Source organism: Phaenicophaeus curvirostris, chromosome 17, assembly GCF_032191515.1.
Source record: "Phaenicophaeus curvirostris isolate KB17595 chromosome 17, BPBGC_Pcur_1.0, whole genome shotgun sequence".
In the NCBI taxonomy this organism is placed as follows: domain Eukaryota; kingdom Metazoa; phylum Chordata; class Aves; order Cuculiformes; family Cuculidae; genus Phaenicophaeus; species Phaenicophaeus curvirostris.
Window position 1 is genome coordinate 1,910,188 of NC_091408.1, and position 124,976 is coordinate 2,035,163.

Genomic DNA, 124,976 nt, shown 5'->3' on the forward strand with positions numbered 1-124,976 from the left:
GTCCCCTCTTAATTACAGTGCACATCATGCTGGGACACTGACCTGCAATGGCTCTGGGGCACAACTGCATGTAAGCTGGGAGGATGGATGGAACCAAACCAGGACACCCCAGTGGCACCTGGCCATGAGGATGGATGGAAGCAAACCACAGCATCACCAGTGGCACCTGGCCAGGAGCCCCTGGGTACTGCTGCCTGGCAGGACACCCCTTTGCCAAACGTTCCATGTGGCATCGATGTGGTGACTGTGAGTGTGACAGCTGAGGGAACAGAGTGGGGAGCTCCTGATGGGATATTTGTGGCTGTGGAAGAGCACTGTTGCTTTCTTGAGGAACTCATGGAGCTCAGGCCAAGCAACCTTGCTCTGAGTAACTGCTGATCTTTTAGCAAGACATCTGCTCTTGATTTAAGCAATAGAGAATCTCTTCTTAAAGCAATAGAGAATCTAGTACATTCCTAGCTACAACATCTCTAGCTGAGCTAAACAGCCCCTTGGTTGAAAACACAGCCCATCTGAATTTCCCGGCTTCAGCTCTCATTGGCACACAGCGTGCCCTTCTCTGCAAGGTGGGAGAGCTGCTTGTGGCTGGCAGGCTCAGCCTCATCAGGTTCAAAAATTGTGCAGAGGTGGCACTTCAGGACACAGTTTAGCAGGCAAGTGAGTTGCCCCCAGCAGCTGGAGCCTGGTGGTGCCGCTGACCTGGCTGGCTCATCTCCACATCCCGGAGCTGGTGGCACTCACAGGGTTGGTGGGATTTGGTGGCCATGCTTCCCGCAGGGACAAATGCCACAAATCATGGAGAGGTGCAAGAGGAGCCCTGCTGGGACCTCACACCACCCAGCCGCGCAGGGATGCCCTGAGCCAGGTAGGGGAGCTGCTCTGGGGCATTCAGACAGGGGAAGTGGGGAGGCGTTTCCTAGGGTGCAGGGCTGGAGAGGGGGGGGTCCAGTGTCACCCCTTCCCCAGGGTATCCCCCCCCTAGTGACAGTGCTGGGCTGGACATCACCCCATATGGGTGCTGCTGCCTGCCATGGGCAGGAGCTCTGCTGATGCTAAACCAGTCCTGGGAGCCCACTGGGACTGGGAGGAGGGAGAAGCTGTGGCAGGACAGGGGTGCTGAGGTGGCTGGGGAGCAGTAGGTGCTGTCCTCTCCCACCCTGGGCTTGCTCAGCGGGGCAGTGCCCTCTGCATCCCCCCCAGAGCAAAGGAGCCAACCCAGAAGCTGCCCCCACACCCGCAGATGCTGCAGAGCTGCAAGCGGGCGCGAGAACCCAGCAAAGTTATCAATATTCAGCAAATGGAGCAGGTGCTGGAAATGCAGGGCTCTTCTGGAGGAGCTTGCATGTCAGGAGGGTCAAGTGGCTGCTTTGGTTTTCATTTGTCAGCTCTTATTTTCAGGGCCTTATGGTTTGGACAAACTAATATTAGCAGGGTTCATGGGGAGAGTATGCAACACAGCGTTCAGGAAATCACTCATCCCTCCCCACTGTCAGAGCTCAGCTCACAGACAGGCGTAAATAAAGCTTTTATTGTCTTGCACCATCACGACACCCCAAAGCAGAGGAAAAAAAACCTCAACAGGTAATTTATTCAGCAAATGTTATGTTTTCATTAGCTGCTCACAAGCCAGGGCTGACATACACCACTGATGCCATTTCTAAATAACACTGGTTCCTCCTCTGAACTGCACCAGGAGAAGAGCATGGCGCTGGCCACTGCATCCATCCTGTCCATCCATCACTGTCTCCATCCCTGGAGGGGTTAAAAAAATGTGTGGATGTGGCACTTCAGGACAAGGTTTAGTAGGAACGGTGGGGTTGGGCTGGGTGAGCTTAGAGGGCTTTTCAACCCTCACTGCAGGGTCCTGGGCTCGTCCCAGGGGTGCCCGGTGCAGGGGAAAAGGGACCTTAGAGCTGGCTTTGAACTGGCACAGGAACACAGAGAGACAAATACATTATTGGAAAGGAAATACTGAATTGTGAGGGGGGTGCTGAGCAGGTGGGAGAGGAAACAGGCCCTCTCATCTGCCTCCATCAGGCGCACACACTCCCTCTCTAATTATCCATCTGTCTGTCTATCTGTTCATATATCTGTGTTTATCAGAGTGCTTACTTATTTTTCATCACCTTTCTATTTTGTTCCGCTGTATTTTGACTGCTCCTATGAAAGAAGGAGTTGTAAAAGAAGGAGTTTAAAGAAGGAGTTGTGACCTTTCCCAATGCGCTACAATTAATTTTGACTTCAGACTTATAATGAACTCCTATTATCCATCACGTGTAGGTCACTGCCTTATACTAATAAATCACGCCTGCCTGTATCACCACCTGCACTACAGGTTAGGCAGCTCGTCCCACTCATGGATGTTCCCCACCACGGATGCTGCCACCACGGTGCGAGGGTTTCCTTGGCAATCATGATGGTGAGGAAGGTCTGTGGGATCCTTCCCTCACTTAGGAGGCTTTTTCCTGCTTCATGCAGCGTGGTGAACAGACTGAGACACAAAATCTCCAGTTCAAATGCGATGTGACACAACCTAATGGAGTAAATATGGGTACAACAGACAGTTAAGGTGCTCATAAACTATGTATTGTTTCTTTTTGGATTGCACTGATGTTATTGCAGATACTGTATGAAGTCTGAAATAGGATCACAGTGGCTTCACCCTTTCGCAGCTCCTTTTACTGAGGAGAAATTGCTTGGCTGACATGCGGCATCCCCATCTTTTAAATGTATTTATTGTTCTATAACATTTCATACACTTCATATGCGTTCAGGAGAGCAATTCAATATACCTGCCAGGAATGAGAGACGCATCAAGCACGCAGGAGCAAGGGAAGATAAGTCAGAGCCCCGTGAAGCTGCAGTACTTGGTGATACCGCAGCAGGGCTGGGCACGGGGGTTACAGCAGGACTGTGTGCCCTGGCTTTGCGGGGACAAACCTTACATCCAGGCTAGATGATTCCATCCCCTTTACCCTTCCAGCTGCCCTCACCTCTGCTGCTTGTGGCAGAGCTTGAGCACAACCTTCTCAGAGGGGTTGAGTTCTCCCCTCCAGCCCCTTGGCCCCATGGTCAGAGCACGGAGCTCTGGAGTTTCACAGCATCACAGCGGCTGCGGTTGGAGGAGACGTGCAGATGGCAGGATGGTGGAAAGCAGGAGAGCCTAGGGGTGTTATTAGAGGTATTAGTTACCACTTAATAGACCCTTCTTGCTCTGGAAGGTGCAAGACCCAGCACTAAACCCTGGTCTGCCCCCATTAGGATTCAGTGACAAGTACAGAAACAGCTTAAAGTATTGAAATAGAAATTGCTGGTGTAACAGGAGATTTAATGTTAAAATGTTTCAATAAAATAAACCCTTAAAAGCTCCCATTACTGCACAATTGCCCTGCAGATCCTTGTTAAGGTTCTATATATAATACCAAGGAGCCTCACGGCCAGCAGCCAGAGTGCTGGGGACACTAATGAGAATATTAGGGATGAGAGGGGCTCGCGTGCCTGCATGCACCGAGAGATGCTGCCACTGCCAGCTAATGCTCCCAGCTCTTATCTGCTCACAGATCACAGTGGCACTGCTCTTCAGTCCCAGCGGGTGGGAATGGATGGAACCAGCAGAGCAAAACCTTCTCCTCCTGCCCAGACCCCATAGCTGTTTGCCAACAACGCCCTCCCGAGCCCTGCATCTCCTGGACATGGAGCAGCTTTTGGGGAACAGCCTGGGGTGTTCTTGTGGCTTAACCAGAGGAGAAGGATGCCCCAGCATGTCTGCAAGCTGAATCAGCCCCTCTCCAGCATGAACATGGCAACTAGGACACAGAATGAGAGGTTTGATTACTCATCTAATCTACAAAGGCAGCAGTCAATGGCCCAACTTGGTGTCACCCCTCTGTTCCCATTGTCCCACAGCTCCTTGGTGTGAGATCCTCGCTGGAGGATGCCAGCCCTGTGCGGTGCCAGACCCACAGCCCAGTAAAGATGTGTCCCAGCCCAGCAAGGATGTGTCCCATCCTGCCTCTCTTGCAGCCCCAGGGGGCACGGGCAGTGCCTGCCCATGGCTCACTCGCGCTGGATCTGGGGCAAGAGCGTGGTGGCAAAGCCCAAATCTCAGGGATGCACACGCGTGGTGCCAGTGGGAGCATCACCGGGGCAGGACTGGCTCTGCTGGGCCAGGTTGTGCTGCCTGGCCAGCACCCAGGTGATGCGTGTGCACGTCCGTGTGTCTGTGCCTGGGCACACGTGTGCATTTTTTTGGCTGAGCACTTCTGCGAGGTTTAGAGTAGACACCGCCTTTAAACACTCTTAAAGCGCACTGTTTAATTTGAATGAAATGCACTAAATAGCATGGTGTCAGGTGTAATTACATGTTACCAGCAGTGTGCCAGGAGTAAGTTGCTAACACATTGGCATGGTTACTGTACACTTGGGTGAATTTCAAATACAGTTTTGTTAGTATTGGATCTAAGGGAAAGGAGCCAAGTCTGACTATTGAGGAAAACAAGTGGAAGTGCTGTAGACTCATTATTCATCTCTGCTTCTGGAGCTCTTGGATCGAATAACACGCTCCTCTTCCATTGTAACAGAGCCTGTTATCTCACGAGCTGCCTTCCCTGCCTCTCCCCTCTTTGCTCTGTGGTGCAGCGAGAGGGGCTGTGGGCACAGCAGGAACCATCGAGGAGCCCGCTTTGCTGTGCAGCAAGCAGAGAGATGCCCTCCTAGGGTTGACTGTCCCTGCTTTGGCTTTGCACTGCTGTTTGGCTCTCCTCTCATGCTGCAAACAAGCTGCAGGTCCGTACAGGTCTGCTGTGCCGGGCACTGACTGCAGCCTTTGGGAGGGACCTGAGCAAAACTCAAGGCTTGGGTACAACCTTTAGGTGCTCAGAGCTTGGGTCTCTGGTGCTTTTTGTGATGTCAAGCCATGATTCACTGAGTGGCAAAGATGGAAACAGAGCCAAGAGCCCTCACCTTGCCATGAGCATCCTCCCACGAGCATCGCTGCACAGGCTCCTCATTCCATCTCCCTTTGCAGCCAGGGGCTGTTGGGAATGCAGCCAGCGCTGCCGTTTGAGGTTGGTATCGGGATCACTGGGGCAGGGGGATTCTGCTCTGCTCCTCCACAGAGATGCTCCCAGCGTGATGCGGCGGCCGACCCTGGCTTCAACAGGTACCGCGGTGCTCCCAGCCGCTGCTCCCGGCACAGACAAAGCTGCCATCTGGCTGGTTACGGGACTCACATTAAAATGGAGCTATGGCTCCCCAAGTAAAATATTGATGAAGAAGGCCTGAAGCTAGGAATGAAGGAGCCTGCCTGTATTTTCTTCCCAGTTTAATAGCTCGCTGCTTCATGCCAAGAAGACTAAAGTGTGTTATTTGGCTCTGGATGAAAATGCTTTCAATTGGGTAGTGAGCCTGTCATTTGCATCTTGAATAAATAGGTTCTAACAAGAAGAGATCTGTTTAATGGAGAGATTTGGGGAATTCAGCCTGAATCCTGCCTGACTTAAGGTCCTGAGACAATAATTGGGATGAGCAGACTAAAGCCAAGAGCTCTTCATGGGACTAGACAGCGTATGAAGCTTTAAGTAGAAATTGAACCGTACAACTCTGTCAGTGCCTCTGGAATTGGAGATGGGATGTTTATAGGCCTGGGAATTCGTGCTCCCTGCACAAGTTGTAGATTGCGTATAATAAGCTGGCCTGACTTGTAATGAGTGTGGCTGGAAATTAAGAGACATTATCACACTTTGAGTGGCAAATTGCAGAAGCATTGGCTCCTGCAGCTGGGTTAGCAGCACCCACAGCTCTGGGGGGACCTTAGAGCAGCTTCGAGTGCTGAAAGGGGCTCCAGAAAAGTTGGAGAGGGACTTTTTACAAGGGCATGGAGTGATAGGATGAGGGGGAATGGCTTCAGATTGGAAGGGGTAAGATTTAGATTAGACATTGGGGAGAAATTCTTCACAATGAGGATGGTGAGGACCTGGCCCAGAGCAGGGGTGGCTGCCCCATCCCTGGAGGGGTTCAAGGCCGGGTTGGATGGGGCTTGGAGCCCCTGATCCAGTGGGAAGTGTCCCTGCCCATAGCAGGAGTGGAACCGGATGGGCTCTGAGGTCCCTTCCAACCCAAATCATTCTTGGATTCTATTAGACTTTGTTTTTTAAGCCTGTTTTAAAGCAGCTTGTAGTGATGTTTGCTCCATCAAAGCCAGAACCCCCTGGCTGAGCAGGGCTGGGTGCTGCTGTAGCTCCCAAGTGCTGCCATTCTCCACAGCTGACTGCGGCGGCGCAGAGAACAGCTCCAGAGATGTTATGCTCACCCTGTCAATGTGTACTTGGGGAGTCCTTAATCCACGGGTCGCTGACGTGATAAACAATAATGTCTCTTTTGGAGCTGTTACGACTTATCATGTTAATGGGCACTTAGGGAGTCTTTAATTGGTGATTTGTGCATGCACTGTCACAAAATTTTAAAACACATTTACCATCATTTCTGGGGTGTTTTAGAAGCACCAGCTCACTACACTGAGAGATGCACAAGTAAACCCATCTGAAGTCACCTGTCCTGCTTGCTCACCTGCTGCTTCAGGCTCCATCTCATGGGGAAAGGGCTGTTGCTGTCTTTATGAAACTTATGAAGAATGGGGCTGGGAAGGTAGTGGTACCAAGAAGTTCTTCTTGGCAGGGTGCTCTGTATCCACAGCGAGGGTCCCTGGGGAATAATCATCTCTGGCAGCAAACCAGTCCTGCCAGGGATTCACTGCCGGGGCTGCGGCACGGCCAGGTCCCCTGGAGGGGTTTGTCTGCATACATAGAACCACAGAAGCATAGACTGGTTTGGGGTGGAAGGGACTTAAAGCCCATCCAGTTCCAAACCCCTGCCACAGGGGGACATCTTCCCACTGGATCAGGGGCTCCAAGCTCCATCCAACCTGACCTTGAGCACCTCCAGGGATGGGGCAGCCACCTCTGCTCTGGGCAACCTGGGGCAGCGCCAGCACCACAGGATGCTCCTGAGCACCAGCACCAGGAGAAGCCGTCATTGATGCCACCTGCCCTTGCTGTCAAGTTCTTCTTCATTAAGAATCAAGCATGTGTCAATGCATAATTAAAATTCTGCATATTTTTAAAACAGTGCTTTCTAAATAGAGCTCCAGTCACCTGCAGCGATTAATGCAATCAGCCCTGTGTACTTGCTGTCTTCAGGTGAGTGCATCTCCTGCTCTTCCTGTCTCTATTTTTCCCCTAACTCTCCTCCCAACCTTGCTAACAGGAGTGGATTGAGCCAGAGGACTTTAACTGATGAAGTTACCATAGCAATACTATTCGTCACTGCTTTGCCATTTCCAGCTCTGCCTACAGCGGATCATATTCTGCTTTCTGTTTATCCAAGGACCTGACTGCGAGCAATCCAGCAGCCCAGCGAGCCACCAGCAAGCTCTGCAGAGCTGGGACGGGTGCTGCCTTGCTGGAGGAACCAGACCCACGAAAAGCACCTCCCAATGCTCTCTAACCCTGCTAACCTGGGGTTTGGGAAAGGCCAGGCACTGCGTGTCATAAATCCCGCAAGGAAAAGCATAACCCAAAACAAAAGAATGATACTGGGTGCTGCTCGGTACCTGCCACCAGGCAGTGACAGCCCCGGCTTAATGAAGATCTGGAATGGATCCCTCTCTCAGCTTTCTCTTCCCCTCATTGCCCTTGGGGTGAGGTCACACTGGAAGATGCAGAAACCCAGCCCCCAGTGGCCAGAAGGGGCCCAGAAACTGGTATGACTGGCCACCATGTGTCCTTGGTAGCTTTGGGAGTGGGATGGTGTGATTCTGCTCACCTGGGTAGCGTTCAGGGCTGGAGAACAGGCTGTGGGACCACGTCTCTGCTGTTCTCAACTGTTACAGCAGTGACCCTGCTGCGGTCCCTCCAGAGAACCCCCCTTCAAACCCATCCGCTCCCTCAGGGTGTGGAGGAAGGCTCAGGGGCACAGCCACCTCTCGGAGGTGTCCCCAGCACTTGTTGTTGCATTTATTGTATGGAAGGAGCGCCCAGCTGTACGAGATGAGGATGAATGCAGGGATTCCAGGGGACGCTGAGTGTTGGTTATTGTTCTGCCAGTGTGAGCTTGTTCGCATAAGCATCATCTGGCAGCTTGGGAGGGAAAGAGCACGACAGAGTCTGAAAAATTCATTGAAATGTTGGGTTCCAGCCAGAGAGAAAACATCGCTGAATGGCAACATAAAAGGATATTGTCCCATAACATTCCGAGAGCACTTCAGTATTTGTCCTCTTTATTTTAAAGTGTCGAGGATCTTTGGGAAACACTCTGGAATGGGACTTTTATAGATGGTCTAAATTAAACTTCACTTAATATTATAAGCAATAAATCCTCATTGTCAGGTTTTGTTTAGTGGGTATAAAAATGATTGGTAGGTGCTGTAGCTTTTTTCCTGAGACTGGAAGATCAGTGTTTTTCCTGTACAGCTTTGTCCTCAGCGTGTGAAAAGGAGAGGCCTTCTCCCAGCCCCGGGTGCATCCCTATGCGGCTCTGCAGGGAGCTGCCTGCCACACAGGTCATCTCCCACCCTCTGTTCCTGCAAGAAGACACCAAGAATGGCCTCTTGGCTTGTATCACAAACAGCGTGGCCAGCAGGACCAGTGAATTGATTGTGCCCCTGTTCTCAGTGCTGGTGGAACCACACCTTGAATACTGAGTTCACTTTTGTGCCCCTCACTGCAAGAAGGACACTGGGGGGCTGGAGAGCATCCAGAGAAGGGGGATGGAGCTGGGGAAGGAGCTGGAGAGCAAGGGTTATGAGAGGTGTTTGAGGGACCTGGGGCTGCTTGGAGAAGTCTGGAGAAGAGGAGACTGCAAGGAGATCTCGTCACCCTGTGCAGCTCCAGGAAAGGAGGTTGTAGTGAGGTGGGTGCTTCTCCCAAGTGACAGCTTCTTCACTATGAGAGTGGTGAGGCACTGGAACAGGTTGCCCAGGGAAGCTGTGGACCTCCAGGGATGGGTCACCAGCCCAGAAAACCTAAGTTCTTGCACTGGGAGCTGGATCCTGAGGGTGTGCTGCTTGCTGGTCTCACCCAGGGTGCAGCCCAAAGCCTGGGCAGGCTGTGCCGGGAAGGGCCCCTTGCCTGGGCTGGAACCTGCATGTGAAGAGGGATCCTCTTTTTTTTCTGGAGCTTGCACAGCAGCGTCTGCCAGCAGCCTTTAAAATGATAAAAACCAATTTAGTGCCATTTATGATGGAGGAATAAGAGAAATCATATAACAATTACTTACAGGAGATTTACCCCATTCTATATATTTAGGCTCGATGTGGCATTTCCAGTGACGTCCCATCCGTGCTCCCAGGCCAAGTGCTGCATTGGGGATGCAATTTCAGAGCAGATCTTTAGGTGCAAATTGATTTTGCTATGAATATTTATGCAGCGTGCGCGGCTGCGCGTGTGCTGAAGGGGGGAAATGTGGGGCTCAGCGTGGGATGCCGGCGCAGCCGCCTGCCCTCCTTTCGCCTGGAATAATAATTGGGATATTTATAATCTGCCCATGGATGAAATGCCTGTAGGGAGGGGGTATTCCTGGCGCGGCTGGGCTGCCGGAGGCAGCCGGGGTGGGACGTGGGGTGGCAGCGGGGCTTGCCCTGTGACTGATTTGGAATGCACACAGCATCCCTGCGCGGTGCATTCCCCGGCAAGAAACCCAGGAAAGACAAGAAAAATGAAGGCAGGCGCAATCTCATTTTCTGAGGGCTGCAAGTCAGCCAGGAAATGGCTATTATTCCATCGACACTGTCGGTATTAAGTTATTTCCTTCACTAAATACGAGAATGTTCATGAATATCTATTGAGTTCCAGGTACTGCCGTCTCCCGGCACTGCGGCTCACTGATTGTAGCTTTATATTCCTCCGACAACACACCTCAATCTCACATTGAAGTGAAAGACAATAGTATTTTAAATTGGTTAATAAATCTCTAGATTGATGCTCCTGGAAGGCCCAGGAACTTCATCTCTATTACACGAATAAAAGTGATAACATTTTAACCAGTGAAGTGCTAGGAATTTGGGAAGCTCCTTCCCGATGTCCTTCAGATGGTCGCGTCCCTCTGCTGGGAGCAGAAGTCAGGGCGGCTACCAAGGGCTTGTCTTTGAGGGGGAAAGTGTTTGTTTTCCAAGAAATTCATCCCATCCGAGCAGGATGAGGCAATTGCGCTGCCTTGGCTTCCTTTTTCTTTACTGGAGCCTCCACTCGGGCCCATACAAGGAGTGGAAAATTCTCTTTTAATGTGCAAAATGGAAGTGGCTCAGTCGCCTGTGGGAGCTGTGGCCTCACTGGGAGCCTTATCTGGCTCTGGGGATCCCTCTGCACCTCATCTGACCCCAAGCACCCTCCCCATCAGCAAGTGGCACGTGAGGTGTCGGAGGGAAAGATGCATTTGTGCCTCTCGCCGTGCCCCCAGCCTGGAGGTGGTTGCTCCCGTCCAGCGATGCTGCTGGCTGTGCACGGTTACATCACACAGAGCCTGGTCCCCAGGGTCCCCTGTGCCTGCATCCCAGCCCATCCCCATCACTCCCCCAGCCACGCGCTCCCGCCAGGCTGGTTTATGAATCCCCCTCCCCGTGCGCTCGCTGGGGCTGAACTGGTGCTGCAGGTGAAATGTCAGCGGGCAATTTTCCGCTCCTCTCCCTCCTTGAGATCTCCTTTTGTTCGTGTGTTGGGAAGCGGAGCGCGATCCCTGCCTGCGGGGCTGGGCTGGGAGGCGCAGGATGCGACCCTGGTGAGCGTGGCACGGCCAGCACTGCCCTGCAGCCACGGTGCCTGCGCTTGGCACCGATAAAGCCACCACTAAAGAGAATTTGGAAGAAATAGAGTCCTCTTACTTCTATGAATTCTTATAAATTATAAGGAGATGAGAATATTTTAATATAAACCAGAGTATTTCAAGTACAAAGAGCTGTTCTGAAAATGTATCGAATATTTTTTCACTGATGTTTAGTGTCTGTAAGATTCCTCAGGGAGTTTACAACAAGTGGAATACTTAAGGATATAGTGCCATGGGTTCTTTCAGTATTTTCTTTTCAAGGAAAGTAACCTCTGAATTATCTAGGAAGTACACGAACAACATGAAAGGAAGATTATGCACAGAAAGAAAAAAATATGCAGAGAATTCAATTATGCAAAAAAAGTGATGTGCTTTGCTTAATTCCCCAAACGCATCCCCCCACCGTAGTCAAGACAGCAGAACTCAATACATGCAGACAAGGTTTCCAGGTCACCCTCCTTGGCTCTTTCTGATCATTTCTTGTTGCCATTGCTGCTATATCGTAGGGTTCTTCGCAGGCTTTGGAATATCAGGGTGCATTTATGTCTCTTTCCTGGACTGTGCCAGGGCAGGAGACCCAGCGGGACCCAATTCTGGAGAGATTCATGGTGGAAAAATCCCATTATTTCTGGTAGATCAGGATGCTATGGCTCCGAGTTACAGGTCACTTAGGGTCATGGTCCACCAGACAGGAAGCGAGATGCTGGGGTTCCCTGTCCATCTACACCGTCCTTATTTTCTGCAGAGACCTTCCCAAAACTCCAGTGGCCAGTTTTCCTTCTTAAAAGCATTATTTACCATGCTAACAACATAATACTTGCTCTTCAGCCTCTACTGCATCGCTCCCCTTCATGAACCTGAGTGCCCTGTCAGCTTGTGGCCTTTGCACCACACGCTCTGCATCCCTGGGGATGCTCAGACCTGTTAGAGATGAAGTTTAACTCTTGTTGATTCACCTTCAGGGTTTTTTTTAAACCTGGAAGTGTCCTAGAAGGCTGTTGCAATGCCGCTCTTGGGTGGGCTTGCCCAAAGCATCATCCCCACAGGAGCCTGGACCCCCAAAGGGTGTGGGCAGTGGGCATAGGGCATCACCATGCCTGGCCCTGGGCATCCACCCCTGGATCCAGCCCTGTCAGCCCCTCCTTGCAGCCCAATCTCTTTGCAAATGTTTTGAAGAAAACAGAATGGAGGATTTAGGTGTCCAGCTCACATGAAGCTTCATTTCAGATGAAAAAGAGCTTATGCCCAGCCTTTCTTACACCCTCACAGCCTTCTGTCCCCATCCAGCATTAACCCTCAATGCCTTATGATAGGGGCATCCATTCATCTGCCTGTTCACACCACTGCACTTTATCCTCTGCATCTTCTGCAGCTGGAGGGACCCTGAGGAGCCTGGTGAGTCCCTGGCTGCCCCCAAGGAGACGTCTCCCACTTCTCTAACATCCCCCTTTCCCAGCCAGCAGCCCTGTTCACATATCTCCTACTTGGCAGTTGCTTTTCTGCTTTTCTCTGATTTTATTACTCTGCAGACACTGCCACTTGCAGCCCTGTTGTGGCACAGCCGCTGCTTCTCCAGTGAGGTGACCCGCACTGTCCTGAAGAACATCGGAGTGCAGGGCAGCCTCTCCCTTGACTTTGGGGCTGTAGAGAGATGGCCACGTCATGGTTCTGTGCTTGTTCCATTGCTGGCACTTGTTCCATCCAGAGACTTGCAAGAAAAACTTCTTTCCAGCCTTGTCTCAGTTGTTTTTTTTCTCATCCACATTTCCAGCAAAAGAAATAGCCAGAGTTTGGGGTATCTTCGGGTCAGGGGGTTTCTCCCTGTGCCCCAGGCTCTCCTCTTGCAGCCAAGTCAAGCAGGGTTATTTCAGTCCGCTTTTCCATAAATCTATTCTCTTCGTGCCTCCAGCAGCACCTCGCTGTATCTGTGCAGGCGTAACTGCAGTGTCACTGCCCAAAACCAAGCAAGCCCCAGAAATGTTTGATGTCTCCAGCCATAAAATTCTTGAAAAAGGAAAAGTGAAGCAAGGAATAAGCAATTCGCTTGTGATGAGGAGAACCCTTTGCTCCACACCGCTCTGCGGGGCTGCACTGGGTTTCCCCGTGCAGGTGAGGGTTTGCAGCCCTCCTGCAGACATCTCTCCTGCCAGGGTCTCTGTTGTGGGTTTTCCATCCTTCCTGAGGCTTCTCCTCTGTATCTGCTCATGTGCCGTTGCTCCCCGACTCAGCATGCTCTGGGATTTTCTATTAAAAAAGAAATAATAGTACTTTTCTAGTATTTCAGGGGAACAGGGAGAGCAATTTCAGGATGTGGCTCTTCGTAAAACCTTCCAGATGACTTTCCCTGGCACATGTTTGGATGGGTTTCACGCCCGCTGGGCTCTCACAGGGCAGCTTATAGCTCTGCTGTCCCAGGGCAGGGCCAAAGGCACTCATTGCTGCCCAGTGCTGGGAAATAAAGCTCTCTTTCCACCTCCAAAGAGCAGAGGATGCAGGGCAGGCTCAGCCCCGAGACCACAAACAAAGTGATGCCAGAGAACAGGGCTCCACGCCTCGGGCACCGAGGGAACCAAGGACTCTTTTGCAAATTAACATTTACCAACTCGACGCTGCAGAGTTTTGTTAACACAGGGATGCTGTTTGTTTATTTATTTATTTATGGCCCCATTAGTTGACGCATTTGCATCCAGCCTCGGAAAAAAAAGAAGTGTTTTCTCCGAATTGAATGACATGAATTATTTCGACCTAACTTACTAATTAAGACCTCATTAGCAGCCCAAATTTGTGATAGATCAGCAGTGGACTTGGCACAGTGGTTTAATTTAATGATTTCTTGCATTACTTTGTTAATCATCTTTAGTCTGATTTAATTTATGCCAATGTGACTATCCTAATTTCTAATTAAGGCATTGATGGCAGGGACACCACCACCGCATAAGAATTTCAATCAAGGAGAGCACAAAAGCAGCCCCTGCTTCTGATTTCTCCAGGGATGGTGGGTGGTAGGAAGCTCCCAGCCTTGTGCTCGGTGGTGCTGGACACCTCCAGCTCTGGGTGGGATCTTTCCTACCATTATCACAGAATCACAGATTCCTAGAATGGTTTGGATGGGAAGGGACCTCAAACCCCATCCAGCTCCACCCCTGCCATGGGCAGGGACACCTCCCACTGGATCAGGGGCTCCAAGCCCCATCCAGCCTGGCCTTGAACCCCTCCAGGGATGGGGCAGCCACCCCTGCTCTGGGCAGCCTGGGCCAGGGCCTCCCCACCCTCATCATGAAGAATTTCTTCCTGATATCTAATCTAACCCTTCCAATTTAAAGCCATTCCCTCTCATCCTATCACCCCATGCCCTTGTTAGAAGTCCCTCCCCAGCTTTCTTCTGGACCTCTTGCTTGGGTGGGAGAGAAATTTCAGCATGGGATCAGCCATGGAAAACCAGAGTTTGCAGGAAAAAATATCTGCTAATGCAAACTGTTCATGCGAGTCAATATAAATTTATTTAGTGCAATAAATGACATAATTGAGTTTTTATTTCCTTAATATATTCCACAAAAATAACGAATATTTCGAGTATCCCTGGCCTACAGATGTCTTTCAGAAGAACGTATTGCCTGTAATATTACTCTTGTATAAAGCTGACATTTAAATGGTTTAATAAATGAGCAGTTGTTTGACTTGTTTCAGTTTCAATACATTCTGGTGTATTAATAAAATATATTTCAAAAGGAAGCTCGATAGACCATGCTATAAAAATTCCTGATTTATTAGAGCTACATTTGCTATTAGTTGGGACAGATACTCAAAATGTCATTAAGGTTAAAATAATAATCAATCAAACTAATTAGACCCTATTTTTCATATGCAAATATAATTAAGCATACATTTCTCAATAACCTTAAAGAGAATTATTGAAGCTGCACAAAGTGGCGCCGAGTCCTTACTTGAGCTAATGAAATGACGGCATCTTCACTTGCATATGCAAACAAAATTGATTAGCCACTTCTCCTAATAACTTGGGGAGCGGCTGGCAGGGAGCGGGGGCTGCGGGGAGGTGGGTGCAGCTGCTCAGGGACCCCCCTGCCCAGCTCCTCACATCCCTGCCTGTTCCAGGACTGGGATCATCACCTGGGCTTTTGCTCTGCTCCAGCATCCTGGGTGCAGGGGGATGCAGGGACAGGATGAAGGGGAATGATTTTGATCTGAAAGAAGGGAGATTGAGATGAGATCTTGGGAAGAAATGTTTCTCTGTGAGGTGGGGAGGTCCTGGCCCAGGTTGCCCAGAGCAGGAGTGGCTGCCCCACCCCTGGAGGGGTTCAAGGCCAGGTTGGATGGGGCTTGGAGCCCCTGATCCATGGGAGGTGTCCCTGCCCATGGCAGGGGTGGGACTGGATGGGCTTTGAGGTCCCTTCCCATCCAAACCATTCTCTGAATCTGTGATATGGCTCACCACTGATGTTTTCCCTGGCAAATCATTCTGACTGGGAAAAATACCATTTTGCTATGAGAAGGGTTAATAAGAGATGTTTATTTATGAACTCAGCATATTACTGTTGCATAATTTGAATACAGTGCCTATGAGCTTTTTTTATTGCATGCTATAATTTCATTTTTAAAGCTTTCCCTATGCCATACTTTAAAAATGATACCGCAAACAAGAAATAAATTCTGTTTTGCAGCTGTGCTAACTATATTTACCCATGGGATACACTATTTTGTCCTTGACATAAATCCCTTGGGATCTCACTCAGAATTACTCCGGCACGCCACATTCACTACATCAGGGTATTGTACACCAAGTCTATCACACGGGCTCTGGCTGAGCCGCCGGATCGCTGCGAAGAGGCACTTGTTTAGCATATTACCATGAAAATCAGTCAACTCGCACATTAACGATTGTCAAAAACCCAGGCGAGGGAAATAGCTGTGGATTAAAGCAGCCAGGATCCCCCAAGCAGAGGCAGGGAGGGTGCAGGGGGCAACGTTCTCCTGCCTGGTGGCATCGCTCTGCTGGCGCTTGTCCCATCGCAGAGCGGTTGTGCCCATCCCAGGCACCCCCAAATGTCCGTGTCCTCCGCAGGGCAAGGAGCCCTCAGTGCTGCTTTACACCATATGCATTTGCTTTATGGTTTTCCCAGAATTTGCAGCACCTCGAGGCTGTTTCCAGCGCTGCTCTGGATGCAAACAGACAGGTAATCAACGGCGGGAGGCGTGCGAATCCCTCAGCAGCTCTGCCCACCCACCAGCTCTGCTCCTCCACAGCCCCAAGGTGCTTTAAGCCACCTCTGCATATGGATCTTGCTGTTAATTGGGGGCCTCATTTTTCTGCAGGTGTCAGGCTCCAGGACATCAGATTTAACGAAGTTCAGCTTCCCCACTTAACTGTAGAGGCAGAAGCACCAGAACTGCCGTGAAAGGGGGGGTTGTGCCTTTTGCACATGGTGGGAACCAGCAGCAGCTATGACACTGTCAGCATCTCTCAGGGGACGAGCATATTTTTGTCGATCATGTAGCATCAGGTTCTCGTGTCACTGCATTACGGAGCTTGATGGCACTTAATACACCATGACAAGGTGTAACATCAGAAATGGAACACAAAATGAGATCAAACGGCATCACGGTCCCCAGAGGGCCCGATCAAATCCAAGGTATGGAAATTTGAAGGGGAGAAAAAAAAATGCAAACTCTCCACCCCGACAGAAGCCTTTTGAATCCCATTATCCTGGCCAGGCAGCAGCTGGGCTGGGCTCTTCCACGGAGGAGGACATGGGGTCTCATATGGTGGCCATCTCACCTCATCCTTGCATGCTGCTGGACCTGCAAACCTCTCAAACTCCATCCCTGCAGCAGGAAGAAGCCCCAACTCCAGTCTGGAGGAACCAAGGCAGGTCTCTGCTGGCACAGGGGCAACCTCATCCCCAACACTCACCCTATACCCACTGCCCTGTGTTTTCCTTGCCTTTGGCACACACTGAGAGCTGCACCTCTCCATCTCAATATCCTGATGTTTAAATGCCTCTCCCATTCACATCTATGCAATAACATCAGAGAAGAAGCAGAGCAGCAGGGTCTCGGCCAAGGGCAGGCAGCTCTGGTTGCATGTGGCAAACTGCAGCAGCGTAACAGATGCAGAGAAGGCAGCATCAGGGGATGGTGCCAAGGGATGGGGGACTGGGGAGGAGGAAGATCAGGAGAAGAATGAGGTGTTGGGAGAGCAGGCTGTGGGGTGAAGATTTTCAAGAGAGCCAGAAGAGACCCAGCAAATTCATCACCCACCTCCCTGCACCAAGGAGGAGGAGGGCAGCCCCGCACGGAGGGGGCAAGTGGTGAGTGGGAGAGTGGACAAGACCCATCCTGGGGGTTGGATGTCAAAGTGCCGCCTGTCCCCTCCCCAGGACAAGCAGGGTGAGCCCAGAACAAGGACCTGCCCTGCCTTGCCAGTGTCTGCAGGCAGAGATTGACCCAAATGGCCGTGGACAGGGAAGGTGTTTCTTCAGAAGGACCCTGATGGGCAGTTTCTAGTTGTACAAGCAGGATCCTTAAGGAAAACGGGTTAAGGACAAAACACTTTGCATGGGGGGAGGGAGGGAGAAAGAACCATTTTTCACATATATCAGCAATTTTGGAAAAAGGAAAGAAGCCATTTTTCAGCAAAGAACTCTTTTCATTTGGAAAATGTTAAACAGATGTTCATAACAAGTACATCACGGAAAGAATGAATGAGATCTCTTGGTTGGGACTAATTCTGAATCCCCAACGAGTTGCTGAGCTGTGCTGCTGGACTGCTTTTTGCTGAAAACAAAGGCAGATGCACTTTGGGAGCCACCACTGGTGAAAGAGTTAACATCCAGCATCCAATGGACGTGGTATAAACCGCAGTGGGTGAAGAGAGTAATTGCAAACACACACTGGCTGTCCTGAAGAAAGGGCTTCCTTCATCCCGCCTGGCTCCCAGGTGCCCAAGCCTGAGCTCGGTCCTCTGTCGAGACTAACTTCATCCACAGTTTGCAGCCCCAGGTGCTGTCACCGTCCCAGGCTGAGAGCAGCCACTTGCTGCTCCCAGCAGCTGGATCTCAGCCCCATGCTCGGATCAAAGCTCACATCAAGCAGCTCCCGGTGCCTCAATCCCAGTGCCCTGTGCCAGGCAAGCGTGCCAGCTCGTGAGATGCAGACACCCTGGGATGCTTATGGGAATGCCAGAGCCACTGAAAAATCACTGTGATTCAAATGCAGAATTGAAATCTGCAGAGTTTTAGGCACCCTCTCCCACCTTAGGCACCCTGCTGCCACTTTAACCTCTTTTTCCTACCCCTGCAGCTGGAGGGAGCTGCCAGACAAGGGGCTGGAGAGGGGGGCTCAGCAGGCATCTCCTCCTGGCCAGGGTTTCTTGAACCCCGTGCCAGAGCAGGGCCCCCAACTTCAGTCCTCTTGGCTGGCCCCTGGGTGGGGGCTCACCTGGAGGAGCCCTCCGGTGAGATTAAGGACAGGTGATGACTTTTTTTCCCTGCAAATGATAATTGCCACTGTGGAGGCGTTTGCATTAGGAAAAACTCACACAGGTACGTGCGTCCCCAGAGCTGTGTGCCCGGCAGAGCCGCAGGCACTTTGGGAGTGGTGGCAGCAGCAACAGAGTCGGGGCTGGGCTGGAGCCAGTTAGTGCGAAATTATGCAGCAAGCCCCAGAGCATCTGTGCTTTTACACTCTTGTCTCTTGTATATTTTTTTTTTAGTGGCAAATCCTAAGTCCAATCAGAACAAAAGGCCAGGGCAGCATCTAAACAACAGCCAGCGCTCTGCAAGGAGAGCTAATAACTGTGTGCAGGGATCCTGGTTGCTGGTTAAATGAGGAATTTTCAGCCTCTGGCTTCACCCAGGGCCATGAAGATCAGCAAATCACTAATAGGGCTGAACCTTCACAAGCAGCTGAAGGGTGAAAACCTGCCAGAGGCTGCTCCTGTGCTATGTCCCAGCCCAGGCAGCATCCTGGGTGGTGGCCAGACAGGTCCCCTACACCCTGCCAGCCCTCCAGGGACAACAGCACAAACCAGGAGGTTAAATTGTTAATAAACTGAGATACAAACCAGGCAGAGGGACTTTGCAACGCTGCAAGGTTAATAATGCAATTAACAATCTATTTATTATGAATAATAATCATAATTGACTTTTCTTTGGATGCCTCGATCTGTCTGTCTCTCCACCCATCCATGTTTGAGCTGTCTCCCTCCTTCTCCTCGGACTCCCCGAGTTCATCGCTCTTGCAGCAGAGCAGCGCCTTGCAGAGTGGTTTGTTAGCACAAATGGATTATGATGTTGCATCTGATGAATTGTATCTGTACCAGCTGCCAAGGGTACAGCACAAACAGGAGCAATTAACACAGCTTCTGAATTAAACGATAGCCTGGGACTGAGCAAGTTAAGTTCTTCCCACACACTGCAGTGAAGTCCCTTCAACCACACAGGACACATCAAAGCAAGAAGAGCGGTTGCTTTTCTTCCATCCTGGCTTCCAATGTGGCTGTGTGAGATACTCATTTTGAGCATCCTCAGTCCCACATTCCCCTCTCCCCTTTTCCCAGGGCCACTCCTTAGCTGGGCACCTGTGGAGGCTGAAGAGAAGCTCTGCAACCAAGCAGCCCGGCTGCCACCTCAGGGATGGACCCAAGCATGAGCGTGGCAGCTGGGACCTGGGATGTGCTGCAAGCCTGGTTAGGAACTAGCTGCCTTTAGGGAGTCATCTATTAACTGCCAGGTTGAGAGAGATGGACTCATTCCAGACAGAGCAAGTACAGATCTCCCTGCCCTCAGGGCTGACATCACCAGGCAAGGTCCATTCCCAGCAGCCATCACTTACACAACCCCAGAATCCTTCCAGGACCATTTCTGGGGCTCCTTTGCACGAGTTTTGGTAGGAGCAAGGACCCTTCCTGCTCCCCAGGTCAGGAGTGGACAGCAGCATGTCCTGAAGACATGCTGGACCTCAGCAGATGGTCATGAGAGCTGAGATTCCTCTGTGTAGGGGGCCAGGAGAGGTGCCTGCAAGATGAATGCCTGCTGGGGCGGGCTTTGACAGTCATGTGTCTCCATTTCATCGCTAATATACACAATTAATAAACTTAATTACACATAAAATTGCGGCAGCTGAAAAATGAGTGCAATTCTTTCTCCTCCAGCTTTGCACCAAGTCTTTCACGAGGACACAGGGTGCAAAGGCATCACTGCAACTGATCACTCCCCCACCCCACGTCCAGCCACACAGCCAGCATCCAAGAGGCAAAGCCCAGGTGTGCACAGGACCTGGCATGAGCTTTGCACTGGAAGGTGATGGGAGCCATGCAGACAGTCGTGTAGCAGAGATCTTCCCTTCCTTTATGCCGTGCCCTGTTTGGAGACCCTTCCTGGAGCCCCCTTCACCAAACATCTCCCACAGGGCCCATTTGCTGGGTCCGGCATGGGTGTGGAGCTGCTTCATCTCTCTGATTTAGACCAGGCAGGGACGTTTCTTTGTGTCTGTGGTGTGCTGCTCGCTGTGCAAAGTAATCAGTCCCTGTTTGCTGGAGGATTAAACGAGTCCACAATTCAGAACACCACCTCATGCAGACAGTACTGATCCCTGGTACCCGGCGCTGGACCCTGTGGGTTTGGGAGAGGAGAGGGATGTCTGTCCCAAAGAGGGATGGGTGTTTGTGGGGATGTCAGGACTCACCTTCTGCAGGGCTGCGAGTGCTGCCCAGCTCCCTCGGGGTGGGCTGTCAAGGAAGGTGAGAGAAATGCATGATTGGGTCACTTACACCTCACACGAGGTGCAGCCAGAAGGACTGAGGTGCCCAGCTGGGAGGTCTCCATCGGTCACCATCTCCGCTCGCCTCTTCCGGAGGAGAAGGAGTTAACAGCTGCCTTCATCGCCGCAGCACTAAAGTTCATTACTTTTGCTAATTGCTTTGAAGTCAGTGATTCAGCAGCTAATGGAAAATATATCTCTGGGTAATAGATTAATTGGCCACTGCTGACCAGTTTGCAACAGGGGGTTGGGGCAGGGGCTGCAGCCCCGCGCGGAGCCGCAGGCACCAGGCCACCCAGCACCACTGTCTGTGGCAGACTGGGTTTCACAGAGCCTGACTGGTGATGCTGAGCTGCAGCGAGCTGGTTCCAGCCCAGGGAGCAGTCGAGAGTGCGTAACCGCAGCCCCAGGCGGCAGCGATGGGCTTCGAGTGACAGCATCTCGTGGCCAGGTGCTGCACTGGGTGACAGCTCAGGTAAAGGCTTTCACTCCTGCCTCGTGACAAATGCTTTCCTTTAATCTTCAAAGAATTAACATGGGTGTGTGTAGAAACAATTTAAATGCAGCCCTATTAATGATGCTGCCGGTGTCACCAGAGAAGCTTTACTTTCCCGTGTAACGAATGCAGCCATAAGTACTTTGCAACCATATGGTGATTATGTTTAATAAAGGACATCTTCTGTAATTAAACAGTTTTATTAAGGCATTATTAGCCCTTTAAGTTGAAAAATAGCCGAACAGAGGTGTAATAAGGTGCTAGAATCTGTATTTGGTGAACAGATGGATGGGAAGCTCCACATTCTTGTGCCGAGCGCCTGGTCGCAGGGCTGGGAGCTGCGAAGTGCTGCCACGAGCAGAGACACGGGCTGCCTCGTGTGCTGGGTGCCAGGCAGTTCTGGCCGTGGTGGGGTTTGCTGAGCGCCAGCACCAGGGCTCAAGACCCTGCCACGTGCCCCAGGGTGCTGTGATTCTGGGGACACTCAGTGATGCGCAAGGGACAGCCAACTCTGCTGGCACCCTCTTTGCATCAGCACCAGGGCTCGCCCCAGCCAGGATGCTGCCACGCTGCCCGGATCCCTCTCCTGCTCCTCTTCCCCAGTGCTGATTTGAATAATTCAGTGTGGCCTCGTCTCGGGGGCACTGTTGTCTTCAGCAAAGGCAAATCAGCAGCCTGGACAGCCTGTTAAGAGGGCCCCAGCCTGCTGCCTCCATCTGTAAATCAGGATTAATGAGACGGTGGAGGAAACTCAGAGCCTGGTGCGGCTCTGCTGGCAGCTCACGCTTGCAAACGGTGGCTGCCTTCGAGTCCTCGGGCAGTGGTGATGCCAGGCAGCAGCGTGCCAGTAACTGGTGGTCCCTCCTCCCTGTTTCCCATTGCAGCCACAGGTTCTCTGCTGCCGGCAGGCCGAGCGCATCCTCGGTGGTACCAGATGGTTGGTGGTGCCAGCACATCCCATGGGGCTCAGGAGAGAGAAAGTGGTGTTTGTGGTGCTGAGCAAGGCACCGTGCCACCCAGGCTGGGCTGCAGGTGGGATCTTGCACAATCCAGATGCTGTTACCCAAGTGGCCAGGCTGGAGCACCCTCTTTGGAGAGCGGCTGTGCAGCATCCTCGGTCACTGTCACACCAGGAGGCTGTGCCAGGGTCCTTTAGCAATTACCCTGTCATTGCTCAGCTGTGGTCGTGCCAGATTCTGCAGCAGGGGTCTCCTTTCTGCTGCTCTTGCCCCATCATCATCCTCTCAGCCCTGAGACACCCCTAGGAGCAGGACAAGAAATGAGGAAGGAGCCCTGTGGGAAAGCTGCCTGTGCCACTGCCCTGTCCTGGCGAGCTGTGCTCTTGTGCTGGAGGAAGGTTGGATAAGAGGGTCTAGGAGGGATCCTGCATTACAGGCATCGCATTTGGTGCAGTTTTGTGGTCGTAAGGAGGTGCAGGGTTTGTGTCAGGTCCCTCCAGCTCCGGTGATGAGGAGCAATGGGCACAGCCAGCTGCTCGTGCAAGCACTGACCAGAGGGGAGAGAGGTGTTACGCTGCTAGTAATGTTTTTTTCTTCATCTGAATTTCTGCGGCCTGTCCTCTAATCATTTGTGTGTTATCCATCATCCTCTGCCTCCCCATCCCCGCTGTCGCACGGCTCCAGGCAATCTATCTTACAGTTAAAAAATTGTCTCCCTTACACAGGGGCTTTCAAACAAGACAAATAGAAAGAGTAAGATCTGGTATTGAGATGCTGTGTACAGGGTGTGATACATAAAACGGTGGGTAAAAGATCCCATCTGATTGTTGGGAGCAGATCTACAGTGCTGTCAGCGCGGTGCAGTCCCTCTGGAGGAGGACGAGAAGGATACGGCCCCTGCTGAGCAGCAGCATCTCCTCTCTGCCTCAGCCCCGGGGGCCCCAGCAGTCTGTCCGGCCCCAGAGTGGGCACCACATAGCCGAACCAGCCATCCTCAGTGGCTTTCCAGACACCTGAGGACAAATTCTGGCACAGAGCCTGGCACAGAGCCCTCCTGCACCATCAACTCTTGGTTCCCAGCCTGCTGGGACTGGCCCCATTGCTGTTGCTGCTGTTCTGCCTGTGAAATCATTCACGTCATGGGTGTTTTGAACTTTGTTGTCGGCTGGTCCAGGTTGTGTCAGGCAGGAGAAGCAGGGAGGGCAGGCAGCACCGCAGGCTGAGCCCGCAGCAGCTGCTCTGGGAGTCGGTTGGAAGTCGGAACACAGAGAACAGCTCAAACTTGACAGAAGGGGTAAAACTCTCTGTTTCTGGTACCTGGTGTGTATTAAACCCTACTCCTGCAGCAGCTAGGTGCTGCCTTCAGGGTTTTTCTTCTTTCTGCAATGAAGCTAATGTAATCCTTGGCTCTTCCTTTTCCCTGGGCAGAGCTCTCCGGGAGTGGTGGATGCCACGGGGAGCGATGTCCTCAGTCCTCCAGTGCTCATGTGTGTAAAGCTGATTGGTGCAAAGGCATGGGAGTGACTCAATTAGCTATAGCATTATTAAAATCTTGATGAGACCCTTCTCATGCCATGGAAGATGAGGGGGTGCCTGCTCAGCTCCCTGCCTCCCGCAAAGGTTTCCTGCTAAAACATACCTGCTTGGGAGATGAAGGATATGCTTAGAGCCTGTCAGGGTCTGAGCATGCCTAGAATAGCTGAAGAATTAGGATGAAATACTAAATGTTCCCCTTTCAGCCTCGTTCCTGGGGATGTGAGTGCCTGGGGAGCACAAGCTGACGGCAGGAGCCGTGCCAGTGCTGGGCTATGCGGGTGCCTCACCCCTGCAGGGGATACTGGGCTCTGTTGCAATGCAGAACCTTGCTTTTTCCTGACTTCCTAATCAGACGAAATAAATTTATGTGGTGTTGGATTCCTTCCCCTCCTTTCCCTCCTCTCGTGCTAAAGCAAAGGCAGCTTTGCACTAGTTTAGACAACCTCCGCTCTCGCCTGCGCCACGAAGCTCACAGGCTGCCTGCATTTTTATGAGCTGACTTGTTATATGGGGTGGAAGTATGCAAAATATGTCAAGCCCAAGCAGAGATTTGAATCGAAATGACTCTAATTACTTGTAATAATTTTTGCATTCCAACATAAAACAATGTTAAAAAAAATGCCATTACAATAGTTAAAAGACAAATCATTTAGCGACTCCCTTACTTTATTGCTTCATTAGATGATTTGCTTTGCAGCGTTTTGAACATGGGATTGGGTGATCACCCAGAGCGATTCCACTGGAAGCTGCATTAACAGAGTTCATCCCTTGTCATCAGTCAAGAAGTCCAACACCATCCCTGTAGGATCAATGGCCTGGTCAAATGAGCCACCTAATCATTCGGAGCTCATAGACGTGAGCAAACCCAGCCCAGGCATCTCCCCTGGCTCTGCCAGCCAGAGCAGCTGGTGTGGATGGTGGAGAGGTGCAAGATATTTGCTGCTGGTGAAATCTGTCCCTGGGCTTTGCATTCAAAGCCTCATACAGGCACCTGTTGAGCTGGAGATCACAGATTCAGGGAATTGTTAGAGTTGGAAGGCACCTTGTTAATTACTCAGTCCCACAGCCCCTGCCATGGGCAGGGAGACCTCCCATGAATCAGGTAGCTCCAAGCCTCATCCAACCTGGCCTTGGACACCTCCAGGGATGGGGCAGCCACCAGTTCTCTGGGCAACGTGGGCCAGTGCCTCAGAGCAGCTTTTGAATGCAAGTGGAACCGCAGGTGGCTCTACATGCACTGGAGACGGGGTAGGACCCTGCACATCACACACCTCTTGCACCCACAGCCGTGCAGGGACACCCTCCCTGTGGGCTGGCACCCACCCCGCACCCCGGGAGCTGCTCCAGCGTGTGCTCACAGCCCCCTCACTCCGAGCTGCAGCTGTGGGGTGGTGGGTAGGAAGCCGTTACACCTGGTGTGGGGGTTGGCCCCATCACCGAACGGCGCCGTGCGGACAAGCGCTGTCGTCGGGACGCGCTGCTGGTGATTTTGAGGAAAGGAGCGTCAAGCACGTGTCAGCGGCAGCCAACGCAGCCGTTCATTTAGACAGATTAAGCAAGTTGCTTATTGCCTGTGACATAATTTAGATGAATGGTGTGGGTAATCCATCAGGCAGACCCCTGCGCAGGTCCTGCGAGCAGCCGGTGGGGATCCCATTACCTTACATGTGTTAACAGCCAAACTCCTTTGTACAAACAACAAAGTGGCTTTCCTGAAAAGGCCGGTTTTCCCTCATTGTCTGGGAGAGGACGGCAGGTCGGCAGTGATGGATGGAGGCGGCTGGTAGGGTGGGATGTGGCCATGCTGCGGGTGAAGAGGGACACCGTGTGGGGATGCACCGATGCATCGCACTGTGCTGTGCTGAACCACCGCACTGCTGTGCACAGCAACGCTGCAACGCTGCATGGCTCCGTGATGCATCGCTGCACGGCTGCAGAGAGTTGTAGAATGGTTTGGGTTGGAGAGGATCTCACAGCCCATCCAGTCCATCCCCTTGCATGGGCAGGGACACCTCCCACTGGATCAGGGGCTCCAAGCCCCATCCAGCCTGGCCTTGAACACCTCCAGAGAGGAATGATTCAAGGCAACATAGCTGAGGAATGGTCTGAAGAACGAGTATTGTGAGGAGCTGAGGGACCTGGGGCTGTTCAGCCTGGAGAAGAGGAGGCTGAGGGGAGACCTCATCGCTCTCTGCAGCTCCTGGAAAGGAGGTTGGAGTGAGGTGGGTGCTGATCTCTTCTCTCAAGTAACAAGTGATAGGAAGAGAGGAAACGGCCTCAAGTTGCACCAGGGGAGGTTTAGATCGGATATTGAGAAAAATTTTTTTAATGAAGGAGTGGTGAAGCACTGGCAGAGGCTGCCCAGGGCAGTGGTGGAATCTGCATCCCTGGAGGGGCTCAAGAAAAACACAGGGATGGAAAGGCAGGGGATGAGCCACGGCCAGGGGAGCTGTTGGACATGTCCTCCAAGAGCCAGCGAGGCATTCCAGGTCACCCCTGCTTGCAGGCATCTGCTGGAGAGGCATCCCTGATCAAGCCAACCCACTTCCAGGAGCTGAGGTTTCTCTGGGGTCTTGAGGTGATGTGATGCCATGCTAGAGAGCCAATGAGACTTCCCTGTACCAAGCCCTCATCCCCCTCCACGTTGGAGAACCAGGACAGGGCCCCAGAGTGCACCCAGCAACTGAGCACTAAAGGTCTCCTCCATCAGCAGAGCCCCTGCCATGTTCCAGCCTTAAAACCAGCCACCAAAGTAATTTCTTGCTCCTCAACTCCCCACCAGGAACATTATCCCTTAATTGCTGCATTTATTCAGACTTATTCTGTATATCTAACAATAATGAGTATATTAGATATGTAATTATTACTGCCATAAACGTAATAGTGACAAAACAATAATTGAAATAGTGTCTATGAAGATAATTCACCATTGCAATTAATACTGCCCTGCTTAGTTAATATGTCACCATTTAAAATAAATGCTGTCATTACTCCATTACTAATACTGTGTTATAATAATTATTGCAGTGATAATTAAGTGTCTATAGTGATCATGGATTGCCATAGATTGGAATAAGAATCACTGTAAATAACGCAGGAGAAATCGCCATGGGAGGAAGAGGTGAGTTTTAGCAGGGAGCTTGACATGGGGATGCTCTTTGTCTGCACCACCACGATGAAATTCATGAGCAGCAGCTCTGCTCGCTGACCCCTGCCCGCCCCGGCGTGTCAACCGCCTCCCCGTGCTGCTCCGGCAATCCGGGCACAGCCCGGTGCCTGCCAGCATCAACCCCCAAAGCGCTCAACATCCTTGCGTAGGGAGACGGGGGGATTTGCTGTGCGGGGTGTGCATCCCCATGGGGCTGGGAGGCATGGATGGGAGGGGTGGGCTTGGGAGGGATGGGGTTGGTTGGGATGGGTGGGAGAGATGGGGTTGGGAGGGTTGAGGTTGGGGCTGGGTGGGAGGATGCACAGTACCTGCAGCATCTTTACTCTCCCAAGATGCCCAAAGGGGCTTCTGGATCCCCCTTGGGCATCGCGGGAAAGCATGAGCCATCCAGAGCTAACACCAACCTTTGCTAACTCCATCCAGTCCATGCTGAGTGTGATCCCTCTCCTCGGAGAGGCCATTCACAGCCAGATCTCTGCCACGTCCCTGCTGCTGCCAAAGCCTCTGGGATGGGCACATTCCTCCAGGGAAATACCACCCACGACAGCTCTTGTGCAGAGGAGGGCCCTGAACTGTGGCTGAGCCTGCGAATAAACCCTAATGCAAAAGACATGAGGATAAAAGACCACCAGTAACAGAAATAAAAAGGCAGATCGCCTAAGCACAGTCCAGCAGGAGCAAGGAGCAGCTCCCCGTGAATGCCTGCAGCCGAGACGCCTGCGAGCAGCAGCAAAACTCTATAGGAAAGAGCTGAGTGAGCCTGGAATAGCTGCCAGCCTGATGGGTTGCTCCGAGCACCTACGAGGAGGCTTTAAAAGCACCTGATGCTTGCTGGCATCATCAGTTGCTGCACTTCAGTGCTCCTCTTTGGTACAGAAACTTTCACAGTGCAAACTCTCCAGGCTGGTTTGCAGCAGGGCAGGGTTGCTGGAGCCCTGCAGCAGGGTCCCCTTCGCTGCTTTAGGCCCTTGCCCAGGTTTTCCTCCTGAGCCTTTGTCGGGTGCATTTTCTACCCAGTGCAGGTACTTCATGATAACTCAACTTTACTGGAGTTCAACTCAATTTTCTCAGATTAAATAAAATTTCAAGGTGTCACTCACTGGCAAACTATCAGTTGGAAGGTGGTTGATTTTTCTAACCCTATCTCTGGTCCAATTACAATTTTTAATCTATATGTAGATAATGGTGAACAAAACCCCTGTAGAAATGTCAGGAGTGAGGAGGTTATTAGCTTAGTTTTAATTACTGTCTATCATTCTTAGAAAACCACAGTAACCTGATAAATTAGGTGACAGCTCTGGTTGTAGGAGTTTAGGTAGGCTTTATAGGTAGATGATTTTTTTTAACCAGAGGTATTTGGGGGTGTTCTGTCCTTCCAGTGTTAACGTTCGCAGGTTTTGTTGGGTCTCCTGATATCTTCCCTTCCCAGGAGTGAGCACCCATCCCCGATGCCAGAAAATCCCCTGTGTCTTCAGCTGGGAAGGTACTGGCGAGGGGGTTTGTTTGTTCACACCATCGTTTGAGGTGGGTTTTGTTTCTAAACGAGCCAGGGACAGCACCCAGCGCTCATCTCATTGACATACCCCACGTCCATCGCTTTTAAGGAGACAGGCTGCCATCCCGCTCCCCTGAAAAGCACGTAACATGACAGGTGAAATGTCAGAAATGAGACTAAAGGCTTGGGGAAAACATTCTTCAGCTGTGAAGTATTCCCGCTAGGAATGTTAAACTGTAGATGAAACGTAAATGTCTCTAAAAGCCTGGAACGCAGCGTGTTTCAGCAGCAGCCCCCAACATGTGCGCACACACACACATCACCGTGTGCATGTGGAGCTGCTTGGAGCTGGACCCAACGCCTGCTCCCAGTGGCTCCACTGAGGGTGTCACGATGGATGGGGAAGCAGCATCAGCACGTGCCTCCACGCTCAGGGCAAGGACAGGGGTGATCTCCACCCTCACAGGCACAGCTCTGCCCCAGAGGTCTGTCCTTGAGGGTTTCCTGAGCCCTCACCTCCAAAGATGCTGCCCGACACGGCTTGGAGAGGGGCCAGGCTGTGGGATGCAGGCTCTGTGGGCTCGCAGGGCCGTGGGGATTGCCCTGTGTGACAGGGCTGTATCCATCAGCCAATAAACAGTTCATTGCGCTGAAAGAATTATCTTTGCTGGCATTAAGGTCGGCCGTAACACAGACATTATTACTAGCAGGAGGCATATAAGTAGAGCCTGTGGCAGATAGCAGCCTGTAACTCTTTATTATTTATACCAAAGCTCCTGGGAGGTGGAGGTGCAGGTCCTCAGAGCCCAGGAAAGGCTGCACTTGCCCCGTGCTTTACCTGGACACCCTGGGATGGGGCATGGCAAGCAGGGCACGTCCCGCGACAGCTCCTTCTGTGCGATGGGGTCCTGCCCCGGTGAGGTCTGTGCATCGCCCGGATGCTGCTTTAGCTGTGACGCAGAAGGAAATAAAGCCTGGAAGACAGTTTGGGACCTGGTGGGGTTTCAGCTGTGTGCTCAGCTGCACCAGCCACATGTGGGTTCTGCTTTGCCACAGCCCGCTGCCTGCACCGCTGCCGCACAGAGAAAAGCATCCCAGTGGCAAAGCAGTGTTCTGGCAGCCAGTGCAGGCGGCTCAGCTCAGGCTCAGTGAGCTGAGAGCCCTTCAGGAATTCACTAGCCACATCCTCCATGGCATTAAGCCCAGTATTTCTCTAAATCAAACACTAAGGAATGCGTGCATGCTTACCTGCAGCATCCTGCCTGGGCTCTGGCAGCTCCCACTGAGCCCCAGGGCAAAGTTAAATGCTCGTGTGGGTCAGAATCACAGAATCATGGATGATTTGGGTTGGAAGGGACATCAAAGCCCACACAGTCCCACCCCTGCCATGGGCAGGGACACCTCCCACTGCATCAGGGGCTCCAAGCCCCATCCAACCTGGCCTTGAACCCCTCCAGGGATGGGGCAGCCACCACTGCTCTGGGAAACCTGGGATAGGACCTCCCCACCCTCATTGTGTAGAATTTCTTCCTGATGTCTAATCTAAATCTTCCCCCTTCTAACTTAAAGCCATTCCCTCTTATCCTATCCCTGCACTGCCTCGCCAAGAGCCTCTCCCCAGCTTTCCTTCAGCTCCTTTCAGCACTGGAAGCTGCTCTAAGGTCTCCCCTTCTCTTCTCCGGGCTGAAAAACCCCAGCTCAGCCTGTCCTCGTAGCAGAGGTTCTGCAGCCCTCGGATCATCTCCGTGGCCTCCTCTGGATCCATTCCAACAGTTCCATATCTTTCTTCTGTTGGCAATTCCAGAACTGGACACAGGACTCCACATGGGGCCACCTGCAATTGTCATGGAAATCCTGATGCCTTTCTGCACTTCCTGAAATTAAAATGTGCCTCCACTATGAGTTGTTATCAAAAATAGAAGCATTTTATCTGTCTTTAGTACAGAACACAGATTGCAGGGAGACATTCAATTTGGAGTCAATTTAAATTTCAATTGTCTGTGAAATCTAAATCAATAGGCTATAGTTCAATGGCGCTTTAATAAAACAGGACATAACAGAGAAATCATTAGGGATTACATATGATAAGAGATTGAAAACAGTGCCTGTGTAGTGGTGGAGGAGCCATTAGAGAATTACCTCAAGCATTTGCAAGTAAACCAACAACCTCCTTCTCCTCCTGAGACTAACAAGAAGACTTAATTGTGCTGCAACGTCTAAAAATACATCTCTGTCAGCCTTTGGATGGGTAGATGATTTACAGGGACATAAAACCATCAGGGTGCTCCGTGGGTTGGATGGCTCCAGCCCTCAGCCACCTCTTGTCCCGCTGCTGCTGTCTCTTGTCCATCAGCATGTCTGCGATGCAGGAGATGCTCTGCATGGAGATGTAGCTCCTCTGCACATCCCCAACCACGTAATCACCACCCGCAGTTAACGAGATGGTGAGTGAGAGTCTGGGCAGCTCTGGACACACAGCCAGGTATTTGGAGGTGGTAACTACCTGCAGTGGTAGATTACCCCAGATGAAACCTCCCCCTGATTTATGTGGATGCTGTGACACAGAGCAGCTCTCAAACAGCATTATTTAACTTTTATTTGCATTTAATAATAATTCACTTTTCCTTAGCTCATTGCAAATTATCACAATCAGACTGGAGATGAGATTGGATTTCATCAGCCTTGGCTTCCCACTCCTCGATGAGAGAATCATCTGCATAGAAATGGCATTCCTGGAGTGAGAGGGGAGGACGGCGATTACTTATCTGCTGTGCGAGCAGCACTGCCTCTGACCTGGTTGTGCCAAGGTCCCCTGGGGAGGCTCAGGAGCCAGGATACCCACCCTGGTACCACATGGGTGGGTGATTAGATTAGATTAGACTAGACTAGACTACACAGCATAACATCACTTGGTCTGTTCAGCCTGGAGAAGAGGAGACTTGAGGGGACAGAACACAGAAAGCTCTGCCCGACTGGTTTTGTCTATTTTATATCAGCACAACTGGGAAAAACAGCCTAACTCCAAGATTAACAATTTCAATAACAAACCAAGTGAAGTTAGGGGCATTTGAAAAATGTTTTTACAACCTTTGGTTAACCTGCAGTAACAGCTGTTTGAGCGCGTGTAAATAAGACTATTCTGTGGAGGAGACAGGAAGAATTGCTTTTATTTTAAAGGACACTGTTTGGCTCCTGTGGTGCAGTGGCATCCAAGGAAATATTGTATAGTGGTGACTGCGAGTCATGTTTAATACTCAGAAATGCAGCCGCGGAGAGCAATACATTTGCTGGCTCCTGGCAGCTGGAAAGCTGGGGTGTATTTTAAAAGCAGCTTCCCTCTCAGAAGGAAAATTTTCAAAGGGATGCAGATGAAAAAAAAAGAAAACCTTCAAAATAGCCAGGATGTTTTCCAACCACCCTGCCCAGGGAGAAGGAGGTCGTGGCTTGGGGATGCTTGAGGAGCGTGGAGGAGCTTTGTGCCCCCGGCGCATCCTTCCAACCCACGTCCCAGCTCAGGATTGAGGCACCTCAGCCCTGGGTGCTGCCACCCACCCTCGCAGCACCGCAGGGACAGGGGCTGCCACTCGCCACGGCCTCGGGAAATACATCCCCTGGAATAACGGCCGTAAAATACAAATAATCCCCGATGGCCCTTTTGTTAGAAAAAATCATGGCCTGGCTTGGAACCAGAGCCATTCTTTTCTCCACCTGAAAATAAAAGTGTCACGCCGCCTGCCACTTCAAACCCTGCCAGAAAGGACTCGGGAGTCCACTAAAGAGCGAGACTTTAAGCCTCGCTGTTAAGAATTACAAGAGATCCACTGGGCAGCATGGAAATACAAGAAATACTACAATGCCAGCGCTAAAACCTAATGAGAAATGGAACAAGCTGAGACAGAAGCTTAACAAGAAATACTGGACAAGTCCCCCAAGAAAAACTACAGGCAGCAGCAGAGAGGAGCTGCCAGCTGGCTCTGCAGCCGTATTGATCAGGACCCGAGAAATAAGAGGAGGCCTTTGGAAAGTAGATAAACAGGGAGATATACAGTGGGAGAGGTCCGGAACTGATGAAAACAGGAGAAAATGCGGCTTAAATCAAAGGGCAAATACACAGAAAGAGAAAAGGTAATAGGATTTGTGTTTATGGCTAAAGAGGAGAGTTGTGGGGAGGTGATCGGACAGGGTGGTAATCGAAAAGAAATGGAAAATGGAGCTCCGTATAAATATTTTCCTGGAAGAAAGTGAGCTGAAAACTTGAAATAAGCCATTATTAATATCGATTCTGGGAAGGATATGCAGGGAGGGGAGAGGGAGTGGGGGTGTGGGCAGGGGATGGGGAGCGTTAGGGTGCAGAATGGCTTCTACCTGCCTGAGGTGGCCCATTTCTAAGCTGGGCCAGGGGCCAGGTGAGGGATAGCGTGGGGCAGGGATGGCGTGGGGCAGGGATGGCGTGGGGCAGGGATAGCATGGGGCAGGGATGGTGTGGGGCAGGGATGGTGTGCGGCAGGGATGGCGTGGGGCAGGGATGGCGTGGGGCAGGGATGACGTGGGGCAGAGCTGCAGGCTCCTCTGCTCACCCTGAGGCAGGAGATGGGCACACAGTGTGCCCCACGACCCCTCTGCTCATGCAGGGGGGCACAGTGTTAACCCCGAGGTCCCGTGGGTCCAGGGCTCAGGACCAAGCAGAGGGTCCATGCTCTCACAGCCTCAGAGTGAGGGGGACAGGACCCACGGAGTGGCCACGCTGAAGGCTGCTGCCTGCCTCCACCTCCCAGCCTCCAGTGCCATAAAGCAGGGAGCTGATACACAAATTCTCTGCCTCCTGCCTACTAAATCACGCCTGTCTCTGCCTTGCTGCAAGATGCACTCACCAGCATGTAGAAAATATGTGCTGGGTGCGGGAATTTGCAGCTGCCCTGCTCTCTCCATCAGCACCGGGCAAGGGTGGGATGATTCCGTGCAGGGAGGCTGTGGGGTGCAGGGCAGGGGGACGGGGGCTCAGCTTCCCACACGAGCACCTTGCACGCTGCAGGACTTCCCACGCTGATGTCCCTGGGGGATAAACCCCACTGCACGGCAGGGAGCTGGGGCTGGATCTCTGCCTCCCACCTGGCCGCAGCGGGTCTGGATACGTGCGTGGAGTCCCAAGCACCAGCTGGGCTGGGGACCAGAGAAGGTCTGGGTGTGCTGCTCATCCATTCCCCTGCCGGAGACAGGTTTTGGGGGAGGCTTTGTGGTCGCCCCATCCAGGGGGGCTGTTTAGAGGGAGGGATGCATCCTCCCGCTCCAGACCCCTCAGCCAGCAGCTCTCAAGCTGCTCTGCTGTGGTTGCCATGGCAATGAGAGAGGAAGGTTCCCTCTCGCCTCCCGACATGCTCCGCACCAGCATTCCTCCGCATGCCCATGGACACAACTGCTGGGCCGCTGCTGAAATATTAATCAGAGCTAATTGCCAGGAAGACACCCCCAGCCACCGTGCTGAGCGCAGCAGCTGCCGGCACAGCACCATCCCCAGCCCACCGCTCGCCCTCCGCGGCTCCATGTCACCCCTGGTGTCCCCAAACCCACCCCAGAGCAGGGCCAGCCATCCCCGCCATGGCACAGCATCACTGGGATGGTCCCTGCCGCTCCGAAACACCAACCCATCGCCTAAACACCATCAGATCTCCTCACGCTGCCAGAAAGCTGAGATATTTCCCACAACTAAAAAAAGTAATTAAACAGAAAGGTCATTTGTATTTAGTCTTTTGTTTCATAAGCCTTGAGCTATCAAGTAGTCTAATTAATGAAGTCTAATGAAGGCTTGGGGCTGGAGGCAGGGGCTGGGCAGATGCTGTGGAGACGCTTCCCAGGGTAAGGGGATGCAGGGAGCCGGCAGCCCCACAGCTCTCCCCAGCTGGGGGTTCGGCAGCTATGATGCTCGGGAATCATCATACTGCTGCTCAGAACAAAACTTATGTTTTATCAGGAGGCAGAAAAAGCAAAGCAGGGGCAGCAGGTGGGCTCCTGAGAATGCACGCATGATTTCAGAAAGCTATTTGTGTTGCAAAAGTACCCCAGTACTGGGGTGCAGCGCTGCAGCCTGATGCCGTACCCGTGCAAGAGCGCAATATTCGCAGGGGAAGGATTTTTTTTTGTTTAATAGGGCCCCATGGAGACATCAGAGCAATTTTCAAGGAGGTTTGAAGCCACCGGGAAGCTTATTAGATCTGTTCTGCAGAGTTAATTTGATGTTGGTAATCAGTGAGCAAGTTAAGCAGTTAAGGAGCTGGTGGCTGCTGAATGGTTTGGCTGTTTAGCCCGCTTGTAAGCAGTGGTTACTAATGAGTGGTTCATGAATATGAATGAGAGATGATTACAGTGTGGAAAGGGCAGTCAGCAAAGCATAAACTTAATTTTAATCTTTTTATTATCAAAGTCACGTTATTAATAATAGACTTTATATTAAGACCAAGCTTTATCAGCCAATTACTGCCCTCTCTTGCATCCCTCAGCAGCACTCGGGCTTCATGGGGGGGTGAGGGCTGAGCCCACCTCATTGTGATGTGCCCATCACCGAGGCATCCAGCCTCTTCCATCAGCACGGTCTGGACCACCAGTGACCCCCACTCAGCCCTCTTACCAGTGCTGATGGTTGTAGAGTGGTACAAGGAGCCACGCGACGAGAACACCCTGTCCCTCTCCTCCCCTGGCAGAACAAAAGCTCTGTCCCACCAACCGTGATCATCCTGGTCACCATCATCACAGGGGTGGCACATCCCAACTGAACAGTCCCCCACTCCCCATCAAAGGACAATCCTTTTGTCTCCATGTCTAATTAATTATAATAATTCTCTCATGGCGCTATCGATAAGGGCCGCTCATGTAACGAGGCAGCGGTGTGAAATGCTGAATGTAGAACATGCTAAAAAATATTAATCTACAAATGAAAATGATTTTAATTGGATTCTGCCTTTGGGGTCGGGTCACTGTTACGTTTTCCATCAGAGTTGTCCAGTCAGCAAAGCGGTTGCGCAGCCCTTTCAAATGGAAACGGCGAGTGGCTCGTAGAGGTTAATAGGAATGTTGGAAAATAAATAGGTTATTGATTGATAATAACAATAAGCTGACTCCAGTCCTACCTTGGTGACCTTCCCTCACCAACTTAGAGAAAACTCAGTTAGCATCTAATTATAGATCGCCTTGCAATCCCATGTATTAATGAGAGTGGTGTGGCAAGCGCAGGCAGCTGGAGCAGCCGCGGCCCCTCCTGAAGGCACCGTGACACAGGGGGAGAGCTCAGGAGACCCCACGGCAGGGCGAACCCAGCCTGTTCACCAGAAATGACCTGATGCCTTCCCCTCCCCAGCCCTCCTCACTCTGCCACTGCTGCTGCCACGGTCTCCTGTATCTGCTGGGCTGGTGGTGCTGGGGTTTGGGCTCACGGACTTCTTGCTCGGGAATCATCAGGCTGATCCGTCACCAGCGATGGTCCTGGCTGGCTGATTGAGAGGCTTTTCCTTTATCAAAGTATTGGAGTCCTGTATCCAGTTCTAGAATCCACAAGAAGCATATGGAACTGTTGGAACGGGTGCACAGGAGTCCATGGAGATGATCCAAAGGCTGGAGCACCTCTGCTAGGAGGACAGGATGAGAGAGCTGGGGTTGTTCAGCCTGGAGAAGAGAAGGCTGCGAGGAGACCTTGGAATAACGTCCAGTGCTGAAAGGGGCTCCAGGAAAGCTGGCAAAGGTCTTTTTACATGGGCCTGGAGTGACAGGATGAAGGGGAATGGCTTTAAATTGGAGGGGGAAAGATTTAGATTAGACATCAGGAAGAAATTCTTCACAATGAGGGTGGAGAGGCAGTGGCACAGGTTGCCCAGAGCAGTGGTGGCTTCCCCCTCCCTAGAAGTGTCCAAGACCAGGTTGGATGGGGCTTGGAGCCCCCGATCCAGTGGGAGGTGTCCCTGCCCATGGCAGGGGTGGGACTGGATGGGCTTTGAGGTCCCTTCCCACCCAACCCATTCTATGATTCTCTAATGCTTTATAAAGCATCCCCGCCTGCTTACCTGTGGTGCCGTAGCAGCCGTCGTGCGCTTTGCTCCAGGCAGGGCTTAAATATTTACCCTGGTTGCCAACCAAGCTGCAGGCGCTGCCTTGTTCTGCAAAGCTGGAAGAAGAAAGGGTGACGGCTTTGCACGCACAGAAGTTTGTAACTGATATTTTAATTGCTTCAAGATGTTCCAGGATCTCCTGTCTTGAGCTTCGGCTTTATTCATTACTCCACACGTGACTTTCAGCTCTGTTTGCTGCAAGATAGGAAACAGTCATAAACATCTGGGAAAGAAGCAGATTCCAAGCTTAAACCCTTTCCTATTGAATTGCATTGTCCCTTTCCTGCCTTCACCTGGTTTCCAGAGGTACTTCAGTGCAGAAAGAGCAGGCAGGGTGACCTGCTGGTCCCAGGCACAGCTCCCAGCAGCTCACGGCTCCTGCCAGCACAGGGGTCTCAACAGGGTTTGCTCCGAAACGGGGCTTGGCAACGCAGGAGGCAGAGCACTAGCTGATGCTGATGTGTTTCCCCAGCTGGCAGCAGCAGAGCCCTGAGTGTAAACGCCGTTAAAAGGCTCCCAGAAAATTTCTGAAACATTTTTTAATTTGCACTGCCCATCTCATTTTCAGAGTATTAACTCGGCGAAGCGCTAGTTGTGGAAACAAGAAGTGGCCAGAAATAAATTAAGCCAGGAAAGAAGCACAGTTTGGGACTTCATCATTTTAATTAGTATAACTTCCACCTTCCTAATGAGGTCAGGTTAAGAGGCCCCTAGTACAGCCACATTTCAACCCTCTCCAGGACACTGAGGCCAAAAGGAGTCGCACCACAGAATCCCTGCAAAGCACAGGGGAAGGCAAACATGTCGCATTTCCCAGGATGAAGCTCCAGTACCAGGGGAAAAATCTCCCCAAGGGTCAGCGTGCAGGGTGATTGCACAGTTACGACCCTGGCGTGAACACCTCCAGTGCCCACAGGGTGAAGGCAGCTTCCATTTGCTTCCCAGGGTGAAGGGAGGGAGGGGAAAAATGGAAAATCAGCAGTTTTTAAATGTAATTTTTGCAGATTTGGGAACAGAGGAACTGAACCTTCCCACTGTGCAGCTGGGCTTTGGGCAGACCTGCGGGCATCAGGATGTTTCACAGCTCCTGAACTACATCCACCTCCAGAGAGCATCCCGTGACCCTCCAGGCTCTTTGCACCCAGTCCTGACATTGGTGCCAACACAGGCAAAGCCAGGCAGTGTAAGAACCAGGAGAAGAGACCCAGAATCAGGGGCATCTGGTGAGACTGAGCCTCCCCTGCAGCAGGAGCAGTCTCCTCAAGGCTCCAGATGTGGTTGTTTTGGTCTGTGCTGCCGCAGCTCAACAGGCTGGCACCCTACCCACCTCCCCAAGTCCCTCAGCAGCTCCATGGCCAGCACTGGGGCCTTTCAGAGGTGCTTGGAGCTTTCTCAATTCCGCTGTCAAAGTCCTTCCTGCAGGGTCCCTGCCCAGCTCCCTGCCTGCAGTGCCAGAGGCACCCGCACCGCTCACAGCTGCTCTCAGCAATGTCACCCTTCAGTTCCACAGAATCGTGTTGCAATTTGATGCAAATGAACAACATTTCTCTTGCTTGTACAAATTTTCTGTCAACATGTGTTCGAGAGCCTTGCTGTGCTGCGTCAAAACGCTGTTTACTGGGGAGAAAATAAACACAGCGGCTTAGCTGCTGCCTCCCCACACCACTGCAATGCCAGGACTGGGGTCCCCTCTCCACAGCCGCAGCAGCTGATGGCTTTCCAGCCTCCCTCCCAGGAGAGGGACAAACAAACACCGCACCCCTGCACTGTGTGACCACCGTGCCCTGGGCTGGAGCTGCCACCCTGTCCAAAATGCCTCGTGCACAGCTGCAGTGTCTGTGTTCTTTACCCTGGGCAGTGCAGGATGCGGGATGCCCCTCTCCCAGCTCCAGCAGGTCCCTCCCATGCACCCCTTGCCCACTTTGGGGAGGATTGGACTGATCCTGACCCTGCTGGGAGCGAAGACAGGGACACGCCAGGCTCCAGCGCAGCTGGTTTGGGCTCCTGCATGGGGCAGGAGCCACCAGGAGCTGCTGGAAGCTGTGGGGAAGGAGCCACCAGGAGCTGCTGGAAGCTGCAGGGCAGCCAGGGTGCACAATGGGGTTGCTGGGGATGCTCTGCGGCACCCAGGCTTCAGCTGTACATCACCCAGGGCTGCCCTGCGGGACAGGGGGTTGCACTGGGTCCTCTGCCCTTCCTTCTGCCACCACCTCTGCCTTTGCTCCTGCCGTCAGCTGCTGCTGCAGGGCTGCAGGCAAGGCTACAGCCAAGCTGCAGGCAGGGCTGCAATCGAATTGTGCATAGGGCATCGCCAGGCTGCGGGCAAGGATGCGGGCAGCGCTTTCCTGGAGCTCGAGCTCCACCTGCCGCCGCCCCCCCAACCCCCCGAGCATCCCTCAGGGTCCGAGGGCTGTGCCCACTGCCCTGCACGCTGTCACCTCCCCGCTGCAGGGCTCCCCTCCGGCAGTGCCCGGGGAGGGGACACCCCTCCTGCGCCCTCCTTGCCCCAGGATGAAACCCCTTCCCCACACCGGCCACCCAGGGACCGCAGCATCTCTGTCCCCTCCTGCCCGGCCACCCTCCGGGGGCCCTGGCTGCTCAGTGGGATGCTTGGCCACGGTGAAAACCACCCATCGCGGTGTCCGCGTGCCCCACACGGTGCCCCAAGGCAGCTGGGGCACCCCCAGTCCACCCCCGCCTCCCAGCTCCCCCAAAAAGACACCAGACTGTGGGATGGTTGCACACTTGCCATGTTCACAGCAGACGTTACAGGCAGTAGGGACATCCTCGGGGCTGCGGGGACCCCCGGAGCTCCCACTTGCACTGGTCGAGGCAGCCCCAGCACCTCTTTTCCCCAGCGCATCCTCATCCCGTGCCGGCGCTCAGCCCCGCTCCTGCACCCAGCTGGGTGAGGGGCAGCAGTGGGGTCCCAGCAGGGCAGGGGCAGCCTTGGCCAGCTCCGGCTGAGCAGGATGGGGCACCCCAGGCCCGGGTACCATCCCCAGACCCCTGCCCACATCGCTGCCAGGGTGGCCTGGCCCCACGACCACCCTCGCTGCCCCACGACCACCCTTGCTGCCGCTGGTTAAGAGGGATCTGCACATCGCATCCTGCTTGTGCCACCACCACCCCTCTTCAGACAGCTCTGGGGGCACCAGCAAAGACAGACAGACAGCCTGACTCCTCTCCCAGCTGAGGGAAACAGGGAGAAGGGGCAGGGATTCCTGAAGTGGTAGGGCAAAGGAGCAAGCTGGCTGTTCCGTGAAGCCTCTCTTGTCCCTCAACCCCAAAGCTGTGGCTTTGCAGGGGGAAGGAGCCACGCAGTGGGTGCTGGTGGCCTGTCCGCAGCATGGAGCCCATGGGCAGCACTTGCTACCTGTGTGGGGTTGCACTCATCCTCTGGGTCACCTAGGTGACTTGTGGTCCCATTATGCCCTCTAGTGACCACGCTTTGGGTCCCCCACTAAGCAAGGAGCTGGCTGAAAGGCTGCTCTGGAGCTGAAAAGGGGGATCTGTGGGGATGGGTCCACACTTGAGTGGATGCTGACACCACCAGCCCAGTGTTCATGGAGATCTTGACCTGTGTGGGAGCCCTGAACCTGCCTAGCTCAGCTTGTCCTCCTGCTCCCATTCCTCTCCCCATGCCTCTGCTTGACTCTCTGCCCCCAGCCCGCAGCAGGGCCTCCCTCTTTAATCAAACACAGAAGCAGCAGCCCAAAAATCCACCCTGGTCCTAGCCGTGCAGAGGAAAGGAGGGCAAGTGGTTAGTGGGTTAAGGTGAAGGTCAGGCAGCCACGGAGCTGGGTGGAGATGGGAGCCCTGTCAGCCCATCAGGACACCAACTGAAGGAGCTGTGGTCGATGCAGAGCAGGGATGCCAGGAGGAGGTGGGCAATGACGTGGGATGAACCCAGGTGCCCAGGGAACCCCACTCAGCTCTGCCTGGCAGAAGCTGGTCAGCAGCACTAGGTTATCTGGGGAGGTCCTCACCGTGGGCTTAGTGAGCACAAGCCAAACCCACCGAGGACAAAGGAGTAGAAAGCAGCCAGAGCTGGATCCTGCTTGGATCCTTACACCTCTTGGACAGAACTGCCCTGAACTTTGGTTGAAGCAGCTCCTCCAAGTTCTGGGATGCCCTCCTGAGCCCTGGTCCCAGCCAGCAGCACGGGGCCACCATCCTCTCCTGACGTGCAGGGCTCAGTTCTGCCCTCCTGGGCGTCGCAGCACGGCTGATTGTCCAGCCAGCACCTAACGCTGATGCTGTCTCACCACGGATCACTACCCTGCATGCCAAACCCCTATGGATGAGCAGGATCCTGGAGCCTTAACCCTGGCAGCATCCCTGTAGAGGCAGGAGATGTTTATCTGACTGACAGACGGACAGAAAGCAAAGCACAGGCTGCACCCCCACGCTGGCAGCCCCCCTCCACCGCCTCCTCCTGCCCACTCAGCCCCTGGCCGGGGGCACCCTGCAAGTACCAACGCAGCGGTTAGACGCAGCCCTCGGCGCCGTGTGGTTAGTCAGGACCACGCTGCCAGCAGCGGCTTCCGCATGCATCAGAGTCACAAGAGAAACTGTGGAGAGACAAAGGGGGTGAAGAGAGGAGCACCCTGCAGCTGCCCACGTGTCGATGTGGGGAGCAGCACGAGACCATTCCCCATGACAGGTGAACTGGGGTCCCGGGGAGCCCCAAGCTCAGGCTCTGGTGGGGCTAACGGCAATAGCATCATTTTTCAGCAGAATCTCTCTGCAAACTGGGTTTGCTGGACCTTTATGGCAATCACCAATCATTGTTAATCGCCCTATTTCCACTCAGCCTCTTTTCCTCGTTCACCCATGTGAATTTTCTTGGAAAACAGAAGCCAATAGGGAAATTTTTGAAGCCCCTTCTCAACCTGAACATCTTCCTTTCCATCGCACCCGATGGAAGGAAAAGATGCTCAGCAGCGGGGCTGCTACAGGTTGAAAATCACAAGTGTAGGAGGAAGCCACTGTTCATTTGTCATGGTGAATAGCATCCAGGAGTTAAAGTGCAAAGAACGCTTGTTAGTAGCAATAGAGAAACAAGTTAGGAAGGATTAGTGCAGGCGGTTAGTAACAGAAGCGGGGCACGACGAGCCTGACTTAGAGGACGTACACACTGGAAGAGAAATGAAGAGAAAATCAGTACCGGTTAGTTTGTTTAATTCAGTTCAGGAATGTGTTAGTGGCGGAGATCTACCGGCTTAAAAAGGAACTGAAAAGCTTTCTGCTGATAAAACCATTTTAGGCTCCTAGTCAGCAGCAGGCTCCACAGGCACGGCGAGCGGGCGAGAACCCCTCTCCTGGTGCCGGCGAGGGCAGGGGGAGATGACCCCTCTCCTGCCCGCCCTGCCTGTGCAGCCCTGCCACCCCTGCAAAACCCTCAGCCCTTCCCAACGTACTTACCCAGCTTTTCCGTTCCCCTTTAAAGACAGCGCTGGCTGCCCGTGGTTAGTGGAAGGCGAGACAAGGCTGGTTAGTAGGGCATGCGCTGGAGCCGGTTAGTGGGTTAGTCCATGCGCCGGGGGCTTCAGCAGCCCCCGCAGAGGGGTCCCGGCGGGTTAGTAGGTTAATATTGCAGCACAGCGGCAGCATGCAGAGCCAGTCCCGGTTAACCCCCCCACCAACCAGGAGCGCTTCCCCAGGGATGGGTCTGCTTGGCGCTCAGGGAAGCAGCGGAGCTCCGGCTCACGAGAGCAGGAGGTGCTTTTTGGGCTTTGCCACTGGATTGAGGTTTGGGAAGGTGTTATCAGAGGGTTTAGCCTGCATGGTATAACCTGCTTTCTGAATTAAATGCTTTGCTGGGATCTGCTCCTGTTATCCGTGCTGTGAGGTACAAGATGCCCCAACCACTCTGTGCCCCAACACAACAAGTTTCCCAGCCCCGGTACCAGTGAAGACCAGAGATGAGCTGCATGGAGACAATCCCAGCATTGGATTGTGACTCAGCATTGCCAGGCTCCAACATAAAGGCTTTAAAGGAGCTGGAAGCAGAGGGAAGGGGTGAAATCATCGCTGGCAGTGCCTGAGGCAAGGCTAAGGGCTTGTGGCAAGACAGCGGTGGCTGCTCCAGGCAACCACTGGGTTCCTACTGCCCATGGAGGGAGGAGGAGGTCCAGCAGGAAAAACTATGATGTGAAGAAGGGGAAAGGTGCCTGATAGCTTATCCCCCCACATCAGAAGCTGCCTCTGTGAGGCAGAGCACCCACTGCCCTGTGTGTCACCTCCTCCTGCAGCACTGGGTCCCTCAGGTCCTCACAAGAATGCTTCTCCAATCTGGACTTCACGGGGATGGAACAAGTGCCGCAAGCCTGCTGTGAGCTGTGCCTGCCCTCAGCCCCCAGTCTCCAGGAGCACTGGGACGATGGTGATACCCACTTACGAGGCCATCGTTGGCCTCACTTGGCCCCATGGGCCTCATGCCCTGGGTGCCCCAAGAGGACAAGTGTCCCACGTCCCTCCCCATGCTCCAGGCCGCTCCGCAAAACAGGTGCTTTCTCAAAGCAGAGCAGAGGCAGGGCCTCACCGAGACATCACACTGGCAGAGCAGGGCAGTCCCAGAGCAGAAAGTACCAGGACTACCTGACAGAGCGAGGGACAGGCAGGATTAGTGGGGACGAACAGGGTCCCTCTGGGCTCTGGCCATTATGTCCCCTGGAGGAGCTGGCACAGCTCCGCTTGCATCCCCTTCCCCTTCTCCCTCCTCCTGCGTTGCATCCAGGGAAGGGGACAGGTCTCATCCTGCCCCTGCTCTGCCCATTGCTGGGGAGGGTGTGTGGAGAGACCCCTGAGCTGGGATGGAGCGACAGGAGGGGAGGGGACCCCAGCACCTTACAGGAAAATCACGCGCACGTGCAGACCCATGTCCTCAAATGTCACCACCGCTGTCTCTTCAGCCGTGTCCCCCGCAGCAGCCAGGCTCGTGGCTCCAGCCCATGGCAGCCAGCGTCAGGTCACTGTTCTGGGGCCAGCCCAGCTCTGACATCCACGTGTGGGTGGCACCGGTGGCTCCCTGAGCCCCAGCTCCCCTCTGGGCACAGCTGGTCTCTCCGGGCAGGAGCTGGGGCTGTGCTCCTGTGCTGGTGGCACTGGGGAGTAGAGATGCTGTGAGACCCTTTGCAGAGCAGAGGTTGCCCCCTCCCCACCACTGGGCACCCGTGGGGGACGCATCCCCTCGCGCAGGCAGCCCTGGGGATGCTGTGACCCCACAGACCCATCTGGATGGAGCCCAGGGCGAGCCCACGAGGGGATGGGACCCTGAGGAGCAAGGGCTTGTGAGAGGTGGGGAGAGCATGGGGTCCTACCTGTTGTCACCAGCTATGGGAGAGCCGTGCAATGTCCCCCTGTCCTGTCTGGCTGCTCCGCTGTGTGTGAACAGACCTCAGGTCAGTCATTTGCAGCTGCAAAAGAAAGCAACCAACGCAGCAAGGGAGAGCAACACGACACCTTGTCCCCTGGCAGAGCCGAGCCAGAGGGGGATGCATCGTGCTGCTGGGAGCTCGCAGGAAAGTAGGGCAGGAACGCGGGCAGAGCCTCCTTCAGGTTCCCCATCATCCCCACAGCTCCCTGCCCCTGCAAGGTGGTAACCCCAAGGCAGCATCCTCTGCTCTGAATCCCACCGCTGCTGGCACAGCTCCTGCTCTGTGCTGGATAGCTTGGTGCTGCCCAACGCTGAGAGAAAGGAAGGGCCAGATTCTGCTGGACAGGGATGTAAGACTCTGCCACCACCGCTGCTGACTTTGCCAGTGCCACTGTCGCTGCCAGTGCCTCTGCCACTGCCACTTCTTCTGCCTCTGCCACCACCCTGTGGTTCAACTGGGTCTCTCGGATCCTGCGCATCCCACGCTGTGATGGATGCTGCTCCATCCCTGCAGGACTGTGTGCCCGCAGCCAGCCTGTGCCCCTGTCCTCCCGCTGCCCTGCCCACCCGGACGAGCCACCACGGCAGCAGCTCCCGAGGCGCTGGGCTGGGATGACTCTGCGGTTCAGCTCTCGCTCCTCGCAGTTTATTGTTGCCGCACGTCGCAGGCGCTGCCTGCAGGACAGTCCCTCCCGTGGGGACAGCGTGTCCAGCAGCATTTGCGAAGCAGCTATTGCAGAGCAGGGAAAGTGGGAGCTGGGATCAGCCTTGCAGGCGGGGTGGGCACCGGAGATGCCATCGAGCATCTGGTCAATGGGTTCCCTGCCTGGATCCAAATGGATTCCCTGCCTAGATCCGAGAAGGAGGTGCCCGCGGTGGGTCAGGCGGGATGGCTGCATGGGGTGACGGCTGCACCATGGCCTCTATCCCCCTGTTCTGGGAGACAGGGGATGAAAAAACAATTCTGTGCAGGCAGAACTCAACAAACCGCTCGTCCTGTGCACGACAAGCGGTGATCGCTGGCCATGAGCTCAAGCTGCTCCTTGCTGCACAGGGCCAGTGAGCACCTCGGTGCATCATTCGGGTTAAATGGGGGCTAAAACCCCCCTCCAGCAAAGACAAAACTGGAGGGGAGCGCAAGCTCTGACCGCAAACAGGGTGCCGCAGGCACAGTGCTGTCTGCTCTGCTCACCCATCTGAGACATATCTGGGTATCCCTGACCCCCAGATCCTGCCATGGGGGACAACACCCCCCTGTCCTCAGCCCTGCCAGCTCTGCCTGCCCCTTTCTGACAAAACCAAGGCTCTGGTGCTGCCGCAGTGATGCCGGGCACTGCCGCCCTTTGTCTCCAGCTCTCAGGGCTGGAGAAGGTGAGGGAGAAAGGCTCCTACCCGAAAATTGGATTATTTCTGGGATCCTCCTGGTTACCCAGGGAAGGGGAAGATGTGCTCTCACACACAAAAGGCAGTGAGACAATGAGGCAGAGAAAATGGCTCCCCAGAGGAGCGCAGAGCATCTGTCGGGTTAACTCTTTGCAGGGGGAAGGGCTGTGCTGAAGGGCTGCTGCCCCCAGCCTCTCCTCTAACCCCCTACCAGGTTTAGGAGAAAATGGTGGCTTCAAAACAAAGAAATGAACCAGCATTTTTTGCTACATGGCCTTCCAGAAGCATTGAAAATCAGGCAAGAATCCATTTACCTGTCTCGAGCCCTATTCTTGATGAGGTTTCTGAAAAAAAATACAAACAAGTGGTGGATCAGTTAATACGGATTTTGGCACGGGGGCTGCAGGCAGCGTGCGGCTGCTCGGGTGCCTCGTCCGCACCAGGCATCGCTGGGACAGGTCTGCGGCCGGGATCTCGCTGCGGCTGCACTGCTGCTCCTGCCCCTAACGAAAGGAGCGGGGCCCAGGCTGTCCTCTTGGGAGAAGCTGGTGGCTCCTGCCGTCACGTATGGGTTCACATGGGAATTATTTATCACCAGGGAATAAGAATAGATTGGGAGGGGGCATTATTTTTGAAGACCGGTTGGAGCAGCCTCCCGGTTGCCACCCAGGAGCGATGCCCACAGGACCAGATGTATCAGAGGGCAGCATCTTTCCCTGCTCCTCTCCCTGCATCATGCCCCGAGGTGCAAGGCAGCCTCCAGGGCTCCGATTGACACCCTTATACACTCACACCCTCCCCCCCTTGCCTGGAGAGGAGCCCCATTTCCATCTGGAAAACAGCAGAGAGAAACATAAATGCGGCTTTACCTGCTTTCCAGGGGAGGATTAAGCTCGGGGACTGCCGCGCTCCGCACGTTCCAGGCTGCTGTGCAGTTTCTTTGTGCTGGAGCTTTCCAGAGAGCATCCCTGAGAAAGATATTGCCATGCAAACTCCTCCTCCGCGCAGCCCCCGCGGGGCCCTACCTACAGCGCAGGAGGATGCTGCAACTGCCATCAAACCTTCATGCTGGAAATGCAGCCGTGTCACCTTCCCTGCTCCTGCATCCCACCTGCCATGGTCCCTCACTGCTCACAGAGCCAAGGGATACCCACCCCTCTGCAGCCGGGCCACTGTGGCCACCGTTGTGGTGGCCACGGTTGCCCATCCTGCCAGAACACTGGTCCATGGTGGTGGCACGGGCTCCACGCAGCATTTTGGGGTGCCATGAGCACCCCACATCCATACTCAGGGGATGTGGGGCAGGGGATGCCGGGCAGACAAAACCACTTGGGGCCATGGTGCGCTGGGTGAGAAGGAAGGGATGGCAGAGAGACCAGCTCAGCATGGGGACACATCCATGGTCACCGTGCCAGCACACGCAGGGGACCGGGAGCACCACAGCCCTGAACATCCGCACCCAGCAGGGCTGGGGCCAGACCCCCATCCTGGGGCCAGAGGGCCGAGGCGGCCCCTCCGCAGCGCTGTGCAGCTGCTGGGCTGTCGCATTGTTCTCCGAGGAGCCCACGGGTCCTGCCACCATCTGCTCGCTGTGCCTGGCTGTGCGCTGGCCCCGCTCCCAGTCCCCCACATTCCCCGGGGTGCCGGGGCAGGCAGGATGGGGTGCCCACCACGGAGGGGCTGGCAAGCTCCTCTCCTCCAGGTCTCCGTGACTGGCAGCCCCAGACGAGTTAGCCCTGGGGTAGCAGGAGGGTTTCACTCAGCCCATCCCAAACCCTTTTGTTTCTTCTTCCAGTCTGTATTTTTAATTCTGATTTCCTGCAGAGAGGATCCTTTCCTAGGCAGCTTTGTCCGCGATGGTGGTCTTTCTGCTGGAAATGTCAGGAATGGGACATTTTTCATCACTTCAAACCTTTTCTCCAGAGCGCTTCAGAAAAAGAGGAATTTTTCCAAACCAGCCTTTCCCTGTCCCAGTTTCAGCTTCAGTTGACCGCTGCTTCCTCATGAGCTGAAGAAGATGGCTTATCACCTTCTTTGACTCAGTGACCGCCCAGGTCCAGGCAGCGAGGAGCTGGCTCCGCTGTGCCCGCTGCGCTGCTGGGGCAAACACAGAACTGTGAGCCCACAGAGTCTCCTCACTGCTCCAGGGCCAACACGGCTTGGTCTGGTCCCCTGCATCGCTGTGGGCAGAGGGGTCACCGGCCTCTGCTTGGGCTGCTCCTCTGCTCTGGGAGGTGCTGCGAGGCTGGTGGGTGCAGGGGTGTGTGTGTGAGGACACAGGGGTGCAGGGATGGTGCAGGGGTGTGTGCAGAGCGTGCATCTGCATCTTGCTGGATCCTGCAGCGCATTCCAGCTCCCGAGCAAGGCTAAGGCTCAGCAGCGGCCGCACGGTGTCCTCCTCAGCCTTGCTGGAGCTGCAGCATGATGGTGGGATGGATGGGGTCTGTGGGGTGGCAAGGATATGTGAGCCCTGCAGAGCCCCTGTGCCAGGCTGGACAGGAGCAGGACAGACATGGTGCTCACTGGTGGGTGTGCGGCGCCGTGCAAGGGCTGCACTGCTGCTCCTGCTAGCTCAGCACCTCAGCTTCTCACCCCTGCACTGGGCCTGAGCACTATGCCCTGATCCCTGCTCTGCAGCTCCCTGGAGGGCTGGCAGCGGGGCAGGCTGTGTCACCGCACTGCAGCTCCATATGTGAACCAGGCAGGAGCTTTCCCTCTTTGTGAGGGGGACGTGTAGATGCTGTGCTGGCTGCAGGGGTAGAAAACAATGGCAGCTCCCACCCACCCCATCCTTGCCCCTCGGGCACGTTACCAATCCCAGCTTCCTCCCACCCCATGGTGCCCCCTCTCCAAGTGCCAGCGTGCCACGTTGGACAACTGAGCCTTTATTGAGCTTTGCCCCCACTGCCCTGCAGGAGAGACGGTGCCCAGGGCACAGGGCTGGCAGGACAGTGGCTCTGGTGCTGTTGTCACTGCTGGACCCTACGGATGGACTGGACCTGCCCCGTCTGGGCATGGGAGCCCCACTCCCGCACGTGCTTGTACTCGCCCACGTGGCTGTCGCTCTCCAGGAGGTACTGGAAGCCCCGGTAGCCTGGGTACTGCGAGCAGACCCACCTGCAACAGAGCGGAGAGCAGAGGCGGCTCAGGGCTGGCAGCACCATGAAGCCCCCTGCGCGGTGGGTGCTGGGCGGCAGGCAAGGGGCCGTCAGCTGCCAGAGCATCCTCAGCCCCAGTTTGTGCCCCTGATGCTGGGTTCTGGTAGGGTGCAAGCCCCCAGGGTACTCACGCGCCAGAGTGGACAAGGAAGGAGCCCACGGAGCTGCTGCCCCAGCCCAGGGCGGGCAGCGAGGGGCAGTCGTCGCTCAGCTCCCCCCGCTTGCCCTGGAAGTTCTCCTCCTCAAAGAGCATCAGCCTGCTGTGCCCGCGGTCCTGCCGCCGAGAGGAGCGTGGCGTCGGCACGGCTGCTCTGCCTGGTGCCCCAGGGGGTGGTGGCTCTGGGGACCAGCCTGGCGGTGGGCATCAAGGGCCAGAGCCCTGGCAGGGAGCTGGGGCAGGGACACTCACGGCGCAGGCAATGGGGCGGAAGGAACACATCCTCTCCACGTGGTAGGCGTTGCTCCCGCTCCAGGACTCCCAGCATGGGTACTCGCCACGCTCCAGCACAAACTGCTGCCCCTGGAAGCCGCAGTGCTCAAAGCCTGCCCATCTGCAAGGGTGGGAACGGGGGTGAGACCCTGCAGACCCCTCCACCCTGCTCGCACTGGGGGCAGAGCCCGCTGCACCCCGTGGGGACGAGACCAATCCCTGGAGGAGGCAGCCCCATGGCTCAGGTGGCAAAAGGCACTGGAAATCTCCATCCTCCACCTCCTCTCCATCCATGGGGTCCCACAGCACCGCGGGGTGGCAGCCCTCTGTGTCCCCCACTCACGCCCCGCTCTCGATCTTGCAGGATCGGACGGTGCTGAAGCCGTGATCCTCGGTGCTGTAGCAGTCGGTGGTGAACTCGTGCCTCTTGCCCTGGAAGAAAGCTTCATCCCACACCACGATCTGGGGAGGATGGAGCAGGTCAGGGGCTCCACGTGTGCAGAGACCCCGAGCAGACACTTCACCCCCGTGACTGGGTGTTCACGGGGCTCAGGCTGCATCGTTGGTCCTTCCCGGGCTCCTGTACCTTCCAGAGACCAGAGGATCTCCTGCACCGGTGGGTCATGGTGGCTCTGCTGAGGCACAAGGGAATGAGATGGTTCAAGTCTGCCCTGGGGCTGGGGCATCACTGGTCTCTACGAGCCTCGCCAGACCCACCAGCCTTGCGCTGGGGGCTCAGCTCTTCCCTGGGACCCCCACGTCCTGGAATGGCATGGGCAGTGCAGGCAGACAAAGTTAGGAGCTTGCAGCCACCTGCTCTGCTCTGCAGGGCTCGCTCAGCCTCTGCTGGGACGAAGCTGCCACCAGGAGTCTGTGCGCCAGCGGCGTGGGAGGCAGCGATGATCCACGCCGGAGGAAGCACACGAGGCCAAGGCTCTCCCAGCCCACCCAGGGCTGCCACCCAGGCTGTGCAGAGCAGCAGGGCTGCATGGGGCTGCCCATGGAGAAGGAGACTCCTCCTGCAGGCAGATCCCGGAGCCAAAGCACCCATGCCCTGGCGCAGCAGCCCCATGCAGGTCCCCAGGGGTGCTCACCACGTGCAGGCAGGGCCAGCACCGGGGCTGCAGCCAGGGCAGCGCTGAACCTGGAGCACTGCAGCCACGGCCAGCGATGCTCCCTGCTCCCCCTGCCACCGCTCCCCTGCACCCAGATGTGTGACAGCAGGATGGTCCCACAGCCCATCCCTGGGGGCTGCTTTTCTCTCGTGCCCCAGCTGCAGGACCCTGCAGACCAAGGTCCAGCCTTGGCTCTCAGATCGTCCTCCTCGTGTTCCCCCCAACTGCTCTGCTCCCAGGATCCAGCCGTGCAGGGCAGGGGCAGCTGCCACCAGGCTCCTGTGCTTACCTGGGTTGAGGTGCTGGTGCCCAGGGAGGTGACATGTCCAGCAGCCCTCCAGCTGGGTTTTTATAGCCTCCAGATAGAGACAGAGCCCAGGAGAGCATTACTGAAACCCCTAACTCAGCACATGGCGGGGAGGAGGGACTGGGCAGAACAAAGGCGATGCTGCAGAGAAGCTGATGAGCCGGGACACCGCGGCTCTCACTCCCACAGCCCACGGGGCACGGACTGTGACCCCCGGCCTCGCAGCTCCAGAGCTGGGGCATCATCCCTGGGATCGGTGGGTGCTCCAGCCAACGCTCTACTCTGGTGTGTGATGGGGCTGGGACCATGTGCCCCAGCTCTGGCAGCACTGCCTGCTCCCTGCCTCAACTGGGAGCACTGGTTGGTTTTCTCGCTTGCATTTCTGGGAAGCAGACAGAAACACACGTCTCCACTTGCAGCGGCACCTGCTCTCCCTGCTAGGACAGAGCAGCTCAAAAGCTGGGGAAGCTCTTTTGCAGGTTGAGTGCACAGCAACCACAGAGCATCATGACAAGAGAGGACCAGGGGCTTGGGGAAGTTTGCACAGAGGGACTAAAGACGCAGTTCCAGACTTGCGGAGCGCTGCAGCAGCCCCCTGCCTCCCTGCACAGGGACCTGGAAAGAGCCCACTGCAACCACATCTTGGGTACCAAAATACCTTCAAGCTTTGGTCATGGTGATTCACCCATCAAATTGTTGTGCTGGGATCATGCAGGGCTCCAAGAGTTGGGCACCTTGCCGAGGCACCTGCTCTGTCTGTGGGAGTGGGGAGCAGTGGGACGGCAGAGAACGGAACCTGTTGGGCTGGGTGGCAAAATCTGTGCTCCCACTTGGTGCTGTGTTTTGGGACAATGTTTGCTGAGTAGCAGAGCTTGAGCATCCTCCTTTGTGCAGCCGCAGCCCTGGCAGCCCTGGGCACTGTGGGGGAGGCAGAGCACGGCAGACGAGGGGCTCACATGCATCCAGCTGCTTCTGGCTGCAGTGGGGATGCTCTGGCTGTTCCAAATATCCACACCTCCCAGAAAATGTGCGTATGGCACAGATTGCCCCCAGATTCTTGCTGTGGCCTGAGCTAAACTCGGCTTGCTTTCAGCCACCAGGCTTTCCAAAGCTCCTGCAGCCAGTGGTAGGGATGGCAGTGGGGAGGACAGAGATTTTGTGTCTGGGGGGGCTCAGGAACTGCCAAGGACAGATCCCTGCTGCCAGCCCTTCTGCAGCACCATCTCAGGGAATATCACTGGGCTGGTGAGTCCTCAAATTAATGGACAAAGCAGCACGGGGGAGCTGTCAGAAGCAGAGCTTGATCCCTCTGAGCTCGGTTTTCCAAAGGTGGTGGGAGCAGAGCCAGGAGTGGGCCAGCAGAGGCTGGCAGGGGGGTTAATGCCCAGGAGCCACAGGCAAGGCAGCACTTAAATAACCCACCCTGGCTCTAAGAGTAAGAGAATGCAGGATAGAATAGAAATCTGTCTAGCAGACGTGAAAATGAACACAAATTGAAAGCCATGGATCACAAAAGGCTTCTCATCATCGAGGTGAGGGACCAGCCTGTGTGGGAGTGCCCGAGGAAAACACACACCTGTGGGCATCGCAGGGGAAACAGGAAGGATCAGTAAATGCTTTTTGTTTGAGATTTTGGGCAATAGTCCAGAGGGCACAGCTGGGTCCCACCACTGCTGGCTGACACTTCAAACTTGAGGGGAATGAAAGATGACAGCAAAGCTGAGGGCTCTGAACTCTTTGAACATGCAGACTTGGGTGTTTTGCTGCTGCCAGTGACAAAGAGTGAGCCCAGGAGCGCTGGACGCTGCGGGAGGGGGAGGGTACTGGGAAGCACGGGCAAGAGAGAAGCGTGCAGGTATTTCCAACCAACAAGATCACAGCAGGCAAGCAGGGAGGGCAGCTGATCGGAGGCTCAGTGGGAGTCAGGGGAAGGTCCACCCAGCGCCACCCGCCGTGGAGAGCAGCCGGAGGGTGCAGGAGATGCAGTGCCACAGGCTGAGTCACCACAGGGACCTGTGCCCAGTGTGTCCCCAGCAGCCCCCCGCCACAACACTCCATCACTCAGCACTGATGTTCTGAGACCCCCAAGACGGATTTGGTACCGTGCAGGATGGAGGTAGAAGAGGATGGATGGTATAGAAGGAGCAGAGCACAGGTTAAATGGAGTGAAAACCAGCTAACATCCATGGCAGTGGACACAGTGAGCAGGAGAACACCACTTTCAGAGGCTGAGATGGTTTGGAAAGTGTCAGCTTGGACTACATGTCATTTGGGAAAAAGAACCAAACTCTTGAAGCATTTCAAACCATTTAGGTCTTGTGTCCTGGCACCTCGGGCGTTTGTGGGTATGGAGTGGTGTTTAAAGGCAGAGATTTGGTGTTTAAGGGAGAGAAATGAGCACAGCACAGCCGCGGGGCTGGACACCCATAGCCGTGGGGCTGGGCACGATGCAGCCATCGGGCTGGACACGATGCAGCCATCGGGCTGGGTACCACACAGCCATGGGGCTGAGGATGATGCACTATGGAGGTGAGGATGATGCACTACGGGGCTGGACACTCACAGCCATGGGTCTGGGGACGATGCAGCCATGGGGGCACTGGACTGGTGCCCCCTCCCTGGTGGCAGCGGTGCTGGAGCTGGGTGCCCACATGGATCCGGGTGCTGGGGGCTGAGGGCAGGGGAGGGCTGCGTGCCAGCGGCAGCGGGGCCGTGCGAGGGCTATATATGCGCTGTCGGAGTGGCCGCACGTGGGGCAGCGGGTGCTGCTGCACGCTGCAAAGTGGCACGGTCAGGTCTTCTGTTGTGCCATGGGCACAAAGGAAAGTGCTGGGTTCAGCAGCTGGGCATGGGGCTGGGAAGAGGCTTCCAGCTCGCCCAGCGCTTTGCAGGATGTGATGACTGGGCGGCTGCGCAGACACTGATGAGCCGGCAATTCCTTTGTGCACCCGCCCGGGAATCTGCCCTTGCCAGGCTATAAAGTGGGGGCCTCGCTGCGCCCCGAAACACAAGCCCGCTCACTCCAACAAGAAGCAGCAGCTGCCCAGGTAAGAGGACACAGTCTCCGGGCACCGGGCTGCAGCTGGACCCGAGGCAGGGAGAGGGAAACGCAGGGTCTCAGCCGTGACCATCACTGTGGTCATCATGTCTGGGAGCACCCCGGTGCTCAGCATCCCACCGCTTTGCACTCACCTGGCAGCTGCTGGTGACACTCACCTGTGGGGCCACCGGCACGGTGCCCACTGGAGGGCTTCACGCAAACTGGGCTGTCCCCTTCCCACACCCTCATATGCTGCCCCAGTACCCAGCTGGGCTCCCAGGAGCACCTCGTGCGGGACGGCTCCTGCACCCAGTGTAGTGGTCAGGCCCCAGCTGGGCCAGGGAGAGCGGGGAGCAGGTAGGCACCAGCGTTCAGGGCTGCCCTGGGCACCTCTGCAGTGGTGGGACCATGCTCAGGTCTCTCCTGGCCACAGAAGGAGAGTATGGACCTCCCACGATCCTCCTGGTGAAGGCAGGATCCTCCACCTCTCCACCTGTGATCGCTGGAGAACCTCCCAACAGCTCCTCTCCCAGCCCCAGCCACCCCATTGCCGAGCCCTCCGTCCCAGTACAACCATCCCCGGGGCAGAGCGAGGGTCCAGCCAAGTGGTGGGTGCCCATGACCATGCAACCACCCTAACCTGCTTCTGGCATCTGGTGCCCCATCCCAGACTTGAGCCCAACACCGCGATGTCTGAGACCACAAAACCCGCTGCTCCTGGCCAAGCTGTGGAGGAGAAGGAGAAGGCAGTGCCAGCTCCAGCTCCATCCCTCGACCCTGCTCCCGTCGCAAACAGCAAGGGTGAGGAACCCTCCACAGAAGCCTTCAGGGTAAGCCCTGCTGCTCCCCACATGCAGCGACGCGGTCTGGGGGTGAGGGATGGTGGCAGCATCTCTGGGGCAGGTAGCAGGAGATCCCAGACGTCCCACAGGGAAGGACCCTTCTCTGAGAGCAGAAGGAGAGCACAGATGATGCCCTCCCTCCCTGCTGTGTCCCTCCTGGGCAGCGGCTTTCTAGGTGCAGGATCTGGGCAGCCACTTGTGGGGCTGCTGCAGGAGGGATGTTCCATGTGCCTCTTGGCTGGGATGGGGACCACAGGCTTTGGAAATGTTCTCTCCTGGGTCATGGCATCAGGGCTGGGTGCTGCCATCTGCTCCCTTTCACTGTCCTGTGGGGTTGGGGGGTGGGTGGAGGAGGCTGTGGGTGGCAGGGCTGGCACAGAAACGCTGTTGTGGCACCGGGGCAGCGTGCCACCGATGTACCGCAGCAGGGCTGGGGACAAGGGGCTCCAGAGACACTTCTGCGTGTGCCAGGCAGAGAAAGCCACAGCATGGATGCAGCTCCTGGAAAAGCAGCTCCTGGCCTGGCTGGGGCCTGATTTGGGAGACGTGGCTTTGCAGCAGCAAAACTTGGAACAGGATGAGGCCATCTCAGAGCAGCAGTGGCTCTTGGGGAGACCGTTCTGTGCTCAGCCCGTGTCCAGACGAGGCAGCTCCTGCACAGAGCTCAGCTGGGCTGGGCTGGTCACCAAACCTGAAAAGCTGCAGGAAGGCTTGGAGATCCAAGCAGGACATGCAGGGTGGTGGGTTCATGCACGCAGGGTCCACACAGGGACACGGAGCATCCTGCTCCCTCTGAGCATGCCTGTCCCTGTCCGAGCCTTTTCCTCTGCCCCCAGATCGTCGTCTTTGATCAGGAGAACTTCCAGGGCAGGCAGATGGAGTTCACCACCGAGTGCCCAAACCTGGGGGACCGCGGCTTCGATCGGGTGCGCAGTGTCATCGTCATCTCTGGACCGTAAGTGACCCCAACCACAGAGGGGACCGTGTCCCTGGGGGTGCCCTGGGGAGGTGGGGACATAGTCCCATGGAGCAGCCTGTGGACACAGACTGATGTGTAGGGACATCTCCCTGCGACCCGGGCAGAAAGCGGAGCGGGGCCAGTGCGGGAGCAGAGCGTCCTTCGAGGAGGACAGGATGGCCTGGGCCGTCGGGAGGGACACCAGGGTCATTTGTAAACCAAAGGGCACTAGAGGCAAACTGCAGGCTGAGGAAAGGCATCTTTGCATCTGCTGCCTGAACTGTCCATGAGATGCAGGAGACCTGTAGATAAATTTTAGAGAAGCACAGGTGAAACGAGGCAGGTGCTGTGGGCCAAATGGGGGGGCAGGACCACCACAGGGACACCTGGAGCAGGTGGAGGAAGGCAGGCAGGCAGCCCCAGGCTGTGCCCAGGCAGCTCAGCAGTGATCAAGGGGCTGGGAAGGTCCAAAAGCCATGGGAACAGCCAACACAGGCAAGGACAAATACGATTGTCAATCTAGATGACTCCGGGTTGAAAGAGCATCTCGCCGTGGCCGTGCTGGCTGGGGAAGGCAGCCTGGTGGCAGTGGGACAGCAGAGGGAGGGTGGCAGTGCTACAGGGAGGATTCATGAGACACGATTTGCCTTGAGGGACTGGGCAAGGTGACTTGTGGTCACCTTGAATGACAACATGTAGCAGCAATGGTAACTTTTTTGTTAGGAATGCAGAATATCCAGCTCTTCTTGGAAGAAAAGAGGGATGGAGCAGCCCCAAAGGAGCTCAGGTGTGATGCCTGGGAAGCTGCACCAGACATAGAATGGGGAAAAATTGGAGAACAGGGTATTTAAGTGTTATTAGAGTCCTAAATCCTCAGTGTAACCAGTGAGACTGTGCCCAAAAGCTTACTAAAGGAAAGACAAAACCAAAACCAGCCAAGCTCAGCCTTAGAAGTCAGCACAGGGACCTGGGATAACAAGGACCAGTGTCTGGGGTGCAGCATGCAGGGTCCCTGGCTGCTTAGAGTGAGGTGGGTGCTGGTCTCTTCTCCCAAGTAGCAAGGGATAAGATGAGAGCAAATGGCCTCAAGTTGCGCCCGGGGAATTACATTGGATAATAGGACAAATTTCTTCACTGAAAGGGTTCTCAGGCACTGGAACAGCTGCCCAGGGCAGTGGTGGAGTCCCCATCCCTGGAGGGGTTTAAACGAGAGGCACATGAGCCTGTCACACGCAGACAGACAGACAGAGGCACACGCAGACACACAGACAAAGCTCTTCTCCAACCAAACGATTCTGTGATTCTATGGCAGCTGCCAGCCCCATGCACCCTGCAGCACCCGCTCTTTGAGAGAGGTGGGAGCGGGATGGTGGGTCCAGCCCTGAAACTGGCAGCCTTTTTGGTGCTGAGAGCCTGATGCCAGCGCCGCACAGGCTGGCAGAGCAGGAGAGGAGCTGCTGGGTGGCACCTGACACGCTGTCTTGTCCTCCCCCTCTCCCCAGCTGGGTGGCCTACGAGCAGGCCAACATGCGTGGGGAGATGTTCATCCTGGAGAAGGGCGAGTACCCTCGCTGGGACACCTGGTCTAGCAGCTACCGGAGCGACTGCTTCATGTCCATGCGTCCCATCAAAATGGTGAGTGGTCCAGGAGCCCAAAGCACCATCATTCTCTGGCCGGGGCTGCATCGATGCTGCGCGATGCCTCATTTCATCAAGCTCAGAGGCCTCAGCTGCACCTTCCCTCTGCTTTCCCCAGGAGGCTGAGGACCACAAAATCTCCCTGTACGAGTCTGCTGACTTCAAGGGCAACAAGATGGAAATCCAGGAGGATGATGTGCCCAGCCTCTGGGCTTACGGCTTCTGCGACCGTGTGGGCAGCGTGCAGGTGCCCAGTGGAACGTAAGCTGGGATGGGGTGGCAGCTGCTTTGTGCCAGGCTCCCCAACCTCCCCTGCGCCCCAAATCACTGCCCGCTGGTCCTGAGCACCCGCAGGGAGCTCTTGGGCAGCCAGAAAGCACCGCATGGCTGTTTTTTGCGGTGTAGCCCATCACCCGGGGAGTCCTACCCAGCACACGGGAGGCAGGGCACTGTGCGTTGGCCTCGGCATCGCTGCCTGTAGCGGCTGAACCTGCTCAGGCTCCCTCTGTTTGCTTCTCCTGCAGTTGGGTCGGGTACCAATACCCTGGCTACAGAGGCTACCAGTATCTCTTTGAGACCGGAGACTTCCGACACTGGAATGAGTGGTCTGCCTTCCAGCCCCAGATCCAGTCCATCCGCCGCATCCGGGACATGCAGTGGGACCAGAAGGGCACCTTCGTCACCCCCGACGCGCCCTCCGACTGAGCGCGCCGCCCGCTAGCTCGGCCCCGTGGGGCACCCCCGCCTCCCCCCGCGCTCGCCTGCTCAGCACTTTCCTTGTACATTGCACATTCCCTGGATGTATCCCACCTCGTGAGGCAAATTAAAAACCCCAGAAGACAAGAGCCGCTCGGGAGGTGCTGGTTCCTGAGCTCTGCTCTGCCATCCTGCTTGAGCCCCGTGTAGGATGCAGTGGAGAGGGGAGGGGGGTTTAGCCTGGAGAAAAGGAGGCTGAGGGGAGACCTCATCGCTCTCTACGACTACCTGAGAGGAGGTTGGAGTGAGGCGGGTGTTGGCCACCAAGGCGTAGGACAAGAGGAGACGGCCTCGAGTTGCTCCAGGGCAGGTTCAGGTTGGACAGCAGGAAAAATTTCTTCATGGAAAAGGTTCTCAGGCGCTGGCAGAGGCTGCCAGGGAGGTAGTGGAGCCCCCAGCCCTGGAGGGGTGGATGAGGTGCTCAGGGATCTGGTTTAGTGGTGGACGGGATGGTTGGACTTGATGATCTCAAAGCTCTTTTCCAACCAAACGATTCTGTGATTCAATGATTTTCCCACCAGAATCGCTCTCAGGCATGGACCCCCCAGCTCACACAGGGGCTGCAGTAGGGGCACTGGGGAACGCGGAGCAGCAAGGGGGAAGGGGGCGGCAGACAGACAGACGGACACGAGCACATGCAGACACACAGACGTGGGCATGTGCGGACAGACAGATACGCAGAGAGACAAGACACGGGCATGGACAGAATCACAGAATCATAGAATCACCAGGTTGGAAAAGACCCACTGGATCATCGAGTCCAACCATTCCTATCAAACACTAACCCATGTCCCTCAGCACCTCGTCCACCCGTCCCTTAAACCCCTCCAGGGAAGGTGACTCAACCCCCTCCCTGGGCAGCCTCGGACACTGCCCAGTGACCCTTTCCATGAAATACTTTTTCCTAATGTCCAGCCTGACCCTCCCCTGGTGGAGCTTGAGGCCGTTCCCTCTCGTCCTGTCCCCTGTCCCTTGGGAGAAGAGCCCAGCTCCCTCCTCTCCACAACCTCCCCTACAGACAGACAGACAGACATACAGACACGAGCACATGCAGACAGACAGATACGGGCATGTGCGGACAGACAGGTGCACAGAGAGACAGACACGGGCGTGGACAGACAGACGGACAGACACGGGAGCGGGCAGATAAGTTCGGCACACGATGACAGACAGACGGACGTGGGCACGCGCAGACACACAGACAGACAGACAGACAGACACGGCCAAGCGCAGGCGGATGTGGGCACGCGCAGACGGACGGACGGACACGGGCACGCGCAGACACACAGACACACGCGGCTACGCGCAGACGGACGGACACGCGCAGACGGACAGACGGACGCGGTCCCGCCCCCCCCGCGCCCCGCATGCGCGCTGGGGCGGTGTCGGGGATCCCGGCCCCCCCCGTGACGTCTCCGCGTCCCGCGCCGCTCGGGGGAGAAACAGGGGGGAGCGGCGGAACGGTGAGAGCGGGGGATGCTCGGTGCTCGGTGTGTGGAGGGTGCTTGGGGATGCAGAGTGCGCAGGGTGCGGGGGACGCTCGGGGGATGCGGGTGCTGGGTGCCCGGTGCTTTGGGGGATGCGGGGTGCTCGGTGTGTGGAGGGTGCTCGGGGATGCAGGGTGCTCAAGGTGCGGGGGACGCTCGGGGGATGCGGGGTGCTCGGTGCGTGGAGGGTGCTCGGGGATGCAGTGTGCGCAGGGTGCGGGGGACGCTCGGGGGATGCGGGGTGTTCGGTGCGTGGAAGGTGCTCGGGGATGCAGGGTGCGCAGGGTGCGGGGGGACGCTCGGGGGATGCGGGTGCTGGGTGCCCGGTGCTTTGGGGGATGCGGGGTGCTCGGTGCGTGGAGGATGCTTGGGGATGCGGGGTGCTCGGTGCGTGGAGGATGCTTGGGGATGCAGGGTGCTCAGGATGCAGGGGGACGCTCGGGGGATGCGGGTGCTGGGTGCGTGGAGGATGCTCGGGGCTCGGGAATCGGTGCTGGGTGCGTGCAGGGTTTGTGGGGGATGCTCGGGGGATACTCGGTTCGCGGGGGATGCTCGGTGCTTGGCTCGCGGTGCGTGGAGGATGCTCGGGGCTCCGGGGATGCTTCGGGCTGGGTGCTTGCGGGGCGCCTGGGGGATGCTCGGGGCTCGGTGCGCCGGGGATGCGGGGTGCGCGGCGCATGGAAGGTGCTCGGGAATCGGCGCTGGGTGCCTGCAGGGCTTGTGGGGTGCCTGGTGCGTTTGGGATGTTCGGGGCTCGGTGCGCAGGGGATGCGGGGCTGAGTGCGTGGAGGATGCTCGGGGGATGCTCGAGGCTGAGCGTGTGCAGGGCTTGCGGGGGATGCGGGATGCTAAGTGTGTGGAAGATGCTCAGGGCTCGGGAATCGGTGCTGGGTGCGTGCAGGGTTTGCGGGTTCCACCGGGGAGATGCGGGGTGCTCGGTTCTCTGTGTGTGAGGGATGCTCAGGGGATGCCTGGTGCGCAGGGGATGAGGGGTGCTCAGTGCATGAGGGATGCTCGGGGCTTGGGGGATTCTCAGTGCTGGGTACCCAGTGTAGGTGCCCTGCGGGGTGCCCGGTGCTTGAGGGGTACTCAGTGTGGGGTTCCTGGTGCGTAGGGGATGCTGGGTGCTCAGTGCTGGGTGCACAGGGAACGTGGTGTGCCCAGTGCACTGGGCAATGCAGGCTGCGCACACAGAGCACAGAGCTCAGGGCTTGGTGTGCAGCGCACAACGCGGGGTGCTCGCTGCAGAGTGCCCCATGGACCCTTTTTTCCCCTCTTTCCTGCTTTTCCAGCACGCTCCCCTCACCCCCGGCACCCCTTTGGGAGCCCAGCACCAGGCTGTGCCCTCCTTCACCCATGCATCATTGTACAGAGCAGTCGTGTGGTGGACACGCTGCCTGTCAGGAGGCACCCACAGACCAGGGCTGTCCGTCCATCCATCCATCCATCCATCCATCCAGGCCCCCGGGGCTTGGGGCAAGCGTGGCAGCCTGTGCCACCGTGGCCCGGGCAAGCAGTGCAGGGCTGTGCCTGTGGGTCTTGCTCAGTGTTAACCTCAACTTCTTAGGGCAGAAGGTTTTCGCAGCTGCAGCTCCCGTGGGGTGGCTGTGGAGCGCTTGTTTTGGGGCCGGGGGGCTGCAGGCAGGCTCCTGAGCAGCTGCATTGGTGCCAGCATGCCCAGAACACCAACATTCTCCCTGCTCTGCCTTGCTGTTCACCGCGCCGCTGCTCTGCACGTGGTAGGGGTGTGAGATCCATGCTATTTCTGTAGCAAGGTCAAGTTCCTTGGGACTTGTGGCTGGAGTTGCAGTCCCTGGCGCTGCTGCCGGCGTGGTCGTGCTGCTGGGCCACGGTCTTCCATGGGAAGGGTATGGTTTGCATCGTGCGCGCCTTTGTTCTGTCCCTCGCTGTGTTTATTTGTGTGCTCGGTCTGCGTCCAAAAAACATCTCACAGCTTGAAACCTCCTCACACATCTTCCTCTGCGAGTCAGAGCCCGGCCCCACCAGCTGCTGAGTCTGCGGGCGGTGAAGTCTCCCTCTGCACAGCTGTGCTGCTCGCTCAGGCTCGGGTACCGAGCAAGGGTGAGTGGAGAGATTCAAATGATTTGTGTGAGCAGGTTTCCAAATTTGACGTTGCTTTTCTGGGAATGCTGCTACACGTTCGTGGGGAGCTTGTCAAGCGCCAACGCAAGGTTCAAATGTTTCCTCCGAGCGGGGTTTTGTAACAGCTCATGCTCGGCAGCTGCGTGGATGTGGCACCCAGCTGGGAACAGGGATGCTGCGCTGCCCGCAGAGAGAGCCAAGGGGCTGCAGGGCGCTCACGCAGCAAAGGCAGCCCATGAAATTAGGGGGTGATTTCCAGCACTGACCTCTGTAAACACCCCAAGGTCCGTGCATGAACCTGCAGGGGTGGAGTTTGAGGAAGCGACTCATGGATCTTGCTGATGTGTGGATGAACACCCTCCCAGCAGCCTGGTGTTTTGGTCCAGAGCACTGAGCTTTCTCCGTTCCTACGAGTTGCTTTTTGTGCCTGTGTTCATGCTCAGAGGACTGTGCTGCTCCTGCAGCTCTGTTTCCCAGAAGACTGGAGTGTTGCTGCTAGAACCCAGCTGTGAGAGCCAATTTCCATGCCTTGAGGTTTGGTGGCAAACCAGCTGAGATGGGGCAGCCGCATACATGCTCTGGGTCCCCTTTGCTGAGCTGGAAACCCCTCTCCTCAGGCGAGAAGCACCGTGTTCCATGGTGGCAGCTGAGCTGGTCACGGTGCCACGTGGGTTCTTCTTGGCATCTCCTGGACATCGCGCTACAGGGGGATACAGGCTGGATTCTTCCCTCCACACTGGCACTGTTGAGATGTCCCAGGCTGGGGGCACAGAGGCAGGAGCTGCTGTAGGGTCTCTTCAGGATGCAATTTGCTGGTGGGCTCAGCAGAAGGAGGAGCCAAGCTCGTGCTGCTGCTGCTTTCTGCCTGTGGGTTTTAAAAACTGTATTAGTAATTTGTGTCGCTATTTTAGGAAGATGCTTCCAGAGGCGGTTTGCATTACAGATATGCTGTGCCTGCAGGGGCCGTGCAGGATGGCAGGAGCATCATGAGCTGCAGAGACTGTCAAGAACAGTTCTGGAGGGAGAAAACAAACACCCAGCAGGTGGTTTCGTTTGGCATCATACAGATGCATCTCCTGACCAAGTTGTGATGCATTTAGGAAGCCTCAGCCTCAGCAGAGTGAGTTTCTCTTTGGATTTTGCAGCCCAGCAAGTGTGCAGGCCAGTGGGAGAAGCGTTCCTTGTTGTCCTCTTCCTGCTTTATTTCACACCATTTTGCAAGCCTTTAGTGTGCACCGTTCTCCTAAACCCCTGTCTGCTCCCAGTATCGCAGGGATTCTCCTCAAGTAAACCCTCTGTAGAGGTGGACAATGCTTTCCACCCTTCAATTTTCATCCCCAGTCTATCCATTCGTGCTGGCCTCGCAGTGTGGATGCAGGTAGGGCTGCAGACTGGGTGATGTGCCCGTAGAAGTGGTGCAGGGTGCAGGTTGTCCCACCGCAGAGCCGCCCCTTGGCCCCTCGCAGGGTCTGCAAACAAGAACCGCTGAGAGCAGCAGCGGGTTGCTCAATCCTCAGCGCTCGGAAGTGAAGCAAGCAGCTGGTTCTCATTGCGTGTTCCCGAATGAGTGAATGCAAACCGTGACCTGGGAATCCACAAGTGGCTACGGCGTCGAGGTGCTTCTCCGTGAAGGAACGACTGCTGTGTAGTCGGTTCTGGAGCTGCTGCAATCTACAGGCTGCTGTAGTGGGACAGGGAGAAGCAGCTGGGGTTTCTCCAGTGCTCCTGGTTCCTTCTTGATGTTGGAGGTGGATCCTGCAGTGTCAGTGACCGTGTCTGGCAGTGGCTGCGCCTGGACACGCTCCAGGAGGGGTGGGAGAGCACCCAGCCACCCTGCTCTCCAGGGCAGCTGTGCTCACAGCTGGCTGCAGGTCATTGTGGCGGGGTGGCACGCAGAGGAAGGGATGGCACGCAGAGGAAGGGATGGCACGCAGAGGGAGGGATGGCACGCAGAGGGAAAGGATGGCACGCAGAGGGAGGGATGGCACGCAGAGGGAGGGATGGCACGCAGAGGAAAGGGATGGCACGCAGAGGAAAGGGATGGCACGCAGAGGAAGGGATGGCACGCAGAGGAAAGGGATGGCACACAGAGGAAGGGATGGCACGCAGAGGAAGGGATGGCACACAGAGGAAGGGATGGCACGCAGAGGGAGGGGGGGCACGCAGAGGAAAGGAGAGCATGCAGAGGAAAGGAGGGCATGAAGGGTGTGGAAGACATGCAGTGGCAGCCCTCAGTAGCCCAGGATTTGCAGATATAAATGGCAGCAGGGGATCTAGAGATCATAGCTGGGTTTCTGAAGACGGGAACCAAGCCGTGAAGCACTCGGATGTTCTGTTCAGGGTGATTTGTCTTACAGATCAGCCGTGCAGTGCATAGAGCTGCACAGCTGGGAAGGATGCCATTCCTTTTCTTCCATCTATGGTTTCACAAGAAGAGCTTCTCCCACACTGGGGCTTGGTGGGAAGTCGTTGCGCGTCCTCACTGAGGCTGTGCAGGTGCATGGGGTTTGTGTCCTGTTGAGCGGAAGGCCACATATTCACACTCTGTGCCCTTCCCCAAACTACTGGCTTTGTGAAAATGCCAAACGCTTGGCCTTGTGGCAGCTGAGTCCGGCTGGGTCGTGGTGGATAACCAGGTACCACAGGGTGAGGCTGTGCCAGGAGCCGCAGGAGACGAGGTGGGGATGTGCAGCGAGGGCTGTGGGAGACGGGGTGCAGCAGTGTTTCTTCCTCACCTCGCTGCCCTCAGGGTGTGCAGATCACCCTCCTGTCCACATTACCCTCTCCTCAGCCCCTGCGGATGCCTGGTGTTGCTGCAGGAGGAAATAAAATATTTTGATTTTGTTTCATAAGCAAATCTGAGGTTTTGGGGTTTCTCTTGCAGAACCAACCTTTTATTTGCAAGTCGCGATCTTTGTGCGTACAGGAATGGAGCTCGTTGAGACTTAGGACTTGGCACATGGGTCTGGAAAGTATTTTTTTGAAGATATTTAGTGTTTTTCCTAGCAGTTCCTCTGCCTTCTGCTTCTCCCTCTTGTATGGAGGGCTCTGATCTGCCAGATTCACGTGGGGAGTCTTTGTTCAGTTTGGGGAAGGAAGAGTTGTGTTTGCACCGAGCATTGCGAGTGAAAACAGAGGCTGCAAACTCTGACTCCCTGTGCCCCTCTCCAGTGGGGTTCCCCGGGACCTACCCTGGGCCAGGGGTGGGAGTTGGAGAGACCCTGAGGTGGAAGAACAGCTCCTTGCATCCCAAAAGCCCACTCATCCAGTGCTGTGGAGGGAGCGGAATGATGGAGCCACTGGTCAGGGTGCAAGCGTGGGAATGTGTCTGTCAGTCACCTCTGCGCTGGCTTTGCCTTAGTCTTTGTCCCCATGAGGCAGCGAGTGCAGAGTAATTAAGATAAGGTAAAGCTCTGTGAATTGAAGCTGCAGGTTGATTAATAGTCAGGAGGATCCCTTCAAAGCACAGAGCTCCTGTCCTGTTTTGGCACAAGCGCTTCCAGAGCAAAGACCGAGCTGATCTTAGGATATTAGAAAAAACTTCTTTGCCAAATCAGTGGTGAAGCACTGGCAGAGGTTGTCCAGAGCAGTGGGGGATTCTCCAGCCCTGGAGGGGTTCAAAAACCATGTAGATGAGGCGCTTTGGGACATGGTTTTATAGGCACAGTGGGGTTGGGCTGACGGTTGGAGTGGATGAGCTTCGAAGTCTTTTCCAACCTTAATGATCTGATGATTCGGTGTGTCCCTTCCCTCCTGGCTTTACCAGAGCTTTGCTGGGGTTGCTGGCTTGTGCCACGTCACTGGGGTGGCCGCCTCTATTGCCACCTTCTGCCAGCAGCTTTCACTTTGGGTGTTTCATAATTAATAAACCAGCTTGAGGGGAATGCTGTCGTCTCTCGGAGAAGTTGGCAGAAGTGGATACCCTGGTTCCCGTCACTGGATGCTAAAATGCCATTGCTGGGCTTGGAACCAGAGGCCAGTGGAGTGGAGATGCTGTGAATTGGTGGGATTTTTGTTATTTGGGGGACGTTGTAGCATTGAACAGGATAATAAAATGGTTTTCTAATCATAACAGCCTCGAGGCGATAAACAAACAGTACGTTTGTGCTGTGAGACGTCTGTCAATTCTTTGTTGATGTGATTTAGACCCTGCTGAAGCAGGCTGGCATGCTCTGCCTGCATCCCTGGCCAGGCTTTCTGGGGATGCTGTGCCTGGGTGCTCGGCTGGGGACGCGCTTTGTAGGTCAGAGCCTTCTTCACAGGCTTTTCTGGGCGAGAAAGGTGGTATTTGGAGCTGGTGTGTGCTGCCTTAATCCCCGAGACATCAGATTCTGCTTGCTTGTTTTTCTAGATACTCAGCAGGGAAAATAAATTCCCCCATGTGCTCCCCAAGGAGGAGTTCGTGTTTTGGGAGAGAAATGGTCTATTATGACCACCTCTCGCCCCTGCAGGTCCAAGGCAGCGACCTCTGGGCTGCAGGAGTGGGTGCTTGAGGTGATGTTGGGGAGCAGGAGCTGCACGTAGTGGGGGGGCTGTGCCGTGGGAGCATCGTGCCGAGCTGCTGGGGTGGCTTCAGCATGTGAGCCGAGCTGCAGTGGGAGGTGAAGAGGGGATGTTTGGGAGCCAGCATCATGTCAGCCGCTCTGGCTGGTGCGTCGTGTTGGGTGCGCTCAGCTGAAAGGCAGTGGGGCAGGACCTGTGAGCCCTGCAGCTGCCGTGGAGGTGAGTCGAGCCCGCTGGGCGCGAAGATGCAAGCTTCAACACCCTCCTTGTGGTCTGGGCGCTGAGATGTGTGCCTGAACACCTGCTCGTGCAGCCTTTTAACTATTTCTTCCCATTTCACTCGGGATGATGTCAGCGGTGCAAATGCAAACCGCAGTGCTGTTCTCTGGGGGGATGTTCAAAGGGACACAACCCTGAATTGTACTGAAGTGAATGTATTTTTACTGGCTTTGGCTCCTGATTCCTGTACGTATGCCTGGGTTTGTGGCCTGAAGTGCATCTTTAGCTTTAATAAGCAATAACTGTTCTGCTGTTATGTTGCTGTTTGTGACACTTAGGGGCCTGAAAGCAGCTTTTTCTTGGTTTTGAGTGCTGTAGGTGCTGTCTTACGGTTTGATTTCATTGCACGGAGAAGTGGCCTCTACTTTCACCACCCAGAGCCTCAAGCTGTCGCTCACTTCCAGCAGCGGTTTCCTGAAAGCTCCTGCTCTGTGAGCAGCTGCAGTATCGATTGCAAACGGCAGCGTAGGTTGGACCCTGCTCCTGCAGGTTGGCCATCCCCACGGGGGCTGATCCAGGTGAGCACCAGCTGTGGGTTGTGCAGTGGGGCTGACGCTGTGCTTGGACAAACCTCAACCTCTTCCATCGCCTCGGCTGCCCCCACGGGCACGCAGCCGCGGGCAGAGGTTGGTGCTGGCTCCATGCTCACCCACCTCGTGGGAAATGTTTTAAAATGCGTTGTTCAGCTTTCTCTCTGGCTGCTTTGAAACCGAGATGGAGAAACACCCCGTGAGTCTGTGTGCCAGCAGCCCATCCCTTCCTGCTCCTCAGCCCCAACTGGCTCTTCCCAGTTTTCCTCTCCTGGGGCTCATTTGACCCCTCTGCTGTTGGCTGCTGCCTCCTCGGGTCTGGAGCATCTCTGTTCTGCTAAGAGAGGTGCTTTGGAGTCCTTGGGGGTTTTTAAACACACACTGAGAGCACGTCTGCCTTTGGCTGTAGCAGGGCTTTGCCTGAGCTCAGGTTGGTTTGGCAGCAGCCGCCCTCAAGCAAGCTGTGTTTATTTTTATGTTGCGTGCCGCGTGTGAATTGACTGGAGACTGTCAATTAGGTGATTACATTTTGCTGATTTGTAAAGCTGCGAGCTTGATATGTTGGAATATTTTTTGCTGACCACAGCTTCTGCTGCTGTTTCACCGCAATGACAACTGCAGTTCCTCATCCTTTTATTCAGCAGCAACGATTTGAGCTAAAATTTTCCAGGCCACACCTCTGACTTTTGAGGAAGTTGCTGTTAATAACCATAATTTCTGGGACTGATTTAAAGAAAAATGGGGTTATTTTGATGATATTGAGCTCCTTGTAGCAACTGGGTTCATTGTTTGCTTGTAACACTTTGCTGCTGTTAAATAATGGGCTTGAGGCATTGCTTCATCACTGCAGATTGTGCATGGCTCCTTCGCTCCAGCAGCCCCCACACCGCGCTGAGCTGCTCTCTGGCAGTGGTGGTGGCTTCCCCGTTTCACAGCCATGGTTGAAGATGGTTGTGGAGGCTGCAGTTGGTTGGTTGGTGCTCGCTGTTGGTGCTCGGTCAGCCGTGGAGTCCACCTGGCTGGTGCAGCAGCCGCGTGTTTGCCCACGATGGCCCCACACCGCGGCGGGGAGGCGTCAGGAAGGAAGTTTGCAAGCATGTGTGTGTGTGTGTCTGTCTGTCTGTGTGTGCACAGGCAAGAGCGGGAGCCGTTTCCGGAGCAGGGTATCTCGGGGCCAAGCTGTTAAACCACCACCGCTCTGTGCATCGTGTCAGTCGTGACGCTGCAGAAGCGCATTCGGGGATGAAGCTGCTGCTGCTGCACCAACCTGCAGCCTCATCCGTCTCATGGTCGATGGAGGCCAGGCCAGGGTCAAGCAGAAAGCCTCGCAGGGAAGGAAGGCGATGTGTGCACTGGGGATAAGCACTTGCGAAGTTAGTGCTGGGTGGAGTTTCCCTCTGGTTTCTCATTAGTGCTAAAGTAGAGGGGCTGCGTGACGTTGGATGGCAGGAGAGGAGGAGACTCTTGGGTGGCTGGAATAACAATTAGTGTCTGTACTTGAAATGTTCTCAAAAACATCCTCTGAGCCTGAGATGCTGTTGTGCACCAAGGAGGAGCCAACTGCGGGAAGGACCCGGCTGCAGCAGCCCCACACCAAGCCCGTAGTGCTGCACACACGCTGTGAGGCTCGGAGTGAGGTGCCATCCACCTGCCCACTGGGTCCTGTCCCCTCTGGGTGCTCCGCTGGCCCCAGACAGGAGCTTTGCTTGGAAACGTGCTTGGATGGGTGCCCTCCTGTGCCTGGAGGAGGGTGTCGTGCAGGGACACGGCTGCTGCACCGCTGGTAGGATACGGGCAGGACCCCTGCACTGGTGCGGTCACTGGGATGCTCTGTGCTTGCAGGACAGGTTCAGTGTGGGCTCCTCAGGACGGGTGCCGTCCTTGGACGTGCAGGGATTGTGTCATTGTGGGAAACCAGACATCCAGACCGATGTTTTTGGGGGTATTTGGTTCCCTGTGTTGTAGGGGGCTGGTGCCACTGCCTTGGCAGCTAGTGAGGCTGGAGACAGCTTGGTTCCTTGGGTTGGAGCCAGAGAGGTCCTGGTGACATAGGCATCTCCTGGTTCAGAGGATGGCATCCCTGTGACCGCGCCTGGATGCGCCAGCGTGACCTGCGGACCTGGGAACGCCCCATCTCCTCTTGCTGTTACTGGTTTGGGGACAGTGACCATAGTCTGATTCTTGCCTGATTTCAGCTTTTGCACCAGCGCCTGCGGCGAGTGTGTCTGGAGCAGCTTCCTCTGGGACGGGCTCTTGCACCGGTTGCTTGTGTGCGGTGGAAGCGTGCCACGTTCAGACCGCCATCCCTTGGGGTTTAAGCATCCCAGCTGCTCCAGTCCCCCTGAGGCTTCTCCCTTCCAAGAAGCTTCATTTCCTAAAAGAGCAGCCGCCTTCCTGCTTCCCTCGGTTTCTCCTTGTGCTTCAGCCCTGGGAACCCTGGTGGAGCGATGCTGATGGCCAGGCTGCAGGCATCTGGCTGCCAGCGCCCACCGTGAGCTGCAATCACCTTTTTCCCTGGGCTTGGAGAGAGGCTGTGGGCAGGAGGGCTGCGCGTGGCCAAGGAGGAGAGCATCTCGTCACCCCTCACAGATGTCTGTGATAAATAAACAAATCAACACCACGGCTTTTCTTCCCCATTAGGTATTTTTGCGGCCACCTGCGTTGCAGCATGAGGCTCTGCTAGCAGCAAAATGAATGTACCGGGGGAAGGTAAGTGCATAAGGATGGAGGCACCAGAGCGATCGGTTCCCCTGTGATGCCGGTGAACATTTCATACGCCTGAGCACACCACCACCGTTGCCCCGTTAATGCTGGGTTGCCTTCACAAGCTGACAAGAAACGGTTTAAGCCTTGTTTACACTAATGTGTGATCAGCATGCAAAATAAGGAAGGCTTCTGCCTGTAGCACCTCTTGTGTCCTTGTTTGTCACTGCTCTGCTGTCACTTCCCCACCAGCTCCTGTCCTCCCCCACGCTCTCTGCTTGGTGCCCTGATCGCAGCTGGGGATGGAGTCGCTGCTTGTGGGTCACAGCCGGTCCCCGTCCTGCAGTGTCCGAGGTGCATTTGGGGGCTTCTGCACAGGGTTGGCTGCTGCTGCTTTGATCCCTACTCCCTGTCATCAGCTGCAGTGGTTTCAGTCCCTGCCATGATGTCGGAGAAGCCCCTGAGAGCCCCCTAATTCCTGCTGGTGTGGGAAGCTCCCAGAGCCAACTTGGGCATCTGAAGGACTCGAAGGTCGTCTCTGATCAGACAGCTGTGCTGCCTGATTATGCCATGGTATTTTCCTGTGGAGGGAATTATCCACCCCTGCTCTCTCGTAGACTAATTAGCCCCAGTATTGGAAGGGGCTCCAAGGAAAGCTGGGGAGGGGCTGTTGATCAGGGAGGGCAGGGATAGGATGAGGGGGAATGGGTTTGAGCTGCAAGAGGAGAGATTGATAGGAATGGTTGGACTTGATGATCCGGTGGGTCTTTGCCAACCTGGTGATTCTATGATTCTATGATTGAGATGAGATCTCAGGACGAAATGTTTTGCTGTGAGGGTGGGGAGGCCCTGGTCCAGGTTGCCCAGAGCAGTGGTGGCTGCCCCATCCCTGGAGGGGTTCAAGGCCAGGTTGGATGGGGCTTGGAGCCCCTGATCCAGTGGGAGGTGTCCCTGCCCATGGCAGGGGTGGGACTGGATGGGCTTTGAGGTCCTTTCCAACCATTTCCTGATTTCCAAACATTCCCTGATTCCCAACCATTCCCTGATTCTCTGATCCTGGCGGGGCTGGTGCCGGTACCACCAGCTCCCCCAGCCTCCTGCTTTGCCCAATGAACTGAGTGAGTCCCTTTGTTCCTCTCTGGAGGCACTTGGACAGGAGCTGCTGGGAGCATCTGGGTGGGAAATGCTCACTGTAAGCCGTTTTTGCAAAGAACAGAGCACTTCTGTGCTCCCAGCCTCCTTTTTAAACTGCAGATCTTTCCTGCTAATTAGCCTGTCTTGGTCTGCATAGCCCTAATTATTCCTGTTGGCCTTAAATCCTGACTGCTCCAGCTACAAGGCTTTCAAATGGGTCTTGTGGCATTTGCAATTATTTTTAGGGTGAACATTTGAATATATTTACATGACTAAACCAGATGAAGATAGCAGGAAGGAGCAGATGAGCCCTTTTCTTTTAAGTGCTGAAAAAAATGCCCGAGCTGTTTGTTGTTCCCTCTGATTTACATCTAAACGGAGGGCCAGCATTTGACTTTTTGACTTGTCTGTGGTATGTGGGCATGCAGCTGGTTGGCCAGGATGTTAACCCTGGTGCTAAATTGGCACAGAAGTATTTTTGGTGGTGATGTTCCTTTGCTGCTGGGATGGGAGATGCCTGGGGGAGCAGAGGCGCTGCCTTGGTGTCCCAGCAATCTGATGGTTTGAGCACGAGTGGATGGTGAGCAGGTGACCTGGTGAGCAGGTGACCACCTCACCATTCCAGGTAGGTGGAGTGGGATGTCAGGGGTTGGAAGGGGAACTGAGCGAGCCCTCCAGCACCTGGTTGCTTGCAGGGCTGGCTGTGGTGGCAGGTAAGGCAGGGAGGCAAAGGGGCTTTGCACCACCCGCTGCTGAATCTCCTCTTTCACGGAGAGATTCGAGAGGAGAAAACGTTTTTCTGAAGCAGTTCTTTGGACTGTCAGCGAAACAAAACGCATGGACGCCCCGTTCCTTCCACTTTATTCAGCTCCCGCCCCAGCCACATAATCACAAAGGACTTGAAATCCCTGGGTGAGCCCAGGGAAGGGATTGCAAAACCTGTGCTCACAAATGGAGCAGAAAGGGGGAGGGTTTGGGAAGCGGTGCCAGCGTTCCCAGGAGTCCCTCCCAGGCAGGCAGCAGAGCAGGGGACTTGCAGAAACTGCTGCCTTCCTGCTGGGTAGCCTCGTGAGAGGCAGAAGCCCCAAAAAGCCTTAATGCCAGATGAAGACATCAAGGATTTTTGCATAAGGTCAGTCACGCTGACTCTGTGTGTTGCTGTAAGCCTTCAGATGGTTTAATATCTCAAAGTGTTCCATTCGAACGGGTAACTGCTTCTCCTGACTCAAATCCTGGAAATTTGCATGAGGTGCTTTTTGTTTTTCTCTTCGTTCAGCTTTTCCCCCTCCCCTGTAACTGAAAATACAGGGAGGTGGCAGGTGGCTGAGAGAAGCGAGAGGACGGTGGTGTGCTGAGCTTGGTTCTGGAAGGGAGAAGAACTGCAGGAAGGGTTTAAGCTTCATCTGAGATGGAAGAGACTCTCAGTAAAGATTTCTTTAAGGATGGACTTGAGCACGCGTGGTCCCCCTCTCTGAAACATTCCTGGGGCTTTATTCCAGCTGTAAACCTGTGTTTCTGTGTATGCAAACAGTACAGAAATAATCTCTTTGGGTGTGCTCTGTGATAGATTGTAATTACCTCCTGAGCAGAAGGCACCTACTGCACAACTAGAAGTTGCTGATAAGTGAAAGAGATGATGAAAGCCTAGAAATGTTGTCAGCATCCTGAAAGACAAAGAAGCCAGGCTGGGTGCTGAGGTGTTGCAGGAGCTGGGCTGGATTGTGGATCCCGCTCCTCTAACCATGCTGTGTTTCTCTTGCAGATGCCTGTTGGGCTGAGCACATACTAGCTGAAAGCTGAAGCGTGGTCACCAGCCTGTGCGGAGGAGAACAGAATGCGGGTCACCATGAGGAGGGTGTTACTCGTAGTGGGCTCGGTGGTCGCCCTGATGGTGACTCTGCACCTTGGCCAGCAGGTCCTGGAGTGCCAGCAGGTCCTGAGCGAGAGGAGGCACAGGCTGATGAGACCCGAAAACGAGGAGCTGGTCATGATGGACTCGAACCACGTCGAGTACCGTTACAGCAAGGAGATGCCCCTGATCTTCATTGGCGGGGTCCCTCGGAGCGGCACGACGCTGATGAGGGCTATGCTCGATGCCCACCCTGAGGTGCGCTGCGGAGAGGAGACCCGCATCATCCCCCGCGTGCTGGCGATGCGGCAGGCCTGGTCCAAATCGGGGCGAGAGAAGATGCGCCTGGACGAAGCGGGGGTGACGGACCAAGTTTTGGATGCCGCTATGCAGGCCTTTATACTAGAAGTGATCGCCAAGCACGGCGAGCCAGCCAGGTATTTGTGTAACAAGGACCCCTTCACGCTGAAGTCCTCTGTCTACCTGTCCAGGCTGTTCCCCAATTCCAAATTCCTCCTGATGGTTCGAGACGGCCGAGCTTCGGTTCACTCTATGATCACGCGGAAAGTGACGATCGCGGGCTTCGACCTGAACAGCTACCGAGACTGCTTGACCAAGTGGAACAAAGCCATCGAGGTGATGTACTCGCAGTGCCTGGAGATTGGGAGGTCCCGGTGCCTGCCTGTCTACTACGAGCAGCTGGTGCTGCACCCCGAGCAGTCCATGCAGGCCATCATGAAGTTCCTGGACATCTCCTGGAGCGACACGGTGCTGCACCACGAGGAGCTCATAGGGAAGCCTGGCGGGGTGTCGCTTTCCAAGTGAGTGTCTCGGCTCTTGCCTTGGCTTTTCGAGCAGCATTTTCATTCCTCGAAGCAGGCAGGGCTAAAACTGGGGGCAAAGACGCATTCCCTGTGGTTATGTGCGCTTTTTCGGGGGCAGAGGTAGCAGCACATTCAGTTTTGCTGCATTAGGTCTCGTGTTTCTAAGTAGAAGATGGCTTGAATACTATCAATCTGTTGTACCGAACAGAGCAGCTTGTCAGGCGAGGATTTTAGGAGCAGGTGACTACTTTATTCATCTGTCTTGACAGCGCAGAAATTGTTTTGGTCTCCAATTTGAACGGAACTCCTTGCTCTCAAATGAGAGCTCTTTAATGCCTCTCTTCTCCACCTGTCTTCAAATACCTCCTTACTGCGAGTAGTTTTGCTTGAATGGCTTTAGGCAGTGAGCAGCAATTCTTGCTGGGTTTGGTGCTGGTATTGCAGAATAAGAGAAATAATACCTGCTTGGTGGAGACACACCCCAGCGCTCCCTCCTTGCTGGCTGTATCTGAGTGCCAGGAGGATGCTTGCCTTCTCCCACCTTCTTCTTCTCTTTTAATGCTCATTATTTCCTAAAAGGAGGCTTAAGTCTAACATAGCAGTGGTGTAAGGAAACCCTACAAGCGCTCTGTATAAAGTGCTCATGCCTGAGTGGTGAAGGAGGCTGTGGACCCGCAGCTGCTCTCTCCAGGGTGGCTGCAGGTGTGTGGCTGGGCTCTGCTTCCCTCTGTGTGAGACATTTCTGGATGTGGCTGTGCCGCTTTGCCTGTGTCGTAGCCGTCGGTAACTGGAACGCTTTCGCAAGGCTCAGGCTCTGTGCACGTTTGTCCCTCGTAGGACGCTGCGAGCCATGCAGAGTGTGCTTTACTTTGGCTGGAGTCGAGCAGGAGGTTGCTCACCCCAGGCCAGCGTCCCACGAGCACAGGGTGCCGAGGAGGGGCTGCACCTGCGAGGGGCTCGCTCCTCAGGGCCAGGAGGGCAGGGAGTGAGGCTGGCAGGGAGCACATCCCGATGCCTGTACCCCAGGCAGACCAGGCTGGCAGCTGTGTTGTGGTTTAGAGGTGTGGGCACCTTTGATGGCTGAAGCAATGATTTCCCCAGGGCTTTCAGCACTATTTGCTCAGCAAAAACCTTGCCAAGGTTGCGTAAACAGAGGAGGGTTTGGACTTTCAGTGGAGTTGTGTGGTCTGTCTGTGCTACAGACCACGTGTCTTTCATTATTTCCCTGTAATAAGCAGAGATGTCCTGATAATGCCCCAGCCCCTGTGCAGGATGGATCTGCTCATACTGGGGCACTCAGCCTCTGAGGCTGTGGAAACCCCTCCAGGATCTGCTTCCCCAGAGCAGGGCTGTGAGTGGGAAGGGGCTGTCCCACTGTGCCTTGCACCAGCTCTGCCTCGGGGGGGCATGGTTTAATATTTGGTAGGAATGGTTGGACTCGATGATTCGGTGGGTCTTTAACAACCTGGTGATTCTGTGATTCTAGGGAGACTCAGAGGGCACTGAGCGTTTGCACCACATGCATGTCCAGGGCATTGGGAGCAAAATGTTGAGCTGGCAATGAACCCAGCTGCGGGCTGCTCTGTCTCAGCCCAGTATGGCTGTGAAATCCAACTTTTGTGTCTTGGTTTATTTTTTTTCTTCATTATTTTTCCCCAGGATAGAAAGATCAACAGACCAGGTTATCAAGCCGGTGAACATGGAGGCGTTATCTAAATGGATCGGGCATATCCCAGGGGATGTGCTGCAGGACATGGCCCACATCGCACCGATGCTCTCCAGGCTCGGCTACGATCCCTATGCCAACCCGCCCAACTACGGCCACCCTGACCCCTTAGTCATCAACAACACGCACAGAGTGAGTGTCGCAGCCACGGGGAGGGAACGGTGCTGTGGGTCTCTGCACCCCCATTGCCCTCTGGAGCAGAAGAGACTGCTGAACCGAATCGGAAAAGAGCAGGGGAGCAACAAAATGCTGTCTTCCTTTTAGGAGACTGTGAAGAACATATGTGCTGTTACACCGAGTTGATTTCCAAGTGGTAGATTAAGTCTGGCGTGGCTCAAACTGGTGCTGTTCCCTGTGATTTTGTGGTGGTGTTCGTTTCTGCTGTTGTGGCAGATACAGACTTGTCCCTCCCTGACCCAGCCCTGCTCTCCAGCCGAGGCGTGGGAGTTCCTCGGGTGTGCTGATGTTCTGGATAACATCACAGCTGTAGGCACTAGATACGCCGGTCTGGTCCCAGGAGAGCACACAGAGCATGCTGTGTCCGTGTCGCTGCTCACCAGCCACTCCCATGGTCCCACGAGGACTGTGAGTGGAGGCGCGTAATGCATTTGGGCAAAACCAGAAGATATTTTTTTTTTTAGAATATTGACTCATGTTCCCAGAGCTTAGCTGGAAGGAAGAAGCAGCAGAGCCACAGACGGCAGTTACTAAACACAGGGATTTTCTTATGCTTTGGGACAGACCCTGCAGCCACCTCAGCTTTGCCTGTGCTGCCCCTTGGGTGAGGTGTCCCTTGTCATGCTGCGGGTGTGACTGGTCCCCGTGCAGATCATGAGCAGGCAGGCAAGTAGCAGCACTGACCTAGGAGGCTGGAAGAGCTTCCCTGGAGCTGGTCGAGTGTTCTGGTCTCTTGCAGCTCCTCCTTGCTTTCTCTGCTTGCTGAGATCTGGTCTAGAACATGGATGATTTAGGTGAGCACCTGCCCTGGGCAGGGTTAGAGACTCTAATTCTCTGCTATGAGCCTTTCACTGCTTCTTGGGATGAATTTGAAGAAATGGCATGATGATAAAGACTGAAACACTCTCCCCGCCCAGGCTAAGAGGAAGATCCATAGAACTGCTTGTGCTGGTTCCCTGTCCCAGCAGGATGCTGCTCCCTCTCTTTGCTTACAGTCAAGAAGGAGGAAACCTTCTTTTGCCCTAGTATAGCACCACGATGTAGAACAAACACCCATCAGGCTATTTCATTTGGTTCAGGGGTACTGGGACACAGGACACAGGCAATGAGGTGGACTTCATAGAACCGCTACCCAGACGGGTCACTCTGCTTTTCTCTTTTCCATAGGTTTTAAAGGGGGATTATAAAACGCCAGCTAATTTGAAAGGTCATCTGCAGGTAAGAGTCTGATGTCCCTGTGAGCAGTTTGCCCTGTTTGGTTAATCCTGGGTGCCAGGTCCCTTGCTCCCTCTTATGGGCATTTGCAAGCTGGGCAGCCAACTGTGGGAGATGTCCCTGCTCCCTTGCCTCGATCCATGGGGACAATGTGCCTGTTGTTCCTGCTGTGCGCCACGCTCCTGCTCCCGTGCTTTCAGGTTTGATATTCTGAGTATTCTGTGCTCCCCAGACCCTGCTCATTCACCTCTGCCACCTCCTTCCTGGTCTGTTCATGTGTATGGTGTCATGCTGTGGAGTTCTGTGTTCACTCTTGGGTTCTTCATTCTCTTACTTCCCACTTCGCTGTCTGTTCCAAAGCCCTTCAAGCTTCCCTGGTCTTGCCTGCCTTTAGGGAAGTGTAGCGTACCTGATTAACAGGTTACAGATAGGTCTTCCAGTTCTTGTACAACTAATAACCCCCTTTTGTAATGCAGAGCAGTCTCCAACAGCCATTGCACATACAGTTTGAAGAAGAAAAACAACTTGGCTCTCCAGAAAGCTCTGTCTACTCAGTATGGAGACACAGTAGATTGGTTTTGATCAAAGGTGCCAGGTTTTACCTGCTCACCATAAGGTCTCCTAATGAAAGAAAAGGGATTGAGCTGTATTTCCAGTGTCAAGTGAGATAACACAGAGCCCAGGCCCAGACTAAGGAAGCTGGGCTGCTGGTGACGTGGCTTTCAGAGCTAGAGGAGTCACTGGTGGTTCCCAGAGGGTTGCCCAGGGTGGTTAGCGTTGAGCAAATGGTAGCAAAGCAAGAGCTGCAGTCTCGTGGCCGCAGCTCCTGGCTGCTGGTTCTCTGCCCTGCTTTCTGTGTCCTAACCATTTCCTTTTCTTGCTGCTGGGAGCACAGCGGGAGTGTTTTGAATTGCAGATGGTGGCTTAAAGCTGACCCTTTTGTGTCTGGGTTTTTCTAGGTGACTCAGAACACATCATCTTCTCACTAAGAAAATTAATGATTTCCAGGTAAGACCTTGTACTTAATTTTGGGACTCGGGCAAATCCGCTTGCGTTGCTCCCGGGTTAGCATTTCGCTTGTGTAATTTCTTGTGCCTGTGGATTAGCTGGGCTGCTCATTAGGCAAATGATCTCCTTCACAGTCGCTTTAGTTTTTCAGAACAATACTGTTACGTGAGATGATTTGTCAGAAATTCTTTTTCTGAGCTCTGGAAACAGGCTGGCTCTGGCAAAATCGAAATCAGCCACTTGGGAGAGTTCTTACTGACTGTTCCCCTGGGGAGCACAGAAATGGGATGTGGAAATGTGTAGATGAGCTGAGCTGCTGCCCAGCTGTGTGCTAGGACGTGCTATGGACCCGTGGCAGGGAAGATAAAGCAGTTGCATCTGCTGTCAGTTTGGAAAAACAGAGCTGCTACCCTGGGTTTCTGCTCCAGATACAACTGTTGATATGTGGGATGTTTTTCTGTCTCTCTTTTTAGCTGGCCTTTACACTAAAGAAGAAAATGACATTTTTCTTGCTAAAAATGACCCTGTAAAAACTAATTTAGTAAAGCCTTTTTACCCCAAGAGTACACATCCCGGTGAAAATATCCATGAGAGCCCTTTTTTCCCTGCTGCCCCACACTGCTCCCCAGCAGTCCTTGTCACACAGTCTGTAAGATACTTTGTGTAGCCGAAGGGATCCTGCAGAGGATGAGGTAGACAGTTCCTGCTGCAAGTACCTATTGGAATAAAAATGACTCAAGATCAGAGCTGGATCAGAACACCTAATTTACTGGATGCACGCAGGGTCTCTGCTTTGAGCATCCCTGAAAGTGCTCAAGGCCAGGTTGGATGGGGGTTGGAGCCCCTGATCCAGTGGGAGGTGTCCCTGCCCATGGCAGGGGTGGGACTGGATGGCCTTTGACGTCCCTTGCAATCCAACCCGTTCCATGATTCTATGCAATTCTGTAATTCCTATATAAAGGCAGTATATTGTGCTAAAAAAAGTAAATATCAGAAGTATTGAGTAAGAATAGAAGTTGTGTGCCCATATTCCAGGAGCTCGCACTCCACAGCTTCCTCGCAAGGGGAGGAGGAGGAGCAGGTGCTGAGCTCTTCTCTCTGGACCGGAGGGAATGGCAGGAAGATGGCAGGGGAGGGTTAGGTTGGATGTTAGGAAGAGGTTCTTCCCAGAGGGTGGTGGAGCACTGGAACAGCTCCCCTAGGAAGCAGTCACAGCAACAAGCCTGACAGTGACACTATTCCTGCAGCACCCCATGGTGTGAATGCTGGGGTTGTGGTGAGCAGGGACAGGAGTTGGAAGGGGCACACAGGGATCATTGAGTCCTACTCAGGGCATTCCATGATACTATGATCCTGCTCCTGAGTCTCTTTCTCTCTTCCAGAATGCTGCAAATGGCCTTTTGTTGTCCAACAAAGAAGAGTTTGCAATGGCACCAGTGGAAATCGGTTATCCAAGCATATTGCTTGCTAATACTATTGCCAAAATGACTGCTCCACGAGGAATGTATTTGCATTTATTTGCAAAGGCCAAACATTTGATAGGCTGGACTCCCGTTGTCCGCCGTCTCCGAGCGCTCCGTGGTGGAAGCACCTGTGGGAATCCGCACCGGCCGGGGGTGTCGGCGTGCAGCCAGAGGAGATGCCGTGTGCCGTAGCCAGAGGAGATGCCGTGTGCCGTGGCCAGAGGACTCATTAGGTCGCGTGTCGATGTCCATGACGCCGTTCTCTCATGGCAGGGTCAGCGATCGCTGCCCTGGCCCTGTCGAGCCTGTGTCGTGCGAGTGACCCCCTCCCCGTCCCAGCCCTTCACTGTGACTTACAGAGGCTATTGCAGAGTTAATATATGAGCCCGGCCCCCCTCCCTGCCTCCTTCCTTTGTTGCACATCATTAAACTATTGTTTTAATATTGTTTTAATTGGAACAGGCTACCCAGGAAATGGTTGAGTCGCCATCCCTGGAGGGGTTTAAAAGGCAAGTAGATGTTGTACTTGAGGACATGGTCTGGTGGCAGACTTAGCGGGGTTGGATTGATGGTTGGACTCAATGATCTTGAAGGTCTTTTCCAACCGAAACCGTTCTGTGATTCCATGGTTTCAGTACAGGATGGGGGGTGATGTGATTGAGAGGAGCCCTGCAGAGAAGATTTTGGGGTGCGGGTGGTAGAGAAGCTCGGTATGAGCCGGCAATGTGCGCTCGTGGCACAGAAAGCCAACCGTGTCCTGGGCTGCATCCAGAGCAGCAGGACCAGCAGGCAGGGAGGGGATTCTGCCCCTCTTCTCCACTCTGTGAGTCCCCACCTGGAGCCCTGGGTCCAGTTCTGGAGTTCTTAGCATAAGAAGGACATGGAACTGTTGGAATGGGTCCAGAGGAGGCCACAGAGATGCTCAGCCCAGCACTGAGGCTCGCCCCCCACCACCAGCTCACAGTTGCTGGGTGTCTTCAGACCTTCAGGCACAAAGAGAGAGGAGGGTCAGGCAGTGCTCCAAGCTGCTGCTGAGAGGTTGCTTCCCTCCAGAGAGCAGCAGCAGCTGCAGACGCTGCACTGATCTCAGTGCCTGGCAGAGTCTGGGGTCAAAGCGTGCACAAAGCTGGCGATGCGTTTGCAAGCTGAACTCTGACCGAGGGCTGGAGCACCTCCCGTACCAGGACAGGCTGAGAGAGTTGGGGTTGTTCAGCCCGGAGAAGGCTCTGGGGAGACCTTAGAGCAGCTTCCAGCACTGAAAGGGGCTCCAGGAAAGCTGGGGAGGGGCTCTGGATCAGGGAGTGCAGGGAGAGGATGAGGAGGAACAGTTTTGAGCTGCAAGAGGGCAGATTGAGATGATATCTTAGGCAGAAATGTTTTGCTGTGAGGGCGGGGAGGCCCTGGCCCAGGTTGCCCAGAGCAGGGGTGGCTGCCCCATCCCTGGAGGGGTTCAAGGCCAGGTTGGATGGGGCTTGGAGCCCCTGATCCATGGGAGGTGTCCCTGCCCTTGGCAGGGGGGGAACTGGATGGGCTGTGAGGTCCCTTCCAGCCCACTCTGTGATTCTGTGGCTCCGCCCACCTGTCGCCTCCACACCTCCCACCCCACCGCCGAACCATAGAGAGGCGGCTGCCAGCGAGGCCCCGCTGCGGCCGCTCCCGCCTGCTCTATGGTTCATGGGCGGGGTTTAAGTGGCGCCTGACCGGAAGAAGGGGGTTCATTTCCGGGCGGCGGCGCAGGCAGGAGCGCTCTGGGCCGGTGGAGCGGGATTCCCGCAGGAGCAGGGTTTGTGTCGGGGCCGAGGGGGAGGGGCACAGGCTCGAGAGTGCCCGTGTGTGAGCCAGGGGGTCCCCGCAGGGCCGGGGGAGGCCCCGAAGGGCCCAGGAGGCCCGCAAGGCCGAGGGTCCCCGTGTGTGGGCCAAGGAGTGCCCGCCGGGCCGGGGGCTACTTGCAGGACCAAGGGGTGTCTGCGGAGTCGGGGGGAGGGGAGGGTCGCACAGGGCCAAGGGGTCCGCGCAGGTCCAGGGGTCTGTGGGTGAGCCTAGGGGTGCCCGCGGGACCAGGGGAGCCAAGCGGTGCCTGCAGGGCCAGGGGTCTCTGTGGGTAAGCTAAGGAGCTCCCGCAGGTTCAGGGGGTGCCCGCAGGGACGAGGGTCTCTGTGCGTGAACTAAGGAGTACTTGCAGGTCCAGGGTGTCCCCACAGAAGCAGGGGAGTCCCACGTGTGGGCTGGGGGCTTCTCGCAGGGATGAGGGGTTCCTGCAGGACCAGAGGGTGCCTGCGGAGCTAAGGGGGTCCTTCTGGGGTGCTTTTGCCCACAGGAACAGAGGATTCCTGCAGGGCCGAAGGTTGCCTGCAGCCACCATGTCGATGTCACACCTGTATGGCACTGATGGGGATGATGGCGTGGAGATGGAGAACTTCGAGGTGTCGGACTGGGACCTGCAGAACGAATTCAACCCCCACCGGCAGCGCCACCGACAAAGCAAGGAGGAGGCCACCTACGGCATCTGGGCCGAGCGGGACTCGGATGAGGAGCGGCCCAGCTTTGGCGGCAAGCGGTACAGACTGGAACTCAGTTGGGGGAAGGGGTGGATGGACCAAGCTGGGTCTTCCCACCCAGGACTGTGCATCATGTGGCCCCCAAGGGTACCCTGCCTGGCAGGGACCACAGGGCACTGGTGGCAGCTCCATTTCACAGGAGTTTTCAGGCTGTAAAGGTCCTCAGAATGGCTGAACTGCCTGTGGGGACTTTGCTGATGCAAGTGTGTCCCAGGAGAAAGGAATGCCTGTTTTAGGGGCACGAAGATGATCTGAGAGGCAGAGCACCTTCCGTGCAAGAAAAGACTGAGAAAATTGGGTTTGTTCAGTCTGGGGAGACTGGTTCACTGAAACAGAATTCACACACAGGTCTTGTTTTGATGTAGTTCTAGGGATTACTCGGCCCCTGTGAACTTCATCAGCGCCGGGCTGAAAAAGTCAGCAGCTGAGGATATGTCAGAAGAAGATTCTGATGAAGATGAAAAGCCTGTTAAGCAGGAAGAAATCCCTAAAGAGTTTGTGCCGAAGAAATTAAAAACAGTGAGTTATCCCAGAATTGTGTCTGAAGTGTTTATGAAACTTTGGTTGTAGTTAATAAACAATGATAGAGCACTAAAGAAAGGAAGAAATAATTAGAACTAGAGAACCACGTGTGGCAGCATGCCCATTATGGGAGAGGTTTTCTCTGTCTTTTGTATCTGTTCCCATGTATTATGGGGACTATCAGTCCTTTTAGGTCCTTTTATCTTTCTTAATAGTCCCTTTGGTCAATTGAGATTAAATAAAAGAATGCCCATGGTTTATTGCCTTTCAAAGACTTCTTTTTTTTCAGTCTCACAAAACACAATTCTAGGTGCGTTGTAGGTTAAAAATCAAACTCTTCTTTTCAGTTACCAGGCATAGAAAGAATCAAGAATCATTTTTCACCTGAAGTCAGTGGTGGAGCTTAGTAGATGTCAGCTTGTCAGTCTAGGCTTATCAGGATGTTCTTTTTCCATCTGAAAAAGAAGACTCTAATGGCAAGCAGCTTACACAGATGCACAAGCAGCTCTCTGACACAATGAGCTGTGCAGTGTGGTGACGAATAAATCCCTTCTGGGAATAACATTATTTTTGATAAAAATTATAGAGAGCTTGTATATTATGATGCCTTAAAAAGGTCGTGTGGGGTTTTTCTTTGTTTTGTTTTAACAGGGTGGTAATTTCAAGCCAAGTCAGAAAGGTTTTGTAGGAGGGACAAAATCTTTCGTGGATTTTGGAAGCTGGGAGAGACACACGAAAGGAATTGGGCAGAAGCTTCTCCAGAAGATGGGTTACGTCCCTGGGAGAGGTCTTGGGAAAAATGCTCAAGGTAGTGTAATTGTCTGGTTCGTTGCTTATTGTTAACTAGTAATTTGGAGAAGAGATTGAGTTCTATAAAGAACTGCCTTGCAACTTCGTTCCTGCTTTCTGGAGTCTCTTGCAAGTGATCTGGGTCCTCCTGATAAGATTCAATTGTGTTTATATTACGAGAGGCCAATCTTATGCTCTTGTTATTTTGCAAGAGCAAAAGACAAAAAAGAAAGGGAGACAAATTCCAAAGGCAGTCATCTCACAGGAAGAGATGTTATTGTATGTGATAGAATAAAAAAGCAATTAAATACTGCAGATGTGAATAATAGTGTGCTTCAGTTTTTTTGGTGTGTGCTGGAATGTAATGATTCTATAGCCAATAAGAAATGATTGAAGTGGTAGAAGACTCCATAGTGATAGGAGTGGAATAGAGGGCTGGATGTATTGGTGTAACTCAGGGTACTGTAAGAAAAGCACTCGCTATTCTCCCTCGGTAAAGCAACTGTTCTTTCTGATCTAACTATTGTCCTCTTAGGTATCATCAATCCAATTGAGGCCAAACAGAGAAAAGGCAAAGGAGCTGTTGGGGCATATGGCTCAGAAAGAACCACACAGTCTTTGCAAGACTTCCCTGTTGTGGACTCAGAAGAAGAAGCTGAAGAGGTATTTATATTATTCTTGGTATATCTGCTTCCCTCATGTCTTGTGTGTACAAAATTCAGTTCAAATATCAGCTTCTATGTCAGAGGAAACTTTGAGCTCATTTTAGATAAGAAGCTAAAGACATAGCACATGAACATTTAAGCATGTTCTTGTGACTGTAATGTTTTTTTGTTGTTTCTGGCTCACTTGCTCCAGTAGTCTTGCTAGAATTTTATCTTCAAACAAGCCCCCCAGGTAAATAGCCTTTGTTTTTTGTTTAGGAATTTCAGAAAGAGCTCAGTCAGTGGCGGAAAGATCCGAATGGAGGCAAGAAAAAGCCCAAATACAGCTATAAGACAGTAGAAGAACTGAAAGCCAAGGGTAGGATCAACAAGCAGCTCTCAACCCCTCAGAAGGAGATATCTCAAGTCAAGGTAAGGTTGATAACCCAAGAGGCAGCATTTCTGGGAAACAGTTTGTCCTTTTTGGTATTGTGGGTGCTTTTTAATCATCAGTAACCTTAATAGAAGCCTGTTCCAAGAACTGCCTGTCTGTAGCATCATGAAAATCTTGGGCTCATCACTGAATCATGTACAATACTGCTGTGTCACCTAGGACATTGGATTTGGTCTTAAGCAACTTCCTTGGCCTTGGGAGAACGCAAATTAGCTTAAATATGGGTTTTTTTTAATTGCAAATTGCATTTAATTGTTTCATATTTGTCATAAGTAAAATGCTTATCTCCTTCTGAAAGCATAGTTGTCCTTGGGATTATGCAACTCAGCATATAGTTTGAACCATCCTCTACCTAAGAGGGCCAGTAAGGGATTTGTATTTTATACACTTAATAAAATTATTCATCTAAAATTAACATGTCTTTAAAAAAGTACCAAAGACTTCCATGCAGTAATGACTAGTATATGACTTGCATCATAACCACTTGTAGAATTACTCAGTGAAATGATAGAACCAGTATCAGGAGAGGAAACTCCTCCTACTCCGATTCCAAATTGTTTCTTATTCATTCTAACTCACTGTGTCTGGAGCAGGCCTTTTGAGAGGCAATCCCCAGCTGCCTCATTCAGAATACCAGTGGATATTAGTAGCCTGCAGCAGTAATTGAAGTACTTGGAAATCTCCAGTTTTCATTCAAAGTCAGGGATTTCCTTCTTTTTTAAACATGACATGCAATTTATTTTCTAAGACACGTTTGTTCTTGTTTGTTGGAAGGTTATAGACATGACGGGCCGGGAACAAAAGGTTTATTACAGCTACAGTCAAATTAGCCATAAGCACAATATCCCGGATAACAATCCTCAGCAGCCGCTGGGCAAAGACTCCAAGCCCCAGGGCTTTGCCTTGCCTGAGTTGGAGCACAACCTGCAACTTCTCATCAGCATCACAGAGCAGGAGATCATCCAGAGCGACCGGCAGCTGCAGTACGAGAGAGACATGGTTGTCAACCTGACCCATGAGATACAGAAGATGTCTGAAGTTCTCTCACATGAGGAGAAGGCAATTAGCAATCTCAGCAAGGTGCTGGAGATGGTGGAAGAGTGCGAGAGACGGATGCAGCCCGGCTGTGAAAACCCCTTAACCTTGGATGAGTGTGCGAAGATTTTTGAAACGCTTCAGGACAAGTACTATGAAGAGTACAGAATGTCTGATCGGGTAGACCTGGCAGTAGCGATCGTCTATCCTCTTATGAAAGATTACTTCAAGAACTGGGATCCCCTCAAGGTGTGTGTTAGTTTGATTTATTTCCTTGACTTCCCCCTACACCTCATCCCAAATTCCTGGTCAGTCTGGAGAGGAAGAAACAAAACAACCCAAAACCCAACTCTGCACCCACTCTGAGACTTTTGTTATGACTGAAGGCTACCAATCTGCAAAGTGGTTAGCAGTTTAGGAGCTTATAGTGTTAAAATCAATACGTTTTGTGGGTGTTGTGAAGAAAAAGTAGATGGAACCTTTTTGTTAGCAAAAGCAGGAGAGCTCTGTCTTTTATGTAGTCAGATAGGTGCTGTCTGTTCGTAATGCCATGTAGGCTGTGATAGGCAGGAGTCTGAATTCTCTCTGTACACCTGAAAAATTTCGGACTATTCTAGTTCCCCTCTCAGAGGTATGTTAAATCCAGAAAGTGGAATTTTCCTTTTGTGGGACTTGACTTTTCATGGCTGCAAGCACCCAGCTTGCCCTTTGGGTGGGTGGGAAGGCTGCCTGTAGCCATCACGCTGCTCTTTGTAGATACCAGTTGAAGTTAACAAAAAGGGATAAAGGCCACTCATGCCTTTCATTTCCAGGACTGCACGTATGGCACAGAGATCATAGCCAAGTGGAAGAGCCTTTTGGAAAATGATCAGCTGTTATCACACGGTGGGCAAGACCTGTCTACAGATGCTTTTCACAGGTAAAGAGGACATGAGTTGTACTTTGTGCAGCATCTTCAAGTGCTGCTTCCTCAGGGATGGAAAAGAACAGCTACAAGTGTGTTTTCCAGATGATTCTCTTGATGTGTCTTGTTAAAAATCCATCCGTCAGCTCTATAAAAAGAAGTAGCTTTTAAATAACAGTTGTCATTTGGTTTATTTAGGCCTGGGGCTATGGCTTTAAGCTTAAACTTTGATTTATTTATGGGGTTGTTTTTTTTTCCAGACTGATGTGGGAAATCTGGATGCCATATGTCAGAAACATAGTGGCGCAGTGGCAGCCGAGGAACTGTGGATCCATGGTGGATTTCTTGGATGGCTGGGTAAATGTTGTTCCTGTCTGGATACTGGAAAACATTCTAGATCAGCTCATCTTCCCCAAACTACAGAAAGAGGTAAGACGAGAGGGCTGCGTTAGTTAGGGGGTTGCATCATGGCTCTTCTTGTGTCTGGCAAACTGCTAACGGATGGACTTATTTTAACCTTTTCTGTCTTGCCTCAAGGTTGAAAGCTGGAATCCGCTGACAGACACAGTCCCAATCCATTCATGGATCCATCCCTGGCTTCCCCTGATGCAGGCCCGATTGGAGCCGCTGTATTCTCCCATCCGAAACAAGCTGGCGAACGCACTGCAGAAGTGGCATCCCAGTGACTCCTCTGCCAAACTTATCCTTCAGCCCTGGAAAGATGTGTTCACCCCTGGGTCGTGGGAGGCTTTCATGGTCAAAAACATCGTGCCTAAACTAGGTGAGACAAGCCAAACTATGCTGATTTTCTGGAACCTGCTGGTTGCTGCCTTTCCCCTTACACCTAGGAAAGAGAACGGGTTAACATAGTTGCCAGTGTTACTTTAAAGAACATTATTAGCAAGTAAGTTTCTCAGTTTTAGCAGCAAATTGTAATGGCTGGAAATGGAAGCCCACTCTTTTGGTGGCAGGAATAGCCAAACAGTTTAAAGATCCCAAATGTCTCTTGGAGTAATATGCAGTGGAAGTGCTCCTTGAATCATGTGTATTGCTAATGAAATAGCTTGGTGCATTGATAAAACTGTGAATCAAGTTCTTTTCTAACTCTTCTTTCCCTTTCCCCAGGGATGTGTTTGAATGAACTCATCATAAACCCCCACCAGCAGCATATGGATGCCTTCTACTGGGTGATTGACTGGGAGGGGATGATTTCTGTCTCCAGTCTTGTTGGCCTGCTGGAGAAGCACTTCTTCCCAAAGTGGCTGCAGGTAAACTATTAAGGCTGAGTAAAGAGGCTTGATTCACTGGGAAATGTTTTAGGGAGTGCTGCCTGGAAGTCACTGCCCCAGCGCTGAAATGGTCTTACTGCCAAATGGGGTGATTTCCACTCAGCTCCATACACATCAGAACAGACTGGTTCCTAATACTGTCACAATCCTGTTTTTTACTGAAAGCTCGGTTATGAACAAGTTAAATAATAAGGACTCTTCTCCATAAATATACCTGTCCTCATGCATGTGATCTGTCCTATTTTGCAGGTGCTGTGCTCGTGGCTTAGCAACAGCCCCAACTATGAAGAGATTACCAAGTGGTACTTGGGTTGGAAATCCATGTTCTCAGACCAAGTGTTAGCGCATCCATCCATCAAAGACAAATTTAATGAAGCTCTTGATATCATGAACCGGGCTGTCTCTTCCAGTGTTGGTACGTGGCTTATGGTGATGGCTTCGCTTGCTGTGATGGCAGCACAGCAATGCTTGGTTCTTGTGAGTCTACACTTAGGCATGGCCCTGCTAATTGGCTTTGGAGCAGTGAAACTCAAAGTGGTTTGCCTTGCTGTGTCCATAAATAACACCTGCAAGGTAATGCCTAATAATTGTCTGTGCTTCACTGAAGCAGAAACAGTTTTTTGGTGACTGGCTGCTTATGCCATTAAGAAACTCATTCTCTTACAGCCTTGCCTGATCAGAGCGTACAAGGTCTGACAAAAAAATGAGGCTGCCTGTAGCTTTTCATTTAACAAATTAAGAAAATCAACCGTGATCCCCTTCAGAACAGCTCCCTGTTGTGAACTAAAAATAGCTCCACAGACTGACGGCTGTGGGCTGGCGCGTTGTCTTGATGTGAACTCCCTGTTCACTCTTCCACACTGACATTTTCTGACTAAGGGTAAGAAAATGTCTCGATGTGAACACATGTCCACTTGTACTGAGTGAAGCGATTGAGCCGAGGCCTGTCCCAGTGTCACAGGTCAGCACATATTCTAGAACCTTCTTTTTGTTTCTCCCCTCCCACTCTTGGTTCCCAAGCTACAGGGTCAATCTCTGGTTTTTGTGTTGGACCTTGTATTTTATGCCAATCAGTGAGACACCATTGTTTAAATATGTTTATTTCCATCATGGGGTGGTTTTGTTCTTTATGGTGAGATGCTGGTGGTTCTCTCTAGCTTACAGCAGTGCCCTTTCCTTCTGTGTGACTCTCCCTGTCACCTAAAGGGGTGGCTAGGGATTGATTATGAATTAAACTGTTTAAAAGAGGTGGCTGTGCCTGCGTGAGGGAGCAGCACCTGAAATTTGCGCTGCTCCTTTCCTGTCTTCCTCTTGCCTCATTGCTGTACATTGTGATGGAGAATCTGCATCGGAAACACGGGGGGATTCCTTGAGGCCCATTCTAAGGGTTATGTTTATTTCTAGGGTAAAATGATACAACTACAGGCAAGTGTTACAGAAAGACGAGTTGAGAAATTTGTGGCATGAATAGTTATGCAGCCAAGAAGTGAATTGGGGGCTGACAGTGAAAGCAGTTCTGATGCAATGCTGCTTCTTGCGGAAAGGTGCTGCTCCATCCTTAGCATGATTTTGCAATAGTTGCTGTTCGTAACCCAGCACTGGCGTGTGGACACGACAGGCTGGGTTTCTGCTTTGAGGAATACTTCGTTGCTGCTCTTTTTCTTGTTCATTTTTTCCCTTTGCCAGTAGCAGTGCAGCATCCTCCTCTCCTGTGTGTGCTCAGATAAATTGGGGATTGTATAAAATCCTGTTGCTGTTCTTAAATTCACCTCACTAGTCTATGTTGTATTATCATTAACAGCATAAAACCTAATCAATTAGAATGGGTAAAGACGATTCGGAAAATTACAAGTTTATTTTATTGTGTCCTTGACTGGTGTTTACTCAAACCTTCCACCAGAAATGAGTTGGGACCTTGTTTTCACACGTTGTGTGTCTCCCAAACAGGTGGCTACATGCAGCCGGGCGCTCGAGAGAACATCGCCTACCTTACTCACACGGAGCGGAGGAAAGACTTCCAGTACGAAGCCATGCAGGAGCGCCGGGAGGCTGAGAACATGGCCCAGCGCGGCATCGGCATGGCCGCCAGCTCCGTGCCCATGAACTTTAAGGACCTAATTCAGACGAAAGCAGAGGAACACAATATTGTTTTCATGCCTGTGATTGGAAAGCGGCACGAAGGGAAACAGTTGTATACGTTTGGACGGATCGTCATTTACATTGACAGAGGGGTTGTGTTTGTGCAAGGAGAAAAGACCTGGGTGCCAACCTCTCTCCAGAGTCTCATTGACATGGCAAAGTGAGGCTTCCAACTGGGCAGACCATCTCGCTAAAGTTGTAAGTGTAACTGTCTTAGAATAAAGAAGTTACAGATTTGTAAATAGAGTGAAACTGGAGCTCTATGCCAGGATTTCTTCCTTAGAAGACCTATTCAGGCCCTGTCAAGAGATGAAATTACCCGAGAAAGTCTGTTAAAGGAAGATTGAGCAGAGCAGTTTTGATGGTTTTGCACTTGCTGCCTGTGGCAGAGGTTTATCAATTCACTAGAAGGGACTGTTGCGAATGAGTTTTATATAACTCTTATTTGGATAGAAGTGTGACTTTGTTAAGAACAGAGCTTGATGATAAGGTCCTGCTCTTCCTACGTGGAGGAAACATGTAGGAAGAATCAGGTTTTAATTTAAGTGTTTTGCACAGGGGCTGGGGAATTCAGTAAGGTAAGAGAGGCCCTTAGATATAGCATGGAGCCCCTTGCTTCCCAAACTCCTTCTCCAGGAGGACTCTGGGGGCGGCTGGATGCAATCCTAGTCCTAGACTTAGTCAGCAGTTTATGGCCAAGGGATACAGAGAGCAAGGATTACATGTGCACACCCAATTCTCTCTCTCACTTAGCTTGGATTTCAGAGTTTTATTGTGCTTCACTCTCCTTTTCTCTGGGTGTCACATCCTGCCGGCTGCTGCCAGCTCTCAGCTTGCTCCAAAGTCTGAATCTGAGGCAGGCTTTAATTAAATTAGTTCAATGTAGTGAAATGAGTACAAGTCAAAGCGCAGCCTTACCTTTTATTAAATAATAAAGATACAAAAATATCCCATCACACTCAGTGTTCAGGTGCTACCGTTTTTGGCAGAGAATGATGACACAGTTGGTGCTTGAGCTTCACCTCGGATGCACAGAGGCTGCTGTGGGAAGACTCAGCCCCATGGTCCCCCTGCCTCCACAGAGAGCGTTCAAGACTCCACGGCCGTAGGACTGAACCCACCAGCTCTGTCCTCCTTCCTGATGATCTCCACATCGTCACAGTCTGGGTACATTGGCTCCTCCACAAAGTTCCAGACCTCAGGAGAGAGTTCCTTCAGTTTTTGCAAGGGAAACCAGTGGACGGAGGTGTCGTTAAACGTGTCCAGGTACCGAGGGTGGTCAGGCAGCGCCACCTCCTCCGTCCCTTTCAAGACCTACGGAGCATTTGGGGAAAAATGTTATGTATGATGCAAACTTTTCTGCAAATAAGAGTCGGTGACAATGAGGGTAGCATCGTTAACCCCAACCTGCTGTGTTTAGCATGTTCTGCAGCTCATGCAGAATGAGCCTAAAGTGATCTGTTTTGTACTGTTCAGGTAACAAGGTTTTAAAAATAACCCCCCTCTCTTTTTCCCTTTGCAATTTATTTCCTTTCTTATCAAAAGGAGCATCATCAAAACAGTGTTAAAAACTAGTGACGTGTACCTTTGCTATGTAAGAGTAATCTCTCTCCAGTATTCGTGGCAAGAGTCTGGAATAACACAAGGGAACCAGCTTTAGACACAAAATTCTTTGAACTCAAGACAACTTTTTTGAGCGAGCATGGGGGACAGAAAAGGCAGGAGGTGGCTGATGACAGCAAACAGGACAGCAAGTGCCCAGGGAGGGTTAGGTTGAATATAGGGAAAAGTTCTTCCCCCAGAGGGTGGTGGAGCACTGAAACAGCTCCCAGGGAAGCAGCATTTGGCTAACACCCTCAGCCACATGGTGTGAATGTTGGGGTTGTGCTGTGTGCAGGGACAGGAGTTGGACTCGATAATCCTTTTGCGTCCCTTCCAACTCAGGACATTCTATGATTTTAAACTTAAAATAAGCAAAATGTGGAAATCCTGGCCAGAAACAACACAAAAAAAGAAGTAAAGGAAGCAAGGAGAGGAAAACACTGTTGGAGGCACCAGAACCTCCACGTGGGGGCTGCACACACCTTTCCTCTGTTCCTTTAAAGCTGTTCCCGATGATGACCATTTTAGACAGTGCCTCTGCAGACCAGTTCCTCCAGAGGAGGTTGTTGTACAGAGCTTTCCCGCAGTGCACCATGTAAAACAGGGTGGCTGATTCCTCCACGCCGTGTTTCCCCTCCTGCACGTAAACATTTCCCATTACAGCTGGATTGTGCCTCCCCCAGTCCTGAGCCAGATTGGCCTCAGGAGCCCCTGCAGCACCAGAGATGGGGTCTGGACCCGGAGAGCCTTGAAGATGGGATCTGGTCCCTAGGGAGCCCCCTCACCTCATTGTCTGGGAGCAGCTGCAGCCCCAGCTGCCCCAGCACAGCTACCTCCTGGGCTGAGAAGACTGGGTCGAACAGGGCACACTGCCCAGGGGGCACCTGCAGGGAGAATCGTGACCGTGGGTGGGGGCCAGGGCCATGGGGATCCCCGGTTGTTCCCCCCTCTGGCGCTCACCCGCAGCTCCTCCAGCAGCAGCAGCAGGAAGGCGAGCTGGTCCCGAGCAGCAGGGCTTGTGCTGAACCGACCCAGCCCGTAGCAGACACAGCGGGCGGGGGGCTCTGCGCTGCCGTCCAGCGGGGCCCGAACGGCTCCTGCAGGCACGGAGAGAGTCAGGGCTGGAGGTGGAGAAGGGGGAGAAGACAGGGCAAAGACAGAGAAGGGGGGGTGAAGAAGGAAAAAGGGAACAAAGGTGATGAAAGAAGGTGGGTGAGAAGGGATGTCAGGGAAGGATAAGGGGGAATGAAAGGGGGATGAAGGGGAGAAGAGGGTGAAAATGGGGCAAAGGAGAAGGAAAAAGGGACTAAGGGGGAGAAGATGGGGCAGAAGAGGAGTAGAAGGAAAAGAGGACTGGGGGGACAAAGGTGATGGAAGAAGACACGGGTGAGAAGGGATGTAAGGGAAGGATAAGGGGGAATGAAAGAGGAAGAAGGTGATGAAGGGGGACGAAGGGGAGAAGAGGGTGAAAATGGGGCGAAGAAGAAAAACGGACTAAGGGGGAAAGGGCAGGGGGGCAGGGGCCGCCCCGCACACACCGGCGCTCGCCTCCCAGAAGCCGCAGTTCAGCAGATCGTCCCTGCGGGGAGAGGGCGGCGTGAGCGGCACGGCCCGGTAGCGCCGCGGCGGGGACAGGCGGGGCGGCACCGGGCACTCACCGCGCTTCCCGGAGCCGCCGCACGATCCTGCTGCTCTCTACCTCTTCCTCGCCTTCCTCCCTCCCCGCCCGGCGCCGCCGCCGCCGCCTCCCGCTTGCCGCCCGCCACCCTCCCTCCTCCTCCGCCGCCGCCGCCATGTGCAGCGCCATGGGGCACGGTCATGTGACCCCCCGGTCATATGACCACAGTCACGTGACGCACCGTGTACGCTCACGTGATCGGGTCAAATGACCGCACCCCCCGCCCCTTCTGCGGCGGCCGCCGCAGAAGGGGCGGGGGGTGCGGTCATTTGACCCGATCACGTGAGCGAAAGCCCGCGCCTATCAGGGAGCGCCCCCTGCGTCATGTGACCGGGTCATGTGACCGGCGCACCCGGAAGTGGCGGCGGCCTCGCGGCCATGGCCCGGCCCGCCGCGCCGGATCCCGCCTCAGCGCCTTGGTGAGACCCCGACCCCCCCCCCCCCCCGGCCCTGTCTCTGCGCGTCTAGAGCCCCAGAGTGGCTTGGGAGGAAAGGAAAGGACCTCACAGCCCAGCCTGGCCCACCCCTGTCACGGGCAGGGACACCTCCCATGGATCAGGGGCTCCAGCCCCATCCAACCTGGCCTTGAACCCCTCCAGGGATGGGGCAGCCACCACTGCTCTGGGCAGCCTGGGCCAGGGCCTCCCCTCCCTTACAGAAAAACATTTTTTCCCAAAGTCTCATTTAAATCTCCCCTCTTTCAGCTCAAAACCGTTCCCCCTCATCCTATCCCTGCCTTCCCTGATCCAGAGCCCCTCCCCAGCTTTCCTGGAGCCCCTTTCTGCTCTAAGGTCTCCCCAGAGCTTTCTCTTCTCTGGGCTGAACAACCCCAAATCTCTCCACCTGTCCTTGTGTAGGAGGAGCTCCAGCCCTTAGGTCCTCTCCATGGCCTCCTCTAGACCCATTCCAACAGTCCTTCTTATCCAGGCGATTCCACAACTGGACACAGGACTCCAGGTGGGGTGCTGGTTCTGGCAAGGCAATGCCTCCTCTCCCCTCCTGGGAGGGAGCCTAGAGGCAGGGAGTGGAGCCCAGAGCAGGACCTGCACCACCTGGAAGCCAATGCTGGGGCTGTTTGGTCCCGTCTCTCCCCAGTGGATTGGTGCAGGGATGGAGTGAGCCCGTCCAAGGTGGAATTCGGCTTCATACATTACCACATAGGCGTTTATGCTCTTCAGTTTCACCTCCTGAGTGGCCTTGTTCCTTGTTTCAAACTTTGTAGTGAAAGGATGAAGGAAAAGAGTGCTAAGCTGAAAGAAGGATGATTTAAATGGGATCTTGGGAGTAAATTTTGTCCTGTGAGCGTGGGGAGGCCCAGATTCCCCAGGGAAGTGGTGACTGCCCCATCCCTGGAGGGGTTCAAGGCCAGGTTGGATGGGGCTTGGAGCCCCTGATCCAGTGGGGGGTGTCCCTGTCCATGGCAGGGGATGGAACTGGTTGGGCTTCGAGGTCCCTTCCAACCCAAACTATTTCATGACTCTACGACTTCTCTTTCTGCTGGAAACATCTTGTGTGGAAAGTTTGTAACGAGCCCCTTCCCAGAAGGAGCAGATGAAAAGAATTATATCTGCACACATCCTTGACAGGAAGGGCTGAATAACACTGCAGTGTGGGCCATCTCCTGAAGGAAGCCTCCCTCTTGCGCTCCCTGAGGTCTGTGGTCTGCGGGCAGCGATGGAATTAAAGCAGCCGGTCACGGGAGTGGCTCATATTTCCTGTGGATCGTGCTTACTGTTAATTATTCCATCTGCTCAGGACAGGAAAATGTCTCGCAAGTCTGATCCTTTGTCCTTGTGTCTTTGCTAAAGGGTTATAGAATCTACCCAAACCCACTAAATTGGTCATATTTAATAGCATAGGACACTTCTAGCGCTGCTTTCGTGTCTAAACTCAGTGTGATTGTGTAGAACAACATCTCTCTTCCTTTGCAATAACCTCTTTATTGCTCTGCCTGAAATAATAGAAAGGAGAGGGAGAAGCATAACAGTTTTTGAACATGCAATCATTTCTGCCTGCTTTTTTTAGGTGGAATTACTTTTTCCTTTATGATGGTTCAAAGGTTAAGGAAGAAGGAGATCCTACAAGTGCTGGGATTTGTTACTTTTATCCTTCTCAGGTAACATCTGACTTTATTTTGGTCCCTGTAGAGGAGTCAATGCTGATAATTCTGGTTCAAGGCTGGCCGGGCTTCCTGGTGGGTCAATTCCTGTTTAGTATTCACCAAGGTTTTGAGAGAACTAATGCAGCTAAATTTGTCTGTGCTACTGCATTTCATTGAGGTTGGAAAAGACCTTTAAGCTCATCCAGTCCCAACTGTCAGGCCATCCCCACTGTGCCTACTAAATCGTGTCCTAAAGTGCCACATCTACATATGTTTTGAAACTCTCCAGGGATGGAGACTCCACCACTGCCCTGGGCAGCCTCTGCCAGTGCTTCACCAATTTTTGGTGAAAAATTTTTTTCTAATACCCAGTATAAACCTGCCCTGGTACAACTTGAGGCCGTTTCTTCTCTTCCTAGCCCTTGTTACTTGGGAGAAGAGCTCAGCACCACAACCTCCTTTCCAGGAGCTGCAGAGAGCAATGAGGTCTCCCCTCAGCATCCTCTTTTCCAGGCTAAATAACCTAGGGCCCCTCAGCTGCTCCCAGAACCCCTGGGCTCCAGCCGCTTCCCCAGCTCCATTGCCGTCCTTTGGACACACTCCAGCCCCTCAATGTCCTCCTTGTACTGAGGGGCCCCAAACTGAGGACACTTGATTTATAATTGAATTGAACTTAAAATTAGTTTTTATTTATACCTGGATACGGTAGTGATTGGCTTTCCTCGACAGACTCTCCCCGACCAGCAGGAGCTGCTGTGTGGACAGATTGCCGGAGTGGTACACTGCCTGACTGACATTTCTGGAGTTCCTCCAAGTCTCATTCGCCTGAGGAAGCTCAAGTTTGCTGTTGTAGTGGATGGAGACTACCTGTGGGTGAGTTCAGGAGGTCTGGAAGCAGTTGCACAGCAGAAACAAGGAGGGAGTTTGAGCTGTATCCAACAAAGCAGGCAGCTTTTTTTAATGGCGTGGGTTGCACACAGTTAGACCCGGGGAGAGTGAGGGCGGGAGCTTATGCACAACTTTTCATTACAAGGTGACTTAAATTTTGTTTGTGGCAGCCTACACAGTGTGTCGTGCAGCGCTCCAGCCTTGGGGAAGAGCGGCTGGAAAGCTGCCTGGCAGAGAAGGACCTGGGGGTGTTGGTTGGCAGCGACTGAACATGAGGCAGCAGTGGCCCAGGTGGCCAAGAAGGCCAACAGCGTCCTAGCTTGGATCAGAAACATGGTGGCCAGCAGGACCAGGGAAGGGATTGTGCCCCTCTGCTCGACATTGATGAGCCTGCACCTCAAATCCTGGGTTTAGTGTTGGGCCCCTTGTTACAAGAAGGGCACTGAGGGGCTGGAGCACGTCCTGAGAAGCAGAACAGAGCTGGGCAAGGAGCTGGTGCCCAGGGGTTATGAGGAGCAGCTGAGGGATCTGGAGTTGTTTAGCCTGGAGAAAAGGAGGCTGTGGGGAGATCTCATCACTGTCTACAGCTCCCGGAAAGGAGGTTGGAGTGAGGTGGGTACTGGTCTCTTCTCCCAAGTAACAAGGGATGGGATAAGAGTAAATGGCTTAAAGTTGCACCAGGGCAGGTTCAGATTGGATGTCAAGAAAAATTTCGTCACCAAAAGGGTTCTGAGGCCCTGGCAGAGGCTGCCACGGCAGTTGTGGAGTCCCCATCCCTGGAGAGATTTAAAAGATGGGTGGATAAGGCACTCAGGGATCTGGCTTAGTAGTGGACTGGTACGGTTGGAGTTGATGATCTCAAAGGTCTTTTCCAGCTGAAAGGCAGGCACTTCAGCCATTCTGTAAAATGGTTCCCATCCCTCATTTGTGTGTTCACAGCCAACCATGTGCCTGGCAATGGCTGTAAAGCATTGAGCTCTGCTGTGTGTATCCATGGGTCAGTGGCAGTGACTGGAAACAGGATTCTGTGTGCTGCAGTTCATAAGGACTTGGTCTCACCATTCTTTCCTTCTAACCCTTGATATTTCCTACTTTCAATAGATGTGTAGAATAGAGAGAAGGGTGTGACAAAAATGCCCTAAACCATCCCCTGGTAACTGGGCTGAGACCAGTCAGACCTGTTTAATTAGCAGTGCTGTTCAGGCTCCCCAAGCTCTCTCTGAGGCAGAAGGCCCGGTGCTTCTGTTTCCCTTAGCAACTAGAAAACTGAATGAAGCATCTTTATCACTGTGAATAACAAGTTAATTAGAGTATCCTTAAGTACTTAGTTTCAGGAAACCATTCCTAGCTATTAGAGCAACGAGCTAGGTCATGTAACGTGGGAAGTGAGTGTATCTAAAGCGCTGGGTTTCTGATATAATTTATTTATACTGTCTGTGCCAGGGTTCTTCTTTGTGTGTTTCTGAATTTCCTTTTCATCTGACTTGTGAATCCGGGGGTTGCTTCCTGCCACAGAGCTGCTTGCACGCCTTTGACACTCATCTGAAAGCGATAAGAGTTGTTCTCACCTGCTGTGCCTGGGTTTTCTCAGTAAATATTCTTCATTCATGTCTTTCCGTATCACAGGTTCTGGGCTGCACGGTTGAGCTCCCTGATGTCAGCTGTCAACGCTTTTTGGAGCAGCTGATCGGCCTCTTCACCTTCTACAATGGACCCGTGCACCGTGCATACATGGTAATTAAAAACCAGCAGCTGGGATGTTTCTGTGTGGGAGGAGATCTTAAACACTTCCCAGACTGGCCGAGTTCTGCCCAGGCTCACACGTACTGGCGCATTCCTTTACACTCTCTTCCTGCTTGCAAAGGCTCACAGCAAGCTCAGAGAACAAAGAATCGGGACCTGGGAAAGTGTACAGGCCCATCATAGAGCCATTAAGGTTGGAAAAGACCTCTAAGGTCATCCAGTCATCAGCCCAACCCCACCGTGCCTGCTAAACCATCCTTCTTATTGCACCGAGGTGGTGTGGGTGTCTGCTGGAAGATCCCTAGATGTTCAGTGTAAAGCAGTGCACTCTCAATATCCTCTTCCTCCTTCTCCTTCCAAGGTTTGCTGCTTCCGGGTACTGTCCCAGATCGGTTGCATCCAACCATCCTGAATGCTTTAAGGACTGTGCAGTGACAGCCGTGTCCAATTTTGTTGTCTGCAGGCGTTTTCTCAGGAGGAACTGAGCAGGCAGTGGGACAAATATATTGAACACATCCAAAAAAACACAAGTGACCTGCACAAGATTTTCAATTCTCTCTGGAATATGGACAAAACCAAGGTAAAAGGCTTTTCTCTGCAATATCTAGACATGCCTTAGTACCAATGCTTTTGTGTTTGATTGGTGCTGTCAGCATTTCCCAGAGTTCTCTGACGTAGCTTGTGGTTCTCCTTGCTTAGGTGGACCCTCTGCTTTTACTGAAAGCAGCTCTCATCTTGCAGACTTGCCAGCGGTCCCCCTATGTCTTGGCAGGCTGCATCCTCTACAAAGGCTTGTAAGTAACCAAGTGTTACCCAAAGGGTTAATCTGCCCCTTCCCAGGGCTGTGATCCCAAAGCAAATCCAGGAGCTGTGCACTAAGGGTTTGGTTTTGGCAGGAAAGTTAATGCTCAGGCAAGGTACCCAAGAAACAAAGAAAACAAGTCGTGATGGTCCCTCAGTTTGTGTTCTTGTTTTGTGTGGGATGTTAGCTCCAGCCCATATCTGGGGCTGGCAGGACTGGGAGAGGTGGGTGTGGTGGAACCCGAGAGACTGCCCCAGAGATGGCCCAGCTGTGAACTGGGGCCCTGCTGGCTCTGTCTGTCCTGGTGCACAGAGCGATGTGAGTCTCTGAGCATCAGGAAACAGTGCTCTGCTCATGGATGACTTTGTTTTGTCCCTTTAGCATTGTGAGCACCCAGCTGCCACCTCCTCTCACTGCCAAAGTTCTCCTCCAAGGCAATGAGTCTCCAGGCCAGGTATGTTAACCACGTTCCCTGCATGCAGATCACCCCTTGTAAGACTGCAGTCTGGAAGCTCTTGTTACGGAGATCTTCCATGCGCTACTGTTGGGAAGGACAAATACTGATGCTAGAAGTTTTTACTAGCTATGATTGAGTAAAGTTTCAAGACCTCTGTGCTAGGGATTAGCTTTTTATTTGGTCTTTAAGTTACTGAATTCACGAGTTCCAATCCATGCGATGTGTCAATTAGCTTTTTACCCAAGTTTAGGTATATAGTGCTAAATATGCAAAGTAAATGTCTGAAAGGAACAGAGACATCAATTCCCATTGCCATTAAAACCTGTCAAAGTAATTATTTTTGTGGTGCAAGGTCTTCTACAAAAAAAGCCACTGAGATCCAGATGTGAAGAAGGCCTCTGCTGTTAACTGTGATTCTGAATCAAGCTCTTGGGGCCTGGGCAGGCAGGAATGGCCAGTTGTGGCATCTGTCCTTGCTTTCAGGTGTATTTTGGTTCTTGGGACATCCTCTTGACTTTGAGGACTACCTAAGGAACAAATCACCGCCCAGTGTGGTGAACCAGCCACAGCAACTGCTGAAGGGGATGGTCTGGGGTCTGCCGTAGCCACAGGGAGGCTGAGGGGGCTGGAAGAGCTGTCCTGGTGGCACTGATGGCAAGTGTTGAGTCACGCCACAGAGCTGATTCTTGGCTTTTCTTTCAGAGGGAGCCTGGAGGTGAGGAGCAGCGGGAGCCTGGTGAGCATCCAGCTGCAGAGTACGGGTTGCCAAGTGCACAGCAGCAGCATATGAGCAACCATCTGGAGTTGCATCCTCTGCAGTGAGAGCATGAGCTGGTTCTCTGGGAAACACGTCAGAGCTCTTGCTGGATGCAGGAGTTTATCCCTCAGGGTGTTCCTGCCACTAGTCAGCATGTGCCAGTGGGTGTTGTGTCATCAGAACTAGTTCCTTCCTGTTGGCTAAGCAAAAGAGTTTGCTCTTTTGGATTTAATTGTCAGTTCTGCAGATTCCCAACGTGCCTGCTTTCATTCCAGTTACCCATGTGCCTTCTTGGCCACTGAATGAGCCCTGGAAACAGATGGCTGATGCTTTCAGTCCAAACCTTCAGTTATCGTTTTTAAGCATTGATTTATAGATAGTCTGCCAGGATGGGTAGAAAAAAAGCACTTAAAAGAGAATTTAACTGTGTGAGGCATTAAGTGTAGGAGGAAGATAGGAAAATAGTGCCTAGTCAGACATGGTCGGTTTGTGATTGCCCAGGATACAGGATGATAGCTTGTCTTCTCCTTCTTTGGGCTGATGGAGTCTGTCTTCTCTTCTTTATGCTGGGTAGTGTTAATTTAATTATCAAATCTCTATTGCTCTTGCAGATTCTCCCTTGCCAGAGGGTGTCCGTGTCATCCCTGTATTCCTAACAGAAGATGAAGTCTCAGTGCTCCGAGACTTCCCAGTGGAGTGGATGACTAGGTAAGAGAGGCTTTTGCAGCGAGGGAGCTAACCCATGGCACTGCATCCTCGCTGGCGGTTGTTACTGCTCTCTCTGATACTCACTCAGACTCTGTCATCTTGGCTTTTCAAGCTACCTGAGGTCCTTCAGGCTGGATTGAATTTATGCTGTCCGTATCTCTGTTGTGAGGCAGCCCAAGGCAGGAGTGTTTCCCAAGACCAACTGTGTCCTTCTGCTGTTTCTCAACTCACAGCGCTGCTTAAATCTTTTGTGCTTTGTGAATAAGGATGTGACGCTCCCAGGAGCCTGCAGTGTGAGAGGCCCGTGCATTTCATCTGTGTTAGACTTTAACCCATCCTTTTGTGAGGTCGATGTTCTTTGTAGCAGAGAATAGATCATCTATTGAATGCTACCAGGAGGTGGTAGTGTTATTAGGTAAGTAATAGCTCAAAATAGGTCCTAGTTTAATCAATTTTTTGTCTCCTGCCAGGTCATCCATGTCCCCGGCAAGCCCTAGAGTAGATAAGAACACGCTCTACTCCCAGGTAGTTTCAGAATCAACAGGAGTTCAGGAAAACCAAGACCTGAATATCATCTCTGAGCAGGAAATCCCTCAGCAAGCTTCAAGCACAGCTGCATCAGAAGATTCTGTGCAATTGGACAGCCTTGCAAACACAGATCCTTTGAAGGGCTTCCCTGAAACAGAAGCCAGTACGAAGAATTCTCCAACTGCAAAATTGAGCAGCCAACACAGCAAAAGCTCAGAGCTCAGTAGAAATGCATTCTTCCTATCAGAGGGAGACATGAAGCAGCTGCCAAGTCCATCCACACTCCATGCGGCTGAAGATGCTCAAACTACAGGTCTGTATCTGGAAGGCTTTTGCTTTCCAAACCCTTACGCCTGCGAGCAGGAGAGTCGAAGCATGGGGAAATTCCTTGTGGACGCAGATGTTGAGGAGCACAGTTTCCGGAGTTATGTGGCCAATGGCATTCCAGCTATTTGCTCTCCTATCCAGGAGTTGAGCAGAAGGAAGGCAAGTGAACAAGGGACTCTTAGCCAAAATAGTGTTTCTGGAGAAAGCAATGGTGCAGCTGGTGGCACTGTGCAGGGTTTGGATTGTTCGGCCTCTGCTGTACAGTCAGAGCTCCAAAGCAGGAGTCAGCTGCCAGCTGGAGAGGTCCAGAAGAGTCTGCCCAGTGACCCAGCAGAGAACACACACTGTCCCAGGAGCACAGAGAGCGGCTGGCTGCCTCAGGAGGACAGTCTGGGAGCCCGGGAGTCAGGCAGCCAGTGCAAACCAGTTAAGATGTGCTTGTACGTTCACTGCATTAAGGGGCTCGTGCTGTCCCTGCTGGCTGAAGATTCCCTCCGAGAGAACCGGAGCTCCATTGAGGATGTGGTAAGTAGGAAAGCTCTTCCACGCCTGTAGATGTGGTCACTGCTGGGTGGGGATGACAGGGGTTGCAACTGAAGAGCAGGTATTTTATTGCACTTCCCATCTCTACCTCACCTCTTCTGTGTTGTGGAAGGCAAAGCCATTTGGCTGCAGGTTCATCGCCACAACCAAAGCTACGTGGGAGATTGTTTGCAAACATCAGGCAGTGAACCTGAGAGGTGAGAGCGTTGTGTCACAGACGACTCCTGTTTCCTGTTGTCTGTCGGTGCCAGCAGTGGAGCAGAATGTGTAGGTGTGACCATCAGACAGCCCCGCACGCTGCCAAAGGCTGGGGCTGCATTTGGGATTTGTGGGAAACACAAACAGTTTTGTAGTGATTTTGGTGAGCGAGGTTTGTTCTCTGTTTAACCTCTGCTTTTCCTCACTCTGGAAGCTCAGAGAGACGTGTCTGGCAGCGAATCCCTGAGGTGTCTCCTTTCTAGGTGAAAGTCTGGCTGTCTGCGCCCCCAGCCTGCTCTCCCTGGCGCTGTGCTCCAGGGCTGGAGGCAAGGAGAGCCATTTGGGTGCTCCGAATAGGTGCTGTCCCAGAGCCTTCCCAAATGAGGCTGCTGCGAGACTTGCTTCGGTGCACAGACAGCCCTGCTAAGCGTTGTGGTGTCACTAATGGGGCTGCGGGGGAAGGATGTGCTGGCCTCCGGCGTTTCTCGGTGAAGCATTAGTCTGCAGAGCTGCTGCCTGGCCTCTGCCTCCCTACCAGGGAGCTGAGTCAAAGCTGCAGAGGCCTCTTTGATATTCCCGTTGTCATAGGAACAACCTAATTCCTTTAACCGTCAGACTGGAAGGTGCAGGGAAGCTCAGACTGATGCTGGCTCCCAGCATTTGCAGAGCCTCAAGGTTACTCCTTTTCCTTCTAAGCTCTGGGATGTGGAGGTTGTGTCCGTGACCACCTTGATGCCACCTCCATTCAGCACAGGAGGACTGACGTGCTCAGGAAGGGGTTGCTGCAAAGACAGTGGAGGCCAGGAGTTGCAGCCCTGGCCTTTTGCACCAGATGTGGCTGATTGCTCAGTCCCTTTTTTGCTCGTTTTCAACAGGTAGCTGTACAACACCTCCTGTTCTACCACATCTTCTCCATCAAGGGGGAAAGGGAGTGATACAGACAGGTAGGAACTGGCGGTCTAGAGAGCTGAAGGTTATCTGTATTGCATAGGTACTCCCAGCTTCTCTGGTTTCCCTCTGGATGTTGCTCTAGTCTGGCCAGCTGGCAGTTCTGCTCAGCTTGGAGATGGTGTGGTTCCAAAAAGCCTGTGTGGCACCTGGGGCTGGAAACCAGCCTCTGCTCTGCTTCCTGTCCAACTTGCCATGAGGGGGAACATCTGAGGGTGTAGCTGGCATGAGAAATGCCTTGTTGGGGGGATTCGCTCTGCTAGTGACACGTTGCACATCCTCCTCCCATCAAATACCAGGGCAAGGTCAGCCGTGGGCCCAGTCTGGCTCAATTTGTCCTTCATTTCCTTCAGTCTCAAGATTTCAGTCAGTTTTCCTTTATGTCTCAACAGAGCCCTTTCCATTCAGGTTCCTCTTTTCCCAAATGTGCCACATCCATCTCACAGGCTCTTGCTTTGGGTCTCATTTTAGCAAAACTGTACTTTCACACAGTTTGGGTTTTGGCTGCGATTGGGATCCTCTGACTGCACCCTTCCTCTGGGTGCAGTGTGTGTTACCTCTTAGGAGAGATGCCCTGCATGTCCCATCATCCCAGGAGGAAGAGCACGGTTCGAGGAGGCTCTGCTGCTGGCGTCATGGTGGATTTGAGGCGTAACCTCAGCCTGTCTGTTCCTTTGTTTATCTGCCGATTAAAAACGACCCTCAGCTCTCAGGGATGTCAAAGCTAAGTTGTAATTAATGTTTCTTGAATGCTTTGAGGCCCCTGAATGACACCAAAGAAGGGTAAAATATGCTACTTGTGCAGCTGAGAGCATCAGGCAGTCCCACTCATCCCTCTGGGAGGGTGGTTTCCAATCCAGGGTTTTCCTGCAGAGCAGAAGGGTTTGGAGGCTTTTGGGCTCGCTTCCTGCTGCTCTTTAGTTCTTATCTCTTCATTTCCCTGTGCAGAAAAGAAAATCTGTTCTGTGACCAAGGGGGTCAAGGGTAGGGCAGGCTGTGCCATCCTGCTGAGTGAGGGCTTGATCCTCTCTGTGGCGGAGGAAAGCACACGGCAGGCTGGAGGATTAGGGAGTTAATCTTCCCAGCAGTGCCAGAGGGCCCCTCAGCCCTGCCTGAGCCCTGCCTGCTGCCTGGGAGCCTCAGTGTGGCCAGAGCTGCTGGGCTGCTCACAGTCCAGTCAGGAAAGCAGCCTGGCTTTCATAGATTCATAGAATCGCTTGGTTGGAAAAGACCTTTGAGATCATCAAGTCCCACCGTACCTGTCCACTGCTAAACCAGATCCCTGACCACCTCATCCAACCCTCTTTTAAACCCCCCTAGGAGTGGGGTCTCCACCACCTCCCTGGCAGCCTCTGCCAGGGCCTCAGAGCCCTTTTGGTGAAGAAGTTTTTCCTGGTGTCTAATCTGAACCTGCCATGGTGCAATTTTGGGACCATTTCCTGTCATCCTATCACCTGTCACTTGGGAGAAGAGCCCAGCACCCACCTCTCTCCAACCTCTTTTCAGGGAATTGTAGAAGATTTACTCGTGTGTTAAGAAGTGCTGCGGGAAACAGCAGGAAGTTAAATCCAGCCCAAGCGTGTAAAGCTGCATCCTGGGCTGTACTGCCTGCCTGCTCTAATAAGGGCTAGTAAGCGAAGGAATATTCCTTGCTGTGGCTGAAAGCCATGGTCAGGATGTGAAAATGAGCCCTGGAGAGTAACGTTTGATGGTAAATTAATGGAGTCTTGCATTTTCCTGTAATTAATAGCATCAAGTGGTTTAATGGCTTATTTTTGGTTTGGAGTGCCCTTACTGGGTCCCTGTCTCACTGACTTGTGAGCTGAAACTCATCTGCTTTCCTCTGTGCCTGAATTTCCCAGCTGTTCCTGGACGGGAGCCTGGGCAGCAGAGCATGGAGGGGTCCAGTCCCTTTGGCATCGACCTCGGTCACCCAGGCTCCTTCCACTCCTTCCTTTGAAGTCCAGGCAGAGCTGGGCATCGACTCTCACACTTGCCGGTTTTGCCCTGTCTGCAGTACCACAGCAGTCTGGCTTCTCTGAATGGCCTCGAGGTTCATTTGAGGGAGACGCTGCCCAAAGACTCCTCTTCTTCAGCCAAGACAACCTACAGCTTCACTCATTATGACAGCGTTCAGAACGTACTCACAGGTAAGCCTTCATCTTCTGGAACAGCAGCCACATCAGAGGTGGGAATAAGGAGGAGAACAGGGTTTATGGTAACCCTTTCTCATGTTTCAGACAGATTCTCAGAAGCACTGCTTGCTATAACTCTTACAAAAGAGCCTGGGTATAAGGCCCTGTTGAGGAAGCTTTGCTTTTGTGAGTTTATAATCTGCTGAAGGCTTGTTGATTGCTTTATTTGGATGAGAATCAGAGGCTGCTGGGAGATGGAGCAGTTGCCAAGGTTGTTTTGCTCAGAAGGGTGTTGCTTGAGGTTCTGTTAAGGGCTAGGTCTGGGGACAGGGCTTGACATCCTCTTCAAACCTGCCTTCCCTCCCCCTGACTTCATTCACCCTGCTGTGATGTCTTTTGTCCTGCAGTACAGCAGTGTTTGTCAGTCTTTTCTGGCTGTGAGAGGCAGGAGATGGGAACAGGTAGTACCCAGCAGTTTGGAGGCTGCCGCCCTGGGTGGACCATCGACATGCAGAAAGCCCCATGTATTGCTCCAATTCATCGTGCTATTCCTTTTCCTGGCAGCCTCACAGGCAGTGTCCCGTCTCTTTCCCAGCTTAGAAGTGCTTTAGGGAAAGAGAGAAACCCCAGTGATTTAGGTAAGCCATAACTTAGGCCTTCCTGTCACCCCTCTGATGTGTGTGCACCAGGCTTGTAGCTGAGCACGCTGCGAGCTGCTGACTAATTTAATTGAGGTCGCACTGGGGTTTAGGGTGTCTCTGTTCTGCAGATACCCAGTGTCTGTGGGAGAGGTCCACAGCCTTTTCCTGCTCAGCAAAAAGGGGGCACGCTCCTCTACAGAGCAGACTTTTTAACCCACACCCCGTACTTCTGTCCTGCAGCCAACCTGCCTCACACCCCTGGCCCTCTGGATCGGCACTTCCTGAGAGCCGCTACGCTGATCCACTCCGACTTCAGCCACCTTCCGACTGCTTCAGAAATCATAATCAGGTAAGATGTGCTTAGATCTCCCTCCTCTTCCAGGCACAGGAGTGCTGTGGGGTGCACAGAACAGGCAGAAGGTGGGATCCCCTTTTCTAGGGCTGGCTGAGGTTTGGCAGGGTTTTAATTACACTGAGGTCATTAACCAAGGGTCAGTCGTGTCTCCTTATTCCTTGACGTCTGCTCTTTAGGGGTGAGCTACTTCATATTCTCCCTATAGTGCGATCTGGGCGTTGAGAGGCTAGAATGGAACCAAGGCGAGTGAATGAAGATGCAATGCTAAAATATTGCCAGTTCCTGGCACCATAAGGTTCTAAGACACAGTTTTAAATATAGCTGTTCCTAATAAATTTGTGTCTCGGCTGGGAGCCAAAAGCACCCAGAATTGGCAACCTAGATTTTGTTTTCTTGCATCGCTTATTGAGTTGGAAACACACTGTAATGTGCGTGACAAACTCAATTGTAATGCGCCAAGCGAGATGGTCTTATCACAGCCACGGCTAAAGCTGATCCTCCCCCTGTTCCTGGAGCTGATCTTGGGGAGGATGGTTTTGTTGTGAGTGTGCAGAGATTCTGCTTGCCTGGCTGTGCTTGTTTGTCCAAAACATGATGAAATAAAGATGCTCCTGGGATTACACTGTTTCACTTCGCTGACACAGCTTGCCAAGGGAATGTGAATCATACACTTCAGTGCTGAAGAATTCCTTGTTTAGCATTAGTTGGACTGGCTCCTTAAATCCTGTACCGGCTAAGCTGGTGTAGTCTGTGCTGCCCCCAAAAAAGCAACTGCATGTGTGAATCAGACTGAGTAACAAGATGACTAAAACTGCTTTCTTTTATGGAAAGTTGTCACGGGAGGGTGTCAGCAAACATATCAGTTGCTGCTTTCCTCTGTCAGGGAGGAATGTAGAGCCCTTTGCTTTGCTCCCTGCCAGCCCTCTCGCGGGTAAATACGAGTGGTGGCTTTTAATCAACAACTTGAGCCTTAACGGTTACAATATGTGACTGGTGTCTGAGCTGTGTCACATACAGCCTCGTGTGGTTCCTGCTGCGAGGATGCTGTGCTGGGATTTGAAGCAGTGCACCCCTAGAAGGGGTGTTAGGAGTATTTAACTACCAGCTCTTGATACAATGGGCTGGTCTGCCAGCAAGGGAAATACTCGGAGGACGGCCATGTGCACAGGTGTTAATGCTGTTGAGCAGGTCCCTGAGGATAAGACATATGATGCTTTCCCTTTTAGGATGCCAGAACCCTTAAGAAGGAGGGTCTGGTTGCCCGTGGCCTTCTGGCCATACATTAGAGGGTTTTGGTGCCCATTTTAGCTCTATGTTCCCTTGCTCTGCTGAGAGAGACCTGAAAGCCACTCTGTTGAGCTGGATGCTGCAGGCATCCAATGCCCAGCCTGGTGAATTGAAGGGGATCTTGCACAAAGCTGTAAATCCTGACCACCGCCTTCTCTCCTGCCCTGCTAGGAATGCCTCCACAGCCGTGTACGCCTGTCGGAACCCCGTCCAAGAAACCTACTTCCAGCAGCTGGGTGCTCCGCTTCGCAACTCGGGTGTTCCCAACCCTCATGACAGTGCGTTCAGCTTGCCAAGCAAGGCCAAGCAAAAGCTGCTGAAGCATGGAGTGAACCTGCTTTGAACAGATGCATGGAGGCAACATCCATTCTGAGAGTTAGTTCCTCTCCAATCAGTGATATCTCAAAGCCATTTATTCCATCAGAGGCAGGAGGCTCTGTGCTGAGCCTCTGTGGTCTCCAGCCTGTCTTGCCCTGAGGACGGGGCGCTCTTACTGCCCTGTTCCTGCAGCACATTTTGTTGATGTTAGCACTTACCAAAGACTGTAGAGAGAAAATAGGTGTGTTGGGGTGCTTGGTTTACATTGTCTGTGGAACTATTCATGATGCTCTGCCACCACAGGCAGAGTCTCCTCAAGTGCCTTGACCTAAAGTAAAATATATTCTTGCTCTAAGCTACACAGCCATCAGGCTGCTGGGCAGTACTGGCATTCAGAGGTGTCAGTCAGACACTGCATCTGCCTGGAGTTCTGTGCCTACACTTGCCCTGGTCAGACTTGGGCTTTATTTATACCTCTTAATCTATACAAACGATCCCCTGCTGCGATGTAATGCTTTACCTTGATTAGCAGAGCTTGCACAGTCTCAGACTAACTGGAATAGAACAAGTGCTGCAAAACTCATAATCCTCCTTCAGGAGCTGTCAGGACGGTTTTGTACTGAACCTGCAAGATCCTTGTCTCCCCACGCATGTCTGACTGGGGATTGTGCAGCACAATGTTGCCTTCCCTGCTGGCCCCCAGCACCACCGTGCCCTGCAGCCTCTCCCAGGGGCTGTGGAGGTGGGGGCATGGATGCACTGCACGTCCTACCAGCTCCTGGGCTTCTGCTTCCTCCCCTCCCTCCTGTTTCAGGACCTTGTTTCGACTCCTTGGTCTTGCTGCTCAATTTGGTTTTGCTCCAGACAGAAAAGGCAAGTGGGAGCCTCTTAAGCTAATGGGACCAAAGAGGCTTTGTAGGCCCTGGGTAGTTCTTCCCTTTCTGCTTGGACAGATGCCGTGTCCCGTCTCAGCGCTGGTTGGGGGCTTGGTGGTGATGGCAGCTTAGACCTGAGTGGGAAACACCTGCATCTGACCATGCTGTAGGTTTCAAAGCTGCTGCTGTTATGCACACATCACTGTGACAATAAAAGAGCCTCCAAGGCTCACCCAAACACTCTGTGTCAGCAGCCAGAGGCCACAACGTGCTGCTTGGTTGTCTCGTTTGTGATTCGTGCTGTGAGAGTTTGGGGTTGGATGACCGGTTTCCCCTAATTAGCTCCATGCCAAGGTTGAGTTCCTGCACTGGTGGGACTGGACAGGGAGTGGCTGTTGCTTTGATCACTCCTGCAAAGTAGCTGCTTGTTGGGGTCTTAGGAGATGGCCAAGGTTGATGCGTTACTGGCTTTGCTGTGAATGGTGAGCAGGCTTGTCTCAGGGTTAGCAGGGCAGCCCCAGGAGTGTCACCCTTGTCACAGCTTCTTGTTCCACTCTGAGAGCAGACGAGGCCCAAGGTGGCTCTGCTGTTGCGAGGCTCCTCTGCAGACCTTGGCTGGGAAATTCAGTGCAGTCCAGAGGAAGAGCCAGCTGTTTGCTCAGGTGGTGGCTGCGCATGGATTGCTGTCTGGCTTCAAGCTCTGGCAGCTGAGGAGGTGTTTCAGCAGCAGGAGAGCTGTGTGGTGCAGCTCTTGGGGCCTGTAGTGAAACTGCTCTGCACTGAAGTGCTCTCTGTTAGCTGGTGGCTGGGCAAATGTGAAACCTCAATGGAAAGCCTGACCTCCAGCCATCCAGGAGAGCTCCTGCGTCAGTGATACCCGTGTGGAATGGGAAGATTAAGGCATCCTTTGCCTGAGTTATGGGCAAGGTGCTCTGATTCTGGAGCACAGCACAGAGAGGCACAGTGTAGGTGAGGGATGAAGTGGTGGGAGAAGGCAGGAGGAAGGATGGTTGGTTGTTCTAGCCGTCTTGCGATGCTCTGGGTTCCTCTGACATGCTGAGCTCGCTCTGTTAGATGCTGCTCTGCCTGTCTGCTCTCTGCATGCTCAGCAGCCCTGCTCCAGGTTCCCTCTGCAATGCTCGGGAGGCAAGGAAGCCTTGGACTGCCAGAAACGCAGCGAGACAGTAGGCAGGGCTGCGAGGCAGCTCCAGACTGCTCGCTCCCCCAGGGGAAATCCTGCTGTCTCCTTGCTGGGTGTTTAGGGAAGCGGTTGTGCTCTATCAGGAAACATGAAGTAGTTGAAGAAAAAGCCTGAGAGGGACAGGAGGGAGTTTTGGCACAGCAGCAAAGCACAAAATAGATGCTTTTGCCTGCTGTTGTCGGAATTCTTCCGCTACAATCTGCTGTGCCGTCTGTCCGCAGTAGAACAGCTGGGGTGGCTTCATTCCCTGTTGCTTCTTGGCCTGCAGCTGGCCACCAAGACCTATTTCTGTCCTTTGATCATTAAGAGGAAACTTGTCTTTAGGGTAGCACAGCAGAGAGCTCCAGACCCTTGACTTAATGGCTGTATTGTAGAGAAGATATTTAAAAACTGGTCATTTCAAGGGTAAGAAGATGAGGAGCAGCTGCTGCCCACGCTGTGTCCTGTGTGAGTGTGAGAGTGCTGCTAACGAGGGCCTCATGCTGAGCGATTTCTGTGCTCGGGGTGATGTCGGGCACTGGCTTTTAGGGAATTGGGCTGGAATTGAGTGGCAGCCCAGCATCCTCTGCCCTAGAGCTGCTCCTGATGAAGCTGCGTGTGATGTGTCAGTGCAGGCAGCTGGAAGCATCTTCCAGAATGGTTTGTTTGAAGACTCCCAGCAGCTGGTGGCCCTGCTGCAGAGCCTGGAGAGGATGTGGGGCTAGGGAACAGGCAGGGCTGTGGCTCTTTCTGTTGCTGACGGGTGATGGTCTCCACAGCCCTGGCCCTGGGCAGTGCTGCTGGAACCCACGGGCTGCAGAGAGTGCAGAAATAGGACAAGGGGAAACGGTTTTGAGCTAAAAGAGAGGAGAGTGAGATGAGATCTTAGGAAGAAATGGTTTGCTGTGAGGGTGGGGCTTTGAGGTCCCTTCCAACCTAAACCATTCCATGATTCCCTCCTCCCACTCTGGAGCTCCTGCTCTTCCAGCGTGTTTCTCTCCACCAGCAGCTGGCTGAGCTGCTGGGGTAAGCAGGACACAACCCCTGTTCTGCTTGGTCCTGGGTTAGTCACACCAGCAGCAGAGCCCGTTCTGTTTTCAGCACAACTGTTTATTGATAATCTTTGCTTATCCACTGTATGAATGTTACCAAACTGTAAGACAGTTACCAAGCCAGCCTGCTTCCTCAGGGTCTCTGTCCAGGTAGTCAAGGCGTGTAGAAATCATGCACTTCAGATATTCTGTAACAAGACAGGTGTAAAAAATATCTCGGATGTATTTGAAATCGTTGCCTTATCTTGCAATCCGATCGCTGAAAAACCTGTAAAGAACTCGTAAGGGAACGAGGGCTGCGTTCCCTCCTGGGCAGGGCACGAAGGTCCCCAGAGCCGTGCTAAGACCTCGGAGCCCGCACAGCCGCTTCCCAACCAGAGGCACAAGGACAGCAGTGAGCATCCACAACATGCTGTGCTTCACAGGCAGCATGTACAGTAGCTCTGTACCCCCAGATCACCAGACAAACCCTGGATGCTGGGCAGCTTTGGGAAAAGCGTGGGGGCTGCTGGGCGGGCAGGACTCGCGGGGAGTGGAGAACCCCTTCCTTGGGCAGCAAAACCAAACACTCCTGCCCTTGGAAACCTTTCCTCTGGTGTCAGGTATGCGTGAGCTGCCTCTCTCTACCCTGCTTCCAGGAAAAGAGAAGGAACAGCCTGAGCAACTTTCTTCCCTGGCCCTTGTCTGCAGACAAGCAGAGGCCCTGATCCAGACTCATAAACAGTCCCTGCTCCTGCAGGAGCTTCCTGGCTTGAGCTGTGAAAACCAAAGGTTGCAAATAAAGCAAGGAGGGGATTTAGGCAATTGATAACGCAAGGCAATTGGTAGTTGTGATAACCTTGGTCAGATTAAAGAGCAGGGCTGGATGCGTGCTGCACCCTTGATAGGGTGTACGGTGGGGCTTGCTGGGGGCCACCTGCAGCTGAAAGGGCAGCCCCGGAGCTGGCATCGTGCTCTTCTCCCTGCCCGTGTGGCAAGAAGGTTTCTCAAGGCAGGAGGGTTTTGGGATCCCTGCTGGCATACGAGGGAGGAAGCGGGAGCTCCTGGGCTCGTGGTGCAAGAGCTCTCAGCCCAGCCTGAGCAGCCCCTGCCTGGGGGGTGCATTTCATCCACTTGCAGCCCCCAGCGTCCATCCGTCTGTCCATCCACCTGGGGACTGCAGCCAGGGGCAGGCTGAGCACAGTGCTGGGCTGTGGGGCTGGTTTTTGGTGTGTGTTGTTGGTTGGTTTGATGACCACGAGAAGGTTTACATTATTACATTCAAACGAACACCCTTGGTTTGGTTACTCTACTTCTGAACACCGCAAAACACACTAGCAACATAACACGGATGAGGGTGGCGCTGCAGCTAAACCACAGAGGAGAAGGCGATGTGCTGTCGTGGCGGAAAATAACCCCAATGATGGAAGGAAGGAGATGGGCGTTGATACGCGTTGCAGTTTCCATTTACAAGAGCCTCTGGGAAGGAGGACCCCGAGGCCGTGTGCTGGGAGGAAGCTTCCCGTGCGGCAGGCGTCCACATGCGGCGCTGGACCCGCCGCCCGCCCGCCGGCTGCCCTCGAACTCCTGACACCGGGCAGCACCGTCATCGTCCCGGGGCGAAGATGAAGTCGAGGGCTTGGCGCTCGGCGGCAGCAACGTTGGGGTGCCACAGGTCCACCATGAAGACCACGCGGGGACCCTCCTCCGGGGGACCTGCGTGGGATGCAAGCACGGAGTGAGGTTGTGCCCCCGCAGAGAGGACAGTGCTTGCCCCAGCACGTGGGGGGCTGCTGCCTGCACCCCAGAGTGTGCAGCCGCTGGCAGGGCCAGCCTGCACTGCAGTGCAACACTAGTGAATCCCTAAACTGCTGCTTACTGGGAGCCCAGTGCCTCCAGGAGCCGGTGCGAGGTGTAGTGCTTGCTGCTAGAGCTCTGGGTTTACTTTAGGCAATCAGACCCAAAGGTTTCCCATCACAGGGCAGCAGGCACACTGTGGAGCTCGCCCTCCTTGCAGCTGCATCTCGGAGCCGTGCAGGGAGCTGCTGCCGTGCTCTTCCAGCCTTCCCAGCTCCACAGCTCTGCACTGAGCTTCCCAATTCCACAGCAGGGTTGGTGTGGGAGCAACAGCTTTTGTTCTCCCACTCTCTTTGTATGCTCCCTGCGTAAAACAGCTCTGCTCGACGCTTTTATGCCACCGGCGACTAATGCTGCTTGATGCAGGAGAGCTGAAGTGGAACAGCCTCCATCAGTGATGGAGAGAGGCAACCAAACAGGCTGGTGTGAAGCTTTTCTCCTTGCATGGGAGACAAAGGCGCTGCTAGCACGTCAGCTTTGAGCTGCTGCCTTGCACAGGGCCAGAGCAGCTGGCAGCACGGCTGTGAGCGAGGGTGAGAGGATGCTGAGGCTGCCAGGACTGAAGCCTGGGCCACCCCACAAGGCTCTGGACAATGGGGAAAGCCTTTCCATGCTGGCTGCCAGGGCAGCGAGAGGATCCCTGGGCTGGACTGGCAGCGCTGCAGGGCTGCAAGCGAGGACCAGAGCCCTGGGACGGGCTGAGGAGGGTCTCTGTGGGACAAGGGGCGCTGGGATGCTCCACCAGCCTGAAACAGAGGGATGGGCGAGCCACACCGCGCCAGGAACACGGCTACTGGCCTCCCAGAGCCTCCCAGTGCTGGTGTCAGTGCGAGATGAGGATGTGAGGCCCATGCTGTGCTTACCTTCATGAAACGCCGTGTGCAGGAAGGAGTCGTCGAAGAGCAGACAGCGTCCCTCAGCCCAGCACTGAGGCTCGCCCCCCACCACCAGCTCACAGTTGCTGGGCGTCTTCAGACCTTCAGGCACAAAGAGAGAGGAGGGTCAGGCAGTGCTCCAAGCTGCTGCTGAGAGGTTGCTTCCCTCCAGAGAGCAGCAATAGCTGCAGACGCTGCACTGATCTCAGTGCCTGGCAGAGTCTGGGGTCAAAGCGTGCACAAAGCTGGCGATGCGTTTGCAAGCTGAACTGTGAGCACGATGCAGCTCCTGACCGAGGGCTGGAGCACCTCCCATACGAGGACAGGCTGAGAGAGTTGGGGTTGTTCAGCCCGGAGAAGGCTCTAGGGAGACCTTAGAGCAGATTCCAGCACTGGAAGGGGCTCCAGGAAAGCTGGGGAGGGGCTCTGGATCAGGGAATGCAGGGATAGGATGAGGGGGAACTGTTTTCAGCTGAAAGAGGGGAGATTGAGATGAGATCTCAGGACGAAATGTTTTGCTGTGAGGGTGGGAGGCCCTGGCCCAGGCTGCCCAGAGCAGTGGTGGCTGCCCCATACCTGGAGGGGTTCTAGGCCAGGTTGGATGGGGCTTGGAGCCCCTGATCCAGCGGGAGGTGTCCGTGCCCATGGCAGGGGTGGGACTGGATCGGCTTTAAGGTCCCTTCCAGCCCAAACCATTCCATCTTTCAATCTCCCTGCCCCCTGCGAGCCTGGGGTAGGAGGAAATGCAGCACCAGGGCTTGAGAAATGGGCTTAATTCCTGGCTCTGCCACAACCTCCTCATTTGACCTTGCATTGCTCAGCGTCTGCCTTGTCACTTGGTCCAACACACAAGATGCTGCCCATCAGGTCCCCACTAGGCACCTGCAAGGACTGACATTCAGAGAGAGGGTTGCAAAATCCTCCTGCGGAAGAGGCTCTGTGGAAGCCACGTGAAGAAGGACAAGCCTAGTAACAAAACGGGTTTTTTCCCACTAAAATACTAGCACAAGTCAGGCCGGTTGGACTAAGGTCAATCCCACCACTCCCTGCATCAGGAATTTCACTCCCCAGCATCCCAGAGGCTGCTGAAGCTGGTGCAGTCAACCTGCCCCGAGGATGCAGCCGTGGTGGAGAAAGGGGTCAGGGCTCACGTGGCTGCGAACGGTAACGATGCAGCAAACGAGCAGGAATGGATCACGGCAACGCCAAACCCAAGCAGAGCCTCCCAGCTGCCTGGGAAAGCTGGGAGCACAAAAAGGCTGCTCTGCTTTTCCAGCGGATGTTTCAAAGCCTACGAAAACCCAAAGCCATTTCCCTGCACAACGGCCTCATCTGGAGACGCTCCAGCTGGAAAGGGGGAGCTGAGCAGCCGGGGGAGGTGACAGCCAGCAGCGCAGCCTTCCCATCGCACCCACACCCCAGGGATGCTCCCTTGTCCCTGCGAGGGGCAGAGCTGGTGCTGCACTTGGCCCTGGGCGTTCAGCATGGTTGGGGTAAAACCCAGGGAGCTACTCAGTAATCACAGAATCACAGAGTGGTTTGGGTTGGGTTGGAAGGGACCTCAAAGCCCATCCAGTTCCACCCCTGCGATGGGCAGAGACACCTCCCACTGGATCAGGGGCTCCAAGCCCCATCTATCTTGGCTTTTCAGAGCGAGCTGGCCTGAAAGGGCTGGTTGTCTCTTAAATGAGGCCCCAGCACTGAGGTGGGGATGTCGGTGGGCGCAGGAGCAGCCCATCGGTGTGCCCCAGGCACGGTGCTGTGTCCCGGCTGCTGGGCCAGCAGCTATGGAGCAGATGGAGCTGGAAAACGTGGAAGAACAAGGGGATGACCCGCCTCGCTCATCTCCCCGAAGCATGCGTGCTCCAGCTGGAGGGCTGGCCACAGCTCCACACTGCCCAGGCAGGGTGTGTTTGAGCCAGAATGGACCTTGCCTCACTGCCCCCCTCCCAGGCACCACTCTCAGCCTCTTGCAAGGAAAGCGCGTGTCCCCAGCACTCGGAGAGGGGGGACAGCAGTGGGGTGCCTCTTGGCACCAGCAAGGGCAGGTCCCAGCCCCACAGCTGCTCCCCGAGCCTTGGATCAGCTCTGAGGACTGATTCCCCTTCTAAATAAATGGCCAGTCACCGCCTGAGCGTGTTTACCCAAGAGGAGTTGGCTGAACAGGCGCGTTCGGTGTTTGCCAGCAGGGCCCGTGCGGTGCCTCCCCCAGCATGATCTGCGCCACTTCCAGCGCGGCAGCGTCCCAACCATCTGTGCCGCGTGGGCTCTCCCCATCCCGAGCGGGAGCTGCCAGCCCAGCGCTCGCCCTGCGCAGGGGATACCCCAGGGACCCCCACCCCGATCTGGGGCAAAGCAGCATCTTTGCTCCCCTCTGCCCAGGAGAAGGGGAGCTGCCGTAGGGGTGGCACTGGGACACAGCTCGGAGCAGCACCTCAGGTTGCCCCGCATCCCGTGGTGGGAGGTGGGGTTGTTCAGAGACCCCTCTACAAAACCAGCCCTGTATCTCACACTCTCCAGGTTGGGAGAAGGAAGCAAAACACTCCTGCTGCTCAACAGGGGACGCTGGGGAGGTGGGGAACAGGGGGGAATGAGCACCAGCCTCACCTGGAGAAGCCACTGTCACCAAAGCTCCACAACCTCCCCCAGGCCAAAGCAGAGCAGGCACCTGAGCTGCCCCAGGGCTGCGATGAATGGCTGAACTCAGAGAGCACAGGGTGCAAAGAGGCTTTTCTGGGCTCCCGCATCCAGGTGTGACCACAAGCCCCACACCACCCATGGTGAGGAGGACACCGAGCCAGGAGGAACCGCCCCGCCGAGCACTTACCGAGGTGGCAGCGGATGCGGATGTTGGTGGGTCCGTAGTGCTCGGCGATGACGGTGCCCGGGCTCAGCACCGAGATGCATGCGTTCCCAAAGACATTGTTGCCAATGCAGGTGCGAAGGCTCCCGAGCAAGCGGTACGTCCGTGGGCATCTCCTGCAGTTCCTGGGCACGCACATGCCCTGGTTCACAAGGTAGAAGGTGAACCACTCCCCGCTGGGCGTGCTGTTCATTTTCCATCCTTGCGGGAGGCTGCAGTTTGAGAAAGCCTTGTAGAGGGTCTCAAACTCGCACAGGATGGTCTGGAAGTTGCGTTCCAGCAACTCTACGTCATGCTTTTGAGCGTCCCGGGAGAAATAGGGCATGGTGGGCAAGTCTGGCAAGAAGAAGACTTCTGGCTTCTGGATGGACGGGCGGCTGTTGAGGTAGCGGCCCTGCTCGCGGATGCCCTTGTGGATCCTGCCCATGCCGGACCAGGAGTAGCGCTTGGCGTACTCCTGCAGGTTGTGGTAGAGTTTCTGGTTGAGGCCATCGTGGTGCGTGCAGCGCACGCACTCGGGCGAGTGGCAGTAGACGTAGCCGTTCTGGACGCCGTTGGCCTCCGCGCTCTGCATCAGCGCGTTGACGGTGGCGTAGGCGCGCGGCTGCTCCCGCCCCACGTGGTAGCAGTACCACACGAAGAGGACCAGGAGGCAGGCGACGGCGGCGAGGGCGGTGGCGTCGCAGTCCCGGAAAGACTGGATCCCCGTGGCGATGAAATCCCGCAGCCCGTCCAGGGAGCAGGTCCAGTCCATCAGCCACTCCACAGACATGGTGCTGCGGCGGGTGGTGGGTGCGCGCAGGGGAGCCCGCCGGTCAGTCCTCGTGCTCCTCAGGGGCACCCACACCATGCAGCTCGGCCGGGGCGCGACGGGAAGGGGCTGCCATGGGGAAGCGGAGCTGGGGGGTCTCTCCTGCACGCCCGGGGGCTCTGCATTGGCAGCAGCGGCTGGCAGCTCCAGAGAAGGCTGCCCCGGGGGTCCCAGTGCCGTGGGTCAGCAGCGATGCTCCCGGAGGGTCCTGGCTGGCACTCCTGGGCCGATCATCCTGAAAGCGGCACCGGAGGGAGGCTCTGGGGAATGAAACCTAGAGGTGTTAGGGAGGCAGCTTCCCCCTGGGGTCCCTGTGGGGGTTCAGGGAGCAGCTGGGGCTGCACGGGAAACCGGCTTCTCGCAGGAGGGTGATGGACGAGGAGCCCTCCTCTCTGCCCGGGCGCCCAACATCATTCCACGCTGAGAAAAGCCCCCACTGCTCCCAACAGCATCTTCTGCAACTATCCAAATCAAATAATGGGGCAATCCAGGCCCCTCCCAGGGCAACCATCTCCCCTCCTGCTCTTCCCCTCCTTCCTCTCCTCCTGTTGCTGCCTTATCATGCCTGAAATCTGGATGATAAGGCAGAGGCAAAGCTGGGAATAGATACTTAACAGCCCTATCTTGCAGCACATCAGTTTATCCCCTTGATCTAAATGCTCTGAAATGACTCTCCCTCCAGAGACTGAGCTGACAACGCTGAGCTTGCCCAGCAGCTCTGCCCTCTGGGGATGCCGAGCTCAGTGCTCCACCAGCCTGGTGAGGGCAGGTGGTGGTGGTGGCTGGTTTGATTTCACTAACCAAAGGTTACCAGCCCCAAGGTCACAGCACTGTCACCGCTCCTGGGAAAGCAGCTGGGCAAAGACAAGATGCTCCAGGTCCTTGTGACAACCAGCAATGTTTGCTCACCCCAAACTCCATCCCTGGGCACCACCGAGCAGCACGGGCAGAGGGGCAGGCAAGGCAGTGGGTGAGAAACAGTGGGGAAACGTAGACCAGGCTGGGAAGCGTGCTGCCAGCATGGAAGGAGAGCCTCATAATTACTGATGTGCAGCATTTAACACAGCTGAGCAGCAGCATCCATGGATCAGCTCTCCGCACCAAGCCGATGCTCAGGCTGGGGATGTGTGGAAGGTCACAGCCTGCTCCAGAGCATCGAAAGCAGAGTGAAGGATACAGGTTCTCACCGGGTTCACCTGTGCTGCACCCAGACTGCACCTCCTGAGCAGTGTCGGCTGCTGCACAGCCCCGCGCAGGGCAGGGGATGCAGCATGGAAGGAGCTGCAGGGCAAACAGCTCTCCACGTAGGAGGAATGAAACAAAGATGATACAGGTAAGGGGGAGGGAGGAAGATGCTGGGGGTTGTCATCTGTAAGAGCACTGAACTGAAGGAGCAGGATGGGTTTATCAGCTAGGGAAGCCACCCAGAGCCTTCCCAGCCCTCCCTGCCAAGGTCCTGCAGGCCATTAATGAATGTGCATTTCCCTATTGATTGCCATGGGGATGCGCTTCTGCTGGTGGAGCCTTGGCTGGGACCTGACCCTGCAGCTGTGTGACTTGTGCAGGGCTGGGGATGCAGCCTTGGGGCAGTTTTACACCCCGGGGAGGGACATCCACACAGCCAACCTCCTTCCATCCTACTTCCTTGTAGCGCGCTGCCCGTGTGCCCCATCCCGGGATCTCCACGTGGCACGTCACAGCCTCCTGGGAATTCTACGCTAACTTTTCCTCCCTCCACACCAGCTGGCATCCCTCCAGATGCACCGATTTCTCCAGCCCAGGCCTTGGCTCCCTGAGTGCAGCCGTGGAGCCGGTCCCAGGGGTGTTCCCCAGGGCTGGCACCATCGCCCTGCGCTCCTCCGTGGTGCCCGTGATGGCAGGCGGAGCCCTGGTGGGATCTGTATTCTGGGCAGCTCTTGCCCCGCAGCCAAGCACGTTCAGGAACCCACAGACAATCTGAGCGCACGGCGGGGACCAAGTTGGGGGTCCCACAGCCTTGAGGTCCCCAAGCTGCAACCCCTGATGCCCCAGCAAGGGCAGCACAGCACAAACACAGCCCCCCGGCTGCGCTGTCGACACCTCAAAGGGAGAGAATGAGGGGGAAAGCAGCAGAGCAGTAAGAGATCAAAGCCCATGTGCAGCCTTTGGGATGCTTCAAAGAGACTCTCCTGCAGGGATCCAGCCCAGCAGCTGCCTCCTGCGCTGGCACAGGCAGCAAACCTGCCCAAACCCACCTTCTCCGTGCTGGTGGCAGCAGAGAAGGGTCCCCAGTGCTGGCACCACTCCTGGCAGACTCTGCGTGGTCAGGACCCGCTGCCCACCCAGCCGGTGCCGCCAGCTTTGCAGCCCCGCTGCGTGCAGCGCCGTGGGCAGCAGAAAGCACCCCTAGCTCCAGATCCAACAAAAAGCTCGTCAGCTAATAATAAACAGCGGAGCCAGCCCAGAAGAGTGGAAATCAATTCCACATCGCATCGAAGTTGTGCAGGACGTGGAGGCGAGCACCATGCCAGGCAGCAGCGGTGTTACATAATGAAGGCAGAGAGGCTTCGATGCAGCAGAAAGTTGCATCCTGGTGGCTCCGTGGCAGCCCTGGCATCTCCCGGAGGAGGCAGGTTTCGCTCAGCCCGGCCGCGATCCCCAGGCCGCGTGCCCCGTGGTGATGAGGAAGCGTGGCAGGGCTGTTCTCAGCCTGGCACCAGCGGTGTCGCCTCTGGGAGAGGCGCGAGGAGCCTCCTGGGGACGCAGGAGCGCTGGGGTGAGGCAGGGCGCTGGCTGCTACTACGGAGCTGGATCAGGGCCAGGCAGCCGCGGGCACTCGCATCGCCCTCTCCTCTGGTGCGCTGCCCCGCCAGGGTCACCCGTGACGGTGTCACACAGCGTGGCCGCACCAGCTGGGTTCACCGGTGGGGCCACACCACCCGGTGAGGTGACTTCAGCTGGTGTCACTGGCGTGTGGCTGCATCACCTGGTGCGGTGGCATCACCTGGGGTCACCGGTGTTGCCGCATCACCCGGCGTGGTGGCATCACCCGGCGTGGTGGCATCACCTGGTGTGTCTCCATCACCTGGTGGGGCAGCATCACTCAGTGAGATGGCATCACCTGGCGTGGCAGCATCATCTGGTGTCACCGGTGTGGCTGCATCATCTGGTGTGGCTGCATCCCCCGGGGTGGCCGCGGTGCCCGTGTCGCCGGTGTCACCTCCCCGCGGGTGGCAGCGCCCCCCCCCCACCCCCCACCCCGTCCCCTCTCCCCGCGATGCGCTGCGAGGAGACGCGGCGGTACCCACCTGGTGCCCGGCTCCGGGCCGTGCGGGGCCGCCGCTGCTCTCCGCTCCGCTCTCCCTTTCGCCACCAGCGGACCACAACTCCCAGCAACCCGGGCCCCCGCCCCCGCGCCCGCCCCTCGCCGCGGCCTCGGGGCGGTGCGCCCGCAGCGCGCAGCCGGGCGGGGCGGGCGGAGGGGCTGCGGCACCGCGGGGGGGGGCGAGGGGAGGAGGGGAGCGGGGCCCCGGGGGGAGGAAGGGGGCACGGGCATCCCTGGGTGTCTGGGAATGCAGCAACGGGGATGCAGGGGGTGCAGAGGCGCCGAGGGGTGCGGGAGGTGCAGAGGCACCAGGGGATGCAGGAGGTGCAGAAGAGCTGGAGAGGATGCAGGGGGTGCAGAGGCACCAGGGGATGCAGGAGGTGCAGAAGAGCTGGAGGGGATGCAGAGGGTGCAGAGGCACCAGGGGATGCAGGAGGTGCAGAAGAGCTGGAGGGGATGCAGAGGGTGCAGAGGCACCAGGAGGTGCAGAAGAGCTGGAGAGGATGCAGGGGGTGCAGAGGGTGCAGAGGCACCAGGAGGTGCAGAAGAGCTGGAGAGGATGCAGGGGGTGCAGAAGAGCTGGAGAGGATGCATGGGGTGCAGATGCACCAGGGGATGCAGGAGGTGCAGAAGAGCTGGAGAGGATGCATGGGGTGCAGATGCACCAGGGGATGCAGGAGGTGCAGAAGAGCTGGAGAGGATGCAGGGGGTGCAGAGGCATTGGGGGGTGCAGAAGAGCTGGGGAGGATGCAGGAGGTGCAGAAGAGCTGGAGAGGATGCATGGGGTGCAGAGGAACTGGGGGGTACTGGGGCACCAGAGATTCAGGAGGTGCAGAGGAACCAGGAGAGGATGCAAGGGGTGCAGAGGCACCAGGGGGTGCAGATCTGGAAGGGATGCAAGGGGTGCAGAGGATGCAGGGGCACCAGGAGGGATGCAGGGGGTTCAGAAGAGCTGGAGGGGATGTAGGTGGTGCAGAGGCACCGAGGGATGCAGGGGCACTAGGGTTTCAGGAGGTGCAGAGGCACCGGGAGGGGTGCAGGGGGTGCAGAAGAGCTGGAGAGGATGCAAGGGGTACAGAAGCACCAGGGGATGCAGAGGGTGCAGAAGAGCTGGAGGGAATGCAGGGGGTGCAGAGGCACCTGGGGGATGCAGAGGGTGCAGAAGAGCTGGAGAGGTTGCAAGGGGTGCAGAGGAACTGGGGGATGCAGGGAGTGCAGAAGAGCTGGAGAGGAACCAGGGGATGCAGGGGCACCAGGGATCCAGGAGGTGCAGGGGCACCAGGAGGGATGCAGGGGGACACACAGGGGATGGCAGCTCCAAGGATACAGGCACTGGAGGCTGCAGCAGTGAGGGTGCAAAGGATGCTGGCCCCAGGAGTGGGAGCACACAGGGAGGCAGGCACCCAGGAGACCAGCTACTGTCTCCAAGGGACAGGGGCACTTAGGGATGTGCAGGCTGCTGGCTCCAGGGACGCAGATGCCCAGGGCTGCAGGCACCTGGGGATGCATCACCCAGAAAGCAGGAGCTGCTGATCCCCCGAGGATGCAAAGGATGCATCACCCAGTGTGGTAGCCTCTCCTGGTGTGACTGTGGAGGGTTGGGGGCACCTGGGGTTCAGGATCGTGGATGCAGATGCCTGGGGTGGCAGTTCCCAGGGATGTGGCACTCCTGGGAGTGGCAAAAGTGTGTGAGCTGCCCTGTGCTCACACTCAATCCCAGCCCCTCCAGTCAGGAAGGTCACTGAGTTAGTAAATGACAACCTGTCTGCTGGCATCTCTTATCCCCATTCCTGATGCTCCAAGGCGCTTCCTCCCTCAGCCGTGGGCACTGTCGCAGTTCCTGGGCTGTGGCAGCTTCAGCTCCTGGGAATTCCCATTCAGAGCCCGTGGGCAGCGGGTGCAGGAGCTGCAGAGCCCAGCCGAGGCCACGTCTGGGAGCTCAGCACGCGGAGCACACAGACTGTAAGTACAGCTGCCACACACACACTTGGGTCCAGCTCGTTCAACCAGCCCAAAGGGGCTGACAAAACGTTCTGTTTCTGAGTTTACCTTGCATACATGCAGGCTTTGGCCTCATGGGAGAGAGCAGCTTTGCAAATGGGCTGTAGATGAAGCAAACTTAGTAAGTTGGTGTGTCCTCTCCTAAGCGCTGGTGGAGAAATGGTCTTGAGCCTTTTTGCTTCCTGCTTTCTGCTTTTCTCCTCCCTATTTCCCATTGCCCTAAGCAAATACAGTCAAATCTAGGGCACCCAGGAGCCCAAATGTCACAGGTCCAGCTCTCCCTCCAGGGTTTTTCCTGGTGCCAGGTGAGCTGCTGGGCTGAGTGACTGCAGGGAGAGCCTTGACAGCCCTGCCCGGTGGCTGAGTGCCTTGTGGAGCTGTGTGGGACACATGTCACGGCTCCCAGCGCGGGAGAAGCCTTGTCTTGGTCTGCAGGTTGTGCCCTGCACAGCTGCAAGCCTGCATCCTCCCCTGGCACAGCTCAAGCTGGGTTTTAGAGATGAAATAAGGGCTGTTCTGCTAGCCCCTCAGTTTTGTGTACTTGCTCCAGAGCAACTTCATCCTCAGCTGCTGCAGACCTCAGCTGCACCTTGTTTTCTGTCCTGGCCCCTTTTTGCCTCCTCCTCACCCCAGCTCTCCCCTGTTTGCTCCTGCAGGGCCCTGGTAGTGCTGCATGTTGTAGGGTAAAAGGAGGGTAAGTTTACTCCATCCTGCTCTTCCCCAGACCCCTCTCAGCCTTAGCCTACACCTCCTGCCTGCTCTTGGCAGGCAGGTCCTCATTCTGCTGGCAGTCACGGAGTCTGCTGGCTCTGGCGCTGGGTTCTGGACTCTCCCACCTTCTCTCCTCTCCGTCTGCCTTCTGCTCTCTGCTCCCCACTGGGTCATTCCAGGCCCTGTTCTTTGTCCCCACTGCTCATCTCTCTGAAGGATGAGCTGCCTCTCTCTCTTTCCTCAGCTTTTAGGATGTTGCCTGGTGCTCTTCACAAACTGCTTCTCAACACAGCAGCCAGTCTGCTGTGCAGCTTTCCCGCAGCTCTGGGGAGAGAGGGGCAATGGGAGATCTGAGGAGGTTCCTGGAGTGCGTTTCCCCAGGTAATGCCAAGCCCATAACGTGCAGCACTGAGGTTTCTGGGGGCGCGTCCTGCACCACCCACGCCTGCCCCATTCGGGGGGTGCAGGGACCTTGCCCTGTGCTCTTCTGAGGGGCCAGCAGGGATGCCACAATGGTTAATCCTGATAACCCTGCTGCCAGCCTCCCCATGGGCTTGTGCTTCTAGGTTCTTCCTCCACCCTATCAACTCCTCTCCTCTCCTTCACCCTGAGTGATTCCCCAGGCTGGGGATCTCTGTGGAGATGTCCTTTGTCTGAGGCTGGTGGGCAGGTCCTGGGGCTCCGCTGGGATCCCCTGCAGTGCTGCAGGCTGGGGGAGCACCCCAAGTGCTCACTCCACAGCTCCTGCCTTGTGGTGCCCATGAGCACAGGGCAGCTGCGGGACAGCAGTGTGAGCCCAGCACCAGGGTACCCGTGTCCCGAGGTTCCAGGCAGGGATAGCAAGGATTTGGCAGGGGGCAAGGATGCAGTAAGCAGGCACAGGAACACCGAGCAGAAAGGCTGGGAGCAGCCCTGGGATGCACTTGGCACGGCTCTGCCAGTGACACCCTGGCGGGAGCCCTGTCTGCGTGGCAGCCTCCTGGCTCCAGTGATGCCTTCTCCCTCCTCCTGAGAGGCTCTCCTGGGGCAGATGCCACCCACGGTCCTCCCCTGCACGGCTGCCAGGACGGGACTGCAGCCAAAACGGTGCTTGTGCTCTGCCAGGGCCAGGATTTCCCAGAGTGGTTAGGCTGGAGCTGGGACGGTGCTCCTGGAGGGGCCCTTCCTGAGCCAAGGAGATCCACACCACACAGGCTCCTGTTTCCCGAGTCCTGACAGACGAGCTTGTGCCCAGGCAACGGGCAGGATCCTCTGAGCATGGCTTTATCGCTTGGCCCTGCATCCCTCCCTCAGCATTTCTGCCTCCTTTTGGCTCTCAGGATGGGGAAAGGTGCAGGAATACAGTCAGCAAACAGCCCTGTGAAACTCTGCTGGGGAACATGAGCCCCTGTGCCTCGACAGAGCATCCCTGAGCTGGGCAGAGCATCCCTGAGCTGAGCAGAGCATCCATGGGGCTGGGCAAGGCTGCTCTGCCTCGCTGCTCAGTGATTCAGTGGGAAAAGAGGCGAAGGGTCCCTGCTGCTCCATCCCTGGGGTTGGTGGGTGGCTGCAGCGATCCCTTGGCTACGTGACTGCCAGGGGACAAACAAGCTGCGTCCTCCTGCCCGTCACAGGGGAGAGTCGGGTAAGGGATGTGGCTGCTGCACCCAGACAAAGCTTAGTCCACAGCACAGAGTGCCAGGCCAGAGATTGGCTCCTGCTTTACGTCACCAAGGAAGAACAGCAGCATCGAGATTTTTTTTTTTTTTTTTCCCTTCTTCATTTTAATTCTCTTCTAGTCTCTGTCCAAAAATAACCCAAGCTGCCTCCTCCAGGAATGCTCCGCATCAGAGCCTTGGCTCCTTCGCCCCCCTGTGCATTAGCCTGGCAGCTGCTAAACGCAGCTATTATCTTATGTCACAGAATAACCTTTTCTTTAAAGCACATTTCCAGAGTGCGGGATCATTTTATTGTTTCGTGTGGGGAGGTGCAGGGAGGCACAGAGACTCTGGATGTCCCCATTCCTTCTCACCAGCCTTTGCCACTGCCAGGGAAACCTGGCACTGGGGAATTCTATTTGCCCTGGGATTCCCAGTGCCTGCAGCGTATCACCTGCCCTGGTCCCGTTCTGTGGCAACGCGGTGACGCCCGTCACTGCAGTCCCAGGCTGGGGCTGTTCTCAGGGGGTCCTGCGGGCAAGGGACAGGAGGCAGGATGAGTCCTGCTGGAGCAGCTCAGCCTGGAGAGGCTCCCAGGGAGCAGTGGATGGACTTTTCCCACCCAGTCCTAGGATCTTCCCTGAGCTGAGCTGTTCCTCTCTTCCATACAATCATAGCAGCGCAGTGTCGAGCTCTACAGGCAGTCCCCATCCATGCGGTTGGACTCTATGTAATCTCAAAGGTGTTTTCCAAGCAAGCAATTCCATGATTCTATAATATTCTCCATGTGATTTTGGGGAGCAGCCCCAGCACCACAGGAAAAAATTCTTTACAGAAAGGGTGATTGGTCCCTGGCAGAGGCTGCCCAGGGAGGTGGTTGAGTCCCCTTCCCCAAAGGTGTTTAAGGCACGGGTGGACGAGGTGCTGAGGGATATGGTTTAGTGTTTGATAGGAACGGTTGGACTCGATGATCCGGTGGGTCTCTTCCAACCTGGTTATTCTATGATTCTAGGAGCAGCCAGGTGACAGCCACAGGTCTTCAGGATGACCAGGACATGGTCAGGATGGGTCCCCAAGGCCTCCCTGCCCTCTGGGGCTTCCACAAAACCTTCTGGACATGCTCCACGCTGCA

At 54.4% G+C, this 124,976-nt stretch overlaps 7 protein-coding genes across 12 annotated transcripts; 4 read left to right on the forward strand and 3 right to left on the reverse strand.

The window, feature by feature from the left end:
• Positions 1 to 48,073: 48,073 nt before the first annotated feature.
• On the reverse strand, positions 48,074 to 49,317 carry CRYBA4 (crystallin beta A4). Its single transcript, XM_069870726.1, has 5 exons — positions 49,279 to 49,317; positions 49,036 to 49,154; positions 48,672 to 48,813; positions 48,394 to 48,536; positions 48,074 to 48,221 (listed from the first exon to the last, which is right to left on the reverse strand). Exons 1-5 carry the CDS (start codon positions 49,315 to 49,317, stop codon positions 48,074 to 48,076), a joined length of 591 nt encoding a protein of 196 aa, XP_069726827.1.
• Positions 49,318 to 53,050: 3,733 nt separating this feature from the next.
• On the forward strand, positions 53,051 to 57,427 carry CRYBB1 (crystallin beta B1). Its single transcript, XM_069870725.1, has 6 exons — positions 53,051 to 53,161; positions 53,825 to 53,984; positions 54,833 to 54,951; positions 56,457 to 56,589; positions 56,711 to 56,853; positions 57,117 to 57,427. Exons 2-6 carry the CDS (start codon positions 53,844 to 53,846, stop codon positions 57,295 to 57,297), a joined length of 717 nt encoding a protein of 238 aa, XP_069726826.1. The 5' UTR covers positions 53,051 to 53,161; positions 53,825 to 53,843; the 3' UTR covers positions 57,298 to 57,427.
• A 1,363-nt stretch (positions 57,428 to 58,790) lies between these two features.
• Positions 58,791 to 78,447, forward strand: TPST2 (tyrosylprotein sulfotransferase 2). Of its 5 annotated transcripts, none has more exons than XM_069871460.1 (7): positions 58,791 to 58,811; positions 68,891 to 68,959; positions 71,850 to 72,757; positions 74,420 to 74,618; positions 75,831 to 75,881; positions 76,838 to 76,886; positions 78,269 to 78,447. In XM_069871460.1, the coding sequence occupies exons 3-6, from the start codon at positions 71,922 to 71,924 to the stop codon at positions 76,865 to 76,867; spliced, it is 1,116 nt and encodes a 371-aa protein (XP_069727561.1). In that variant the 5' UTR covers positions 58,791 to 58,811; positions 68,891 to 68,959; positions 71,850 to 71,921; the 3' UTR covers positions 76,868 to 76,886; positions 78,269 to 78,447. The 5 variants fall into 5 exon arrangements, with proteins under 5 accessions (XP_069727561.1, XP_069727562.1, XP_069727566.1 ...); XM_069871461.1 differs by lacking the exon at positions 58,791 to 58,811 and adding an exon at positions 66,157 to 66,238; XM_069871465.1 differs by lacking the exons at positions 58,791 to 58,811; positions 68,891 to 68,959 and adding an exon at positions 69,035 to 69,484.
• A 2,247-nt stretch (positions 78,448 to 80,694) lies between these two features.
• TFIP11 (tuftelin interacting protein 11) lies at positions 80,695 to 88,925 on the forward strand. The gene is made up of 12 exons (XM_069871426.1): positions 80,695 to 80,906; positions 81,273 to 81,426; positions 82,081 to 82,237; positions 82,754 to 82,881; positions 83,142 to 83,294; positions 84,091 to 84,600; positions 85,164 to 85,270; positions 85,516 to 85,684; positions 85,793 to 86,036; positions 86,381 to 86,523; positions 86,794 to 86,959; positions 88,492 to 88,925. Exons 1-12 carry the CDS (start codon positions 80,710 to 80,712, stop codon positions 88,845 to 88,847), a joined length of 2,484 nt encoding a protein of 827 aa, XP_069727527.1. The 5' UTR covers positions 80,695 to 80,709; the 3' UTR covers positions 88,848 to 88,925.
• A 706-nt stretch (positions 88,926 to 89,631) lies between these two features.
• Positions 89,632 to 92,080, reverse strand: SRRD (SRR1 domain containing). Its single transcript, XM_069870654.1, has 7 exons — positions 91,944 to 92,080; positions 91,824 to 91,864; positions 91,246 to 91,382; positions 91,071 to 91,169; positions 90,768 to 90,922; positions 90,269 to 90,314; positions 89,632 to 89,997 (listed from the first exon to the last, which is right to left on the reverse strand). The coding sequence occupies exons 1-7, from the start codon at positions 92,078 to 92,080 to the stop codon at positions 89,773 to 89,775; spliced, it is 840 nt and encodes a 279-aa protein (XP_069726755.1). The 3' UTR covers positions 89,632 to 89,772.
• Positions 92,081 to 92,321: 241 nt separating this feature from the next.
• HPS4 (HPS4 biogenesis of lysosomal organelles complex 3 subunit 2) lies at positions 92,322 to 108,496 on the forward strand. Its single transcript, XM_069871432.1, has 13 exons — positions 92,322 to 92,382; positions 93,989 to 94,079; positions 94,794 to 94,937; positions 96,579 to 96,686; positions 97,159 to 97,275; positions 97,395 to 97,489; positions 97,879 to 97,951; positions 98,657 to 98,690; positions 99,323 to 99,419; positions 99,890 to 100,799; positions 103,981 to 104,113; positions 104,980 to 105,088; positions 106,553 to 108,496. The coding sequence occupies exons 1-13, from the start codon at positions 92,342 to 92,344 to the stop codon at positions 106,722 to 106,724; spliced, it is 2,124 nt and encodes a 707-aa protein (XP_069727533.1). The 5' UTR covers positions 92,322 to 92,341; the 3' UTR covers positions 106,725 to 108,496.
• Positions 108,497 to 110,506: 2,010 nt separating this feature from the next.
• On the reverse strand, positions 110,507 to 121,613 carry ASPHD2 (aspartate beta-hydroxylase domain containing 2). 2 transcript variants are annotated; one of them, XM_069871467.1, is made up of 4 exons: positions 121,545 to 121,613; positions 115,345 to 116,451; positions 112,506 to 112,619; positions 110,507 to 111,501 (listed from the first exon to the last, which is right to left on the reverse strand). In XM_069871467.1, exons 2-4 carry the CDS (start codon positions 116,228 to 116,230, stop codon positions 111,392 to 111,394), a joined length of 1,110 nt encoding a protein of 369 aa, XP_069727568.1. In that variant the 5' UTR covers positions 116,231 to 116,451; positions 121,545 to 121,613; the 3' UTR covers positions 110,507 to 111,391. The 2 variants fall into 2 exon arrangements, with proteins under 2 accessions (XP_069727568.1, XP_069727567.1); XM_069871466.1 differs by lacking the exon at positions 121,545 to 121,613 and adding an exon at positions 119,479 to 119,615.
• Positions 121,614 to 124,976: the final 3,363 nt, after the last annotated feature.

Coding starts and splice junctions, on each gene's coding strand:
- CRYBB1 (XM_069870725.1), top strand. CDS start 53,844: ATGTCTGAGACCACAAAACCCGCTGCTCCTGGCCAAGCTGTGGAGGAG. Junction 53,985..54,832: donor CCTCCACAGAAGCCTTCAGG/GTAAGCCCTGCT, acceptor CTCTGCCCCCAG/ATCGTCGTCTTTGATCAGGA. Junction 54,952..56,456: donor GTCATCGTCATCTCTGGACC/GTAAGTGACCCC, acceptor CCCTCTCCCCAG/CTGGGTGGCCTACGAGCAGG.
- CRYBA4 (XM_069870726.1), bottom strand. CDS start 49,317: ATGACCCACCGGTGCAGGAGATCCTCTGGTCTCTGGAAG. Junction 49,155..49,278: donor GATCCTCTGGTCTCTGGAAG/GTACAGGAGCCC, acceptor CATCCTCCCCAG/ATCGTGGTGTGGGATGAAGC. Junction 48,814..49,035: donor TGCAAGATCGAGAGCGGGGC/GTGAGTGGGGGA, acceptor CCACCCTTGCAG/ATGGGCAGGCTTTGAGCACT.
- HPS4 (XM_069871432.1), top strand. CDS start 92,342: ATGGCCCGGCCCGCCGCGCCGGATCCCGCCTCAGCGCCTTG. Junction 92,383..93,988: donor GATCCCGCCTCAGCGCCTTG/GTGAGACCCCGA, acceptor TGCTTTTTTTAG/GTGGAATTACTTTTTCCTTT. Junction 99,420..99,889: donor CCAGTGGAGTGGATGACTAG/GTAAGAGAGGCT, acceptor GTCTCCTGCCAG/GTCATCCATGTCCCCGGCAA.
- ASPHD2 (XM_069871467.1), bottom strand. CDS start 116,230: ATGGTGTGGGTGCCCCTGAGGAGCACGAGGACTGACCGGCGGGCTCCC. Junction 112,620..115,344: donor CCGCATCCGCTGCCACCTCG/GTAAGTGCTCGG, acceptor TTGTGCCTGAAG/GTCTGAAGACGCCCAGCAAC. Junction 111,502..112,505: donor GCACACGGCGTTTCATGAAG/GTAAGCACAGCA, acceptor CATCCCACGCAG/GTCCCCCGGAGGAGGGTCCC.
- TPST2 (XM_069871460.1), top strand. CDS start 71,922: ATGCGGGTCACCATGAGGAGGGTGTTACTCGTAGTGGGCTCGGTGGTC. Junction 74,619..75,830: donor TCATCAACAACACGCACAGA/GTGAGTGTCGCA, acceptor TCTTTTCCATAG/GTTTTAAAGGGGGATTATAA. Junction 75,882..76,837: donor ATTTGAAAGGTCATCTGCAG/GTAAGAGTCTGA, acceptor GGGTTTTTCTAG/GTGACTCAGAACACATCATC.
- SRRD (XM_069870654.1), bottom strand. CDS start 92,080: ATGGCGGCGGCGGCGGAGGAGGAGGGAGGGTGGCGGGCGGCAAGCGGG. Junction 91,170..91,245: donor TGCTGCTGGAGGAGCTGCGG/GTGAGCGCCAGA, acceptor TTCTCCCTGCAG/GTGCCCCCTGGGCAGTGTGC. Junction 89,998..90,268: donor ATTACTCTTACATAGCAAAG/GTACACGTCACT, acceptor AATGCTCCGTAG/GTCTTGAAAGGGACGGAGGA.
- TFIP11 (XM_069871426.1), top strand. CDS start 80,710: ATGTCGATGTCACACCTGTATGGCACTGATGGGGATGATGGCGTGGAG. Junction 81,427..82,080: donor TGCCGAAGAAATTAAAAACA/GTGAGTTATCCC, acceptor TTGTTTTAACAG/GGTGGTAATTTCAAGCCAAG. Junction 85,685..85,792: donor TCCCCAAACTACAGAAAGAG/GTAAGACGAGAG, acceptor TCTTGCCTCAAG/GTTGAAAGCTGGAATCCGCT.